Here is a 144,179-nt window from a genome sequence, read left to right as displayed (position 1 = left end):
GATACTTCTGCCTTCACCTATGCTTGTAGTCTTCCAGTCCTGAAACTCTCCTCAAGAAATAAAATGTGGCTAGGGGGAGGGCAGTTATTGGTTGTATCAAGGTTGAGGTAGGGGAAGGAATCTTGGGATCAAATAATATTTTTAGAAGCTCTCAACCAATTCCTATTTTAGCCGCCCGTCTCTTCCTCGCCACTGCCACCAATTTGAACAGTATAAGTCAGGGTGGCTGGGCTTCCCCTACTACCAGTTTAAGATTCAGCTGTCTTAGCTTTGCTGAGTCAGTAACACCTTTCTTTGCTACTTTTTCCTTTCAGTTCTCCTTGTTCTTATGGCTTTATACTTTAAGAAAAGTCCCTCTACTGTCATTTTAATATGTATTAGTCCATTCTCACGCTGCTAATAAAGACACACTCGAGACTGGGTAATTTATAAAAAAGAGGTTGAATGGACTCACAGTTCCACGCAGCTGGGGAAGCTTTAAAATCATGGCGGAAGGTGAAGGAGGAGCAAAAGCACTTCTCAGACGGTGGCAGAAGGGAGAAGAATGAGTGTCCAGCGAAGAGGGAAGCTCCTTATAAAACCATCAGATGTCATGGAACTAACTCGCTGTCAGGAGAACAGGATGGGGGAACCGCCCCCATGATTCAATTATCTCCACCTGGTCCCTCCCACGACGCATGGGGATTATGGGAACTACAATTTAAGACGAGATTTGCTGGGAGACACAGCCAAACCATATCAAGGGATTAAAATTAGAAACATATGTTCAGTCTGCTTCTACTGTTATATTAATCCAGAAGCCCAGAAAACGTTCAAACTATGGGTCAAGAGATACTATTCCTATTACTGAATCTCAAACATCAATTGAAGCCAGGAAACTAGCAAGAAGATAGCATACAAGTTCAAATCTTAGACTCCGGAATAACACCTGAGGTTGAACCCTGTGTCTGTCATTTGCTACGTTTCTGACCTTTTGACATTTACCTAACCTCTCCCAGCCTGAGTATTTTTCATCTGTACGACAGAGATAATAATGTAACTAATTAATGAGCTTAAAGTATATGATGTTCCTACATTGTCTAAATTCTAGAAGACAGTAAATGCTCAATAAGTTGAGGTAACTTGGGTGCCCATGAAAAGACAGTCAGAAAAGGGAAACCATATAAACAGTTCCACGTTATTGAGCACGTGTTACAAACCAGGCACTATGCTAGGCACTGGGTATATAATGAAGACAGAACATGTAGAAGGTTAGCCTTCAAGGAGCTTAGAGTGTGGTCATGGAGAAAACAATACATAAGCACAAGCAATATATAATTAAAATGTGTGATAAGTGCTATAAAAGAAAACAGAATGCCATGAAAGGGAATAATAAGGGGGGAATTTGCTTGGATTAGCTGTTGGGAAAAAAATCTCTTAATGAGTGAGAATAACACATATGCCAAATCCAGACTGATGCCAAAGTGGATCAATAAAAGGCACATGCTTTTTAACCACTCAAAGTAAATTAATATTAACCTGTAATATACAGGCCAAAGGCATTAGAGATGTGACCTTGTTGTCAAGTCATTTAATTCCTCTTGGCCTCAATTTCCTCATCTATAAAATAAAAGTTGGACAAAATAATCTCTCAACTCACAGCTTCTACAAGTTTATACAAATTTAGGAATGTAAGAACATTATAAACCAAGCTAAAAATCAGGAGAACAGGCCGGCCACGGTGGCTCATGCCTGTAATCCCAGCACTTTGGGAGGTCAAAGTGGGCGGATCATTTGAGGTCAGGAGTTTCAGACCAGCCTGGCCAACATGGTAAAACCCTGTTAGTACAAAAAAATACAAAAATTAGCCGGGTGTGGTGGTGCACGCCTGTAGTCCCAGCTACTCAGGAGGCTGAGGCAGGAGAATTGCTTGAGCCCGGGAGGTGGAGGTTGCAGTGAGCCGAGATCGCGCCACTACACTTCAGCCTGAGTGCTAGAGCGAGACTTTGATCTCAAAAACACAAAAGACAACAGATTTTTTTTCCCTGTAGTCTTCTCAATTATATAGTTGTACTGAATTTTATTTTTTCATTTTTACTAAAGCATAAATATTGTTTAGAAGTGATAAAGCTGAAACATCTTTCCTCCCCCATCAATCTCTTTGCAAGGATGACCCTCATTAATTCAGGCCTGGCATGTCACTCTTCATTTGTTCTGAGTATATGACATTATGCTCTCAGACACGAAAACCATAAATGTATACAAGACTGGAAGATAAGTGACAAAATATTAATCATAGTTAACATTGCTATTTTCTGCTTAATTGGTCCTTAAATTTTTCTCCTTTTCCACAATTTGCATATGTTACTTTTATAATTAAAAAGTTAATTATTCAAATAAAATAATGTTTACTGTGATGAAGAATAACAAAAGCATGTTATCTCTTATTGTCAAAGAGAAAAGAGAGCTATCCATTTGATTAAAAATATTGTGTGGAGATAGTTCTAGCTAGTAGTTATATTTTGCCTCCACCAAATTATTTGTGAACATTTATTCTGTTACTTTTAAAAAAAGTGACAGCAAGGCCATTTTCAATTTCTGATTGCCATGTTTAATATTCATAAAACGAAGTGCTGGCCTTTATCAGCAAGGTATTCCTTTCAGTAATGAGTTCAGGGGCAGATTTCTTCAAAAAGAAAAATTTCTCTAACATTTTTCAGTAATTAGTAGAATTGAGAATTTATCAGACTTGGAAGAGGGATGGTGGATCTCCATTCTTGTCTAATATTTTTCATCTTCTTAATATCTTGGTTTTATTGCTTTTTAGGAATTATAAAAAGATCAGTAGGATCTAGCATCTATCTACCTATTTATCTATCTATCTATATTCTCATTAAATGATCCATTTTGGATTCCTCTATCATCAAATTACGGCAGGACTACGCTAATTCTTTGAGAAGTTCAAGTAGAATTTCATGATGTCATCTGGTTGATGAAACTTAAGAGACTGAGGATGTTTCATTAACGATGTAGACGGGATCAATGCCTGGGTACATGGAGTTACTACAGAGGCTCATGAATCCTTACGCATACCAAGCACAACTTAAAGGACTGAAAACATAATATTTACTACTATTTTTCAAATATTTATATATGCTACAGCATTTAATATAATGTGAATTCATTTAAAACTATTAAACCGTTTTGTCAGCATGCATGTTGTCAATAAATATTTTTTACAAGATTGGGAATTATTTATGTAGTGAAACAAACACTTGATCTGAAATCTGTATTTCAAATGACCATAAACATTACTTTCATCTATAAAAGGTAAGATTCCATTCTGAGTTGATCATTTAACTAGTTGTGTGGCTCATTTATCTTTCCTCATTTGAAAAATAGAGATAATAATACAAACTATTCTTACGGGAATTTTATGAGTCTCAAGTGCTTTGAAGACGCCACATATTTTGAAAATATTAGATGTCACTGTGATGACAGCTATTTTCATGATCATTTATATAATGATATGAAGCATAATAAAAGAGTTGAAAAAAATAATCCCAACCTCAGGTTCAGAGAATCAAGTTCGAGTTTTCTTATTTTTAAGTTCATATAAAATTATATTTTGCTGTTTCCTGCAATAATAATTTATTTTAAGAATAAAAGTAAAATTACTGGGTCAGCATGATTGAATGAGAATATGCAGAAATCTCCACCTTCTGTCCTACCTATATAGAAATGAGAGATAAAATATTAAACAATATATACAATCAAACTAAAAAACAATTGTAAAAAGCCCACCATAGACACATTTAGAGAGAGAAACTACAGAGATAGCAGGACCTGAAGATACACAGTTCTTGGGAAGCTAGGATTGGAGACAGAACAAACGTCAGTGCCTTTATGAGATCAAGAATTAAACGTGCTCCAGACTTGATGAGAATGGGAATCAGGTTTTTCAATCTGGAGACAAAGAGCTATTTTCTTTGCTTTCAAATATCAACCATGTCCTGTGTTTAAAAGGCAACTGAGGCTGGTTGTGGTGGTTCACGCCTGTAATCCCAACACTTTGGGAAGCTGAGGCAGGTGGATCATCTGAGATCGGGAGTTTGAGACCAGCCTGACCAACATGGAGAAACCCCGTCTCTACTAAAATTAGAAAATTAGCCAGGCGCGGTGTCGCATGCCTGTAATCTCAGCTACTTGGGAGGCTGAGGCAGGGCAATCACTTGAATCTGGGAGGTAGAGGTTGCAGTGAGCCGAGATCACACCATTGCACTCCAGCCTTGGCAACAAGAGTGAAACTCCATCTCAAAAAAAAAAAAAAAAAAAAAAAAAAAGGCATCTGAAATAAATTCACCTATCATTGGAAACCTATTACTTTTTTTTGAGATGGAGTCTCACTCTGTTGCCCAGGCTGGAAGGCAGTGGTACTATCTCGGCTCACTGCAACCTCCACCTCCCGGGTTCAAGCAATTATCCTGCCTCAGCCTCCCAAGTAGCTAAGATTACAGATGCCTGCCACCATGCCTGGCTAATTTTTTTTTTTTTTTAGAAGAAACGTGGGCTGGGCTGGTCTTGAACTCCTGACCTCAAGTGATCTACCTGCCTTGGCCTCCCAAAGTGCTGGGATTACAGGCGTGAACCACCATGCCTGGCCAACCTATTACTTTTAATTGCAAAAACCAATTACTTTTAATTGCAAAAACTGCAATTACTTTTACACCGACCTAATACTTCTGTTCAAGCCTGGTAGCTGAAACAGACATTTCTGCATGAGACTGGAATTTGAGTTTGTATAATATACATGATTGTAACTGGGCTGCCTGAATAGGTGGGAATCCAAAGGCAACATTATAGTGTATGACTTGGTTTGAGGCCAGATGACTGGTGAGGCAAAATATAGGAGAAACCCTTTACTGAGGATGAACTCTCAAACCAAAAGAATACAAGGAAGCTCAGTGTCATGAAAAATAGTCAATAGAATCTATAAATAAGAAAATTCACAGCCAAGGAAAGAGGGCTAACAGAATAATCTGAAAGGGGTGTGAAGTTTAAAACTGTCAACCTCCCCAAAAATAAAAAAAAAGGAGGACATGAAGTTTAAAATTGTCAACCCCTCTGCAAAAAAAGCCCCTCCAAAGCAAAATTATTACCCATAAAACAAGACTAAGTATTTATGAAAGCAGAAGAGGAAGATATAAAAAGAAACTATTGGAAATCTTGAAAATAAAATATAGTCACAAAATTTAAAAATATAATGGGTGGGCTAAATAGTAATTTTAAAAGAGCCATAGAGAAAATGAATTAGAAGATAGAACAGAAGAAATTTCTCAGGATGTAGAGATAAACAAAGATGTGGAAAATGAAAGAGAATTTGGGAAATATGCACGAGAGATAGAACAAGATACAAAGCCATACAAGTCTTAGAAGTCACTAGCAAGAAAGGACAGATCATCTACAACAATACATCAATCAGATTAACAGCAGACTTCTCCGCCACAGAAATGGAAGCCAGAGAACAATGGAGTCATTGCTTCAAAGTAGTGAGGGGAAATAAGTGTGAATGAAATTTAATAGTTAGAAAAAATATCAGTGAAGAGAGAAGTCTGAAGAAAGCACATATTCAAGTATATGAGGACTAAAAAGGCTTACTACAGACTCTTAATGAAAGAATTATTAAAAGATGAACTTCAGCAAGAACAAAAGTGAACTCAGTAGAAGTAGAATGTGAGAATCTTGGGTGTAAAAATACATTCAGAAAATATCTCAATAAATAAGTGTTGATTAAATAATGACAATCTTTCAAAAAACATAGAATATATAGCTTCTATATAGACTCAAAGGAGGGGATAAAATGAAAAGACAAATCAAACAAACAACAATAACAACAAAACCAACTTTATGAGACCAGACAGCAAAGAAAAGGAAGAACAATCTGGCAAATAGAAAATGCAAAATAAGACGTTAGAAATGTTTCAGAACAATCCAATAAATACTAATAGGTTGAACCTACTCATTTGAATATAAACACTAAGATTGAATCTTAAAAATTTACATATGTGCAACTTATAGAGATACTTATGAAAGTAAACTATATAGAAATGTCAAAAATAAAGGGATTTAAAAATTATCAGGTGAATATCAATCAAAAGACAGCTTGTACAATATTATTTAAACAAGATAATATAGAATACAATGAAAAATATTGAATAACAAGAAAAAATATTCTTAAATCGGAAAAAAGCTCATCAGAAATGTGGAAATATAACAAGAAAGTCTCAAAAATATAAATTAAAACATTCCAAATTACAAGGAAAACATATAAATCCAGTTACTTTGGTAGAGTTTAATACACCTTGCACAGAAATAGATCAATCAAGCAGATAAAAATTAGTAAAGATATTGGAGATTTGAGAAATATGAATAGCAAGTTTGCTCTAATGGATATGCACTAGATCTTAGTTTTGATAATCAGAGAATACACATTCTTTTCAAGTACAGAGAAGACTTACATGAATTTATTCCATATTATGCCCCAAATACAGTTTCATAAAACTATAAGAATTCATACCAACTAGAACACATTCTTGGCAAATGAGTAAATAAAATTAGACTGAAATAATAAAAAAGAACTAAAATATTTATATATTTGAAATAAAACCAAAACAGGCCAAAAATACTCCCTTGTAAATAATTTGTGATTAAAAAGGAAGTCCAAATGAAAAAGATATATTTAAAGGTGACATACCAAGAGTGCTCTCATACTGAAACATACTGAGAGCAGTTAACTTAGAATGTAGGAAATTTATAACCTCAAACGCATATACTTGGAAAAGAAAGAGAAAAAGAAAGAAAAAACTCTAGGCATTTAAATAAAGAAGCTAGAAACAGGACAAAGAATAAACCCAAAGAAAATAGAAGGAAGTAAATGATAAATGTAAAAAGAGAAATTAATTAAATAGAAAACAAATTAATAAACAGCAAGAGTTGGCCGGGTGCAGTGGCTCACGCTTGTAATCCTAGCACTTTGGGAGGCCGAGTCTGGTGGGTCACCTGAGGTCAGAAGTTCGAGACAAGCCTGGCCAACATGGTGAAACCTTGTCTCTACTAAAAATACAAAAAATTAGCCGAGCGTGGGGGCAGGTGCCTGTAATCCCAGCTACTTGGGAGGCTGAGGCAGGAGAATCGCTTGAACCCAGGAGATGGAGGTTGCAGTGAGCTGAGATCATGCCACTGTGCTCCAGCCTGGGCGACAGTACGAGACTCTGTCTCAAAAAACAAAAAATAAATAAAATAAAATAAATAAAAATAAAAATAAGACTCATTAAGAAGGAAACAAAAAAGAAAGGAAAACGAAATAATATTAAGAACAAAAAGACTTACAAACAATGACAATCCAGTAGCAACAACCCCCCCAGTATCCAGATGGTACTCTCCAAATACCATTTCTCACTGAAAGGAATAGGGGTCCTTTGCAAAATGGATGATTTCTGGAAGGAGTCATTTCAAAAGGAGGACATAAAAACCATCTTTAAGGTGCCACTGGCCTAAGATGGAACAAATTTGAACAGCAGAAAGAATTGATCAGTGGTTATTGATTGAAACATCAGTAATAAAAATCCTGTAGTTCATAAAGGTATTAAGAAATCCTCATTGGTAACCACTGGAAGTTAATAGGACATCAACTCATTAATATGAAAATTGATATGCAAAGGGGAAGAATAAAGCATTTATCCTGCCTTCCTATCTGAACTATATTTTTGGGATAATCAAATAGATTTGATGAAGGGAAGTGCTGTAGAGAAGAATTTCTGTGAATATATGTAGATATATCACATCTGTAGATAGAATTAATGTCACCTGTTTGCAATTCCCACTAAATAGTAAATCAATGCAACAATTATTAAAGGCTTCTAAAACTAACAGAACTTGCTGATCAGTCTTAGCAACACTATAACTTGGAAAGCCATACATTATCTGCCTTGCAATCTTCTGTAATAAGAATTATGCAGCACCGACTATGAAGTATTCTTGCTAAAAAAATAAAAAATTGAACCAGAATCTAATCACCAGTTTAGATGAACTTAGGTCTAACTAGCATTTCATGGAAACTACAGAAGATAGAGGAGCAAGTTAAATAACATCACAGGGAAACAGTGCCTCCAATTCAGAATGTGGACATCATACAGGATAGAGGCATATTTCTCTGACAAAGAAATATCATAAAAAAGAGAGGAAACTGTTAGAAAATAAAGACTTATTAACCAAATATACCACATGGACTTTGGATCCTAATTTGGACAAACTGTAAAAAGACATTTTTGAGACAATCAGGGAAATTTTAATATCGATTGGCTACTAAATAGAATTCAGAAATTATTGTTAATTTTGTTAGATATGATAATGGTATGGTGGTTCTGTTAAAAAAATGTTATCAGTTAAAGATGCATATGAAATGATCATTATTTCTGGGATTTCCACAGAAATACTCCAGAAGAAATAATGACAGAAAGAAAGAAAGGAAGAGAAAAAGAAAGAGAAAGAAAAAGAAAAGTGAGGGGAATAAGAATAAGTGTAAAAATATAGGCAAAATTTTATTAATTGTTGAAACTTAGGGTTCATTATATTATTCCTTCTATTTGTGTGTATTGAAAAGTTTTATTATAAAAAGTTTTAAAATGAGGGAGCATAAAATAGGTAAGAGAATAATTGAAAGTCTAGGAGAATACAACAAAAAGTGATATTAATAAAATTGCAAAAAATTAAATGGAAAGTTTTCTAATAATATAATAAATTGCCAGAATTGACTCAAGAATAAATAGAAAACCTAATAAATAGAACCTATAACCATAAAAAAAATCATGAAATTAGTTGTCAAAAATCTCCTCTGACACTCCAAAAAGGTCACCAGCCTCATAGTTTAATGGGCTACTTGCAGCAAACCTTCAAAAGAAAAAGTATAGATAATACAGTTAATCCTTGAAGAACATGAGTTTGAACTCATGTTCACTTGCATGTGAATTTTCTTCCACCTCTGCCACTCCTGAGACAGCAAGACCAACCTCTCTTCATCTTCCTCCTTCTCAGCCTACTCAATATGAAGATGAAAAGGAGGAAGACCTTTATGATGACCCACTTCCACTTAATGAATAGTAAATATATTTTCTTTCTTATGATTTTTTAATACATTTTCTTTTTCCTAGCTTACTTTAAAGAATACGGTACGTAATACATAAAACATACAAAATATGTGTTAATTTGTTTATACAGCAGACTGTTTATGTTGTGGGTAAGGCTTCTGATAGTTACGGGTAAAGTATGGGTATGGTAGTTATGGGTAAGGTATAGGTATGGCAGTTATGGGTAAGGCTGTTAGTAGTTAAGTTTTGGAGAACTCAGAAGTTATGGGTAATTTTTCAACTGTGCAGGTGCTTGGTGCTCCTCACCCCCTTATTGTTCAAGGGTCAACTGTACCTATTTTACACACACTGTTTCAGAGAACAAAGAAAGAGGGAAACCTACTTATCAAATTAAAGTAATCTGGAGGCTATATCTAAAAGAATCAATCATAGGAACTTGGATTATGCGCCAAACTCATATCAGCTGTTTTATCTGGGAAGGTGAGAAGGAAGATAGACATGGGAAGGGTGGTTCAATGAGATCTCAGCTTGATTTATAATATTTTAATGCTTTTATTTAAAAAGACATGAAGCAATATGACAAAGACATTAAGAATTGTTAATTTCATGTGATAGAAACACTTGTTATTTTTTTACTTTAGTAAATTTTTACATTTTTTCAAAAAAAATACAGCAAATCATAGTTTCCTGTTCAACTTCAACAGAAGACAAAACCATCTCTTTAAAGCATATTATTAATATGTGCCAACCTAATGAACAGCTGTCAGACTTGCTCAGTGGTAGGAAGCCTAGCATGTGCTATTTTTAGATCAAGAAACTCTGAGTAGTTCAAGTTACTACAGCTCTTGTAAACATCTCCATCTTTTCTGAGCATAAACTGATGAAAGATTAGAACATTTTATTTTGAAAACATTTATTTGCTGTGACTCTTCAGAGTTGAACAGTTATTAACGAACCACTTTACATTTATGCATATATTTATTTAGCACTTTTATGGAGTGCCTACTACATATTGTACACTACGTAGCTAGCACTAAGTCTACAGAGTTGAGTGATACAATCCCTATTCATAGGAGAGGAGATGAATAATAAAGTCATTGCTAACTATATGGTGAAATCAGTAGTGTTTAGGGCTAGGTAGATCTTAGAGGTTCGTCCATCCTAGCCTAGAGGATCAGGGGATGTGGCCCTTGAATTAAGTACTATTGTTAATCATCAAATAAGGGTAGGAGCCATTGATGGAAGAAAGAAAGATGCTCTAATTAAGAGGAAAGCAGATACAAACAAGGAGACTCTGGAGTGTCTCAAGTCCAAGATTTGTCAGTGCATGTCTCACGTGCAAACAAAGCAGGTGTGATGGAAGTTGATTTGCTCTGGGAATTTAGGTACCTCCTGAGAGAGAATTCATACTAAGAGAAGAAGGGTGATGCCTATTACTTCTATGTATTCCCTGGCTGAACTTCTGCATGAACTCATGTCTGTGCAGACACTTGAGTGAGAGCAAGACAGTATTCCTTTAGTACTTGTGATGGTGAATGTAATGCGTCAACTTGACTGGGCCAAGAGGTACCCAGATTAAACATCATTTATGGGTGTGCCTGTGAGAGTGTTTCTGGAAGAGATTAGCATTTAATCAGGGACTAAGAACACTGCTCTCACCAGTGTGGGTGGGCAGTATCCAATTCACTGAGGACCCAAAGAGAACAAAAAGGCAGAGGAAGAGTAAATTCTCTCTTTTCTTGTTCTGGAACCTCCATCTTCTCCTGCCCTTGGACATTGGTGCTCCTGGTTCTTGGGCCTTTGAACTCTGGGAATTACACCCAGTCTGGTTCTCTTGGTTCTCAGACCTTCAGACTCAGACTGAATTATACCACTGGCTTTTCTGGTTCTCCAGCTTGCAGATGACACACTGTTGGTCTTAGGCTCCATAATCATGTGAGCCAATTCCCATAATAAATATCCTCCTAGATATCTGAATATATCCTACTGGTTCTCTCTCTGGAGAACCCTGACTAATACAGTATTCCTCAACAGGTTGTAACACACAGAAAGAGACACACTTCTCCACACCTACCCCAATTTTGCTCCAGAAGTAAGTGTACTGTCGTACCTCCAGTGGTCAAAAGCTTTGGGATCCAGCATGGATGGCTGCAGAGAAAGGGTTCCTTCCTTGTAGTAATGGACAATGCCGAAGGCAAGCAGTGGTGGTGCTTGGCAGATGTGATTGTCCATAGAGGAAGTGGCAGGGATGAATGTCTGGTGTATGTGTTGGTTCTTAGCCGGTGTGGTAGGACGAAAGGGTTGACTGTAAATGCCTGATGAATGCTGTCAACATCTAATAAAAAAAAGAATAGAATAGAAGGAAGGGAAGAAAGTGTTTGCTGATTGGATTTTTCTTTTCTTTTCTTTTTTTTTTTTTTTTTGAGATGGAGTTTCACTCTTTTTGCCCAGGCTGGAGTACAATGGCATGATCTCAGCTCAGTGCAACCTCTGCCTCCCAGGTTCAAGCGATTCTTCTGCCTCAGCCTGCCAAGTAGCTGGGATTACAGGTGTCCACCACAATGCCTGGCTAATTTCTTGTATTTTTAGTAGGGACAAGGTTTCACCATTTTGGCCAGGCTGGTCTTGAGCTACTGACATCAGATGATCCACCTGCCTCAGCCTCCCAAAGTGCCGGGATTACAGGCGTGAGCCACTGCGCCCGGCCCTGGACTTTTTTTTTTTTTTTTTTTTTAGAGACAGGGTTTTGCTATGTTGCTCAGGCTGGCCTTGAACTCCTGGGCTCAAGAGACCCTCCTGCCTCAGCCTTCGGAATAGCTGAGATTACAGGCACACACCATCGCGTATGACTTGATTGGACTTTTGTTGTACAAGAGGTATACCCCCGTGATGACACAGATATAGTGGTGGCCTGAGGGATGTGTATATTTGATTTTCTGTTCTACACTGCCAAATGGGGTAAGAACCAGTGAAATGCAAGCTACATAGAGTAGCCCTGAACCACTTCTCCAAGATAAGCTGCCCAAATTCCGAGAACATTAGCCCCTGGCAACTCCACATTCTCTCTCACTGTAAAAGTGTAAAAGGCTAGGTTTCCCAGCCTGTCGAACATGTGCCTGATTGCCTTCTGAGACAGCACATCCCTAATCCAAAGGGAAACCTAGCCTGGAGCTTGCATCCAGCTAATCTTCTTCCACATTGCTCCAAACAGGCAGTTCAGTTTTCTCATTACTCACACAGAGAGCAGAGATAGATTTTCATGATTCTTCAGGACTCTGTTCTCTCTGCTTTAATAGCCAAATCTAAAGCCAAATGAACTTCTTCACAGAGAACAACAATCAATTTTATCTAATCCTTATTATTCTTGCTGTAACTGCAATTGTGTTATTCTGACTGACAGATTCCCAGAAGAGATTCAGTGAAAATACCCTTGATTAGATTCACAAAGGAACAGCATATTTCAAGTGGGCGTGTCTGGCTAGAATCTCCCTGAACGGTTCAGTAACAGCACATCAACAGACTGCTGAATTCTTATTTCCCCGTCCAAAAAATAACAAAGCCAATCTGAAATCTGGAAGTGTTCTGAGGGCAGATGGTATTAGCCCAGTAGTAAACATATTTTTGGCTGCTTCTTTTCTTTTTTTCCCCTGGTAACTATGTTTAATGTGCTGAGAGAAAGCCACTTATTTACAGAATCTTATTATAGAGCAGAAATATACTTGTTCCAGAGAAGAGGAGTTTAATTGGTTCCAAGTCAAATGATGCTAACAGGTGTCACCTCACCAATCCAGAACTTAAAATGGGTTATTATAAATAGGAGTAACACATTTTTTTTTGGCTCTTTTTCCCACCTATTATGCAGGACTGCATACCACTATAATGTTCCTCCTGATTATTTCCAGCAACTTTGGGGGTGGCTTACGTGTGCTCATGAACAAGTACCATCAGCTACCACATACGGTCTGTCATTTTCTTGCTCTTGAGCTCTGGCTCTTCTCTGCTGCTGTCTGCTGCTGAGGCCTGCAGAGATTAATATAAACAGCAGGTAAGTAATTATTGGACAGTCTTGCTGCTTCTGCCAGGCTCCGTGACACTTCTATTGAAGGACATTATTATACCACTGGTTCCGTGGATATGCTGAGGTCTGTGATATGACACTTGCAGGGAGAATCTCTCTCTCCCTTTCAGTGCTACATGCTGTTGAGGTTAATTGTTAAAGAGTAAAGAGTTATGGAGTTTTTGCCCATAGCCCTCTCCCCTACCAGGCCAGGCTCTAGGGAAGCAGAATAGGCAGAATGTGAGTGTGGAAGCTACGAGACTGCGCCTTTCAGAACTGACTGCACCATAATGGGGGTGGGCCCAGCTGCTCTGCTCTGAAATCACAATCACGTTTACACAGAGGCCGGCTTCCCGCAGGCTGCTCCCAGTTGATGACTGAGCATGAGAGGAACACTAAGGCTGACTTATCCCTGGGAGACACAGGGCACCTGTAACAGGAGATTTTGACTTGAGGTTTCCTGATGGCCCTGTCAGACTTTCCCTAGCATTGCAGTCTAAGATGCTGCCATCCAGTCTTCTTGTCCCCTGGCCCTCTCTCCTCTTGGGGTCAGACCTGGATTGCTGTTTGATGACTAGCTCAGTTTCCCCACTTCCTTCTATTTTCTCTCTGAGTCATTTCCCCTAATATGCTTTTCTTTTGCACACTTAGTGTCATCTTGGCATCTGTTTCTCATGGGACTGAACTAACACGGGGAATGTGTGTTCCCTGCTATGGAAGCATTGTCTGTTCTCCCTGTTGCTGACCCTTGTGTATCTTTTTTTTTTTTTTTTTTTTTTTTTTGAGATGGAGTCTCGCTCTGTTGCCCAGGCTGGAGTGCAGTGGTGCCACCTTGGCTCACTGCAACCTCTGCCTCCCGGGTTCAAGTGATTCTCCTGCCTCAGCCTCTCAAGTAGCTGGGACCACAGGTGTGCACCACCATGCCCTGCTGATTTTTTTTTTTTTTTTTTGTATTTTTAGTAGAGATGGGGTTTCACCATATTGACCAGGCTGGTCTTGAACTCCTGACCTTAGACGATCTGCCTGCCTTGGCCTCCCAAAGTGCCAGGATTACAGGTGTGAGCCACCACGCCTGGCCCCATGTGTATCTTCTTGATTCACTTCCCTTCAGAGGAGTTTCTCCTGGGAGGCTTTGAGGTCCATGTATGAGTAGCTTTGATGTTGACCTTGACTTCCCCACTGACGTTTGCCATGCTCAGACACACCTGGACGTCAGCAGGGATGTGAAGTGATGGAGGCTCAACCTCCGTCACTCAAAATGCATCATTCAAAATGCATCAGTGCTATGCATTTTGGAGCATCTACTCTGCTTCTTCACTGGTTCAGGGCACAGTTAGAGAAACAAAAGAAATACAAGCAATTGTGCCTTTGAAGTTTAAATTCAGTTAGTGACACAAAAATCACAGTTGTCACAAGTGGGGAATGACAGAGGTAATAATCATTTATATTTTCAACAAGGATTTATTGTTCACCTTCCAGGATTCAATGTATAACCAAAAGCTAAATTTTATGGCATTCTTTTTTAGGTGACATAGAGTATTGCAGAGGTCTCCGAACGGGGGAAAAGTAGTCTCCTGATGGGGAAAAACAAACAAAGTAGACTTTTACTTTCTCTTGCTTTGTGCCTCATATTTTATTTATTTATTTATCTATTTATTTTTGAGATGGAGTCTTGCTCTATCCCCCAGGCTGGAGTGCAGTGGCGCGGTCTTGGTTCACTGCAAGCTCCGCCTCCCAGGTTCAAGCAATTCTCGTGCCTCAGCCTCCTGAGTAGCTGGGATCACAGGCATCTGCCACTATGCCCAGCTAATTTTTGTATTTTGAGTAGAGATGGGGTTTCACCATGTTGGTCAGACTGGTCTCAAACTCTTGATCTCCAGTGATCCACCCGCCTCAGCCTCCCAAAGTGCTGGGATTACCGGTGTGAGCCAGTGCACCTGGCCTCATATTTTAAAATGTTTATTAGTGTGCTGTAAAATATGCACAATAAATTAGTATAGTAGCACCTGCATATAATCTATTAAAAATATGTATGTTTTCTGTCAGTGATCATGGTAAAATTTTTTATCAATAAAGTGCACAATCAAAAGGAGGTGGAGGCTCCTGGGCGAGAGGATGCTTTCATAGTTGTGCTGAATGCACTATCGTGTAGTGGTTAGAGCTCAGGGCTGGGTCCAAAAGCTTTAAATCTCAGTTCTGTCACTTATGCACTCTTCGACTTATCAAGGCACAGCCTCTCTGGGCCCGAGTTTTCACCTCCATGGGATAGGAATGTTGTACCCACCTCACAGGATTGTTGAAGGAATTAAATAAGGTGATTCATGTTTAGTAAGTGCTGCTTGACATTGTTGTGGTTATTATTATTATTTTAGCCCTAAGTAGCTTTTTTCTCTTTTTGAGGCTCAACTCAAGTCTTCTAGTTGATCATTTATGAGTCTGCTTCATCTTCAGTACCACTCTCTATGCTTTGTAAGAAGTTGCTCTGCTCTCTTTTCATCTCACCCAGGTACTCCTATCATCTTTCCTGATGTCATTCTGATGCCACCTCTCTCACACTGTCTTGTATTCTAATTTTTTTGGTCCCTTTCTTTTTATTTTATTTTATTTTTTTGAGATGGAGTGTTGCTCTGTCACCCAGGCTGGAGTGCAGTGGTGCAATCTCAGCTCACTGAAACCTCTGCCTCCTGGGTTCAAGCAATTCTCCTGCCTCAGCCTCCCCAGTAGCTGGGACTACAGGCACGTGCCACCACGCCCGGCTAATTTTTGTTTTAGTAGAGATGGGGTTTCATCATGTCGGCCAGGCTGGTCTTGAACTCCTGACCTTAAGTGTTCCACCCGCCTTGGCCTCTCAAAGTGCTGGGATTACAGGCGTGACACACTGCGGCCAGCTGCCCCTTTTTTTTAAAAAAAATTAAATTTTCTTGTAAATTGACAATTGGTGGTTGTAGATATTTATAGGGTACCAAATGTGGAATAATTAAATCAAGCTAATTGACATATCCATTACATCAAATACTTATCATTTTTCATGGTGAGAACAACTGAATTTACTGTTAGTGATTTTGAAATGTACAATACACCGTTATTAACTATATTCACCATCCTGTGCAATAGACCTAAAATATATTTGTTCTTCCTGAGACCTTGTATCCTTTGACCATCATCTCCCCATTCACCCCATTCCCCAGCCTCTGTAACCACCATTCTATTCTGCTTGTATGACTTTGATTGTTTCAGATTCCGCACATGAGTAAGAACATGCAGTATTTGTCATGTCTGGCTTATTTCCCTTAGCATCATGTTCTCCAATATTTTCCTTCTTTTTTAAGGCTGAATAGTATTCCACTGTGTATATAGATGACATTTTCTTTATCCATTCATCTGTTGATGGACACTTAGGTTGATTCCATAACTGGGCTACTGCAAATAGTGTCTACTTTTCTTAATCTTCTTCTTTTGGGGGGCAGTAGCCCTACTCTGTGTCATTATTATTTCCTGTGTGACTAGAACAATGCTGTGTATTTAGTAGTGTTCACTTGATACCAGTTGAACAATTGCAGAAGTAATGGCAAAGGTGATGACTTGGCCTTCTGATGTACATCCCCTCTGCTCTGTAGTGACAGTACCTGGGCAGCATCTGAGGGACACACAGGCAGCAGGAGAGAGAGAGAGTCAAGGAGGCCAAGCTTGCTTCAACTCCATGCACTCCATTCACTGTCTGGGCTCAAGTCAGTCCTTATATTAGTGCATGTTTCACAGGATTTTTACACGAAGTGACACTCAGCCCATTCTCCTTTGGTCATAAATGAAAAGAGAAGCTTTGTACTTGTCCAAGAGAAAGAAGTTCCTCTTTGTCATTTATTTACTTTTAATGATCAGGATTGAAAAAAACCTGAAACAACTAGCATGGTTTAACTTATGACCAGGCAGGCTCTGTGCTTGGCTTTACACACATTGGTGTAGTATCAAATCTTAGTGATGGAAAGGAACAAGTCGATTTTATGTACATTATCAATTGGATCTTGATCACAGATCTTTGAGGGTTATTAGTATTCTCATATTATAGATGGGGACACTGAGGCCCAGAAAGGATAGATCATTTTCTTAATGTTACTCAGTAAGTGGAAAATTTAGAATACGAACACAGGCTTTTGTCACTTCAAGGTCCATTTGCTTTTCACTTTCCCACAGATGGCTTGGGCTAAAGTGTTTGAATTAGCAGTATTGTGTCGCCCTGCCAGTGGCCACTTAAGCTTCTTCGTGACTTTTGTATGGGCTTTCCCGGTGGCCAGAAGGGCAGGGCTTATATGATGACTGTGGCAATAGTGACATGGAGAAAACTTCAAGAAGTAGGGTTTTCATTTCTCTCTGGGCATGCGCTCACTCATGTGTTTGGGAAAGTGAGGCAGAATAGCAGAAAGCTGCTGCTCTCTTTCTCCCCTGCTCCATGACCAGCTGGATGTGAAGATGGCAAAGTGAGAAGGCCTCTGAGACGATCATGCTCGATACTGTGATGTGCTAAGAGCTTATTGCCTTCATCAAGGCCTGGGGACTTCTCCCATCATGTTGCAGACTTGCAGAATTCTAGGACTGACATAGGTCTTCACTTTTCAGTTCTCAGGGTAAAAAGGCGGGTAGATGAGGGGAGTGCGTGAAACGAGCTAGTTTAGCAACTAATCAGGCACAAGAGCTCAGCGCTGATTCTCAAAGGATGTCATTTTTACACCTGAGAATGTATATGGTGATGGTGGTGGGGAGATACCAATTAGAGATTCAGTGCCAGTGTCAATGTGAATGTTGTTTTCTTAACAGTTTTGGCCGTTGGCTAAGTTCTAGATGAGTAGGCAGAGAAATAATTTCAAAGTTTATTTAGAATGTCGTCCTGCTAATGGGCAGAGAAGTATCTTGAAAGAAAGTTGATACGAAATGAATGCTGCTAAGTCATGGGAATTGCTCTCAGGAAGGAAAGTATTAGCAGAGTTAAGTAACGTTAATTGCAAGGGATGGATTTGCTTTGGTACTGAGGTCTGAAATGTTGGAATTCTCAACTTCTTAAATGAGAAACAATAATGTTGATTTTGTAAAATAATGTTGAGTTTATTTTTATTTTGGCTCCTTGCAGGAAACAAGATTTTTTTTTTTTTTTTTTTTTAGCAGATCTGCAGATTCTAAGGGTTAAACCCTCCTTATGCCTTTGAGTAGTTGTCAGGTGATTTGGGGCGGCTTGCATGTATTTCTGGAGAGGGTAAGGCTAAACTAGTGACAAGTACATTCCAGGTGTAATCCCAATCTCGATGTCACAGAAGAAACCACTAATTTTCAGAAGCGTCTGAAGTCTGGGAATTTGTCAATGCACTGGGCACAGTAGTCCTTGGTGCAGCTTAGACATGCTTAAATGAGGCAAACCGGACTGACCCATCAATTCGGTCAAATAAGAAGTAGAATTTTTCTTCTAAGTTACTTCGAAATTGACCAGTTCAACAAAATGACCGCATTAGAGAGCTGTTTTGGTGATATGTTAACATTTCCCTATTGTATTTAACATTTAAAATATTGTAGAGCTAATTCATAATCTGACATGTACAAAATAAATGCTTATCCCATAAACCTAATACCAACACATGATATACTACAAATAATTTGATTCCAAATGAATTAAGAAAAAAGGTTTTGAAGTTTCAGATTCTTTTACCAAAAATATCCTGGGAATTTGAGATTGTGCCTGTGCAGCCTCAAACAGATGAATAAAAAGTAATGTAGGCCGGGCACCCGGTGGCTCACACCTATAATCCTAGCACTTTGGGAGGCTGAGGCGGTTGGATCACCTGAGGTCAGGAGTTCAAGGCCAGCCTGGCCAACATGGTGAAGCCCCGTTTCTACTTAAAATACAAAAATTAGCCAGGCGTAGTGGTGCATGCCTGTAATCCCACCTACCCAGGAGGCTGAGGCAGGAGAATCGCTCGAACTCAGAGGTTGCAGTGAGCTGAGATCGCGCCACTGCACTCCAGCCTGGGTGACAAGAGCGAAACTCCATCTCAAAAGAAAAAAAAAGTAATGTAAAGTTTTGTTTTTTTCCCCTTTGGGTGGTGAGATTAAAAGTAATTTAAAAATTTTAAATACTTTAATATATTTTCACACGTCATACAATAAATATGTAAATTTAATTTGACAAAAAATAATTTTGAGTGGTTACAAAAAGGGACAGGTGTGGCTTGGTAACTAGGAAAACATTCCCAGCCTGGGAAACATTCTGGTGAGAGCTTGGAGGCAGAAGACAGAACTCTGATTACATTCAAGGAGTTTGCCAGATGGCACCAGATAACTGCCAATGTTCGGTTGCACTATAATTATTATACACTGTCGCTTCAGCAAGCGCTCTTTTCACAAGACAAGTGGCGACAGAATGTTGTATTAAAGATTATTCATTGCTAAGCTTATGTTAAAATGAGGAAACGAAATGGAAAGTCTTGTTTTGGTAATGTCTCTGGGGTATGAGGAATGGAGGGAAAGTTTTGACTATGAGCATAACTGCATAGAGAATTTTGTTTGTTTATGCCTTTTGGGAATGCATTATTTTGATTGACCCTAATTGGGAATTCAGAGGGGGAGATTTCCTCTATTATCTGTAAAGAAAGGATCTGCTGAGCAAACACAATTGCTAGGGTCATGTTTAAAGTACTTAATTGATCTGCTTTCAAGTCTAATTTAACAGTTCAGGGGCTCCAAACATGTGATACGTTGGTTACAAACTCATCTTAGTCTAATTTTAGTTAGTGTTCATATTAGAAAGTTGTATAATACTTTTCTTTCTTTCAGATATATTCTATAATTCACATTTTCACTAATTTTACCCAGTTCTCCTTCCACCCCCAATCTATCCAAATAACTGAGTTGAACTGTGTGAGTTTACTGCTCTATTAATTTATTGACAGAGATATACAAACCATGACTTCCTCGGCTGTTTCAGATGAAACTGTAGATCCACGTGTAAACTTGCAATGCACAGCTTAGCTGGAAAGTTATGTGGAGCAGGTGACCGAGGGGATAGCTTTCATTGCTTGGACTAAAGTCAGTTTTGAAAGAGCTAAAGATGCCTGTTGAATTCTGGAGTGTGTGTGTGTGTATGTGTGTATGGGTGTGCATATGTGTGGTGTAAGGCAGCAAACTCTTCACATTTCAAATAACTAAAGATATGGGTGGTAAAATGAAGTCACATTTTTACACCTCACATGCTGACTAGGGAGAGCAGTCAAATGCAGCATCGATTGGTTAAAATTAGTCTATCATTCTTGGTTTATGATGTTTTAAAGACATGTTAAAGTTATTCATGAAGATGTAAAAGACACATTTAAAACCCACATCAATTGCACTAAAAGTCAACTGGAAACAGAAGGTTTTTAAATCCCGGTGGTGGCAAATTGGCAGCCAAAGGAACAAAGTCTTAGTCAACATATTTCCATGTCCCCCTGAACACAAATAGCCTCGAACCTTCGGAGGGTGTTCCTTTGAGATGTTTCATCAGTGACATCACAGTGATTGCCAGCTTCCACGGACTACTTTAGGCGCTGCCCAGAGTCCAGGAGTCCAGACAGCCTGGGAGGGGAGAAGGAGTTGGAGCTCAAGTTGGAGACAGCGAGGAGAAACCTGCCATAGCCAGGGTGTGTCTTTGATCCTCTTCAGGTAACTGCAGGATTTTTATGCTTAGCATACGGTGTGTGTGTGTGTACAAGCTGCAAATGAGAAAGGCAGAGGAATGTTTGCATTTCTTAATGAAATAGGCAATGCCCCTTGGATACAGCATGCCTTAAGATATAAAGTGAGTACTATTGCTTTCTGTTTTCCTTTTTTTTCTCCTAAGGGTATGCATTTTCTCCCTTCCTAGTAAAAAAAAATTTTTTCTTTTTTGTATTATGGAAGATGGTCTTTTTTCTATCTTCTCTAAGTCTCCATTCAAAGAAAGCCAATGTCAAACTTCCTGCACAATTTATTCAGAGCTTTTTGGGTTTTAGTTCATCCATTTGCAATCACTGGATCATATGGCATGACCTTGACTTCAGGGAATGTTTAAAATGAAACCCAAAGTGTCTTTATGGGTTAACAGCAGAAAAATGGAACTTGGCTGATCTGAATTTCTGCCTAACTGGTTCATTCTTCCTAAAGTGTATAAATGTGTGTGAAAGGAATGTTCACACCACACCTTACAGTTAGCATATGTGTTGATTGAATTGAATTCACTAGAAATTCTCACCTTAACTCTTTATGTTTTATTCATCCAAAATCACATAAAACCACAAATATTCAAGGTCACCATTAAAGTGCAAGAAGTAGTAAGAGGTAAATCCCAAGAAAGAAAGAAGTGTGATGGGTAGCCTGCTAATTCAGAGATGACTGAAAAAAAAAAGTAAAGAGTGCATAAACATATACAGTTTAAACAATGACTAAAAGGCAACACTTCTATAATTATCATCCAGGTCAAGAAACAGATCATTGCCAGCACCCAGAAGCCCACTCTTGATCAACCCCCATTCTGCCCCAAGATGTTGGGATCCTCTTGTCCCTGTTATTCTTTATAGTTTGACCATCTATATCTGCATTCCTAAACAATATGATTAATCTCCCTATTTTTTACTTCATATAAATGGAGTCATATTCTATGTTTCTTTTGTAAATTCTTCTTTCACCCAACAATTATATTTGTGAGATCTACCCATTTTGTGTGTAGCTATAGTTCATATATTTTCTTTGCTTTATGAAATTCAAATGTATGACTATACCACAATTTATCATCCATTCTGCTGTTGATAAACATTTGAATTGTTTCCAGTTTGGAGTTATTGTGATAATATTGCTGTGAACTCTTTGTTTATGTAACCTGGCACACACATCCTTGACTGTCTTAAGGTAGAAGTGAAATGCTAGATATTACAGAATGAACATTTTCAATATTAATTCTAAGAAAGCTAAATTGTTTTCCAAAGTGGTAGAAAATTTATGCTAACTTTGTTTAGCCAGGCCAGTTAATTGCAGTGATAATTCACTCGTGTCATAACTCCTAGGAATTCTAGTAACTAGTTCCAGTCTGCTAATTCTAGCTTTGCCTCTAACTTGTTATCTGTCATTACACAAACATCTTAATCTCCTCTCTCTAAAATTCAGTTTCTCAGCTGTAATCTTGAGAAAGATAAAAACTGCAATAACACTTGCCTGAGTTGTTGTGAAGGTAACACAAACAGAGCTGTGGAACAGCTTTCAATAGTATTTTTCTCATTTTCTGAGTATATCCTGTTGGATCACTATCCATGATTCCCGTGACTTAACAGCTTAATTTAATAGGCAGATTTGGTGGGACTGTTGTTTTGCTCTCCTTGAATTGTTTTGATCATTATAAGCCAGGCTTCATATTTTCTGCTTATCTCTGCATTTCTTGAGAACTTACCCAAATAAATGGACATTTGGACTATGGTTTTATTTCACTGATAAGTTTATAAGAAAGAGTCTGTCTTTGTTTCTCATTCCTTTGCCTCCAGGCACCTTGGCAAGACTCATTACCTTTCTGTTCTCCTCTGCTCTTTTGTACGTTCTCAAAAATCCTTTTTCCTTGATCCATTCATTTTCTTCTGTTTACTTTCTCCTCCATGCAAATCTTTGTAAAGATTTTATATTTTTTCCCCTTTTTATTTTCTTGGAGAGACAGGATCTTGCTGTGTTATCCAGGCTGGTCTTGAACTCCTGGGCTCAAGTGATCCTCCCACTCCAGCCTCCCAAAGGGCTGGGATTAGAGGCATGAGCCACCATGCCCAGCCATTTGTAATGGTTTTCATTGGCAATTTACTATTTCCTTCATGCTGAGGTCTAAAAGATGGATAACAATTAAAAGGGAGATGAAACATGAATCTGTCATCATTTGGCTATATAGCTACTGGTTGGCACCATCTGATTTGAACTTGTATTTTTTTTTGAGACAGGGTCTCATTATGTTGCCTAGGCTGGTCTTAAACTCCTAGGCTCAAGGGATCCTCCCACCTCAGCTTCCCAAGTAGCTAGGACTACAGGTACCGACTGCCATGCCTGGCTGAACCTGTATGTTATGCCAGTTACACAATATGAAAAATGATTATTCAGTTGGCATTTATGCAATTAATAGTTTGGTCCATTGATAATATAATCAATACAGTAATTACAATTAATAATTCAGTCATGTTAGTTAAAAAATACCACTCAGACCAAAAGCTTGCTAACAACCCTTTCAGCCTCTTGAACTCTCACCTTTAGCAAACACACGAAACACCCTTTCTCCCTAAACTTTCACTCTACAGTAGACTTTGGTCCTAAATGTCTAAAACATAGATATCGAATTATCTAAAATATATAAATATTTAATTTCATTTAGACTGCATAATGTGCAATTTATACCATCTCACTGAAGACAATAGTTTGATGACTTCATTGCACATGTTCTCAAAGTATGATTTCCTGTATGGACAATCTGCACATACTATGAAGATACCATCCCTGCTCTTTGAAATGTTTACAAACTAGGCACATCCTGGACCTGACTAAAAATAGCTGGCACAAGCCCTTGTTGAAACCGAAGTACCCATGAAGTTAACACTTGCTCTTTCGGCTGAATGCCTGTTATGCGAGGGGCTTTTGGTTGATCCCAGTAGGCTATGTGCCCAATGCAGGACTTGTCAGAGGCCATGCAGCTGTTGAAAGTACTTTCTGCTTTCAGTAGAGTTAGATGAAGACCTACAGCAGCCTGAGGCCAGAAAGATTATGGCATCCCACTTATCTATGTAATTCAAAGCAAGAACAATACTAAACCATAAAATTTTTCTGTTTTGGTACCCCTGCTTATTGATACTCTTAAGAAAAGTATACACATGCATACGCAAACACACAAACACACACACAGTAGTTGGAGAAAGAAAAATGTAATATTTCACATTTTATGAAAAGCATCAATACAATCATCACAGGAAAAAGTCAGGACAAAAATGGTGGTCTTTATGACATCAGGCAGAGAAATCAGGCTCTCTCTCTGTAATCATTAGGGCTCTTCAGGGAAACATAACTAATAGAATGTGTTGTGTTGAGCGGATTGGTGTCTGTTTTTAAGGAATTGGCTTGTGCAATTGCAGAGACTGGCAAGTCCCAAATCTGCAGAGTGGGCTGGTAAGCTGGAGACTCAGGGAAGCCTCCAGTCTAAAGACAGTCAGGAGGCTACATGTCCCAGATCAAGGTGTTGGCACAGTTGGTTTCTTCTGAGTCCTTTCTTTGGCTTGTAAATGCCCATCTTCTCCTTGTGTTTTCACATGGTCTTCCCCTCTGTATGTGTCTGTGTCCTAATCTCTTCTGATAAAGACAGTAGTCATATTGGATTAGGGCCCACCTTAATTACCTCATTTTAACTTATTTACCTCTTAAAAGACCCTATCTCCAAACACAGTCACATTCTGAGATACTGTGGGCTAGGGCTTTGACATGTAGATTTTTGGGGGACACAATTTAGCCCATCACACTCTCCTTTTCCAGAACACTTCTGTTTCCTGTGAGGAAAGAACGAGCATTGTTATACAGAAATGCTCATTAATCTCCTTGTGTTTTCTTTGTTATGTGTTATTAGGAGGTGAAGACAAGCCAGAGGTCCTTGGTGTGCCCTCAGAAGTCTGCCTGAAGTTCTCACCAAGCCGCTGTGAAAATGGGGATAAACACCCGGGAGCTGTTTCTCAACTTCACTATTGTCTTGATTACGGTTATTCTTATGTGGCTCCTTGTGAGGTCCTATCAGTACTGAGAGACCATGCCATGGTCCTGGGATTGACTGAGATGCTCCAGAGCTGCCTGCTCTATGCCCTGAGACCCCACTGCTGTCATTGTCACGGGATGCCATTCTCCACCTGAGGGCACCTGTGACCTGCACTCACAATATCTGCTATGCCGTAGTGCTAGGATTGATTATGTGTTCTCTAAAGATGCTGCTCCCAAGGGCTGCCAAGTGTTTGCCAGGGAACGTTAGATTTATTCCCCAACTCTTAACTGAAAATGTGTTAGACAAGCCACAAAGTTAAAATTAAACTGGATTCATGATGATGTAGGATTGTTACAAGCCCCTGATCTGTCTCACCACACATCCCTTCAACCCACACGGTCTGCAACCAAACTCTAATTCAACCTGCCAGAAGGAATGTTAGAGGAAGTCTTTGTCAGCCCTTATAGCTATCATGTGAATAAAGTTAAGTCAACTTCAAAAACAACTTCTAGAATTTATTTTAGCTTCCATGTGTGATAGAGCATTTGACCCTTGGCTGGGATTGGAGTGACAAGTGCTACCGTATTTCTAGCATTTGAGGTAAGCCAAGATGCTCCAACTGCTGAAGATTTGAAACCAAGTCAACACACTGTGTCATATGTCAAGTAATTCCATTGGTTCAGCACTCCTCAAACTTTTCCCCTAAACTAGTCTCAAGGGCAGAGGGAGAATAAATCCATTCCACTACGGGGTCTGAAGCATAGCCTGAATTGCTGGCTAAAAGTGCAACATTTCTTTGGAGTCTTGTGTTTTATCTTTAGAATCCACGAGAAATGTATTTTCTATCTTATAATATCTTCATGTTTGTTTTCATATGAATATTTAAAATTATTTACACTAAGTAACACAAGAACATGAGTCATGTCCCTAAGAGTAGCATAGTCTATTTTGATTATTGTTATTACACAAATGGAGCTAGTCTTTAATCAACTACAGTTCTAAAAGGAGGAAAATAGAAAGTGCAAACTTATATGTTTATAAAAGACATATAAAATAGATGTTTCTTAAACATGTTGCCTGAACACCCCATGTTAGACAGAACAAATTTGCTATTTGTGCTGAGGTAACCACGGAGAAAGGGAATGTTGTTAAACCTCATCTTACATAGCCTCCTTTAAGAAGGCATTTCTTGCCGAGAATTTGGCCTGTCATTGAGGCATTGCCTACATCACATTATAGTTCTTAACCTTGGCTACATTCAGAGAAAGTCAATTATCCCAGGGGTGATTTTTCAAAATACTGAGGCTGGGTCCTTCTCAGGCCAATTAAATAAAAATCCCGGGGGATAGAGCCCAAGTATCTATCTTTTTAAAATATCTTCTAGATGATTATATTGTGTAGCCAGAGTTGAGAATCACTGATACCAACCCTTGCTTCTCAAAATTCGATGTGATTGTGAATTACTGGGAAGTCTCATTTAAATGCAGATTCTAATTCCATTCTGATTCTGATTTAGTCTGGGGTGGGGCCTGAGAGCCTACATTTTGGACAAACTCCTAAGTGATGCCAGTGCTGCCCTTCCAGACTGCTACCCTTGGATTAACATATTAGAATCACTTGGGGGACCTTTAGCAAAACCATGCAAGTTTGAGCCCCATTCCTAGCCATTTCTAATTTTTCGGCCTTGGGTGAACCTGAGTGTTATTCTTTTTTTGGAAGAACTCCAGGTGACTCTAATGTGCAGCCAAGATTAAGAATCCTCAAATAGCTAAAGAAAAAATGTTATATTTTGAGAGGTTCCTCTCCAAATTGGGAAATAGCAGCGTATAGTCCTCAATACCTTGTCCCTAACTTCAGTTAGGACTACACATATGGATGTGCAACTGCTAATGATTTAGTAGGCAGCATATGTACTCACAGACTTGTGGCTCTAGGGCCCTTAGTAGATGGTTAGCAGTCTTTCCCCTATTTGCAGAAAACCTACTGTTTGTGTATGTGTTTGAGAAAGAGAGTGTGTGTGTGTGTGTGTGTGTGTGTTGGGGAGAGCCACAACATTACCTTCAGATGTTGGACCATCTGGCCTTTCACGGAAGTCTGAGTGATGGTGCCAACACTGACAACAGGTACCATTTATTGAGTCTACCGTATATGAAGCCCTGTTCTGGGCACTTTCCATAACTCATGCCATTTAGCAGATTTGGGAACTGAGGATCAGAGACTTCACTAAACAGATGTAAGTGGGGAAGCCACGAGAAAAGGATCATCTTAACCTCTATGGGGAACTGTGTACAAATCATGCTTTGTTACAGATCTCCAAACCATTGGATTATGCTTTAGGTTTTACCCTCACATTCTTTAGTATTCTAAAATATCAGTCTGTTTATATCAAGGTAACAATTGCAGTCCTCTATGTCGTTTCTTTTTGTTTGTTAATCCTCACTCCTTTCTTTCTCTAACTTCCTGTGACTGAATCTACTGAGAGGGCCCATTTTTCGACCACATTGTGAGCAATCTTTGCAGGGATAGGATATCCATTAACAACTTTAGTGGTGGGGCTAGGAATTATGTAATGTCTTTCACATTCAGGAGTCCTAGTCATTATGGCTAAATCCCAGTCTGACTCATAAATCTCCTTTATGTACAATCTTCCCTATGACCTCAAGTACCCTGACTCATCTTAGAACTCTGCGTCCCTCAATGTTGGCTCCATCCACTGAAACGCTGCCTGATTATCCCAAACAAGATGCTAGTTCTCCTCTAGAACCAGAGCACTGAATCCTAGTTATTAACTGAAGTTCCAGCTCACAGACTTGTTCCTACTCTGGCTTTTTTCTCTTGCGTTCATTCATTCATTCAACAAGTACTTATTATGAAACTAAGTGCTGGGCATTTACTAGACACTGGAGATAAAATGGCGAGCCAGCCAAGCCCCATTCTCATGGAGCATGCCATTTAGTGGGTTAGACAGATACATAATAGGTAGTTATAATGGTGTGAAAAGTTCTTTGATGAGATAAGGATAAGGTGCTGTTGGAGGAGATTCCAGGCAGAGGGAATAGCATGAATGAAAAACCAAAGCCTAGAGAGGATGGTGAATTTAGGTGTAGTTGAAGCACACAGTATCTCTCCAGCCACTGGCAGTAGTCATGCCACATAAGAGCAGATCTCACAATTCTGACCACGTTGCTCTGACTTCCAAGTTGAATCGCTTCTGAGATTCTTGCTGGCATGCCTTATGCACTGGAGGGGGCCCTTTGCCACCGACAATTGTTTGAGTCATGTCTGTGCTTACATATAACTTAGACACTGGCCTAGGGCCATCCTATCACTTGTGTCCACAGCAGCCAGACTGGCTCTTCCCATTTACCATCTCACCCCATTGAGCAGTTCTCTGTTGGGTGATGTTCTCCTCTTCTTGCCATAAGTCCTGGGATGCCAAGATTCCAGCATGCATTGATATTGAGCTGCCCACTTTACCATAGCAACAAAGCAACCATCTGATTTTTTTAAAAAAAGATATCTTTCAGTGCTGACTTAGACTTTCCTTCCAGTCTTCTCTAAACTCACTACTAAGGTGTACATCCTTTGGAACTTCTTGTTTTTATCTAACTATTCTCTTACACTGAAATACACCATACTTTTTATTCATTTCTGGCAGTCTCAACACCATATCTGGTCCCCAACTCCTCTTCCTGGGGCTGCCATATAGTTGGCTCCATAAGGCATAAGAAATTATCCAGATAATTCATGTCCCAAGCTGTGGCTCTAAGAAAAGAGACTCAAGATACTCCAACCTGATCAGCATCCATAATCACATTTCCAGCTTTGCTTCATGGACCCACATGGGGTGTGTGAAAATGATCACAAAATGGTAGTGCTTCCATTGTTCTCTAATTTAATTTAAGCCATCTCAAGGGGACAGCCCTTTCTTTACTTTTACTATTCCTTTATCATTTTGCTGTCCCTTTTGCTTCACTGGAACACAGTCTTTCTACCATTCTTGCCTGCCCCATAGGCATTTTGGTGCATAATCAACGCCATTTCTAGATGGCATCCCTGGACCTTTCCTTAGCAGGCTGGGTATGTCTGTTACCACCTTGAAATCTCATTACCCAGAATCCTGTCCTGAATGCCTAGAGTACCCCCAGAAAGTAGGTAGTGACAAATTAAACTGGTTCTGTCCCCTTTTCCTCTGAATATGTTATCTATCATTCTTTCAGTAGATCTAGTTTATCATTTCCTCTTTTCAGAATGTTTTTTAAAACTTTGGCACAGAAGACCCTTCTTAGCGGATCCAGGTCTACCTGTAACCTCTCTTCTGTTTACCTGTCCCCCACGCCCCACCTCCACTCTCATTTCCAACCATTTCCTACTATTTGCTGTTTTCAATCATGCTATGCTGTCTTCTACTGTGGGGTCCTTGCATAGCTATTCTCTTTGCCATTAAGTGTTATTACCCCAAAAGTTATCCCCAGATAATTTCCTTCTCTGGGCCTCATGCCTAAACACTCATAGCATTTATCACATTGTATTGGTTTGTTTGTGTGTCTCTCCCATGTGCAATTCTTGTTTATGGGGACTGTCTTCAATGTTTAATTTTAGTTTCTAGCTGGTCCATCATAATCACTAGATAAGTATCTGTTGAACATGTCAGTGACTACTTGGCTAGATGTAAAAACTTTTGGAATAGACATGTACCTATTTCTATGACTAGGTTCATGATCTGCTTTTAACACAGTATAATAAAAAGGAGGCATAAAAAGTTCCAGTTCTAAAAGTTCTATTAGGTTGATGAGAGAACCAAACTTCTTTTTAAACTTTAGGCAGTTGAAACAGTTGTTCCAAAGGCAGTTTGCTTCTTTATGAAAAATTCATGATGCTTGCTTCTTTCGATCTGTCTCTATCACCACCCTGAACAAGTTGACAATGTTTATGAATTACTCATCAAAGCCCAATGTGTTGAGCATGTTTTTGAGTTCATCTACAAACAGGGTGAAACCAGAGAAATTTCCACTTTTCAAACTGTAGAAAGTTAAGGTCAAACTTCATGTACACACACCATATTTAAACCAACTGTACTGCATGCATCCTATATGTGAGGCAATTTTATGTGTTCTATTTTACTCAATTCCCTTTTATATTGTGAAGTATTTATCTTCATTTGTACCTTAAAAATGAGAAGCCTGAGGCTCAGAAAGGACAAGTAGCCAGGCTTAAAACACAAAGCTGAGAGGCAAACCCAGTTCTCTCCAATTCTGAGAGCTGGCTCTTCCCAGTCACCACGGTTGCCCTTCTGGGCTCTTCCCAGTCACCACGGTTGCCCTTCTGGGCTCTTCCCAGTCACCACGGTTGCCCTTCTGCGTCACTCTAGGACACAAGCACCTTTCCTTATTCTGGGCTGAAAGAGCCAAAAGATGTGTATGTCAGAAGCCTCCAGGTAAATGCCTCAATCACTGCAGCTCAATCATACAGGGTTTGCAACTTACACAATTCTGTGTTTCCCAGGACTTTGAAACAAGCCCTGAAATCACCTTGTCTTTGTCAGTCAACTGAGCAGTAGATAATAAGAGAGGAGAGTATTGATGGTTGATTAGCTGTTTTCAGTATGTCAGTTTTATACGTGGGGATTAAGTGGAAATGACAGCTCCATCTACATCATTAGCTGGTTACACACACTTGCAGGAATTTGTCACATGGTAATTTTCATCTCCCACTTATTAGATCATTTTAAAATAAAGCACTGGAAAAAAGCATGGTCTTTGGATTCACAGGCTATATTTTGCTTACTGATACGTGATCCCAGATAAGTTACTGAACTTTTGTGAACCTCAATTTCCCTAGCTATAAAAGTAGAAGATAACAGTAAGTATGAACAACTATTATGTATCAATTTAAAAAAATAGAGAATAATGCCTTTTTGCAGGATCACTGTGTTAAGTTAGGTGATATTTTCAAAGTGCTTAGCACAATGCCTGGCATTAGTAAATGCTCAATAAATGATAGTTAATCTTGTTATAACATAAGCAAAGTACGATATTTGATACATAGCCTCACTTTTAAAAAGAAGTGTTAGATTTTAATACTTTTTTTTTTTGAGACAGAGTCTCACTCTGTCACCCAGGCTAGAGTGCAGTGGCACGATCTCAGCTCTCTGCAACCTCTGCCTCCTGTGTTAAAGCGATTCTCCTGCTTCAGCCTCCCAAGTAGCTGGGATTACAGGCATGCACCATGATGCTGGCTAATTTTTGTATTTTTAGTAGAGACGGGGTTTCACCATGTTGGCCAGGCTGGTCTTGAACTCCTGACCTCAAGTGATCCTCCTGCCTTGGCCTCCCAAAGTGCTGGGATTACAGGCATGAGCCATTGTGCCCAACCAAAGATTTTAGTACACTTTTAAAGAAAGCATCAAGGATTGGTGGTGGGGTGGTGGTTGCTGCTGCTGCTATTTCAACACTATTTCTTTTAAGAGGGTAATAAAACACTTTGAGAAAGTTGTGGCTTCTTTTTTTCTTTCTTTAGCAGGGGAAAGGGATAGGGATACTGAATTGTAGAATCCCTTTGCTCATGAAGAATACAATGTATTTCTCAAAATGCAAGAACTACTTGAATTACAATACTCAAAATACTTTTTCAATTGCAGATTCCTGCACCAACTCCAGAACTACTGAAAGGGAACTTCTGAGAGTGGGATCTGGCTTGCTATGTTTTAAGCCAGCTCCCCAGATGATTGTTATAGTCACTAAAGTTTGAGAATCCCAGATCTACAACATTCTCCCACACCAGCACCCAAGATTTGCATTTCTGCTCTTTTTTTTTTTTTCTTTCAGACAGGAGTCTTACTTTGTTTCCCAGGCTGGAGTGCAGTGGTGAGACCACGGCCCATTGCTGCCTTCACCTCCTGGGCCCAGGCGATCTTCCCACCCTGTCAGCCTCTCCTGTAGCTGTGACCACAAACATGCACCACCACACCTGGCTAATTTTTGTATTTTTTTTTTTTTGTAGGGATGGAATCTCCCTATGTTTTCCAGGCTGGTCTCAAATTCCTGGGCCCAAGTGATTCTCCCACTTCAGCCTCCCAAAGTGCTGGGATCACAGGAGCAAGCCATAGCTCCCAGCCCTGCATTTCTACTGTTTTCAAGAACTTGGGCTCTGGTTGGACTGAGAAGTTCACAAAATTCCACTTTTCTGGAGAGGTCACAAAATTCTTACCCCCATCCCTTTGAACTGCAAATGTACATTCTTTATCTTCTCATCTCTCCAGGAAAAACTTTCCTTGCACCCTTTACCCCCATTCCTAGTCTGTTCCCACACTGGGTCTTTATTGTCTCCCAAACAAGTTTGCCCTGTTGTACTTGGAGATTCAAACCCTGTCTACAATGCCACTTAATAAAAGTTATTTTTTAAACCTGAAGTTATATAGCATGTTAACTTGTATGCAAGAGTTCTATTTTGACATATTTTCAATGAAGATGCTGGGACTGTCATTCCAATTTTAATGGCTTTACAGATATTAAACATCAATAGGTGTTTCCAAATATGCCTGCTTTTGACTTTCACTTTTCCGGGCAGTCAGATTACACCCAAGGATTAAAAATCAGCATAAAACAGTCTTTACTTTAGACCTCAGACTTAAAAGATTCCGAAATCTTGTGACTTTCTCTCTGGGAAAGTAAGTAAAAAATGAGTTTTCTCAACAGCAGCAATTCCAGCCAGGGTCTGCGTGATATGATATCTGTCTCGAGGCAGTGTTCACAGGTTCCAGCCAATACTGCCTGATCCAGATCCAACTGTGAGCTGTCTCTCTTCCAACAACACACTCATTTTATGTTCCTCTGACTGCTTCAAAAAGGACATGGAGAAAGAAGTCTATTTTCAACACATGCTGTGTCTACAATGATGACATGCATGGTGACACCCACCACCCACATCACAAACACCCTGCCAAGTCCTAAGCTAATTCGACTTCACAATGGCAAGCTTTTCAGATGCCCAGAGGTTTTATGGTGATTATTTGACGATTCAACACGAAAGCAGCTCCTGTTGTCTGCCGCATCCACACTGAGCTTTCCATTCATTCAGAATGACAGGGCATTCACAGTGTCTTGCAATCAATTTTGAGATGTCTCTGTGAGTGAAAGAGCTCCACTGGCAACATTGCAAGGCCCTTTTTGTAAGTCACCGTTTCCATCCCCACCCCATTCTGTCAGAATGACTGGGGTCACATTCATATTGCAGAGCAACAGAATCAGCGGGAAGCTGAACTTGGAAGATTGGATTTGATCACATGCATCATACCATCTTGATTTTGGAAATGAGAGACAGTCACATGCAATTTGAGAGACTGCCAACCTGAGACACATTTTGAATTATGCCATATGTCAGTGACTTTAAGGATGGTTTTAGACCAGTTCATTTTGAATGACACTCAAGGTGGCTCACGCCTGTAATCCCAGCACTTTGGGAGGCCGAGGCTGGCAGATCACGAGGTCAGGAGATTGAGACCCTCCTGGCTAACATGGTGAAACCCCATCTCTACTAAAAATACAAAAAATTAGCCGGGCTTGGTGGCAGGCGCCTGTAGTCCCAGCTACTCGGGAGGCTGAGGCAGGAGAATGGCGTGAATCTGGGAGGCGGAACTCGCAGTGAGCCAAGATAGCGCCACTGCACTCCAGCCTGGGCAACAGAGCGAGACTCCGTCTCAAAAGAAAAAAAAAAAGAAACACCACAGACCAGGAATCGGGGCTCACGTCTGTAATCCTAGCACTTTGGAAGGTCCAGCTGGGACCAGGAATGGGGGCTCACGTCTGTAATCCTAGCACTTTGGAAGGTCCAGCTGGGAGGATTGCTTGAGTTCAGTAGTTCAAGACCAGCCTGGGCAACATAGTGAGACCTCATCTCTATTTTTTTTAATTAAAAAAATTTTTAAAAAAGAAAGGGCACATCTCAGACATGTAATACGACTGATGATTAGTCTCTGAGCCATACAGCATTCTGCTCCTGAGAAAGATGTACATAGTGAAATCAATGTATTTCCCTTGAAGACCTCTGTATGTGGTTTCATCTTGTCTTTTTCATCTTTTCCTGGTATTTTCAGTGTCATACATATGTTTATTCTGATGCCACAATGGTTGATGTGAACTTTCAGCTGAGGCTGTATTTAATCTGCAATTAATTCTCTGAAATAAAAGGACATCCTTTTTACCTGCAGTGAAAAGGTAAAGCAAACCCAATTCTTCAGACCTAGCTGTACAAACCACATGGACACTTATCTGTGGAGATAAGAACGAAGGTATATCTCTGCTGGTAGAAAATGACATATTATTACCTGACAGCAGGACATATATTTAGATAAGCATCATTTCTGATTTGCACTTCAAAGCTGGCAAATGTTCTTTTGAATGTTATTTATGATGATTTGAAAAAGAGATACCAGAAGAGTTTTTTGTTGTTGTTGTTGTTAATCTGGGTGCCAATCAAAAAAGAACTCAACCAGCCGAGTGCGGTGGCTCACGCGTGTAATCCCAGCACTTTGGGAGGCCGAGGCGGGCGGATCACGAGGTCAGGAGATCGAGACCATCTTGTCCAACATGGTGAACCCCGTCTTTACTGAAATACAAAAAATTAGCTGGGCATGGTGGTGCGCAGCTGTAGTCCCAGGTACTCGTGAGGCTGAAGCAGGGGAATTGCTTGAACCCGCGGGAGGAGGAGGTTGCAGTGAGCTGAGATTGCGACACTACACGCCAGCTTGGCGACAGAGCGAGACTCTGTCTCAAACAAAACAAAAACAAAAAACAAAACAAAACAAAAACTCAGCCTTGAAATATGAGTTGTTCTAAGTTACAACACTATTTAATTGTAAATTATTATAACCCTTCATTATAGTGTCTTATATTTTCTGGGAAGAGACAAATTTATTCAAATTTTGTTTGGCTGGAGTTTCCTTGAAGCTATCAGGGCTCTTTGGCTAAGTGATATTAGATTCTAGCCATGTTTATGAAATCATTCTTTCAACATCAACACTGACCTCTTTCATTAACAAAAACTTCTTGGTCATATTTCATAACTTTTTTTTTTTTTTTTTTTAAGAGACAGGGTTTTGCTATGTTGGCTAGGCTGGATTCAAACTCCTGGGCTTGAGCTATACTCCTGCCTCAGCCTCCTGAGTAGCTGGGACTATAGGTACACACCACCACACCTAACTACTTCATAACTTTTAGTTTTTTGGTTTTTTTTGAGACAGGGTCACTTTGTCACCCAGGCTGGAGTGCAGTGGCATGACCATGGCTCACTGCAAACTTGACCTCCTGGGCTCAAGCGATCCTTCCACCTCAGCCTCCAGAGTAGCCGGGACGACAGGCGTGTGCCACCAAACTCAGCAAATTTTTGTAATTTTTGTAGAGATGGGGTTTCGCCATGTTTCCCAGGCTGATCTTAAATTTCTGAGCTCAAGTGATCTGCCCTCCTCGGCATTCCAAAGTGCTGGGATTACAGGCATGAGCCACTGTGCCCAGCCTAATCTTACTGTTGTATGACTATAAAATACTTGAGATCAAGGTCTCTGTAGCCATATTTGTGTTATTGAGGTTGATGAAGAAATCGAGGGGAAAAGAAGAGAAAGAGTGAGGTCTATCATTGCCTCTTTTGATGTGGTAAAACTTTTTGACTTATAGAAAGCGTGGAGCCTTTTTAAATGAATGCTTCACACTGGACACCACCCAGTGGTACTTAAACTAGACTACATGATGTAGGCACAAGTTTCAATAGAGAGTAGGAGAGATACCTCCACAATATGTGGGCTTAATTTCAAGCACCGGGAGTAACTGTCTCCTACCAGACCCCCAATAAAGTTTCCAGACTGTTGCAGCTAGAGGAGATTTCAAAGATACTAGGTTCAACAGTGAGATTTTGTAGAGGTGGGGGACAGGCTTAGAGAAGTTACACAACTACCCATGTTTTGTTCGTGGCAATGCTGGGGTGACAAGCCAGATCCCCTGATGTTTAGACCAAAGTTTTTCCAAGTGGCAACTCTATTAAATTGGATTTCTTTATGGAATCTGTCTTCACAGCTCTCGGGTGGGGGAAAAAAAAGCAAAATGTGGTTCCTTTTGTCTGTGGCCCAAAGAGTGTATCCCATTCCACACATATATAATTGGAAGTGTTTAATTGTGTGGCTACCCATGACCAGGTTTCTCTTTTATAGGCTGGAAAATGTATTGACACTTGTCCTGGCTGGACATCCAGGTATTTTTTTTTTACTAAAGATTCAGCTTCTAGTAGTGCAGTTACTTGAAAAAGGGTGGGCTCAGGGGTGCTGGAATCAGAAGCCTTCTGAATCTCTCAGAATCTTTCTAATGTCTGTTTAGTGATAGGCACTTTAGCCATCATTAAGGCTGGAAGTGGAAAGGAACTATCAGCAAGGGTTGAAATTTTAGCTGTGGAGAGGAATAAGTGCTTCTATGACCTCCAAGTTTCCCTACAATGTAATATCATTGGATGGTTTCCTTAAGAACTTTATTTACAACTCTCAGATGCTAAAACCAGCTGATTACAGATATCTTTCCTATCTTTCCCTACTCTCAAGGAACATGATCTAAACATGAGTCATCACAGGCACCAAGATCTTGGCTAGAAAATCTTCCTAGTGACACAGTATCCTATTCCCTGAGAGTTGCCAAAGGAATTCTTTCCATAGCTTCTTCCTCAGAACAGAGGCAATAGGGCATAGTGGAAAAAGATGGACTTTGGCAACAATTAATTAATCCTGACTAAGCCACTTATTAGTGTTTGACCTAAGACAAGTAATTAAACTCCATGAGCCACACTTTTCTCATCTAAATATAGAAATAATGCTACCTATCTCAGAAAGTAATGGAAGAAGTAGAAATGGTGAATATAAAAATACATACAAAGTACAAAACATTGTAGAATCTAGGTAAATGATAACTTTTAAACATAATTTTTAGGTTACATTGGGCTAATACTATGGAACCCCAGCTTCTGTATAAGATAAGCTTTTGAGAATTTATTGCCCCACCAAGTCCTACACACTGACCAGTGCATGTGTGTGTGTTGGGAGTAGGGGGTTGGATGAGAGAAGACAAAACAAGACAATGATTCTCATCTTTTAACTAAAATTTTAGTATTCTTTTCCATCTTTCTCTTTCTCATTCATTGCTTTCTCATTTCCTTTTTAAAAAATACTTTTAAAACAAAAAATATATATTTTTTGTTAAAAAATGTGAACAGAAGCATCTTTGTCAATTCCTTTTTTCTGACTGGGAAGAGTCGAAATAGCTGATGCTATAGAGATGAAATGCTAGCAAGTAAACAAGGCTGGCTCTTCCTGTTAGAAGTCAAGATTGTCTTAAGTACTCTTGCATATTAACTTTTACAAATGAAATTTAGAATCAGTTTTTCAAATTTTGTAAAAAGCCCTTTGGGATTTTGATTTGAATTACTTGAATTTTAAGTTAGTTTCAAGAGAATTATCACCGTTAAAAGATCAAATATTTCCAGTAATGAATGTGAAGTATTTTCCTAAATTTTCTAGTCTATTTAAAAAAAAGCGCTTCAGCAAAATGTTTAGTTTTATTTAAAAGGTCTTTGATATTTCTTATTAAATTTATTCCTATAGATTTTATAGCTTTTTGCTATTTTAAATGAAATGTTTTTCTATTAATTGAAAATAATTAGAATATTTTAAAATAACTTAAAAACTAACATTGCTATTAATTTAATAACAATAATATGTTGATAATAATATATTTATTTTATATCTAGCCACATTACTAAACTTTTTGTCAGTTCCAGTAGTTTGGCAGTTGTTGCTTTGGAATTTTCAGGTGGACAATCACATATTAGGCAAATACAGTTTCCCCACTAGGTATGATATTTGACATAAGTTTCTGGTGGATAGTTTTTATCTGGTAAAGAAAGTTTCCCTTCTATTCTGAATTTGTTAATTTAAAAAATTTGGATTTTTTTTTCTTTATCAAACACTTTTCTAGCATCTATTGAGATCGTCATGAAGTTTTTTTCTCATTTGACCTGGTATTAATTAAACTATGTATATTCCTGGGGTATATCCTACTTGACCACAACATATTCTTTCATTATAGTATCAGAGTCAGCTTACTATCTTATTTAGAATGTTTGCATCTGTATTCATAAGTGGAATTGTTTTTTAATTTTCTATTTTTGTGCTATCCTTGTTCAGTTTAGATTTGGTAATAGGATCATGCATCATGCTGGTCTTATGAATTCAATTGAGTAGATTTCAATTTTTCCTTATGGTTTGTAATATTTATGTAACATTATGTCATATTTTATGTAATATTGGAATTATCTTTTCTTGAGGATTTGGTAGAACTCATTGGTAAAATTGTCTTGGTGGACTACAGTGATTAGGGATAGATCTTAGATAATTATATGGTTGATAAATTATTTAGATTTTCTACTCATGAATCAATTTGAATAATTTATATTTTCTCTGAAAATCTTTCATTTCTTCTAGGATTTTAAATACATAGAAAGTGGATAACCCAACCCAACCTTTACTCTGAAAAAAGCAAAAAAAAGCTGGACAAAATATTTTTTAAAAATCTGTTTGAAGGCTTCAGGAGCTAAGAAGGGAGTAAATAATTACAGAGATAGAATCATGGAGAAAAAGAAAACACAAGAAGTCAACTCAGCATTTGGGACTGTTTTTTCCCCATTAGTCTCTAGATTCTGAAGAAGTGACTGAGAGGGTGAGCAGTGGTTTAGATCATCGTTAGGAACTAAGGGAATAAGTATTTGAATTCAGAGTCCCCTAAGAAGGGAAATCATGGCAAGCTCCATAGCCTTTGGGACCCTCAAAAGTGTACCCTAGGAAAAAGGGTAAGCCAGAAGTAAACCAGCCTTCATTCAATCTTTTATTCATGTTGACAATCTCTTTTTAGACCATTTATATTTAATGTAACTATTAATATGGTTATATTTAGTATTATCATTTTATTATTTGTTTTCTGTTGTTCCTTCTGGGTGTTTTTTTTTTTTTTTTTTTTTTCTGTTTCCACTCTCTTGTGTATTGCCTATAAATTTGTCTATTTTTTGGGCTATATATATTTGAATAATTGTTTTAGTAGTTGCTCTGGGAATTGCAATATGCACTTTTTACAATCTACTTAGAGTTAATATTTTACCATTTCGAGTGAAACGTAAAGGGAAATCCCTTTACTTTCCTATCTTTACATTAAAGTTGTCATATGTTTGCATCTATATAAACTGAACCCCCCCAGAAAACGTAATGTTATAATTTTACTTTCAATAGTCAGACATGTTTTAAGGAACTTAAGAGAAAATTAGTCTATTTATTCAGATATTTACCATTTCTATTGCTTTTTCTTCATTCCAATTATTCCTCTGGTATCTTTTCTCTTCCACCTGAAGAACTCCCCTTATCTTCCCTTTTAGAGTAGGTCTGCTGCCAACAAATTCCCTTAGTTTTCCTTCATCTGAAAATTTCTTTATTTGACCTCATCCTTGAAGAATATTTTCACTAAATATAGAATTGTGGTTGGCCATTATTCTCTCTCAGCACTTTAAAAATGTTCCACTGTCTTCTGACCGTCGTGGTTTATTTTTATTTTTATTTATTTATTTTTTTTTTTTGAGACAGAGTCTCACCGTCACCCCGGCTGGAGTGCAGTGGCTCGATCTCGGCTCACTGCAGCCTCTGCCTCCTGGGTTCGAGCAATTCTCCTGCCTCAGCCTCCTGAGTAGCTGGGACTACAGGCGCATGCCACCACATCTGGCTAATTTTTGTATTTTTGTAGAGACAGAGTTTTACCATGTTGGCCAGGATGGTCTTGATCTCCTGACCTCGTGATCTGCCTGCCTCGGCCTCCCAAAGTGCTGGGATTACAGGCATGAGCCACCGCGCCCTGCCATCATGGTTTCTTAAAAGAGATCTACAAGCATTCAATTTGTCATGCCGTATATGTGGTGTTTTATTTGTCTCTAGCTGCTTGCAAGATTTTTCTTTTATTTTTGGTTTTCAGCAGTTTTAAGTCATGATGTGTCTGACTGTGGTTTTCTTTCTTCCTCACCACCCCCGCCCCCCACCCATCTGGCTGTTGTTTTCTTTGAGTTACTCTGTCTGAGGTCCACTGAGCTTTTAAATCTGCAAATCCATGTCCTTCAACAAATTTGGGATATTTTTGGCCTTTATCTTTTCAAATTTTTTTCTGCATTAATTTATTTCTCTTCTTCCTGGACCTTAGTGATATGGACTATTAGACCTTTGATGTTGTCCTGCAGTTTCCCAAGGCTCTGTTCACTTTTTAAAAAATGGTTTTTGTCTTTGTTTTTCAGATTTAATGATTTCTACTGATCTGTCTTTAAGTTCCCCCACTCTTTTCTCTGCCATCTCCTTTCTGCTATTGAGCCCATTAGTGAATATTTTCATTTTATGTTTCAGTTCTAAATTTTACATTTGGTTCTTTTTTATAGCCTCTATTTCTTTGCTGAGAACTCCTTTATTCATTTCAAGCTTATTGCTTTTACTTCATGGAGCATAACTAGAATGGATGCTTTAAAGTTTTTGTCTGATAATTTTAACTTCTGGTCATCTCTGAGCTAACTGTTGATTCTCTTTTCTATTGAGAATTGTTAAGAATGTCCTTATTCTCTATATGTCAAGGAATTTTGAATGGTTTCCTGGACATTTTGAATATTATGTTATGAGACTCTGGGTTCTGTTAAGATCCTCTGGATAATTTGATCTTTAGTTTTAGCAGGTAACCAGTTTTCATAGTTTAAGATTACAAATCCCAATCTACCTTCTTTGTTCTATGGTTCCAAAGTCAGTTTAGTTTTGAAAACCTTTGCAGTGCTATTTTGGTTCACTTTATTTATGTTCCACCCAAAGGCTAGTTTGGCACTTGGGCAGTGGTCTACACTATGGTTTGGTTCTCAAAACCTTTGCGGTGCTGCTTTATATCAGTTCCACCTACAATTAGCTCAGAAGTGACTTCATACAAAGATTTAAGGAATCCATTTCCCCAGCTCTCTCTTCTCCATGACTTCCCCAAAACTTTCTAGTTCTCAAGGGCTTCTTTTCATGGTCTTCCGGCTAAAAAGCTGGGGTTTCAGCCTCTCCATGTTATTGTGTACTTCTCACAATGGGGTTTGCCTCAGGAGCAGAAAGCAGAGAGAAAAAAGAAAGAAAACGATTAATAGAGATTCCCCCAACATTCTCCAGATCACAGGGACATCTTTTTCCAGCTCCTCTGGTAATAAAAAAGGATTTTCTCTGAGTTTGAGGTGCTTGCAAGCCCACCACTGCTGCTGCTGTTGCAAAAGTGCAGCTTCATGACTTGCCACAGGGCAGGGCCAGGAGATTACTAAAAGAAAGAAAATGAGGATTCCCTTCATGCTCACAATCCTACAGGGCCCCCACACTTTGTCCACTGACTAGACAAAGAGGATTTGTCTCAGTCCTTTTCTGCTCACCTTTGCTGTGTAGTTCCAGGATTCGGGCTGCCATAGAGTGTAAGTTAGGATATATGAGTGGGGAAAAAACAAAAACAAAAGAAACAAGAAATTCACTGTTGTAATGGCTGTCCTATGAGTTTTGAGAAAGATATAGAGTGGAACAATTTTACTCATTTTAACTAACATCAGAAGTCTCTGACATCCAGCCATGAATCATCTAAATCCCTGAGTAGATAATGGTGATACAAGATTGCTAGTGCCACAGCAGCCTGCCAAAGCAAACGAAAACTCCCTCAGGAGAAAGACAGCATAATCCTAGGCATCAACTTATCTTTACCATTTTTCATATACAATGTCTGGTACTCAATAAAAAAGAACCAGGCATAGTGCCAGTGTCTATGGAGCGCTGTAATTTAAGTTATTCAGAGCAACTTTCTTTGAAATGTGTTTTCTTTAAAGTAAAAATAGAAACCTCTTGACAGAAATGAAAAGTCATCACCCCACTTACATTTCCCTCCTCACCACGGTGCACAACAGTGTCTGCTAATATATAAATTAGATGTGTTCTTTTCAGGCAAATATATTATTTTAAGTAATTTGTCACAAGATGAATTGCAATTTTTAAAATCTCTCCTGTTTAAATATTTGCTTGATAGTAACATGATTAAGTCATCACGGCATATGATCTGGCATTTACTTTGTGAGTTGAGATACATTCAGACGTCGTCAGCTAGAATCTCAAGTGATGGATATGTCCCCCGTATGTAGTTGCTTCTTCTCTCTCTTCTCAAAAGGATTCCAAACATGGCAGGGAACAGAGTCGGGTGACCTATCTTTTCATCTATTCTACCACATCTTTATTTTATGATTACTTTATTTCTTCTGAAGGGTTTATTTATGACCTAAACAAGAAACAGAATCTAAGCCAAAACATTTTGTTCCTTCAAATAACAAATAACATGCCTGTAATCTCAGTACTTTTGGAGGCCAAGGTGGGAGAATCACTTGAGGCCAGGAGTTTGAAGCCAGCCTGTCACACAGGCTGGAGTGCAGTGGTGCGATCTTGGCTCACTGCAACCTCCGCCTCCCCAGTTCAAGGGATTCTCCTGCTTCAGCCTCTTGAGCAGCTGACACTACAGGCGCATGCCACCATGTGCGGCTAATTTTTGTATTTTTTTTTTTAGTAGAGACGGGGTTTCACCACATTGGCCAGGCTGGTCTCGAACTCCTGACCTTGCGATCCGCCCGCCTCGGCCTCCCAAAGTGCTGGGATTACAGGCATAAGCCACCGCGCCCAGCCTCTAAAAATTTTTTAAAAAAATTAACTGGGTGTGGTGGCATGCACCTGTAGTTCCAGCTACTCAAAAATCTGAGGCAAGAGGATCACTTGAGCCCAGCAGTTCAAAGCTACAGTGAACTATGATTGGGTCACTGCACTCCAGCCTGGGCGACAGCAAGACCCTGAAAAAAGAAAAGAAAAGAAAGAAAAGAAAGACAAGAAAAACCCCGTAAATAACATAGGTGGTTTCAGCAATAAAATAAACTGACCCCAGGTGTAGAACTGGGGCAAGGTGTAGTACCCCTCAAGTTGAGAAACCTTTGCCCAGAATGAGCCTTTCTGGAAACTTTCCCGTGGGCTTCCTTAAAAGTTTCACTTTATACCCAACATATACACAGCAGAGGGTGCCCCAGTATAATCCAAGAGTCCCAGGGCCACTGAGCAGCTCTGCGATTATAGGGCCTTTGCTCAATTCTTACACTTCTGGTGATGTTTGCTCAACAAACATCTAATGAGTGTTTATTATGTGCCAGGCACATATTCTCTTTAGGCACTTCAGACACAAAGCTGAATTTGGCTCAGTTCCTGTTCTCAAGAAGCTTATATGCAGTCAGGCAGGGGAGATGAACGTGTGTGTTAACTAAAAATATCAACAGCTAACATTTATTTTCCACTTACTATGTTTCCGGCACCATGCTAAAGGCTGTGCCTCTGTAATCTCATCTACTCTCCATAAGAGCTTTCCAAGTTAGTTATTATTATTATGACTGGCATCACGCTGTGAGAAGTGCTATAATCGAGGAATGAAAGTGTGTGGGAAGGAATAAGAAAGAATTAAGTCTACCTAAAGGAGTTAGAGAAAGAAAGAAGTGACATTGACTATTTACTGGTTTACCTTTTCTTCAACTGTGAGCTGGTTGAGTGCACAGGCTGTTTTGCTCAGTTGTGAGACCTCAGTGCCTTGTCTCAATACATATCTGATGAATGAATGAATGAATGAATGAATGATGTTTCAGCTGGATCTTGAATGACAAGTAGATTTTCACAAGATAGGAAAGAGAAAAGGGCCTCCTAGGCAGAGGATGCAGCATAATAAAGTCATTGAGACATTATTGTGAGATACTCAGGGAATACCAAGTAATTTGGGGTAAGAATCAGAGTACAAAGTAGGAAGTGGGAGGAGAAGCTGGAAGGTCAGTTGTTGTCTTATTTAGCTACTGCTGTGTGACAAATCACCCTAAGTCAAGTGGAGTAAACAATAAGTATGTATTATTGTTTATACGAGCCCTCTGGGGGTTTCTGCCAGACTTGGCTGATTTCATCTGGGCTTGGTCATAAATAAGCAGAGACCTGGGGGATAGGCTGGGGGCTGGCTTGCCTAGGATGGCCTCACCCACACATGTGGTGATTGGCTGGATGTTGGCTGAGACATGAGTCTCTGATCATTTAGTAGGCTAGCGTGGGCTTGCTCACGTGGCAGTGGCAGGGTTCCACAAACATGAGTGGATGTGGACAAGGCCTTTTTAGACCTAGGTTTGGAATTGGTACTCTGTCATTTCTACCACATTCTATTGACCAAAGAAAGTCACAAAAAGAGCCTAAACACAAAGATTGGGGAAATAGACTCCACCCCTTAATGGGAAGAGCTGCAAAGTAAAATTACAAAGGGTGGGGATACAGGGAGGGGTCATGAACTAGAGACATGTTTGCACTCCAGCTATTTCCACTGAGACTAGATAACAAAGGGTTTTCACCATCTGAATGCCAAGTATGGACTTTATTTTGCAAGAATGGGAAGCTCTCAAAGGCATGACATAAGTTTAGGTCTTAGAAATATATCTGTGATAGTGTGACATGATACAAAGTTTGAAGGGAGGAGAGACTGAAAGCAAAGTAACGTTGAGGAAGCGAATCCAGCAGTACAAGATGATGTGGGTTTGAACAAAATCTATGATGTTAGTTTAGTCTATCTAGTCTTTCAAGTTAAATCAAGACCACCTCCTCTATTCTCTGTCCCCACCAATTCATTCTGCATAGAGCTTTAAAAATGTGAGTTTAAATATGTGGGTAAGAAATCAATCTAGATGACCTCTAAATTTCTTCTGTATGTTAAGTTTCCATCATTCTAAGAAGAGCCTTGTCTATGGTCGTTTCAAATGCCTTAAGGATAAAATACTGTCTAAAGGAGATTTTTCTTACATAAAATTTGTGGGGAATCAAGGAGGGTTTTACAGCAAAAGAAAAATGTGATCAGAGCTGCCTATGGGAAGCTAAATTTCACAAATAAGAGTAGAACAGATTAATGGGGGAAAGTTGTAGTGGGAGAACTATTTGGAGTCCATAGACATAGTTCATATACAAATTTATAAGGATGAGGATGAGCCAGCGAGTGGGCAGTTGGGGGTGGGCTGTGGACCCTGGGAGTGGGAGAGGAGGAATGGATCTACAGGGGGGTTGTATTAAGATTAGAGAGAGGCCGGGTGTGGTGGCAAATGCCTGTAATCCCAGCACATTGGAAGGCTGAGGTGGTTGGATCACCTGAGGTCAGGAGTTCGAGACCAGCCTGGCCAACATGGTGAAACCCTGTCTCTACTAGAAATACAAAAATTAGCCGGACATGGTGGCGGGTGTCTGTAATCCTAGCTACTCAGGTGGCTGAGGCAGAAGAGTCTCTTGAACCCAGGGGGGCGGAGGTTGCAGTGAGCCGAGATCATGCCACTGCACTCCAGCCTGGGTGACAGAGTTGAAACTCTGTCTCTCTGTTTGCTGTTTGTTTAGAAGCATTTTGATGACTAAATAAACATACATTTATTTTTATTTGAAGACTAAATAAACACGCTTTTCTCACATGAATTATAGTGTAAGTATTTTTTTTCCATATTAGTACCTATTATTTATTACTGTCCCTTCTTGGCTATATAAATCCAGGCAACATCTGTGCCTCAATTTCCTCATCACAAAAATGGGATAATGGGGCTAGGCACAGTGGCTCACATTTGTAATCCCAGCACTTTGGGAGACCAGGGCGGGAGGATCACTTGAGCTCAGGAATTTGAGACCAGCCCGGGCAACATGCAGAAACCCTGTCTCTACAAAAAATACAAAAAATTAGCTGGGTGTGGTGGTGCGGGCCTGTAGTCAGCTATCAAGGAGGCTGAAGAGGGAGAATCACCTGAGCCTGGAACGTGGAGGCTGCAGTGAGCCAAGATCGCGCCATTGCATTCCAGCCTGGGCGAGAGCCAGACCCTGTCTCAAAGGAGGCGGGGCAGAATAATGGTAGTATTTTTCTCACAGCACTGCTTTGAGGGTTGAGTTAATACATTTAAAGTGACTTGAATACTGTACGTTGTAGTGTAAGCACGCAATAAATTTAGCTTTGAACATTATCATTTTTTCTTATTAATATTATAAAACAATATTATTTACCACTATGCTATTGTTTTTACTTTTTTTTGAGATGGAGTTTCACATGTTGCCTAGGCTGGAGTGCAGTGGTGCGATCTCGGCTCACTGCAACCTCCGCCTCCCGGGTTCCGATGATTCTTCTGCCTCAGCCTCCTGAATAGCTGGAATTACAGGCTTGCGCCACCATGCCCAGCTAATTTTTTGTATTTTTAATAGAGATGGGGTTTCACCATGTTGGCCAGGCTGGTCTTGAACTTCTGACCTCAACTGATCCACCAGCCTTGGCCTCCCAAAGTGCTGGGATTACAGGCGTGAGCCACTGTGCCTGGCACGAGCATCTCTTTATATAAAATCTTTTTTCTTCTATCTCAGATTACATCCCAGGGACTGAATCCCACAAGGTGAATTACATGGTTAAAAATCACACTCTTTTGGGCTCCATGGCCTTGTGATTTGACTGTTAAGTCTCTGCATTACTCTGTGTGGTTGGAATCAGGGAGATTCAGGCCTAGCTCCAGGCAAAGCAGAGGTGAAGGTGAATGTTACCTAGGTTCCTCCTTCCTCCCCTTTCTATGTTGTTTTCATACCCTCCTCTTCATTCGTTCCTCAATTATTCTGCAGAGAACTTGCTGTGTAGCAGGCGCTGTGCTGTGCAGTGCTTGAGCAAAGAAAGCCGAGTCCCTGACTTGAAGGAGCTTCAAGTCCAGAGGCACGATTACAATTTGGTAATGCTGTTTTGGCGAGAGAGGACTTGAGCTGAGCTGAGGGAGCAGCAGAGAGCTCCCCCAACTAAAATTCTAAAACTTAGGGGTTCAAGTCTTTCTGGGGGAGATAAAACTTGAGATGAGTCAGGCAGTAGAAGATAGCAAGATACCGACATGAATTTGACTCTGCCATTGTTATTTAGTAGATATGGGGCCTAAGGCAGTTTTTAAACTTCTCTGGGCCTCAGTTTCCTTATACATAAAATGGGGATGAAATTGTTGTGAAAAACAGAGAGAGTTGTTTGTAAAGTTCTTGGTATACAATAGCTAATAATGATGCAGCACTTTCCAGGTGCCAAGTATTATACTCATTCAATATATTATTGAATTTTACAGGCAGTTACTCTCAGGCGCTATAACCCATTGAGTCCTCATAACAACCCTATGATGTGGATGATTCTATTATCCTCATTTTATAAATGAAGAAACTGAAGCCAAATATATTGTGTTAGTCTGTTCTCACACTGCTATAAAGAGCTACCTGAGACTGGGTAATTTGTAAAGAAAAGAGGTTTAATCCACTCACAGGCTGTACAGGAGGCATGGCTGGGGAAGCTTCAGAGAACTTACAATCATGGCGAAGGGCAAAGAGGAAGCAAGCACCTTCTTCACATGGCAGAGCAGGAGGAGAGAGCAAAGGCAGAAGTGCTACACACTTTTAAAGAACCAGATCTCATGAGAACTCACTCACCATCACGAGAACAGCAAGGGGGAAATTCACTCCTATGATCCAATCACCTCCTACCAGGCCCCTCCTTCAACAATGATCATAATTCAACAAGAGATTTGGGTGGGGACACAGAACCAAAACAACTAACTTGTTACATCGATCCTAAGTGGATAAACTGGGACTTTAACCTGTGCTTTTAACTGCTATGCTGTAGAATCGCCATAAAACGTCCCCCAAATTGTGAATTACTTATTTATTTTTTAAGAGTATATTTTTAAATTTTATTTTTGTTAAAAATTTCAACTTTTATTTTAGATACAGGAGGTACATGTGCAGATTTGTTACATGGGAATATCGCATGATGCTAGGGGTTGAAGTATGGATCCTATCACCCTAGTAGTGAGCATAGTACCCAATAGGTAGTTTTTAAAAACCTGCTCCCTTCCTTTTACCCTCTAGTACTCCACAGTGTCTACTGTCCCCATATTTATGTCCATGTGTGCTGCTGCCACTTATAAGTGAGAATATGTGGTATTTGGTTTTCTGTTCCTGCATTAATTTGCTTAGGATTATGGCTTCCAGCTTCCTCCATGTTGCTGCAAAGGATACAATTTCATTCCTTTTTTTTTTTTTGAGATGAAGTCTCTCTCTGTCACCCAGGCTGGAGTGCAGTGGTGCGATCTTGGCTCACTGCAAACTCCGCCTCCCGGGTTCAAGCGATTCTCCTGCCTCAGCCTCCTGAGTAGCTGGGATTACAGGCACCTGCCACCACAGCCAGCTAATTTTTGTATTTTTAGTAGAGACAGGGTTTCACCATGTTGGCCAGGCTGGTCTCGAACTCCTGACCTCGTGATCCATCCGCCTTGGCCTCGCAAAGTACTGGGATTACAGGCATAAGCCACCTCACTCTTTTCTATGGCTATGTATATTCTGTGGTGTATGTGTACCACATCTCTCTATCCAGTCTACCACTGATGAGCACCTGAGTTGATCCCATGTCTTTGCCATTGTGAATCATTATTAAAAGAGGAAGAGCACACAATGCAGAGGAATTGGCATGTTAAGGTCTGGGACATAAGAGACAGTATAACACTGTGACTTAGGCACATGACTGGTTCTGGTGGAATATCATTGAATCAGGCAGGATTTTTAACTACTAGCAATAGAAATGAATTCAAAATAGTGTAAGCTAAAGGGAATTTGTTGGTAACATCCAGGGGCCCACACAATAGACATAAGCCTGAAGGACCAGGCTTCAGAAACATGTAGAATCCACGGAAATCTCAACAGGCATTGTGGGGAAAAAAATCATCTGGTGAGCAACACGTAGAAAGAATGACATCCAATCCTAGCCCCAGTTGGCTGACATTCCAAGTCCTCATAGGAAGCGTCCTATTGGCCAACCTTAGTATTGCATGCTAAGACCAGAGGAAGGAGGATCCTAACTCTTCATCTGCTAGTGTGAGAAATGTTTTTCAAGAATTATCCTCTCTCCATGACTACAGGAGGATAATTATTCCCCTGCCAGCAAATTGAGATGCTAATAGAATGTGGATGGATGTTGAAAGCTCAGTAACGACCTAGACCACTGTATGCATTGAGAGTAATGACAGTTAATGTCGAAGTACCATTCCCTAAGCCATCAAACAGGTATTTATTTGAACTCTGAGACTTTGTGTTCCAAGGAGAGAGACAGAGATGTTTGATCATTTTTCACACTGTCAAAAAAAAAGTAGACATAGGCTTCATTACTCTTGGGAGATTTGAAAGGTTTCTGGAAAAAGATAATAGCTGAAAGATTATTCTTTTTCATCATACATTCAAAGTCTAATGTGGATAGCTCCCTCATCCTTGGCTTTGAAATGACAGTTTGCCGGCTTTTTCTCTCTTCTTACAGCTCCTTGATGAAGAGCTGATTCTTGCACCAAAATTAAGGTAGATGACATATCCCCCAAATTACATTTTCTGTTTTATGGCTGACTTCTTCTTTCATATAGAGAGTTGGAGAATTTCAGAAGTGGAGAAACATTAGAGATTACCTAATGTCTTCATTTTCTCGATGAGGAAACTAAGATCCAAAGACATTCTGTGGCCAGCCCAAGGTCAAGCAGAAATAAAACTCATATCTGATCTCAGCTCTGTTTTTTCCATCCTAGCACATAGCCAATGAAATAATTTTTTCTCAGATTTTTTTTTAAGAGTTTACAACACAACTCAGATACTTCAGAAAACTGAGCTTCCAAATTTCTAGGGAATATATTCTCCTCATTCCATAGGAAAATGTGAGTCAGTTTCTCTCTGAAGGAGAGAAAAACTGAAGGTTTTCCTGTACCCCAATGCTGTTCCCCTTCTCCAGTTTCTGTGGCACTCGGCCCCCGTATCTTGCCAGTGTGCATTTGACCATAGCACAAGGATCGTTATGCTCTGCTCATTTCATGAATATTGTCTGGTGTCCTTGGCTTCTTTATCTTTGCCTATATACACTGTACCACCTAACAGTATTTCAATCAATGTATGAATGATAACTTGTAGGTTGATTAGTTTGTCAATCGTCTTTGTTTTGCAGCTTACTTCTGCTTTCAGCACTTCTTGATCCTGCTCTCCATGGCCGCGGGCTGCCCGCCTGTCCACTGTAGCAACCTGCTTAGGCTACAGCCATGTGTCATTCCCATTCCGGCTATCTTCCCAACCATTGGAGTTAGCTCATTATTCGTGTCTTAGGCTTAGTTGCTTTGTTAACTTTGATGATCATATTATTAGGTATACATGGAGAGTGTCTGTTTCAGATACTTATTGCTGCATTATCAATCACCACAAAATGTAGTGACTTAAAACCACAGGCTTTTATTGTTTCTCATGAGTCTACAGCTGAGTGGCCCTTCTGATCTGAGTTGAGCATGGTTAATCTTGGCTGGGCTTGCTCATGCAACCGTAGTTAGCTGGCAGATCAGCTGGAGACTTGTTGGTCTAGGATAACTTTGTCAAAGACAGCTTGACTTGCCTCCACGTGGTCTTTGGTTCTCCAGCAAGCTAGCCCAAGCTTGTTCCCATGGTGGTGAACACGCTCAAATAGAGGAACAAGAAACTCAAAGATTCTTTTTCTTTTTTTTTTTTTTTAGACGGAATCTCACTCTGTCACCCAGGCTGGAGTGCAGTGGTGCAATCTCAACTCACTGCAACCTCCACCTCCCAGGTTCAAGTGATTCTCCTGCCTCAGCCTCCTGAGTAGCTGGGACTACTGGTGCATGCCACCACACCCAACTAATTTTTGTATTTTTAGTAGAGACAGGGTTTCACCATATTGGGCAGGATGGTCTCAATCTCTTGACCTTGTTGTCTGCTCGCCTTGGCCTCCCAAAGCAAAAGGTTCTTTTTCTAGCCTCTGCCTGAGTCAAGTTTGATACTGTCTATTGGTGAAAAGCAAGGCACAAGTCCACAGTCAGTGGAGAGAGTGGAGAAATCAGATTCAGGGAGGTGTGAACCTTGAGGCTTCTAATGCAATCAATCTAGCACAACATCCATATTAAAATAATTTAAAAACTATCCAAGGCCGGGCACAGTGGCTCACACCTGTAATCCCAGCACTTTGCGAGGCCAAGGCGAGTGGATCACCTGAGGTCAAGAGTTCGAGAGCAGCCTGACCAATATGGTGAAACCCCGTCTCTACTAAAAACACAAAAATTAGCCAGGCATGGTGGCAGGTGCCTGTAGTTCCAGCTACTCAGGAGGCCAAGACAGGAGAATTGCTTGAACGTTGGAGGCAGAGGTTGCAGTGAGCCTATATCGTGTCACTGCACTTCAGCCTGGGTGATGGATCGAGACTCTGTCTCAAAAAACAAACAAACAAACAAAAAAACCAACTATCCAAGCTGGCTGGTTGTCATATATATGCATATACATAAGAATGCATTTGTAGATAAATAGATGATAGATAGATAGAGAATGTCTATGTGTGTGCAATTTTAATCCAAAATAAAAATAATAACCAATGGAGTAGTAATCAATGGAGTAGACATTAGTTGTTTTTTGTCACCCTTCTCCAGTGTCCATTTGTCCCACTTCTTCTAAAAGTACCTGATTTATTTAGAGGTGAATGACTCCTCCTCTTCTCTTCATGTCTGTAGTTTTGGTGGAGTGGCACATGACCACATTGAGTCAAAGCACCTAGCAACTGTCATTGTTCAAGGGATGAGTGCATGTCTCAGGTTAGGCTACTAAGAGACTCAATTCCAGGTCTTTATTTAAAATAGGCTGCCCTACCAAACTTCTTGCCAGGACCTGAACCTAAAAGTAAATAGCATGGGAGCAGCTTCATTCACTTTGCCACTGTGGAGCCAAGAGACGGAGACAAACTCAATTCTGGTGACATTTTTTGAGCTGCTAGATTCATCTATGTCTGAAGCCAGATGCATGATTCAGTTATTGATATTTATTGATGGTAATCAGTAAATCTTTTTATTTTATTTAAATGTTAAAATATTAGTATGTATAAAGTACTTAGATCCATTTCTAGCAATAATAAGCACTCAATATGTGCTATTACTTGTTTACAGCAATTTGAGTTGGGTTTTCTGTTATTTGCAATCAAAGGAATTCTAACTTAGGCAACCGATGAGAGAACAAGATATTAAAAAGAGCCCATTTATAATAGTAATGGGGAAGTTACAAACCCGCCACCCCCCCCACCAAATCCATAGGCATTAACCTAGCGAGAAATGAGACCTATACAAAGAAAGTGACAAAGCTTTATTGAGAGACCAGAAGATCTGAATATTTGAAAAGAAACAAGAACCTAGATGGGAAGATTCCATATTTTAAATGGATCGAATATCCATAAGAAAATCTACACATTTGTCTACTGATTGGTTCCTTTTTCTCCATGTCCCACACCCTGACACACCTAACCCAACTCTTTCAAATGCACACTCTTCTTTCTCCTGCAATCGTGTACTCCTGATTTAACCTTCCCAATATTCTCTGAATCTGTTTCTTCATCTATATACTCACCTCTGCAATTCCAGTTTGGGCCCCTGTAATGTGTCACCTGGACTGCACTACCAATTTCCCAACAATCTTGCTGTTTCTTTTTGATGCTTTAAATTCAGCCTCAAGTTCCAGCTTTTTTTTTTTTTTTTTTTTTTTTGAGACAGAGTCTTGCTCTGTTGCTCAGGCTGGAGTGTGGTGATAAAATCAGTAGCTCACTGTAGCTTCAAACTCCTGGGCTCAAGCAATCCTCATGCCTCAGCCTCCCTAGTAGCTAGGTCTACAGGTGTGTACCACCATGCCTGGCTGATTTTTTTTTTTTTTTTTGTAGAGACAGGGTCTTGCTTTGTTGCCCAGGCTGGCCTTGAACTCCTAAACTCAAGGGATCCTCCTGCCTTGGCCTCCCAAAGTGTTCAGATTACAGGCATAAGCCACCATGTCTAGCCAAGTTCCAGCTCTTTAACTAAGCCATCATCCAAGATCTAGTTGCCGTGACATATGATAATGATTTGTGATCCTAATGTCTGAAAATGGAGTCACTCACGTCAAGTGACGTTGAGCCCACAGTGAAGTTGTTTACATCTCAAAGTGATAAACATATGTGTAATGGACTGAGGTAGTAAGATAATACCTGCTGTGGCCTAGAACCACTGAGATATGAAACGAACCAATAAAAAGTAAATTCAGAAAGGTGGCTGAGATATTGAGAATGGACATACCTCTGGAGGACCATAAATGCAGCAAGAACTTGACCTTGGACAGGACAACTTTTGACCCTCTGACACTGAGGCCTCCTCCCAACTTGGCATTTGTCCCCTCCCATCCACTCCCAAGGCTCTGCCTAAGAGAAGCAGTGACTCATTGCTGATTGAAATCAAGGACTTCGGACCCACTCAGCCACGTGTTGGTCCCCCAACCCATGGCTGTGGTTTGTTACCGCCAATTACTGCTTCTGTGGATGTTATACAGGATATTATTGCTTCATTAATCATATGTGGCTCTCTTGCAACAAACTGTGAATTTGAGCACATTTAATTGGCTATTGAGTCATTGTGAAAGTCAGAGTTAGCACACCTAGACTGCACAAACCTAAGTAACACAACACCATTTTTATCCTATACTCCCTGCTCTCTGACAACACTGAATTGCTTGTAATGTTCTGTGCTCTTTCTCACCTTAGTGCCTTCATTCATGTTGTCCCCATGCGTGGCCTCTCCCATAACACCTAGGAGTTGGTACCAACCATTGCCCTCAGCTCACTCTAGCATAATGAACTGTTTTTACGTCTGTCTCCCAACTCCTGGACCTGCAGGTGAGGAGTAGGTCTTATTCATCTTGTATCCAGGTACCTAGCAGAATGCCTGGCATGTAATAGGCCGTTGAAGATTCGCCGAAGCCTGGAAAAAAGAATACAGGGTTCCCTGACCCTCTGATTGTGCCAGAACAGGAAAAATGAACATTTCTTTGAGGGATATTCCTCCCATGTAACAGGACCATAAGCGAGTCGGCCCCAGGGTGCGTAAGGCTGATGAGCGGGAGAAAATAAAGACACAATATTCAGGGTTGAGCAGTGAAATGGAAAATGAATACGGTCACTTGTGCTAAAACTGTCATTCCTTGCAGCAGCGATAATAGCAAGACATAAATATTCATGATGTCATTATTTAGAGAGTTATGAAGTGTCGGCAGAGGACGTACTGTCTGGAATTTTTGCTTCAGTGCCTAAATTTATTACTGGTAAAATTAAGCAAAAACAAAACATAAATAAAACCCAGCGGTCTCTGAGTGCCAGCGAGACAACGACAAACTCTCAAGGTCATGGCTAAGCAAAAGGAGGGCCCTGGTCAGCGCCAGCCCAGGGGGCTCCTCTCTGACAAGGCTTTTATCTGGAATATTGCTAGGGTTGGCTATCACTGCTAATGGCAACCTGGCCTGAATACTTAAGAGGGTCTCCTCTTCCTTGCCAAATGCATAAATTCACTCTCCTGAGGCTGTTCTTTCTTTCTCATAAGGTTATTTGTGTTATTTAAATAAAAACATTTATTATTTTCTCCAGATTACAGATAGCCTATATACTCACGAAAGAAAATGTGGTTAACAGAAATAATATGTATAAAATAAAAATAACTTCTAATCCTACCACCCAAAGATAATCGTTTTGGTATATTTTCTTTCAGTTCCATTTCTAACATAATTTAAGTGCTAAACTGGTAGGATATAGCATATGTTGTGTAATAAAGAACTGAGCTGAGCCAGAAAAGCTGGGTTTGCAGCACATCTGTGCTAGTTTCTTAAAGCTGGGAAGCTGTAAGCATGGTACTCAGTTTTCTTATTTGTAAAGTATGGATAAAGACAATATACCACAGAATTAGTTTGAGAGTTAAAAGAGAAAATGGGCCAGGCTCAGTGGCTCACACCTGTAATCCCAGCACTTTGGGAGGCCAAGGCGGGTGGATCATCTGAGGTCAGGAGTTTGAGACCAGCCTGGCTAACACAGTGAAACCCCATTTCTACTAAAAATACAAAAATCAGCCAGGTGTGGTGGCACATGCCTATAAATCCCAGCTACTCAGGAGACTGAGGCAGGAGAATGGCTTGAACCCGGGAGGTGGAGGTTGCAGTGACCGAGGTCACACCACTGCACTCCAGCCTGGGCGAAAGAGTGAGACTCTGTCTCAAAAAAAAAAAAAAAAAAAAAAAAAGAGAAAATGAATTTGTCCTAATATAATAGGACCATAAGCAAGTCTGCCCGACAGTGTGTGAAGCTGATGAGTGGGAGAAAACAAAGCCAGAATACACTTGACTCAATGAATAGCATGCACTAGGTGGTCAGTCATTGGTAGCTATCGCTATTATTATTATTATTATTATTATTATTATTAAGACGGAGTCTCGCTCTATCGCCCAGGTTGGAGTGCAGTGGTGCGATCTCAGCTCACTGCAAGCTCCGCCTCCCAGGTTCACGCCATTCTCCTGCCTCAGCCTCCCGAGTAGCTGGGACTACAGGCGCCCGCCACCAGACCCAGCTAATTTTTTGTATTTTTTTAGTAGAGACGGGGTTTCACCATGTTAGCCAGGATGGTCTCAATCTCCTGACCTTGTGATCCGCCCGCCTCGGCTTCCCAAGGTGCTGGGATTACAAGCGTGAGCCACCGTGCCCGGCCACTATTATTATTATTAATAACTTAAGTCGTCTAGTCTCAGAAATCATCCTACCCTCCTCCCTATACCTCACCCCTACATCTAGGCGTTACCAAATCCTGCTGATTTTACTTATTTTGTGCTACGCAAATATCTCTGAGGGGATGGGATACTCAAATATATTCCCTCAGTCTCTGCTTTGGTTCAGGCCCTCGGAATTTCTTCCCTGGGCAACCACAGTTCTATTTGTTTCTTTTTCTGCTGCCTTCCAACCATTCTTCAAGAGGCAGGCAGAGAGAATTTCTTAGATGCAAATGTGACCATATCAAGCCTCTGTGATAGTCACAGGGCTGCCTTATATAGGCGTGTATATATGCATATTTGTGTGAATATATATGTGTGTGCATGCGTGTGTGTGTATGTGTGTGTGTGTGTTTGGGAATTCTGAGGCTGAAGGAAGGAGTTTTGTGCTTTGGCCCCAGGAGAGGGATGGAGGGTGTGGAATTGTGTCTAAAATCCCATCTGGGCTTGGGTTCCCCCTAATGGAGGAGCCTGAAGACACTGTTTTTTAGGCATCTTTGGTGAGGCTATTGCTGCAGGGAGCTAGGGACCAGGGGGACTCTGAATGATTTATCATAACATCTGCATGACCCACAGCTGCAGTGTCAGCTGCTGCAGCAGCAAGGAAGCCAGGAGGGTTGAGCTGCAGAAGGCAGCAGCCTGCTGAGGGCTCTGGCATAGCACCAAAGCCAAGGCCAACACACACACACTCTCTCTCTCAGTCGTTTGTGGAAGAGCACATCTGGATGTGTGGGTATTCCTAAATCTTCCTCAGGAAAGATTTCAAAGAAAGGATCTGTGTTCCCGAATACAAGCAGACCTGGTATACCATACCCTTCACGACCTGGCTTCTGCCTTTGTCTCTGGCTCCTGCCTCATTTCTAGTTATGTACCAACAACATCCATGCTCCAGTCATTCTGTGCTAACATTGTTCTCTGGATGTGTCATGTATATCTCCATGTGTTTGCACCTGGTCTGTTAGTCAACATTAGGTCAGGCTGTAAATAACAGAGATTTAAATAAAAGCTAGCAGCTTAAACAAGATGGCTTATTTCACTTTCACATTCAAGTCTAGAGGAGGACAGACCAAAGCTGGTAGATCTGCTGAAGTTCTCAGGGATCTAGGCTATGTCCAACTCACCACTCTGACACCCCTAGGATGTGGCTCTTCTATTTTTGGTCCAAGAAGGCAAATATCGCGTCCAGTTTATAGCAGCAAGAAGAACCTAGAAACAAAGGAGCAGAGAGTAAGTTCCACATATCTTAAAAAAAAAAATTTTTTTTATTGAGACAGGGTCTCACTCTGTTGCCCAGGCTGGAGTGCAGTGGCATGATCTTGGCTCACTGCAGACCTCCACTTCCTAGCTCAAGTGATCTTTTGGCAGCCTCCCAAGTAGGTGGGACCACAGGTGAGGGCACCATGCCCGGCTAATTTTTGTATTTTTTTTTTTTTGTAGAAATGGGGTTTTGCCATGTTGCCCAGGCTGGTCTCAAACTCTTGAGCTCAAAGCGATCCACTTCCCTTGGCCTCCCAAAGTGCTAGGATTACAGACATGAGCCACCACGCCTGGCCTCAGTTCCACATATCTTTAATGTAATAATCTTAGAAGCTTCCAACAATGCTCCCACATACACGCTATTAATCAGAATTAGTCAAATACCTAGCTGGAAGTAAAGTCAGGAAATGTAAGTCTTTATTCTGGGGAACCATGTGCTCCAGTTTAAAATTGAGATTTTCTGTTACTATGAGAGGAGGTTCCAACAGATATTGGAGAACAACTGGCAGCCCCTGCTTAACTGGAGATTCCTACTCTTCTTTAAAGACTTCGGTTAAGCAACAGTCTTCCTGGGGAGATCTTTAACCCTTACCCTCAGCCAAGATTCGTGCCCTCAGAGCTCTCTGAGATCAATCATAACCCTTGTTCCGTCGTGATGTATTTGCTTAGATGTTTACTCACTTTCAAGACTGATAACAATTTAAGGGCAGCTATAGTGTGCCTGGCACACTGTCTGCCTCATAGCAGATTAATAAATATTTTCTGAATGAACTGTTATTATCCAGACAAGAACTGAAGAGCAGGGAGATTCAATGATTTTTAAAAATACCTATGCACTCACAGAAATACATCCAAGTGATTTTTGACAAAGGTGCAAAAACAATTCAATGGAGGAAGGATAGCCTTTCCAACAAATGTTGCAGGAGCAGTTAAATATCTATAGGCTAAAAAAATGAACCTCAATCTAAACCTTCTACTTTATATAACAGTTAACTCAAGATGGATCAGAGACTTAAATGTAAAATATGGAACTCTAAAACCTTTAGGAAAAAAAAATCATAGAACATCTACAGGGCCTAGGACTGAGTGATGAGTTCTTGGACTTGACACCAAAAGTGTCACGATCCACAAGAGGAAAATTGACAAATTGGACTTCATCAAAATTAAATCTTTTTTGTCAAAGACTCTATTAAGGGGATAAAAAGACAAACTAAAGACTGGTAAAAAATATTCACAAGCCACATACCTGACAAAAGACTAGTATCCTATACGTAAAAAGAACTCTCAAAACTAAACAAATGATTCAGCTAGAATATGGGCAAAAGATGTGAACAGACATTTCACTGCAGAGGTTATAAAATAGCAAAAAAAAAAAAAGAAAGAAAGAAAAGATGTACAACATTTTAGTTATTAGGGAAATAGCAAATGTAAACCACAATGAGATATCACCATATACCTATGTGAAAGGAAAATATCTTGGGACCCCCGAATCACTAAGCTAAAGGGAAAATTCAAGCTGGCAACTGCTTAGGGTAAACCTGCTAAACAAACTGTGTTATGTTCACTCCATGGAATACTACTCAGCAATAAAAAGGAGTGAATTATTGATGCACACAAAAACTTGGATGGATCTCAAGGGAATTATGCTGAGTGAAAAAGCCAATCCAAAAAAAGTTTATCAACTGTATGATTCTATTTATAACATTCTTGAAATGATCAAATGATAGAGATGAAGAACAGATTAGTGGTTGCCAGGGCTTATGGGGGATTGAGGGAGGGAGGTGGCATATTTATGGTGATGGAACTGTTCCAGATATTGATTGGTGTGTTGATTTCATGAATCTACCAACATGATAAAGTTGCATGGAAACACACACACATGTAAAACTGATGAAATCTGAGTAAGTGGGTAAATTGTATCAATGGCAATTTCCTGGCTGTAATTTTGTATCACAGTTACGCAAGTTGTTACCATTGGGTGAAACTTAGTGAAGGGTAGATGGAATCTCTTCATATTATTTCTTACAACCTTATGTTGTAAAGCAATACAAGGATGTTAAGAAGTTTAATAAAAGATGCTTTTGAAAGCTGGAAAAAAGTTCTCCAAATAAATGTACTTAAAAGATATTAATTATAAAAACAAGTAAATCCATAGCTAGTTAATGGTATTTTCGATAGATCCTGTTTAGGTGATCCATGTGTCCTTATGTGAAATAGTAATAATTTTTAAAAAGAGAACTTCTCACATTTGTATAGCATGTTCATCCATGTTAATTCATTTCTTTTTTTTTTTTTGAGATGGAGTCTCGCTCTGTCGCCAGGCTGGAGTGCAATGGCGCAATCTCAGCTCACTGCAACCTCCGCCTCCCGGGTTCGAGTGATTCTCCTGCCCCAGCTTCCTTAGTAGCTGGGACTAAAGGCGCCTTGCCACCACGCCCAGCTAATTTTTGTATTTTTGGTAGAGACTGGGTTTCACCATGTTGGCCATGATGGTCTCGATCTCTTGACCTCATGATCTGCCCGCCTCAGCCTCCCAAAATGCTGGGATTACAGGCATGAGCTGCCGCGCCTGGCCTTCATTTCTTATTTAAATAGGGTCAGGAATATAAGTCAGGAATATAAGTTTAAGCAAGGAAAAGACCTGAAGCCAGGAAATTAGCTATGTGGCTTATGGTAAGAATGCACGTAACCCCCAAACCTACGTTTCCATAGAAACATGTTAATAGCTTTCTTGTAATTGGCTGGTATTTTTAATTGATTTAAATTCCTCATCTTTATTCTAGATTATTCAAAAAGATTCAGATGGGTGAGATTCTTTGGTTTATTTAAGAATGGATTCTACCTTGCTCTGCAAAGGTTTTGGTATTCTCTTAAAATAGGGTTAGAACAGTTGGGCAGCAGAATTGTACTATTTTGATTGTATTGGTGACTTCAAGCTCCTGGGTTCATTCTAGGAAGCACAAAGCTCAGACTTCAAATAGCTTCTAGAAAGAGTTGGTGCTATGGACTCAATTGTGCCCACCCCGCCACCCCGGACCATTTTATATGTTGAAGCTCTAACCCTCCATGTGACTCTATTTGGAGATAGGCATTTGAGGTAATTAAGGTTAAATGAGATCATAAGGGTAGAGCTCTAATCTAATAAAACTGGTGGCCTTATAGAAGCATCAAAGACGCCAGGTGTGGTAGCTCATGCCTGTAATCCCAACAGTTTGGGGGGGCAAAGGCAAGGGGATCGCTTGAGACAAGGAGTTCAAGACTGGCCTGGGCAACATAGTGAGACCCTACCTGTAAAAAAGAAAAGAAAAAAGAAACTTAGTGAGGTGTGGTGGTGGATGCCTGTGGTCCCAGCTGCTCAGGAGGCTGAGGTAGGAAGACTCTTGAACCCAGGAGTTCGAGGCTGCAGTGAGCCCTGATGGCATGACTGCACTCCAGCCTGGGTGACAAAGTGAGACCTTGTCTCAAAAAACAAAAACAAACAAACAAAAGAAGTAAAAGATTCTCAGCCAGGTACGGTGGCTCATGCCTGTAATCCCAGCACTTTGGGAGGCCGAGGCAGGTGGATCACCTGACGTCGGGAGTTTGAGACCAGCCTGACCAACATGATGAAACCCAACCTCTACTAAAAATACAAAATTAGCCAGCGTGGTGGCGCATACCTGTAATCCCAGCTACTCGGGAGGCTGAGGCAAGAGAATCGCTTGAACCCGGGAGGCGGAGGTTGCAGTGAGCCGAGATTACGCCATTGTACTCCAGCCTGGCAATAAGAACAAAACTCTCTCATAAAAAAGATTCTCTCTCACCCTTTCTCTTTGCACATGCACAGGGGAAAGGCCATGGGGCACACAGTGAGAAGGGGGCCATCTGCAGGCCAGGAAGGAGACCCTCACCAGAACCCGACCATGCTGGCACACTGACCTGGGACTTGTGGCCTCCAGAACTGTGAGACTGTTTAAGCCACTGAGTCTATGGAATTCTGTTACGGCAGTCAGAATGGACAAACACCATCACCAAGCTGCAACCAGGTGGTTCTGGTTAGTGAGGGAACAACGAACAAGCTAACAAGTGAAGACTATACTCATTTGTTTTCTCCAGCATCTAGGAGATTGGCCATCCTGACAGACACCTTGAAAGAAGGACCCTCTGAGAAAGGTCATCCGTGGGAGTCTACATCGGGGCAGGACCAGCTTTGGCTACTGTAGGAAACATCCCAAACAGCAAGGGGTAGGGGTAGGCCACCCTCTGAGGCCCATGTCCAGGATGAGGCCCTCCTCTTCTCCATGCCAGCTCCTGTTTGCACCTCTGGGAGATGACAACAGAACATGAAGTCCTTTGTTAGAGGTGGGAGCAGGGTCAAGTTACAGTGACTGCGTAAATTGAGGGAAAACAAAGGGAATGTTTGATTGATTTCTAAACCATCAACAACTGAGACTAAATCTTGTCAGGTTTCAGTGAAGAACCAGATCAATAATCCCTAGAGAAGTGCTTCTCAGCTGAATGTGCACACACATCACCTGGGGGGAGCGTTAAAATGAAGATTATCATTGAGTAGGTCTGGGGAGGGGGCTGAGATGATTCGTTTCTAACAGTGCCCATCGTGGTGGTCCAAAGACTGGGCTTTGAGAAGCCAGGCACTAGATTTAGACTGTGAGGTCCCTGAGACCAAGGCCACACTTTCTTGTCTCCCATTTGGTCCCCAGACTTGGCCCAATGCCTGGGACTAAAATAAGTTTTCAATAAATATTTGCTGAATTGAATTAGTGGGGAACACTGGCTCCAAGGACAAATTTTGTAGCTGAATTCTTTGTTAGAGGAAGCTCGTAGCCAAAAACCAGAGGGATGAAAATTGAACCATAATTAAACCTGTGTTTAACTAGTACTTTGGAGTTTCCCAAACACTTATAGCTAATAACTATTATTAGCTTATTTGAATTTTACTCCTACAATAATCCTCTGAAGAAGAGCTGTCATTATTACTTTTATGTTACAGATGGTAAAAGCAAACTCAGAAGGATGAAATCATTGACCTAAGGAAGGTAACAGCACATGCACTAGAACACGGGTCTTTGGATTGCAAGTTTTTCCTGCTGTGCTCTGCAGAAAGAGCAAAAACATCACCCAAAGTGGATGATGTAACTCTTAGTACCATATAGCTTGAGGCTGTTGATGTCCTTATCCCTCTATAATTGCTATACACTTGGTACAGAGAGCTAATATGTCAAAAATGTAAGTATATGGGTGTAATATGAGGAGATTTCTCAATAATTCATGAGCTCTCTCTGGGCTGCTTGGACAAACCAGCTGCAACTGAAAGCTCCTCTCTCTTCCAGCAAAGAGGTTGCATCCCAGCTTAGCTTCCCTTAAAACCAGAGATTTCCTCCCCCAGGGCAACATCCCACAGACCTAAGGGCCTCCAGGTGCAGGGAGCTGGTGCTCCCACTCAGCTCCCAAACCGCTGGCAGCCAAGCCAGACTGCCTGGCTGCAATGCGGTCTGATCAGATCTTCACCCCTTGGGCAAGGTTGCTTTCAGGCTTTCCCTAAAAGAAAGAACAACGAGGGGCAGGACTCTCTCCAGCTGAACACAGACCTATATCACCAGGCCCTGGTGTGCCTTGTGAGCATGGGAAGTACTTGAACCTTCTTCTGTTGCTGACCCTTGCTTTAGAAATTTTCCTAGTAAAGCTAATTCCAAAACTTATGCCTTGTGATGCTGTGGAAATCCTCCGAGCCTTTGTAGGGCAGGTGCAATCAATCATAAAGGGACCATTTAAATTGAATGACAGAGGGGGTTTACCTGTGGTTTTTCAAGATTAATCTCAGCTTTCTCTTCTCTTTGCCACTCTTTTCTAGTGGCCATAAACTCTGTTTTTTTTTTTTTTTTTGAGACGGAGTTTTGCTCTTGTTGCCTAGGCTGGAGTACAGTGGCACAATCTCAGCTCACTGCAACCTCTGCCTCCCAGTTTCAAGCGATTCTCCTGCCTCAGCCTCCCGAGTAGCTGGTACTACAGGCGCCCGCCACCATGCCTGGCTAATTTTTGTATTTTTAGTAGAGACGGGTTTTCACCATGTTGGCAAGGATGGTCTCGAACTCCTGACCTCATGATCCATCTGCCTCGGCCTCCCAAAGTATTGGGATTACAGGCATGAGTCACCACACCCAGCCCATAAACTCTTCTTCTATGGTCTTTCCCAAAGCATCGTACAGTGCTATGATTAAAAAAAAAAAAGTAGTCAAGAGTTTGATCTTTATAACCATGTCCTGACCCTGTCCTAACCATCTCTGTGGGGTTTCCATGAAGCATCCCAGCGATGTTAGCGGACAACATAATTCCTGTTAGTGTCTATGAGTGGCAGCATTCTGAAGGCTATGTCAGGTCAATGAGACACAAGAACCTCAGCTGCAAAAGGAATGTTTTATTTATGAAGCGCACACATGCCCAAAGCCCTGAGTGTTTCTCCTTCCAGAGAGATAAATGCCGTGTAGCTTCCGGCCTGAGCTTGCCATCGCACAAGTCCTGCAAACCCACCTTGCTGAGGTTTCCCCTGCAAGGGAGCAGGAAGGAGGTTTGCAGCCTTCCTCTCCTGGGGGAGACAGGGATCAGCAGAAAGAGTTTACGGTCCTAGAATTGTTCTTTGAGTATCAAGGGGAAAAAAATCTGACCAAAACTGTGGGCGGTCCTGAGGGACAGTATGGCAGCATTTGAACTCACCCTACAGACATCTGAGCAAGAAGTATTTATGAACACATCTGTTATCAATTGGGGGTGGAGTGTGTGTGTGCATTTGTGTGTGTTTATAATTCATCAGTCCCCTGGGATAGTAGAGGATTCCAGTTAGGTAGACAGCAGCATAATGATTGAATGTCTGGGTTTAAGGCCTTGGGTTCAAGTCTAGCTATGCCATTTATTAGGCTGGTGCAAAAGCAACTGCAGTTTTTGCCATTACTTTCAATGGCGAAACCGCAATTACTTGTGCACCAACCTAATACTTCTCTCTCGAGACCTTTGGCAATGTATTAAATTATCTAAGCCTGTTTGTCTAGAAAAACAAGTGCGCAGGCAAACAAAAACCCATCTGATCCTGTGTGTTGTTAAGGAAATGAAATAATGCAAGGTAAGGACTAGCAGAGTCCTGGCACATGGCATAAAAACCTGCTAAATGTGAGCTCTTGAAATGGAATCTGTACCAGAATCTCGTTCATCTTCTAGGACTTGATGTTATACTTGGTTCTGCTTTTCTACTATTTTGTCTCTAGATTAGAGCAGCTACTGTTGTTGAGCTCCCTGAAGAGTTAGAGGCATTGCTTTAATAGAGTCTGTGTTACAGTGGCTCAGTGGCTATGGGCCTAACTGATATTTTCCGTTTTCTCTGCCCCCTTCCTTTCCTCTCCATCGTCTCCCATCTCCTATCCTCATATTCCACCAACTCTGTTCCCCTCCTTACTCCCCTTCAATTTGGATCTGGCACCATATGTTTACAGATCAAGATAATTTGTTGCCAAGGAATTTGATTGCCAGGTTTTATTTCCCCATTGCCAACTTAGGCCCCATCTATGCAGCTGAATTTCTCAGCTCAAACCAAGCCCATGCCTGTGATGGGTCTCTAAGATTTTGGGTAGTATCCTGGATATCAAAATGTCTATATCTCTATGATGTAATTCTCCTGCCAGAGGCTTGAAAGTAAAGAAATTGGGCTATATTTGCCTAATTAAGTTGTGGGTGGACAATCCTTATGTCTGTCTCTTGGTCTCTCTTGGCCACCTAACATCTCAGTTTTCTTAAACTGTCCCAGTTTACTCTGTTGTTCTATAGAAACTATTAACAACATCCTCTTTCTCTCTCAACAGTGTTCTGTTTTGGAAGATATATTGTAAGGTCACCCTGTCTTTTGGGATTGGCATATATTTAAGCCTCTTTTCAAATATGGAAAAGATGGTGGGTTACCAGGCAAAAGTTTTTCAGCACAGTACAATAACAAGAACTGTGAGAAGGAAGGTCAGAGTCAAGTTTCAGAAACAGTGCTTCAAAAGGTTTTCTTTCTGTAGTGCAAACAGGAATGTGTTTTTATCATAGCAAGTAGTGCTTTGGAAGACTTGGAAGAGGCTTGCCGCACAATTTACATTTTATGTGGTCAACCCTTATTCAATGGAAAAGCATAAGCTAAAAATATTCAAGGGAAACACACACACACACACACACACACACACACACACACTCCACATGTTGTTGATGCTTTTGAAACCTCTCCTTTTTCTCACCTCACTTTGTGTGACTGGGAGGAATGCATCTTCCACAAAGTGGTGTGAATGAGAAATCTAATAATACTCAGAGCTCAAAGGAGCTGTCACAGCTTGTTCATCCTAAGATTGTGCAGCCATGTTCAAATACAATAGAAAGAAAGCATCCTAGGAGCTGAGAGGGGAAACTCTTAGCTTTGTTGGCATCAACTATCTCTATCTGAACAGAAGAGACACAAGCTGGTGTAAGTGCCACATGCTGTCAAGCCATGACAGTGACATGGGACCACAATGGATAAAAAGAGACAATGAGCACATGTGGCTGGCAAAGGCTGGACTGCATGTGGAATAATGCCTTCATCTAAAGCAGCTGCAGCTACGGTGGAAAATAGGGCTCCTCAGGCAGGCCTGAGGAACTAGGTTGACAAGTTCTCCCTTACTTGGGAGAGGAATATACATTCTTGTCATTACTCATGGTATCCACCATGTGCTAATCAACTCTTTCCCTTCCTCATTCTAAGAAGGGACACAGGGCCATAAGAAAGGCAATGCAAAATGCTGCCACCTGGTACATGGCTGAAAGGGAAAGGATAATACAATCCCATAAGGGAGAGAAAGGACAACAAAACAATGGGTAGTTAATGTTTCTGCTTTATCTAGCAACAGCCAAGCCAGGTTTCCTAGGAAGTTATGAACCTGCTGACTCTGAATGATGGCGGGATTTATAGTCAGCTCCAGGTTGTCTGTCTTTGACATTCTATTCACTCACATATTTGCATATTCAGAAGCTGTACGAGCACAAAAATATTAATATGAAATCCACTATACGTTACAGTAGAATGACATGTAATTTATTCATATAACTGACAATTAGGCAGTACTCAAAATTCATTTAAATAAGCAAGTGGTTACACAAACATCTAATAATACTAAAACTGATAGTCAGAAGGTATAAAATACCATGGGTATGAAATGCCATGGTAAATACTATTCAACAGACTACAATCATAATTCCAAACTAAATCACGCTTTTTAAAATGATTTTTAGCAGTTCTGGAACAATTTGACTTTTCCCTTTCTAAGCAATTTACTTCTTCCACTGATACAAGACAAGGTCATTATTTTCAAGAAATATCGCAGAGTGACTTAGCTTAGGTTGCTCTCTTGAAACAAATTTTCTTGCAAATTGTTTTTTAATATTGCCCCTTGACATAGAAAACAAACTAGTCAGCACTTAGTTCCCCAAGCAAATATGCTTGGATCAGAACAGTGCCAGGGTGTAACCAAGTTCCGCAAGAGGCAGGCAGTGAAAAACCTTTTGCAGCTTTTGAAATATGCTTATTTCTTTTCTGAGGCTTCAAGCATCATACACTTAGGCATCCAAGCCAGTGAAGTTATGGGAAAATAGTTTGATATACAGATGACTATGACACAATTGCAACTGGGATGAGGGGAAGTTACAATATAATTCTGCAGTACTTCAAACAAAAACAGCTCCTACCTAAAGTTACTTCTTGTAAGCCTCATTACATTTTCATGAAGCATAGCTATGTTTGCAGGAACAGTTTGGCTTATCATGTGTCTGTCTGTATTATTTTATTTATTTATTTATTTATTTATTTATTTATTTATTTATTTTTGAGATGGAGTCTTGCTCTGTCGCCAGGCTGGAGTGCAGTGGTATGATCTTGGCTCACTGCAACCTCCACCTCCCGGGTTCAAGCGATTCTCCTGCCTCAGCCTCCTGAGTAGCTGGGATTACAGGCACCCACCACCACGCCCAGCTAATTTTTGTTATTTTTAGTAGAGACGGGGTTTCACCATGTTGGCCAGGATGGTCTTGATCTCTTGACCTCGTGATCCACCCACCTCAGCTTCCCAAAGTGCTGGGATTACAGGTGTGAGCCACTGTGCCTGGCCCTGTTTTGTATTATTTTAAAGTCTTATACTTTATCAGAATGAGGTCCAAGCATGAACCTGGCTTGAAAAGCTAGCAGCAGTAGTCATGAAACATATCAATAAATTAAAAGGCTTTCACAGAATGAGATTCAGCTAAACCTCTTACATACAAAATACAGCTAGAGAAATACAATTCTTTAATGCTGAATTATGAGGGACAGGAAAAAAAGTCTAAAAAAATAGAAAACTCTCTCCATACCTGGGTATCAAGGCAAGATGTAACACTGCATAATGCCACAATATGAGCAGTCACTGGATGACAGATACTCCAGAAACAGCGGTCTCTGGGGATCTCGGAATTATGACCAAGAGATGAAAACACTGTACCAAAAGGCATGCATACAATCACTGTGTGCATTCAATGCGTGAGCTGCGACCTAAGCAGAGATCTAACAAGACAATGAGGCAGTGTTCCAGGGTATCCATTAAAACCGGCGTGGGCAACTACATGTTGATTAAACCTTCCGAGGCAGCAAAATGTGGGCACAGCGCCATGTCTGGGTTCTGCAGCTGTTTGATGATCCTCTTGCGGAATTTCTCCCTCACACGATTAAATTCCATTATGTCCATGGGGTCCTCTTCGATCCAAAACTTATGAAATTCATGCATCAAATAGCCTGTTGAAGACAATACAATGATAAGAATGCAGGAGAAAAAAAATCCTTAATCACATTCAAAATCATTCTGAATGCTGAGGGAGATGCTGAACCAAGCCACAGCAACCATGGAGCTCAAAGAAGACGTCAAAATCTAGAAAATACCACTGTTTAAGATTACTCTTTAAAATCAGTGCAGTTGAAGCCTACCAATCTGCAAGCTTTTTGCAATTGGCCCTGGAATCATTCTAACTCTTCCCAAGCAGGAAGACAAACCAGTTCTGCCATCTCTTGAGTATGAATCGCATTGGGAACATTTTCTGAAAGGCTGACAGTGACTACTTCATCCTTCTCCTCCTAATTAAATTAGTGTAACGGTCCAACTTTTCAAAATCACCCCACTCAGCCTTTATTCTCTTGATATTTGATATAACTAAAGTTTTAAATTACCCCGACAATCAAACAAATGCATTCTGACACTCTATTATGAGACAATAAAAATTGTAAATCAACCCTGAACAACACAGACTGGTCATTAAACCACATGAAATTGTTAATAAGACTTCCTTGCTCTGAAGCAATAATTTCATATTCAAATCCTTTGGTGTCCCAAAAATGCTATCCACGAGTGATCTGGATTGAAACAATTTGGGGAATAAATGTTAAGTATTTGATATAAGAACCTATTCATTGTGCTTTGTTCCCCATTATGCCCCCTCCCACTACCACATTTGTTTAATTATTTTTATCTACCACATTTAGTATTGAAACATGCGTAGTGTTTTTTTTTTTTTTAATACTAGATACTTGTAGGTAGTAAACTACTACAAGCTCAGGTGTCTCTACATGTTAGAAAGAAAAGTACTTAAGGAAGTAATCCTAGTTTTAAAAAAAGAAAAACAGCCAGGCATGGTGGCACATGCTGTAGGCCCAGTTGTTTGGGAGGCTGAGGTGGATCACCTGAGCTCAGGAGGTCGAGGCTGCAGTGAGCTGTGACTGCGCCACTGCACTCCAGCCTCGGTGACAGAGTGATACCTGTCTCAAAAAGAAGAAAAGAAAAAGAAGACAAAAGAAAAACAAAGATTATGCAAAATTTTCTTTGTCTTAACATTAGAAGGAGGTAGAAAATAGAAGACAGGATTCTGGAGCCAGAAACCTGGTTTGAATCCTTGCTTTTCCACCTGCATGCATAAATGAAAATGGGGAAGGGGAGGATGAGAAGAGAATTTGGAATAAACATACTTAATTCTAATAGTACAAAAAAAATCAATACTTTTTGTTTTTCTGGTAACTAGCTATGTATGGAAAAATGCTCAACATAATTTCATACATTTTTAAAAATCTTTACTCATATTTTATTTTAATACAAAATTAGGAGTGACCTTCACTGCCCCCAACACACGTGGCCGGCTGCTGGTCCTCTTCCACAGACCCTTCCCTCTGGTTACTTGTCTCATTACATTGTTAAGTATGCTTATATTTGTTTAAGTATGTGGTCTCTCTGTAAATATAGGAGAAGGAGGGTTGGGTTGACTGTTCCATTTCTTTTTTTTTAAGTTTATTAATTTTTTAGAGGAAAGATCTTGCGATGTTGCTCAGGCTGTCCTTGAACTCCTGGCCTTGTGTTATCCTGCTGCCTTAACCACCCAAATAGCTGGGACTACAGGCACATGCCACTGTGCCTGGCTTACGCCATTTCTTTTAGGACTAGCCTGCCTTTGGGCCTTTCACACACTAGAATTGACTGTTTTTAACATTTCTGATGAGGGCACACACCAACCATCACCCTACCGGCCTTGAGGTTACACAAGCCAGGGCCCCACTATCACTGTCATGGGAACCTGAACACATCAGAAAAGGCCCAAATCAGAAGTATCAGTCACCCCAGAAGCCATCTCCTCTGTCTCTCTTCATCTGATGCTTGGATTCCCGGAGGCAGCATTCAGGCTTGAACTTCTCTGGTGACAACACTGACTATTTGTTCCTTGGATGAGGAACCTGATTCTTAAAAGCTTGTTTCTTGCCAGGCACTGTGGCTCACACCTGTAATCCCAACACTTTAGAAAGCCAAGGCAGGAGGATCACTTGAGGCCAGGGGTTTGAGGCCGGCCTGGGCAGCACAGGAAGAACTCATTTCTACAAAATTTTTTTTTGAGAGAGGGTCTCGCTCTGTTGCCCAGGCTGGAGCACAGTGGCGAATCTCAGCTCACTGCAGCCTCCACCTCCCAGGTTCAAGCAATTCTCCCAGGTTCAAGCAATTGCCACCATGCCTGGCTCATTTTTGTATTTTTGGTAGAGATGGGGTTTCACCATGTTGGCCAGGTTGGTCTTGAACTCCTAACCCCAAGTGATCCACCTGCCTCGGCCACCCAAAGTGCTGGGATTACAGGTGTGAGCCACCATGCCTGGCTTACAAAAAGTTTTTTTTTTTGAGACAGAGTTTCGTTCTTGTTGCCCAGGCTGGAGTGCAATGGCACAATCTTGGCTCACCACAACCTCTGCCTCCCGGGTTCAAGTGATTCTTCTGCCTCAGCCTCCTGAGTAGCTGGGATTACAGGCATGTGCCACCACGCCTGGCTGATTTTGTATTTTTAGTAGAGACAGGGTTTCTCCATGTTGGTCAGGCTGGTCTTGAACTCCCAACCTCAGGTGATCCGCCCGCCTCGGCCTCCCAAAATGCTGGGATTACAGGCATGAGCCACCGTGCTTGGCCACAAAAAGTTTTTTAGAATAAACTAGCTATGGTGGCTTGCACCTGTAGTCCCAGCTACTTGGGAGGCTGAGGCGGGAGGATCACTTGAGCCCAGGAGTTTGAGGCTGCAGTGAGCTAGGATGGTGCCACTGCACTCCAGCCTGAGCAAGAGAGAGAGAGAGACTCTGTCTCTAAAAAACAAACAAATAAAGGTTCTTCCTCATTCTGGGCCTAAATCTGTTGCCCTGTATTTCACAGAACAACTTCAATCCTTCCCTAACTCGTGTTTGAAGTGTGCTTTATGCCCCGAGCTTTTCTCTTTCCCTGCTTCTCCTCACCATTTCTCATATGCCATGATTTGGAGCCTGTTTGTCATCTGGTTGTCATACTAGCTACGTATGGAAAAATGTGCACATCAACAGAAACTTGTTTCCTCTGATCTCAGTATCTTATTCAACCAACCAAAAGAATTCAATCACCTGTCCATTTCAGTGACTGGGCAAACTCCTAAAATATTCCAAGAATGATCTGGGGTACTTGTTAAAAATGCAGATCCTCCCAGATTTAACGAGACTTGCAATTCAATAAGATGAAACTTGTGTCACTAAAGTTGAGAACTTTGGTCAAGAAGATTCTCTTTTTAAAAAGAGAGTTTCCTTGGCTTCCTTCTAAATATAATTTTTATGGTTCTAAAATAAATCGATGATAATTTATAAATCCTTCTTTCCTTACTATGTAAAATACATACATAAATTTTCCTGACTGGTCTCTGAGCTCAAATAAACACAGCTATTTTGTACATAGAGTCAGGTTTCCAATACTATGAATTAAAATAATCGATAATGCATCTCATTAGTATTTCTTGAGTGACAGCATCTTTTCTCCTGTTGACAATGATAAACAGGCAATATGAAAAATCATCTTTTAATGAAGAATTCATTTTTCTGCAATATACATAAATGTTCACCTTTCTACAACGTGCAGGAGTATTGGCAACTCACTCTAAAGGTGATGTAGTGTGGCACAGTTACAGAAGAATGTGGATTCATTTGGTTTCCCCATTTTCCTACCTTACACACAATTATAGAAAAACATCTTGAAAGGTTTAAAGGGCTTGGGTAAGGGTAGAGGAGGGGCTGGCTCATAATCTGACACCATGCTGAGGATTCTTCCTCCAAAGATTGAAGACTGATTCCCTGGGACTCTCTTTCTCTATCCCATCAAGAAAATAATTAGAGACTGTGTAACATGATCTTAATCAAAATGCAGAAATGGTGGTCTGGCTTCCAAGGTGCATATTATAATCATAAAACTCCACTCACTTATATAAATTACAGTGTTCAAAAATTCATTTGGTCTGATCTGTCAGTTAACTCATCTGCCGATGAACAAATATGAAACAGACACAGTACTAGGTATTGCGGATGAAGAAAAAGGCAGACTTCCTGTGCTCCCTAATGCTGGGTCTATTGGAGAGAGGCAAACAGGAGTATAATTGCAGCTGATGATTTGTTCACTACAGAAGCTAACAAAGTGGCATGGAAAGGAGAGGGAGAAAACAGAGGCCAGGCTATTTTCCACCATCTCATTGCATTCTTACAACAGCTGTGGAGTAGGTAACACAGATATTACATCTCCATCTTTCAGATGCAGATATTGGGCTTAGATGAGTTCTTTGAATGGTCTACAATAACAGATACAGCTGGAAGCTGGAAACCAGGGCCTGAAACCAGCTGACTTTTCACCACGGCAATAGGCTGCCTTTTCCAGTACATTCTGTTCCTCTGGTTCTTATTCCTACAGAATAGTTCCTTCTTTTGGAGGTCAAAGAAAAAAATAGTTTCCTTTTCCTCTTCTGGCCTTTGTACTTTCCCTTCTGCTCATTTACACCTAAACTCACTCTATTTCAATGGGGCTGTGTGTTCAGTGGAGCTTTAGACTGAATGCAATTTTTGTAACATAGTGCCTTGGCAGCTCAGTGTTCACCGAATAATACTGTAATGTCAGAAGGATGGAGCTATTATATTCTTATATTCTTCTACCTAGACGGAATACTTGTTTTGAATACTAATTTGGCCCTCTGACTCCAGCCTGCAGCATATTTGTTGCTTCTTGAATGTCTTGGTTTTGCTTCACTGCATTCGGTTAGTAGAGAGCAGAGACATATGCAAGGACACAGGTAATTGCAAGAATATTACAGAGGAGATGTGCAGAACTGATCATGTCTGATTGAGGAACACTGAGTCTAGGGCACAGTTTGTTTCCCTTAGAGAGGCCTGAGTCCCTCTGCCTACATACACCACAATCCATAGGGGGATTGCTGCTGCTTCCAAAACCTGATGAGGGCCTTCGGAAATATGTAATCCTATTGCATACTTGCTCATCTGGGCTAGGATTCTCTTGGAAGCGTGTCAATCCAGGCCAAGACTAATACTTTTTTTCTTTTGTAGAGATGGGGTTTCACCACGTTACCCAGGTTGGTCTCAAACTCCTGGGCTCAAGTGATCGTCCTGCCTCAGCCTCCCAAAGTGCTGGGATTACAGGTGTGAGCCATCGCGCCTGGCCTAAGGATAAAATTTCCCACAGAAACTAGACTCTCCTTTCTCCTGCAAAAAACATCAGCCAGTATTTTAGCCATCCATCCATCCATCCATCCATCCATCCATCCATCCATCCACCCACCCACCCAACCCCCCACTAGTTACTGAGCACCTCTACCCTGTACCAGGCTTTGTGCTGAGGATACAGCAGCGAAACCTGCCCTTAAATGCCAATTCTTTACGATTCTAACTTTGACTCTTTCCTGGGAGTGCTCCCTCCCTGTGTGGCTCTGATATTCTCCCAGGTGCTGATGAATCACAAATCTGTAGCTTGAGCCTTTCTAATCCTTCAGCACTCCAGAGCCCTATATTATGAGAACGCCCACTCTGCAGCTCCATATGGATTTCCCAAGAACAGCACACCCTCAGTATGCCTAAAACTAAACTCATTCTACCTCCCCTCAAAACCACTTCCCTGATTTCCCTAATGAGCATGGTAAATACAGAATAGGGCAAGTATAAGGGGCCAGGGAAACATGGCAAGAGGCTTTCTTTATCTAGATGTTGATGCTCTTTGACGTGGCTTACAGAGCTCTTCAGGACTGCCCTCCATCCTGCTCTTAGGCTTCCAGTGCCATCTCTAGTCACCACCCGGCAAACCCTATGCTCGATTTCTTAAATCCACATACTCTTTTGCTTTATGGCCTTCACAGGACCACTCAGCCACCATTGCCTTATTTCCTGCCACTCATTCTTTTGGTGTCTTCAAAAGTGGCATTTGCTTTGGAGAAACTTCCCTGACTTCCAGGCTGAGTGAGCTAAGGCAGCCACAGACTTTTTCAATATTTATTTATTTATGAGATGCAGTCTCACTCTGTCGCCCAGGCTGGAGTGCAGTGGCACAATCTCGGCTCACTACAACCTCTACCTCCTGGTTTCAAGAGATTCTCGTGCCTCAGCCTCCCGAGTAGCTGGGCTTACAGGCATGCGCCATCACACCTGGCTAATTTTTGTATTTTACATAGAGACAGGGTTTCACCCTTTTGATCAGGCTCTTCTTGAACTCCTGACCTCAAGTGATCTGCCCTTCTTGGCCTCCCAAAGTGCTGGGATTACAGGTGTGAGCCACTGTGCCAGCAACTTTTCCAATTTTTAGAAGCAGTACCTTTACTTCCTCAATCACTAAATTCTTCCCACTACATTTTATTTTTTTAAAGACTTTTTTGTTTCCCTGAAGATAATGCTGGACCCACTACATTTTAAGTATTTGTTTAAATGCCTGTCTTCCTCAGCATAGAACCTAATCCATAGTAAAATCTCAATCATATTTGTTGGAGATGCTCAGAATTTTTATAGGAGTGAATATAATCATCCAATTATCAAAGCAGGAGCTGTGATAATGTATGTAAGGGACTTACATTTTCCATTAACAAGTTGTAAAGTATATGTGTTTTATAATTTACTTTTCATTTTTATCTAAGTTATACAGGCACATTGTTCAGAATCAAATAGTTTAACAAGTCTTGTTATAAAAACAAAAAACCAAAAAACTCCCCAAAACAAAAAAAGCAGTCTCCTGCCCTAATTCCTGCTTTCCTAAAGCAACATTTCTTTTAGCTGATTATTTTCGTTATTGATCTTCATAGCTCTAATCAACATGCTTTCCATTACTTGATTAAAAATTTTTGTTTCTTTATAGAAGATAAAGATTTAGCTCCCGCTCACTCACCCCAGCCACATAGTCACTTATTTTCTCACCCTTTTCTTTACTTTGTATTAATAACTGCCTTCTTTGGTTTATTTGCCTGGCTTCCCCCTTAATTTAAGCCTAAACTGTCTCCTATATATGCCAATGTCTTCTCAATGTGTTCAAACATGGTAATATTCTGTCAATTTCATGTTCTTCAAAGAGTCTCTCCCACGGCCTTCTGACTTTCTAGAATCTAGATTTATTATTTGCAGCCAATTGCACAGATATTTTGGGCTTTCCCTTCGCTGCTCTCCTGGGATAGATTTCCTATTTTCTAGACCCCATTTATTCCTTTAGGATTACTCTCTTATTTTGTGGAAATAAGCTTCCTGACAAAGGTACAGAGAAGTAAAATGTTTACGACCTTGCATTAAGAAACTGTCTTTATTCTACTCCCATACTTGATTGGTAAGGTAGTAAGTTATACTGGGTGTAAAATTCTAAACTGGAAATCATATTCCCTTAGTTTTAAAAGATATCTCTCAACTTTGATTGACTGATTGATTGATTGAGATGGGGTCTTGCTCTGTCACCCAGGCTGGAGTGCAGTGGCACAATCATAGCTCACAGCAGTCTTGGCCTCCAGCAATCTTCTCACCTCAGCCTCTTGAGTGGCTGGGACTACAGCTGGCTAATGTTTTATTTTTTGTAGAGTCAGGGTCTCGCTATGTTGCCTGGGCTGGTCTCAAACTCCTGGGCTCGAGTAATCTTCCCGCCTCAGCCTCCCAAACTGCTGGGATTATAGGTGTGATGTGCAGTGCCCAGTCTCTCTTAACTTTTGAAGACAATACTCTGTTTTTTAGAATACAATGTTGCTGTTGAGAAGTGCAATGTCATCTTGATTCCCAATTCATTGTGACAGCTTTGGAAGTTTTCGGGGTCATCTCTTTCCAGTATCATTAAATTTCACAATGATTAGAACCTTGGTGTGGGTGTACATTAATCTATTATGTAGGTGCTTATTACTTTAAGTATGAAAACTCATACTTCAGTTCTGAAAATTTTTCTTAATTTAATTCTTTGATTCCCCTTCCTTAGTTTTCACCACTATTTTTCTGGCACTTCTATTATTCAGATATAAGACCTCACAGAGTGATCCGTTAATTTGACAACCTTTTTTATTTTCTATTTTTCATCTATGCCTTTTTGTTCTACTTTCTAGGAGAGTTTCAACTTAATCTTCTAATCCTTCTTGGAGATTTCATTTCTGCTAAAACATAGATCTGAGAATTAACTCAGGCTATCTTCAGAACCTGCACTCTTAAGTGCTAAGCCATGAGGATCAGAGGGAGAGAAATACCCATGATGTCTTTGAGTCAGACCAGAAGGGGATACACTGAAGATTATGCAAGAGCAGGAAAGAGAAGAATTTACCATGCCTGAAAATATAAGTGTAGATTTTTGAATGAGAAAACAAAAAACTCAGAACCAAAAGAGGAAGTTCAAAGGCTCCAAAGCAGCCATATCACAAAGATCTCTCAGCACATTTTGTCACATGTTCTATAGCAATTATCACTAAGTAGTACTTTTCTCAGAGTCTCTAGTGATGTGCTATTCAGTTTATGGAGAAGTTTCCTTTAAGCCGCTTTAGATACTTGAAACAACAGGCTGCATTCAGCCCCAGGGAGGCAAAGAAAATTGACAACCAGTGAAAAGCCTTAATTTCTTAAATCACTGCTGAGAGGCAGGGTTATAGGAAACCTTGATAAGAACAGCACTGCTGAGTGAAAAGCCTTATTTTTTAAATCACTGCTGAGAGGCAGGGTTATAGGAAACCTTGATAAGAACAGCACTGCTGAGTGAAAAGCCTTAATTTCTTAAATCACTGCTGAGAGGCAGGGTTATAGGAAACCTTGATAAGAACAGCACTGCTGACGTTCCGAAGTCCCCAGCGACTTGGCACTGTGGGAGGAAGGAGCAACTGTGGGCTGATGGTGGGCAAAGACCCCCGTGGTGTTGCGATGTGACGGGCACCATGATGAACTCTTGGTTTTAAAATTCAACTCCTAGCTCTGTCCACTGAAAGGGCCTAGAAAGGTCAACACCCAGCAGCAGAGGTGTATTCTTGGTGCCCAGGTCGTGGTTTCTAGATGCTGTTCCCCATCAGCTGGAAGCAGGGCTCCTCAGAGAAATGGCTGATTCCAGAAGTGGGGCAGAAAGTGGACAAGATGAGCCACAGACAGTGTGCAGTTCCCAAGAGTGGCACACACATGAACGAATGGCAAGAGGACCCAGAAGCCAGCCTGGAGTGTTCTATAGAAATCTCTCTCTCTCTCTCTATATATATATATTATATATGATATATATTATATATAATATATATCATATATAATAAAATATATCATATATAATATATGATATATATCATATATATCATATATTATATATAATATATATAATATATATCATATATAATATATAATATATATAATATATATCATATATAATATATAATATATATTTTATATTTTATATATGATATATTATATATTATATATTATATAATATATATTATATAATATATAATGTATTATATAATATATATTTATGTATTTTATATATAATATATAATATATTTTATGTATTTTACATATAATATATAATATATTTTATGTATTTTACATATAATATATAATATATTTTATGTATTTTACATATAATATATAATATATTTTATGTATTTTATATATTATATATTATATATAATATAATATATAATATATAATATATAATATATAATATATAATATATTTATATATAATATATAATATATAATATATAATATATAATATATTTATATATAATATATAATATATTTATATATAATATATAATATATTTTATATATAATATATAATATATTTATATATAATATATAATATATTTTATATATAATATATAATATATTATATATAATATATTATATTTTATATATAATATATAATATATTATATATAATATATAATATATTATATATAATATATAATATATTTTATATATAATATATAATATATTTTATATATAATATATAATATATTTTATATATAATATATTATATATAATATACATTTTTATATAATATATTATATATAATATACATTTTTTATATATAATATATATAATATACATATATATAATTTTTTTTGAGATGGAGTCTCACTCTGTTATCCAGGCTGGAGTGCAGTGGCATGATCTCAGCTCACTGCAACCTCCATCTCCCGGGTTCAAGTAATTATCCTGCCTCAGCCTCCCAAGTAGCTGGGATTACAGGTGCGCATCACCATGCCTGGCTAATTTTTGTATTTTTATTACAGATGGGGTTTCACCATGCTGGCCAAGCTGGTCTTGAACTCCTGAGCTCAGGCAACCCACCTGCCTTGGCCTCCCAAAGTGCTGGGATTACAGGGGTGAGCCACCATGCCCAGCGCAGAAACCTATATTGTTAATTATACAACAGGATACTTACAGAATGTTTGCTGAAAGTGAGACAATGTTGGAGCTTCTGGGGCGATATTGTAGAAATGGGTTTTTAGAGCTCCGCTGACCAGTAGATTATATGCCAGGTCAGTTATATTGATGCCCACAATTGCAAATGAGTACCTATAAAGTATAAACCACAAAACCAACTGTGTGTCACATAGAAGAAATAAGCATTTCCCATTAGCATGCTAAAAGACACTCCTGCCAGTGCCATGACAGTGTACAAATGCCGTGGTAATGTCAGGAAGTTACTCTATGGTCTAAAAGGGGAAGAACCCTCAGTTCTGGGAATTGCCCACCCCTTTCCCAGAAAACTCATGAATATTCTACCCCTTGTTCAGCAAATAATCAAGAAATAACCATAAAAATAGCCAACCAGCAGCCCTTGGGGCTGCTCTACCCATGGAGTAGCCATTCTTTTCTTTTATTCTTTTGCTTTCTTAGTAAACGTGCTTTCACTTTACAAAAAAAAAAAGGCATTTCAATAATGGATAATCCGATATTTAACTTACTATTAAATTATCAGAGTGGCAGGTCACCCATCCATCCCCACCCTATGAAAATCTTGACTTTTGTAATTTAGCAGAAAATTTCAGTAATATGTATCAAGAGAATTGATAGTTCATATACTTTGACCTTTCCATTTCCAAATATATGAAAGAAAAAAAATCTGAAGTGGACAAAGCTTTATAGATATAATTCATTATAGCATTTTTAATAATGGCAAAAACATGGAAACTATTCAAATATCCTAAAGAAGATAGACAGCAAAATAAATTATGGTGATCTCATATAATATATTACACCTGATTAAAACTATCTTCTTAAAGACAATTTCAGCAGGATATAAAACATTATGGATAGAGCAAGCCATTTTATTATATACACACAGATGTGCAAGGAAAAAAATTAAAATAAGATGCCACAAAATATTAACATGAGTATGCTAGAGTAATAAGATTGGGTGATTTTTTTGTTTACTTTTCTACAATAAATTGTATATTACTTTTATGATGGGAAAAATGTAAATAAGGATCTTAACAATGTATATTTTCTAGTTCGTTATTTACATGTTTACCAAAAATTAACGGAACCTGAGTTCTTAAATCCTCTCTGCTAATATAAATCCAGCACAGAAAAAATTCTCTGTTCAGAAATATTTTTGGATAATATGGGGCATTATAAAAAAACTAAAATAAATTTTTATCAAATAGCCCAATATTTGGTAAAATCCTTAAAAGAAAACTACCAAACTACCAAACACAATTCTTTTTTTTTTTTTCTTTGAGACGGAGTCTTGCTCTGTCGCCCAGGCTGGAGTGCGGTTGCGTGATCTCGGCTCACTGCAAGCTCCGCCTTCCAGGTTCACGCCATTCTCCTGCCTCAGCCTCCCGAGTAGCTGGGACTACAGGCGCCCGCCAACATGCCCAGCTAATTTTTTGTATTTTTAGTAGAGACGGGGTTTTACCGTGTTAGCCAGTATGGTCTCGATCTCCTGACCTCGTGATCCGCCCGCCTTGGCCTCCCAAAGTGCTGGGATTACAGGCGTGAGCCACCGCACCCGGCCCCAAACACAATTCTAAGTGATTTCTCAAAATCATTTCCTTATAATTACAACTTTCTACCTTGTCAGTTGTTCATAGGCAAAGTAATATCATATAACCATACAGATAAATCCACAAACATATAAAAGGGTACTTTAAACATTTTAACCAGATTGTATATTTCTATTAGGACAAGTAGAGTTTCACCCTTGTCTTTCATGATACTCTAGTTCTAGTTCTGCTTCTGTTTCAGGTGGACCATCTTTCCAGGTGAGATCCCATACTCACCCAATTGCCTTATCCATCCTTTTCTTCTCCCATTCTGCTTTGCTGAATTTGCTGAATGGATGAATGAATAAGTAAGTAAGTCAGATTTAACCTCTAATTGGTACTTGTTCTCTTTTAATGCTTATGTTAAAACTGTTAACTATATGCAGAGATGTCTGTAGCTCAGTTATCCGACAAATGTTAAGCCACAGTACAATTTATATAGAGGTCAGAAATGGAATTATTTAAGGCCATGCTATTTACCTCCTATCCACTTTAGTATAGCCATGGGAGACAGCCCTAAAGGCCAAACATTAAGCTATTCTTTTGCACTATCATTAATGATCAAACCCCTCCTTCCTGAAACATTTAGTGAGGTAACTAGATGTCGCCTCACTCTCTCATGATTCCCTACTGCATTTTGTTTGGTTTTACCTAGTGGTGTTTATCCTATTTATCATACTATAATAATATAATAAATAATATTATTATATTATTTGTGATGCCTGGTACATGGTAGATGCCAAATAAATGTTCATTGATAAGTAAATGATTGAGTTAGTAAAAGAAAGAAAAGAAGAAAGGAAGGAGGGAGGGAAGTAAGGAAGGTAAGGAAAGGAGGAGAGGAAGGAGAGGTGGCGAGGGGGGGAAGCAAGGAAGGAAGAAAAAAAGGAAGCTAGGGAGGGAGAGAGGAAGGGAGGGAGGGAGGGAGCATTTACAGGTTTTAAAAATTCTGTCCCAATAAGTGCTATGGTATTTCTTCTGGCTAAGCTAAGTCAGTAAGCCACAGCAGCTCCATTTTCATCTTTTTTTGTAATTTGAGCTTCTGAATAAGACTGTTTGAAAAAAGATTTCTATCATAGAAGCATTCTGAAAATGCTTTCTCTCTCTCTCTCTCTCTCTCTCTCTCTCTCGGCCTCGCTCTGTCATCCAGGCTGGAGTGTGGTGGTGCAATCTCGGCTCACTGTGCCCTACATTCTATTACTCTGTGTGCATCTGCCCCACTCCCATTCCCCACCATACAGCCAACAGAAGGAGGCAGGACTCATGTTCCATTCTTCCCTGTAACTGATGTAACCTTTATTCAGTATTTTACACTAAGGTCATATGGCCTTTTCTTATACTTCCAATGCACATAGAGATGTAATTTAACAAGGAGGCACCGTTCATTTATAAAGCTTTGTTGAAGAGAAAATGGGCGCTTATAAATTCTTATATATAAATTTGTATAAATTGTATAAACTGTAGTTTGCATTTGAACTCAATACAATGTAAAAACTAGTTATTATGAATATTTAATTTCTCTCTATCTAACTAGAAGAAAGAAGAGTTCTCCAGAACACACAGCAAAGATTTTATTACAAGACATGCATATAATACACACAATACACAACCACAAAAACATTGCACAGAATTGATATTTAACAAGTGTACTTTCTATTCTATAAATGGCTATAATTCAAAATAACTGTTTTTAATTCATATTAAAATGTGCCACCTATTTTTAAAGTGTAACTTCTGGCTAACAAGCCAAACAGCTGAAGAGGAATCAGGAGATCAGGAGATTTTTTTACCTTAAATATTCATATCCAAACTAAAATAAGGTATGTGTGCAATTTAAGAAATTTTATATATAAGAATTTATAAGCACCTATTTTCTCTTCAGCATAGCTTTATAAATACACAGTGTCTCCATATTTATTAAATCATATCTCTATCTGCATTGGAAATATAAGAAAAGGCCAAATGATCTCTACTTATTTGATACTTATAGGATATCCTGGCCCAAACAGATGGCATTCCCCTCGTCGGGAGAAAACAAACACACACACAAACTCATAGTCAAAATTTTCTTCTTTAACTTGAATCCACTTTTATCCCTCAAGTTACTTTAATACTCAACCAATGGATGTTTACAAGAGCAGTAACATGTCACGCTTGCTGAAGGATAGACAGGAAAGAGCTTTCCTTAGTACACACTGACTTTTCTCTCTTGAACACCTGAAATATTCAGGGCTTGACAGAACCTACGCTGATATCATAATCAATCCATATATACTTTTATCAGACATCAGTGAAGGACAGTAGCATTTTGAAACATTCTGATCTGTATCCAATGACATTTACCATCAGTTTGAAGTAATTAATACATGAACTTTATTGATTCAATTTTATTGTAGTTTGAGGGATAAAGCGTGGTAATTTTATATACATGACTACACATATATGCATGCACACACAAATGCTAGTCTCTTTTTAAGTAAGAGTAGTCACCCCAAACCTCAAATACTTTCTCTTGGATGGCTGACACAGGAGATACAACTATAAAGCTTTGCTTTAAGAATGACTCATAGACAAAGTCAGTCCCCCTCCAATGGTTAATCAGAAATATTGCGAGCTTATTGTCACTTTCCAAGGACTGAGGAGGACTCGTGTCTTCTGACTGATGTTCCTCCAGGAAATGCCGCCTGAGAGCATGGACTGACTCCCCAGCCAATTTTAACTAGAGGGAGTTTAGAGTCTCTACATACAGAAAAATGCAATTCAGAAGATGTAGTTAAAAAATTAATATCGCTTGATTTTAACCATATAACAAGAAAGAGCTAAACGATTGTAGTGTTTTTCTTAAAGGAATGAATTTTTAATCGTATAAAATATTACAAATGTAAATTTGGGAAGTGTAATATGACTTAATGAATCTTAGCCAAATGAAGCTAGAATGAGTAAAATAGTAAGGTGGAGGGGAAAAAAAAGCCCAACTCAACCTATCCCTGAATCTTGAGACGGTTTTGATAAAATTTTGGATTTACTTAGCAAACATGAATACTAACAACTAAGCTACCATCATGCTGAGGAGAAAAAAGTCATATAAAATTATGATTGCAAAATTATGGAACTCCTTCTAAGAAGAGTGACTAACACACACACACAAAACTACCATTTATAATAATCAAATTAGATATATTAATAGAAGGGCAAAGTTGTTCTGTGCAACAAAATTCCAAAATAAAATTCCCCTCTCTGGGGTAAATGGAGTCAGAACAGGTGTGGTGAGGTGTTCAGCCTTTAGGTGGGTGTTCAAAATGTTTCTCCAACCAGGTTCTGTCATGGCTGTAGAAAGACTGTTTGACATTTTCCAAGTGGTCAGTCTCATCTGGTTTTCAGTTTGTTAAAGCATAGCCCAGCTACAATTAACCGTATTAGATTAAAAGTTTGAAAATGTTGGCTTTTTGAAACAAATAAATTCAGAGTTCCTTAAAAAAATTCTTACCCATACTTATTCTAAGACAAAATAAAAGCAATAAAACACAAAAACAAATAAAAAATACCTTATTTCTTCTTTAGTGATATCCCTTCATGTAATCAAAGAAAAAAATTAGAAAAGTAAATGAAAATGCAAACAATTTAGAATCTAGAATTTTACAAGAAAGAAATAAAAAAAAAAGCCTTAGTAATTCCAGATGTTCTTACTTGGTCCCTGACTTCTTAACTTCCATTCTTCCTTCTGTTCCCCCGTCATCTTTCTTGTCTCTGGACTCTTTCCCCCAGATCCTGCCCTTCTTCCATGCTCACCTCCTCAGTCTTCCTGGACACTAGTGACTCTATCAGTCCCTTTAAATACATTCTCACCTGAACGGTGCCACTTTACATCCTAAATCTTGGAATGAGTACCTGAAGTTTTAACCTTCCAACTCAGCATTTATTACAAGGGCTTGTTTGAAAAAGCTTTGAGCCTCACTCTCCTGAGAATCTCATCAACAGATACATGCAGGAGATGAACTTCATTTGATCTAACCCATAAAACCTAATTCATCTTTTACTTTCAACAATTACCTGCATTTCGGATGAAGAGAGTCAGACAGGACCTGCTGAGCTGCTGTGGCATCCCTTTCCGCGAAATACCTGCAGTGGGAGGGAAAGAAAACCGTAACTCTATGCTTGCTTACTTGCTGAATATATTCATTTTAATCCAATTCGAGGTCATTTTGAATTCAGAGATGGATACTGGCATAAGGTTATCACTTGTTTCAGCTCCTCCAGGGAACAAACAGCTTTTCACAACAGAATTTTCCAAATGTAATGACATGGTAGGGTAGCTGTGAAACCCACATAGATTTAAGAATGTATCCAGTAGATTTTGAAAATTTCATTAAGAGCTTTGCCATTACCTAGAGAACCAAGGATTTTATTATGAAGAGGGGTTATAGAAGAGGGGGTCGAATAGTTTGGTGTTTAGAGGCCTTCAGAAGGCAGAAGCCTTGGTGAAGGGACATGATGAAAGAAAGAAAAGACTGGAGGAGATGAGAGAGGATATGTTTCAAATATTCATTGCGAATTTGAATTCTGGATGAATGGAAAATATCTTACTGAGTATAGATATGTTAAAAACAATAACATTTTATTCTAAGGGGAAAAGGTAGTTAAGTTTCCTAATAAACACAAAAAGTTGCACACCCTCAAACATGATTCATTAAAAAGTACTTCATAGAGACAATGCTAAAACAATAGCATATATTATTTAATGTGATATGTGTGTATTTCCTGCATCAATCTAAAGCGTAAAAGAAGTTCTTGAATTTCCTCTCAGGAAATTTCAAACCCAAGTCAGCAATTGTAATGCACACATTCACAGTTGTTAATGAGACTGAGTTTCTTTTCATACTTTTGTCGGTTATCTGGGTTTCCTATTTTATGTCTCGTCTGTTCATATTTTTTGGCTCAGTGAGTCTAAAAATGTCCTCAAATAAAAAAGACAAATAACCTTATAGATAATAATATACTGAACATAGATCCTTTATCATTTATGTGAGTGTCAGTCTTATCTCGTTTTACTTTGTTTATGGGGCTTATCTTACTGCAGTTTTCAATTTTAATGTGTGAAATTTATTGATTCTTCTTTTCCAGTTGATGCTTTTTTTGCTCATGTCTTTAAGAGATCTCTCCTTACTCAGATATCTTGATTTTCTTCTAAAAGTAGGAAAGACTTGTTTTGGACTTTCAACTTGTGAACTGAGGTGAGGTAGTGATTTAATTTATTTTTCTCAATGGAAGGCCAATTGTCCCAGTTATTTGAAAGCTCAGACTTTATCCACTTATCTGTGACATTGTCTTTCTCATTAATGCTTACTTTCCATTCATTAATATTACATTAAAACATTTCATAAAAGAATGGGTGATTATTAAACTTCTTAAATTTAAAATAAAGGGAAAGATCTAGGGGAAAAATGGGATGCCACCAAAATGACTGAGTAAGGCTTAATTAACCTCTTTTAAAAATACATCACTGCCCTAATAGGGTAATGTCAAAGGACACAAGAACCAACTTGAAAGGGCCCTCTGACTCAAAAAATAATGACTACACATGACTGAATTAAAGCATGAAAAAAATAACAAGTACAATTAGTTGAGTTACAATAAACATATAAAAACACAGGAGTTAACAAACGGTGTTTTAAAAATAGAGCAAAAAAAAAAAAAAATTGATCACTAACAAGGGAACCAGGCTACCAACTCTTGACTCTGAGAATTGGCAAGCAAATACAAAAATTGAGTATCTGTCCTGCCTATATTTCAGAGAAACCAAATAACTGTACTCTACAAGGAAACCAAGTCTTTAAAAAGTCCAGCCAACAATTATAGGAAAAATAACAGAAATAGAAAAGCACTCTTTATACAATTAATTAATTGGTTCAGTAAAGATCATAGAAGGAAGAAAGGCTGATGGTGGACTTTACACTGGAGGCATCAGGCTGGGATCCCTCTGATTTGTTGCAGCACAGGGCTGAGAGTGGAGGGACACTGAAGGCCTCCCGCTGTGATGTCAACCTGAATCTCTTCAGGCCTGTCTGCATACCTCCAATTTTCAGGAAATACAGGGGACGGATACAAATGCGAACAGACAAATCCAGACCATGGGACATATTACAGGACAACTGTTCTGAAATCTTGAAGGTAATGACATGAAGGAGGGGGCAAAAGGAAGGGACAGAGCAAGAGAGACTGACCTAATTTAAGAAGACCAAAGAGCATAGTAACTAAGTGCAATGTGTAGATCTTACATGGAAGTGCACTAGGACAAACCAGCCATAAAAAGTATTTTAGAGAGAACTGGGAAATTTGAATATGGACTGGATAAAGATGACACCAAGGAATCATTGTTAATTGTGTTTGGTGTGATAATGGCATTGTGGTTAACGTGAGGTAATATTGATTTTTTTAGAACTACATATTAAAATATGAAGGGTGAAATGATGGTGTAGAATTTTCATTAACACCCTTCTGCCAAAAAAATAATGTTGTGAATATTTCAAAACCTCAACAATTACTGAATCTGGATGATCAATACAAGGGTGTTCTTTACAGTCTTCTCTGTTTTTACATATGTGTGAAAATTTTCAATAATAAAACAATTTTTTAAATATATTTGAGATTTGCTTTAAAAATCCATGAAGTTTGCTGAAATACAAGGAAGGTAGCAGACACTTTTAACATTTTATGAACCTGACCTCTCAGGGGACTTGAATGTTTTCTTTGAGTCTTATGGGAAGTACCTTTGAAGCTAATTACTCAACTTTTGCCATTTCAGTATGAGGAGACCAAAACATCACTCGAACACTCAGCTGTCCTTCATTTTACTTACTGCAAATTGTACAGTCCCAGAAGTCCCATTCCTCGAAAATCTGTTTTAGGATCATCACCTTGGAAACCAATTTCACACCACTGCTTAGAAATCCGAGATTCCAGTGGAGTATTGGGCTTCAAGAATTTCCATAACTGTAGGAAAAAAAAAAAAGAATTACTCTGTTGATACACCCTTTCCTATTGGTTCAGATTTTGTAAACTACATTATTAGGAGGAGCTTTGCAAAGCTGAATGTATGCATATACATTACAATTAAAGATGTGATCATCTATGACAATGAAAGACAGAAAAAAAAGAGATGTGATCATCTTTCAATTATTTATGACAGCATTTCTCAAAGTATGATCTGAAGCCTCCCAGGAGGTTCCCAGGACCTTTCCAGAAGGTCTGAGAGATAAAAACAGAACCAAAAAACAACTATTTTATAATAAAAGAAGAGGTTATTTGCCTTTTTGCTCTCATTGTCTCATGAGTACACAGTTGAATTTTCCAAAGGATGCATAATGTGTTGTGATATCCTTGCTCTGAAGGCAATGGATTGAGTACTTATATATTTTAATGTTTAAAGTCTTTCTACTTTAATTTTGAAAGGAAATTAGATAGTAGGTAGGTAGGTAGGTAGATAGATAGATAGATTAGATAGATAATCTCCCACAAAAAAGCTCTTTGGTGCTCTCAAAAATATTTAAGAGTATAAAGAAAAGAGAGAAGAGGAAAAATTTCAAGGCCACCTATTATTCAGATTCTGGGAAAATGCTTTAATGTTATATCAAAACTTCTAGCAGCATTATTAACCAAAAAAAAAAAAAAAAAAGTGAACTGACATGAGTTTCTTTTTGCTTTTTTTTGGAGACGGAGTCTTACTCTGTTGCCCAGGCTGGAGTGCTGTGGCGTGATTTCGGCTCACTGCAACCTCCACCTCCTGGGTTCAAGTGATTCTCCTGCCTCCGTCTCTGGAGTAGCTGGGATTACAGGCATGCACCACCACACCTGGCTGATTTTTGTATTTTTAGTAGAGGCAGGGTTTTACCACATTGGCCAGGCTTGTCTCAAACTCCTGACCTCAAGTGATCTGCCTGCCTCAGCCTCCCAACGTGCTGGGATTACAGGTGTGAGCCACCACGCCCGGCCAAGTTTCATTTTTTAGGTCTCATCTATAACAGGAGTGAGAGTAAACATTATCATGTAGCTGGAGGAAGGAATATCAGTAATGTTCATGAATAAACCTCAAAATGTATTATTATCTTTAAGAGTTACCAAAAGTAATGTCAATTAAAATCAATTTTATTAATATATTACTGGACAATCGTACATTTTAGGCATCATACTCTTTACTGCTTAATAAGCTGGTTCTATTTTTTAAAGTTTTCTGTAGAAAGATTCAGCACATATCATTACTTGAGAGAGATGCTGAGACCCATAATTGTATAAATATGTAATGCTCAGACTCTTAGTTTTTTCTAATAGAGATGGGCATGTAAGCAAGTTTACTATTTAGACTTATATCTTCATTACTGACAGGGTATAAACACAAATGTAAAATTTCCTTACTACTATTTCAGAAATAATTCAATTTCTAAATTGCTTATTCTACATTACAAAGCTTAAATGAAACAGTAATACACAAAATACCTTGCTAAATCAAATTGCCACATATCTGACACAGTATAAAACATAATATTCAATGACAGAAAATACTAATAAAAGCTGTTATTCATTTTACTAATGTTATTTTATACATTAAGCTAATACTACTTACTATTCACATTATACAATATTTTATGTTAGTGCCACAACAGGTAAATTTGATTTGTCTAAAGGGCGAGAGAAAAAGGGTAAAAAGATAGGAGGTAGATCCTCATGCTTGAAAGCAAAATATCAAGCATGAATATACAAAATCTCTTTTTAAAGAATTCATATAAGAATGTGCCAGTGCCCTGCATTCATCAAAACACAAACTGGCCGGGCACGGGGGCTCATGCCTGTAATCCCAGCACTTTGGAAAGCCAGGGAAGGTGGGTAACTTCAGGTCAGGAGTTCGAGACCAGCCTGGCCAACATGGTGAAACCCCATCCCTACTAAACATACAAAAAATTAGCCGGGTGTGGTGGCCCGTGCCTGTAATCCCAGCTACTTGGGAGGCTGAGGCAGGAGAATTGTTTGAACCCAGGAGGCGGAGCTTGCAGTGAGTTGAGATAGCCCTACTGCACTCCAGCCTGGGCACAAGAGCAAAACTCTGTCTAAAAAAAACAAAAAACAAAAACCAGAAACTGAGATCATCAGAAAAGACTAAATGAGACCAGGTGATCGTCATCGGGGAAAAGTTTTTTAAAAAAAATCCTTTAGAGGGCCGGGCACGGTGGCTCACGCCTGTGATCCCAGCACTTTGGGAGGTAGAGGCGGGTGGATCACGAGGTCAGGAGATCGAGACCATCCTGGTTAATGCGGTGAAACTCCGTCTCTACTAATAATACCAACAACAACAACAACAAAAAACATTAGCCGGGCATGGTGGAGGGCGCCTATATTCCCAGCTATTCGGGAGGCTGAAGCAGGAGAATGGCTTGAACCCAGGAGGCGGAGCTTGCAGTGAGCCGAGATCGCGCCACTGCACTCCAGCCCGGGCGACAGAGTGAGTCTATCAAAAAAAAAAAAAACCCTTTAGGAACTGATTTGGTTACTGACACAATGAAGGGAAAAAAGGGAAAAAAAAAGTAAAGTTGTCACATTCATTTGAATAATAATGTGAAGTCATCTCAGGGCCCTGCACAACTAAAAAATATCTTGTTTTGGCTGGGTGCGGTGGCTCACGCCTGTAATCCCAGCACTTTGGGAGGCCGAGGCGGGCGGATCATGAGGTCAGGAGATCGAGACCATCCTGGTTAACACGGTGAAACCCCGTCTCTACTACATATACAAAAAATAAGCCGGGCGTGGTGGCGGGCGCCTGTAGTCCCAGCTACTCAGGAGGCTGAGGCAGGAGAATGGCGTGAACCCGGGAGGCGGAGCCTCCAGTGAGCCAAGATCGTGCCACTGCAGTCCAGCCTGGGCTACAGGGCGAAACTCTGTCTAAAAACAAAAAACAAAAACAAAAACAAAAAGTGTATATATATATCTTGTTTCATCGAGTGAGTGCAGCAAGATGGCAAAAGCAGGCACTTCATTTCCGTAGGTGGGTGATAAACCTCACTCATTAGGTGAATGCTTATAGCGTGGGATGCTTAGTAAACGCTTAGTAAAATATTTGAATAATGAAATGCTTTTTTTTTTTTCTTTGGAGACAGGGTCTCACTCTGCCACCCAGTCTGGAGTGTAGTGGCATGATCTCAGCTCACTGCAACCTCTGCTTCCTGGGTACAAGGGATTCTTGTGCCTCAGCCTCCCAAGTAGCTGGGACTACAGGTGTGCACCACCATGCCCAGCTAATTTTCGTTTTTTTTTTTTTTTTTTTTTTTTTTTTTCAGTAGAGACAGGGTTTTGCCATGTTGGCCAGGCTGGTGTCAAACTCCTGACCTCAAGTAATCCACCTGCCTCGGCCTCCCGAAGTTCTAGGATTACAGATATGAGCCACCGTGCCTGGCCTGAATAATAAAATGCTTAAAAAAGAAATTTCATTTTAATAATTTTATGGATCATGAGAGACTAGACAAATGGCTAAAAAGTGTTCTTAATTAAGTTGTTAATCTTCAGATGATGGCACTGTGGTCATGGCAGAGGGCATGGCAATGCTGAGGTGGACCAGGCTGGGCACCTGGCCTGATGATTCTTTTGATGAAATGGACAGTACGCTAGCTGTTCAGCAGTATATGCCACAGAACATAAGAGTCAAGATTGCTCCAATACTGACAAAAATCTTGAGTCACCTGAAGGCCAAGATGCAGGTATATGGAAGTATGAACATTTAAGGCAATTCTGCCTTGAGCTAAATGGACTTGCTGTCAAACTTCAGACAAAATGCCATCCAGATACTTGTACTCAAATGACAGCAAGTGAACAATGGATTTTTCTTTGTGCAGCTCATAAAACTCCAAGAGTATTCTACTACAGACTATACTAGACAGAGACTTGATGGTGCTGTGTCTTCTGAAAAGTAGTAACTATTTCCCCAGCAGGGTTAGTATAAAGGAATCATCTATAGCAAAACTCGGACCAGCATACTTTAAGATTTTCAGAATATTTTCACATGCTTTTTTTTTTTTTTTTTTTTTCCTAGATGGAGTCTCATTCTGTCACCCAGGCTGGAGTGCACTGGTGTGATCTCAGCTCACTGCAACTTCTGCTTCCCGGGTTAAAGCGATTCTCCTTCCTCAGCCTCCTGAGTAGCTGGGATTACAGGTGCCAGCCACAACGCCCAGCTAATTTTTGTGTTTTTAGTAGAGATGGGGTTTCACCATGTTGGCCAGGCTGGACTCGAACTCCTGACCTCAGGTGATCTGCTGGTCTCGGCCTCCCAAATTGCTGGGATTACAGGCATGAGCCACTGTGCCTGGCCACATGCTTCTTTTTATTACCGCAGATATTGGATGAATATGAAAATGAAACATTTTTGTGTCATTTTGTATCACTAAGTTTGTGATAAAAGAAAATTTGATGTCCAAGGATAACCTGATTGTACCAGTTTTTAGAAGAGGAAGTTCAGAATTCAGTTTCTGGAGAAAGTAGCATGAAGGGGAATCACAAAGAAAAATATACCGATCACATGATTAACATTAATTATGTACAGTATGTATCATTTTAGACCCATCAATCATGTATCCATATTCTAGCTTCTTTGTTTAGTATAGTTGTCTGCTGTGTTTGCCTTTTACAATGGGAAAATTTTTTTAAGTTATTCATAAGCTGTATATTCACCAGTGTGGCACTCATTATTTTTAAATAAGATTAGTATTGCCGGGCGCAGTGGCTCACACCTGTAATCCCAGCACTTTGGGAGGCTGAGGTGGATCACGAGGTCAGGAGTTGAAGACCAGCCTGGCCAAAATGGTGAAACCCCGTCTCTACTAAAAATACAAAAAAAATTAGCTGGGTGTGGTGGCAGGTGCCTGTAATCCCAGCTACTCGGGAGGCTGAGGCAGAGAATTGATTGAACCTGGGAGGTGGAGGTTGCAGTGAGCCGAGATCACGCCACTGCACTCCAGCCTGGGGGACAGAGTGAGACTCCATCTCAAAAATAAATAAATAAATAAGATTAGTATTATCTGTTTATAATGTCTGTTAATAAAAGAACTTACAGTTTGGTAAAATTGCTGCTAACCAAATATTGGATTACAATCCTCATCAGACAAACCCATCTATTAAAAAATGAGCGAGGGGCCACGTGCGGTGGCTCAGGCCTGTAATCCCAGCACTTTGGGAGGCCAAGGCAGGTGGATCATGAGGTCAGAAGTTCAAGACCAGCCTGGCTAAGATGGTGAAACCCCGTCTCAACTCAAAATACAAAAATTAGCCAGGTGTGGTGGTGGGCACCTGTAATCCCAGCTACTTGGGAGGCTGAGGCAGAGAACTGCTTGAACCCGGGAGGCAGAGGTTGCAGTGAGCTGAGACGGCACCACTGCACTCCAGCCTGGGTGACAGAGTGAGACTCCATCTAAAAAAAAAAGAGAAAGCTCATACAATCCATTTACTAAAAAGGTAGTAATGTTTTCCTTTGATTTTACCTCTGAGTTGAGATATTCTAAATTCTGTAGTACATAGTTCCATCTTACCTGAAATACTTTTATCTCATTTTGGGAAATGAGTTTTTAATATGCATATAGGATTATGTATAATCTAAATGTAAGTGCAAATGAAGCATTAGTAATACTTAAATAATCTTACTCTGCTACATAAAGTATATTCTAGGCTAGCATACTTGGACAGGACTTACCTTCCTGCACCAGTGGACTGTTACATATAAGAGGATGATGATAAGGCATGTAAATGATGTTCCCACTAGAAGCCTGCCCTGTCTGCCTTTTCTCATTTCCCTTAACTCTCTTCTCCAACTAGTTTAGCTGAAAAGCTTTCACCAGACTGTGATTTCACAGTGGCTTATGCCTGTTTATATTTGTATTAGTTGCTTACAGATTATACCTCATATTAGCAATTACATTACACTATAGGAAAAATGTATTGGCATAGGTTCTGGCATATCTTGGTTTTACTAAATTGTGGTAACTACTTAGAAAACAAGTTATTAAACTAGTTTGATTCTTCCTGTTAGAGAGAGAGATATATATATATACATTTTTTTTCTTTTTTCTTTTTTGAGACAGAGTCTTTCTCCGTCACCCAGGTAGAAGTGCAGTGGCATGATCTTGGTTCACTGCAACCTCTGCCTCCCAGGCTCAAGCGATTCTAGTGCCTCAGCCTCCTGAGTAGCTGGGACTACAGGTGTGCACCACCACGCCTGGCTAATTTTTGTATTTTTAGTAGAGACGGTGTTTCACCATGTTGGCCAGGCTGGTCTCGAATGCCTGGCCTCAGGTGATCCACCTGCCTCGGCTTCCCAAAGTGCCTGTTAGTAATATTAACATTTTCATCTAACCATCTAGGCAGCATTAAATAGGACTGAAGAAATATTGTAGTATTTATTTTATATCCCCTCTCCACAAAATTTATGTTTGAATTGTATGCACACATGAGATTAATTGCAATAATTCACAGGTTTTAAGGGTGTTGATGAATGGTCACACATTTACTGGACTTTGTTATAATTCAGTGTTCTAATAATGATTCAAATGCAGATTGAATAATTTTATAATCTATTGAATGCTGTTTTTGATAAAGCACAGAAGGTTTTAGTGCTAAACTGATTTTAATGAGGCACTCAGGGTCAAAAAATTGTTCATGTTGTGACCAAAGTATTTAAATCCTTCTTTTGAACAGATTTAACATGAGGAACTTCTTTTTCATTAAAAAGGTTATTTTGAAATTAAGACAAAAATGTATTCATCTTAATTTTTTTTTCAGACTTAGGTTATAGTGTATTATGAGACAAGAATGTACAGCAAAAATGTGGGACTCGTAGTATACTGAGGGTATGTCTAAATAGTTTATGCCTTTCCAAGCCTGCCAGTCCTTTTGGCTTTGAACAGTGCCCAGCAGCCATAGTCATTATTGTGCCCCTTAAGAATTCTTATGTCCACAGTGAAAGGAATGTTGACTTCGAAATTATGCATTTATATTAATGGTATTGTAAACCAATGGGAATAGTAATTTTTAAAACAAACTTGCTAAATATTGAGAGGCTAAACCAGTAGGTTAATAACTATATGTAGCAAACAAAATTGTCAAACTTATTTTGGAAGATGAAAGCCCATTATGCTAAAATACTTATATGAAGTACAATTATCTGTATATTTCCTATTTAAAAAAAATCCTTGAGCCAGGCGCTGTGGCTCATGCCTGTAATCCCAGCTACTCAGGAGGCTGAGGCTGGAGAATTGCTTGAACCCGGGAGGTGGAGGTTGCGGTGAGCCAAGATTGCACCACTGCACTCCAGCCTGCGTGACAGAGTGAGACCCTGTCTCAAAATAAATATGTATAAAATAAAATAACCTTGAGCTATTTCGATTCTCTTCCAATAGGTAAGCTCTTCCCTGAAAAAACAAGAGTAGGGGATGGGGTGCTCCTGAAGGATGAGGTCATGCACTAGGAAGCCAACTTCAGATCTCAGAAACGGTGGTGGGCTTATGGTGGGGACTCTGAGGAATCCACTCATCTAAGACTGTGCCACTGGGAGTAGTTATTACAAAGCCACCTGCGAAGTGGAGGAGACCAGGGGCTAGGAAAAGTGATTCCTATAGCAGAAGACAAGAAACAGATGTGGAGACTGCACTCTGAGTCAGACTGTTACCCATCACAGCCTGCTTTCTCTGCTGAACTCTCTTCACTGTGAACTGAAGCTTTACACAAGTTTATCTGAACACTTCTGCCTGGTCTCGAACCCTCTGCAGGACAGAAAGGGAAGGCGATTCATCTGCCCTCGAGCCAGAGCATTCGAGGAGAAGCAGCTTCTCACCAAGGTCACCATGGGATTGTCTCTTTCCATCAGGAGAGGGTCTTTATTCTGGACTTTATGTTTTTCATTAAGTGCATGAATCCACCTAGAATTTTGTCTTCATTATTAATTTGGTTGGAACACTTTTAATAGAAATGTCTATATAAGTGATTCATATGGACAGTGATATTATTCAATTTCATCCCAGGCTATGTTCAAATGATCATAAAATCTAGATTTTTAAAATACTTTAGAACTCTAGTAACACTGATAATGCTCTCCTATGCTTAAAAAGCCAAGCACTTAAACATGTGGCAATACTATATATGACCTGTGCTTAGAAACTAGGGGTCAGCAAACACATTTTTACATTTAACTTAATTTAATTATTATTATTATTATTTTTTAGAAGGGTCACACTCTATTGCCCAGGCTAAGCACAGTGGTACAACCATAGCTCACTGTAGCCTTGACCTCCTGGGCACAAGTGATCCTCCTGCCTCAGCCTCCCAAGTAACTGGTACTACAGGTGCACATCACCATGCCCAGCTATTTATTAAAACATTTTTTGTGGAGATGGGGTCTTGCTATGTTGCTCAGGCTGGTCTTGAACTCCTGGGCTCAAGTGATCCTCCTGCCTCAGCTTCCCAGAGTGCTGGGATTACAGGTGTGAGCCACTGTGCCTGGGCACAAACTTTGTAAAAGACCAGCTGACAAATATTTTAGGCTTTATGAGCCATATGGTCTCTCTTCTAAGTACTTAACTTTGCCTTTAAACTAGGATAGCAGCCATAGCAGCCGTAAACGCCATACATAAATGCATGTGGCTGTACTACAAATATTACTTGTAAAATGGGTGGTATGCCAAATTTGGTTTGCAGGCCTTGGTTTGCTGACTTTTGCTCTAAACAGTTCTGTGAAGTAGGTAACAAGGGTATTATTACCCATTTTAAAGATGAAGAAGCTTAAGCTCAGGCAGTGAAACACAAACCATGGGTCAGCCCTGGAAAGACAAATGCAAACAAGATGTGGTTTGTCTCTCAAGACCTAGTGCAGTGTGGTAGCTCAGAGCCCTTAGCTACTACGCTATGTGAGCTCGCATAGCCACTTCACTGCTCAGCTTCAGTTTCCTCAACTGAAAAATGAAGATAACAGCAGTGTATCACCACAAGGCTACTGTGATAATGAAATGAAATAATGCCAGAAAACACTGACTATAGCAATTGGCACATACTACACACTCCATTAATGTTTTATTATTTCTGATTTTATCATCGTACTTGAGACTTGAACAAACGGAAGAAGAGAACAAAGATTCCCACTCCTAAGTTTGCTTGGGGAGCTAGTGAAGATTTCAAAATTCATTGAGTAAGGATTTAAAAAACGAGCTGGCTTCTGCAGTGAGAATAATGGGTAACAGAGGGAACAGCATGAACAAATTCCTGGGCATATGGTATGGCACGACTTACTCTGGGTCATGGTGAATGGCAGAGCATGGCAGAAATGTACTATATGTGATGAGGATACAGGAGCTGTAGCTTCATGAAATACACTGGAAAGCCTCCAAAATGCCATGCTAAGATGCGTGGGCTTTCTACTATAGGACATAGCCTGAAGTTTCTAGTCTAGGGAATAACAATGAATATATCTGTGTTTTGAGAAAAAAAAAATCCCTCCAACAGTATTTTAGATGATGCGAGAGAAGAATCTAATGGTTACTGGCATAATTAAAAGGCTGGCACAGCCCAAGTTGGAGATGATGGCTAGAATAAGGCATTGGGCATGGAAAACATTTCAAAGATACCTTAGGGTGCTGTATGGATAAGATTTAGTGATTTTTTTTTGGTTGTTTGTTTTGAGATGGAGTCTTGCTTTGTCACCCAGGCTGGAGTGCAGTGGTGCGATCTAGGCTCATTGCAACCTCCGCCTCCTGGGTTCAAGCAATTCTCCTGCCTCAGCCTCCCGAGTACCTGGGATTACAGGCATCTGCTACTATGCCCAGCTAATTTTTGTATTTTTTAGTAGAGACAGGGTTTCACCATGTTGGCCAGGCTGGTCTCGAACTCCTGACCTCAAGTGATCCACCCGCCTCAGCCTCCCAAAGTGCTGGAATTACAGGCATGAGCCACCACACCTGGCCAGATTTAGTGATTTTTGAAGATGAAGAATATGCCCCAATTGGATTGTAAGCTGCTTGAGGGCAGAAATGATGCCTTTCCCCAAAGTACCTAATGCAGTAATGAACAGCCCTGAGTTTATAATTTACTAGATGTGTGAATCAGAACCTGAGCTAAAATGCTTATAGTTTTCTCATCTGTAAAATAAAGATAGCCATCATTTACTTGCCTATCTCATATAGCTGACAGTTTAAATGATAACACATAATCTAATCATAACCACAGATAAAAGTCATATACAAGTTCTCGAGATGTAGCTAAAGAACTATAATAATTCATGCATTCACTCATATTTGTTGAAAACCTATTATGTGCCAGCACACATACAACAGATCAGCTAAAGATGGTGCCTAACAGGCACCTGGATGTCACTCATTCTGAGGGAACCTCAGCTATTCTAATAAATTGTTGAGGCTCTTGTGACTATCTGTTAATTACAACACCTCTTTTCTCTGTCACCTCTTATTTCCTATGTTTGGGTAATTTTGTTGAACTACCTCCATCAGAAAATGGTCAGAAAAAAAAAAGGCAATATAAAGAGATAAAATTCAGTCAGCAGGTTAACTAAACTTCAGCAGGGCGAAAAGAAAGAAAAACTATTGCCAAGAATGAGGCATCTTTAATTTTTAATGATTCACATCAGATCCAGCACTAATTAACAGAGACAAATGAGTCATCTGCTTAAGTACTTACATACACAAAAACATACACTCCTTCACACAAAAACACAACAGGATACATTTTTGAAATTACGTCTTCTGTTGACATTTTTCAATAAAATAAAGGCAGCTAAACAAATGTTTTCTTACAGTTTTGTTACTGCCTTTTTGAATTCTAGGAAAAGGCAAGGAGGTACCCTAAAGCACTCTAATTCTAAAGAAGCATCTATTTTCAGAAATGAATTTATAAAACATTTCAGCTAAGTATGTAGTTCTAAAGGGTAGTCTTAATTATTGTGGGGTCTTAATTTCTTTGCCCCAAACTCAGTGTTTTGAGGGAAAGTTTTATTGATGTTTCTTAATATACCATCAGATCCTGTAAGATTTTTAAGGTTTTGCTTTGACAGCCAGGAGTATTCATAACTCCACATTATTTCTCCAGAAGTTCTAGTGTGCCAAATATAAACCTTTACCTCTTCTAATACTCTCTAAGTTACATGCATAAATAATCAGCATTAAGATCTTGGGTAATTTCCCAAGAGGGCCATTGCTGAAGCAGAAACCAACTTTATCTTCTCTGATGTGTATTAAAAGTCATAAATGGGAATCCCAAGTCACTCTTTGACAAATGCTATTTCACCTGTTGGCTTTCAACACTTGTTAAACAATCTAAACTTAAGCCAAATATGACAGCCCACAGAAATCACCTCTGATGCTTTCTCAGATTACAAAAGAAAACTGGCTTTGCACTTAACTTCTCACAGGAATTTTCTGATGAAAAATTTACTTCCAACACCTGAACCAGCAAGAAAACTTGATCTTACCAACCAGTTAGGTGCCCATGTCTGATCTATCTTTGTACCCCTGATGTCCAGAGCAGTGCCTAGCACATAGCAGGTGCCTGGCAAATGTCAGCTGACTTAGATGAAGAACTGAAATGTGTTCAAGCACTAACCTTCAAAAGCATTTCTTCATGTTGGGGATTATCAGAATCATAGGGCTCTCTACGCAGTTTTTCCACATCTGCAATAAGGTTCCTGTACCCAACGATTTGCAGAAGGCAAGCCTGAAGAGAGATTCCCAGCCTAGGGTGTTCAAAAACAGAAGAGACACACAAGGAAGAACAGGGCATTCACTTTGGCATTTGTTCACTTGATGTATGCATTATAGAACTTTTCATATTAATATAATATTCAGGAAATTGCTCAAAGATGATCTATTTAATAGAAGCACAATTCTTATTAAATCTCCACATGGACAACTGTAGAACCTGGCTAAAATTTGCCTCGAAGTCTGACTTTTTCTAAAGCTAAATTGCAATGGTATGGCTTAAAAATAAGGGATTTCTGAGGCCAAGATGGGAGGATTGCTTGAAGCCAGGAGTTCAAAACCAGCCTGGGCAACAAAGCAAGATCCTATCTCTACCAAAACAAAACAAAACAAAACCAAAACCCACAAGGGATTTCTTTATGCAGGTTACTTGAAATTATAGGTAATACTGGGCTCTTAGGGATTATATAGCACCCCCCTAGGTGGTCATATCAGAATTACTTTAGAAAGATGTGTGGAAGAGAATGAGGATGAGGACAACAGAAAAAGCCCTTAAGGGCTTCAAGGAAAAAAAATCAAAACAAAATGAAGTGAAACAAAATAACAGTAACAATACCACCTCCACTTGGGAGTGTCCTCCTCAGGGGAGACAGTGCTAAGAGGGTAGTTACAACTTTACAAGATGTTCTATTACATTCTGACCGCTGTAGTTGTCTGAACACTTTTTCTTATGCTGCTTTCTTATGCTGCTTTGCTTATTACAAAGTGGTTCAAATTCTGTTCTCTGAGCAAATTTATTTCCACCTTTCCCCTGCCATGACTATTTAAGATAGTGAGTCTTCTAATCTCTAGGGAAAAGAGAAATTTTATTTCTTCAATTCCCTCTCATGGGACATGGCTTTCAGATGTTTTATTTTATTTTTTATGTTTTGAGACAGAGTCTTGCTCTGTCACCCAGGCTGGAGTGCAGTGGTACAATCTCGGCTCACTGCAACCTCTGCCTTCTGAGTTCTAGTGATTCTCCTGCCCTAGCCTCCCGAGTAGCTGAGATTACAGGTGCCCACCACTATACCCAGTTAATTTTTATATTTTTTAATAGAGACGGAGTTTCGCCATGTGTGGCCAGGCAGGTCTCGAACTCCTGACCTCAGGTGATCTGCCTCCCTCTGCCTCCCAAAGTGCTGGGATTACAGGCATGAGCCACTGTGCCCAGCCGGTTTTCAGATGTTTTGTGATCGTTCTCAGTCCTCTCTGAATGTACACTATTTGAATAACAGTACCCATAAAGCATCTCACTAGAACAGAAAACAATCTGGCAACTATAACACACAGAGGATCATTACTTTCTGTGATCAGAATGCTGTTTTCCCTTTCTACAGCCTCTAAAGTAATGTAGAATCTAAAGGTCTAAAAGTAGTACTTCACGTTTATTTTTTCCTCCTACATTCTTTAGAGTCATGTATTTTCTGTGGCTCAAAAATGGCTGAACATTGGCAATTGCATATGATACTCTCCAATCTAGTCTTTTGTCTTGTTCACGCATGGACTTTGAGCATGTTTGAGGTGGTGTGGTGGTGGTCATTATAATCATTGTACATCATCATTTTTTTTTTTAGGGGTAAATGACATGCACAGATGTTAAATCTCAAGTTGAGGGCAACAGAACTTAGAACTGTGTACCTGCTCCGAACATACAGGACAGTCAGACAACCTAGGAATACTGAACTTTAATAAAGTCATATTCAGTGAATGGCTTTCATCATTACTTGTTACCATAGCACCAAATAACTAGGTCAGATATTAAAATTTAGGAAAGGGCACCATAGCACTAGTCACCCAGAAAGTCAGTGTAGGATGGAGAAGAGAGTCAATTTTGAGGGAAAGAGGAGAATGGAAGGAATATAAGAGGCAGGAATAAGGAAAGTCAACCAAATTTTCTCTGGCCGGGCGCGGTGTCTTACGCCTGTAATCTCAGCACTTTGGGAGGCAGAGGCGAGCGGATCACGAGGTCAGGGGTTTGAGACCAGCCTGGCCAACATGGTAAAACCCCATCTTTACTAAAAATACAAAAATTAGCCAGATGTGGTGGCACGTGCCTGTAGTCCCAGCTACTTGGGAGGCTGAGGCAGGAGAATCACTTGAACCCAGGAGGCGGAGGTTGCAGTGAGCCTAGACTGTGCCAGTGCACTCCAGCCTGGGCGAAAGAGAAAAACTCTTGACTCAAAAAAAAGAAAAAAATTAATTTAAATAAATAAATAAATTTTCTCTGTCGTAATTTTTAGTGCCACCATAAGCAGCACTTAAAAAATGTAATTAAAACAAGTGAGGTTAATAGTAGTAACAGTTTGGTAAGTTATAAAGTGTTTTCCCCATCTTTAAGCTATTTGTTTTCTCAGAAAACTATTTAATTTTTTTATCTCAGAGCTTATCAATGTTGCTCTGGAAAAAAGGCACTAGAATCCACATGGAGATTTAAAAAAAAAATACTACAGGTTGAGTAACCCTTATCTGACATGCTTGGGACCAGCAGTGTTTCAGATTTTGGAATATTTGCATATACATAACGAGATATCTTGGGGATGGGACACAAGTCTAAACATGAAATTCATCTGTGTTTCATATACAACTTATACACACAGCCTGAAGGTAATTTTATACAACATTTTTAATAATAGATGCAATCTGTCACATGAAGTCCACTATGCCATCTTCCATTTGTGGCATGATGTCAATGCCCAAAAGTTTCAGATTTTGGATTTTCAGATTAGGGATCCTCAACCTGAACCTAAAAGGGTCTTTTAAAAAAATGAGAACAAGAGAATGGATGGCAAAGAAATGCTCTTGAATGCACCTTATATAACTTTCATAGAAAAGATTTGCTATTAAATCTAATCCAATCTCTAAACATGATTACAGGACTCATATATCCCTCTTGCCAGTTGTAGTCTTAAATTTTTTGTTCAATCTTAATTATAATGAATTGCCTTCTTATCACCTTCCCAGAAGAATAAAATATATGTTAGAAGGTTTCAAAAAGACATTTACTATATAAGTAAATTAACCTTTGGTAGCTGAATACGCAAAAGGCAGCTAAGGAACTGAAGTGGCTGCCGAAGAACGCTATGGAGACCAGGCGAAAATGGAGTTTTTGTGATGAGCCCCTGGATAGCTAGTATCTAAAATCCTTCCAAGAGATAGACCTATGCAAGTGTGCTCTGAAATTCCCTTCAGCTACAGTTCCTGTAATTATTAATAAAAGCCTTTCTCAAAGGTAACATCTGAAGTTCTCAGACATGAACATCTAAAAGACAGTTTGATTGTTACCAACATAAAACCTTCTCTAAATATATCTGCATTTGGAATTTATTCTACCCAGTATCCTCATTGCAAAATTTTACTGAAAAATTGCTGTACCCAGTGGAAAACATAAAGCTAATTTTAAATGTCACGAACATTGCCAAATGCATTTTAATACTTCCAAGATGAGAGGAATAAATTATGAAGTTCTGAAGTCTTCATATAAAAACCATTTCTTCTTCCCACACATGCCTGTCTTCTTGACAAGCAGGTAGAAACAGTCTCCAAGATTCTCAGCCTGTCATAAAGTAATATTCATGAAGGAAGTGAAAGACTATTCTAGATGGAACAGAATCAGCTTAAGCACATTTACAATTTGAACATTTACTGTTAGCGTAAAACATAGGCATCAGATAGAGTGATTGTTGATGAATGGGCTCATCTTTCTCTATCGGGGCACCCATCACATTTCTTACATTCTTTGCATCTCAGAAGCATAAGCCACAAAGGAAGTACAAAGTTGCTGCGATTTACAAACATGAAAAAGGTACTTTTTTTCTTTATTTTTCATCTGAAAGTCAAAACATGGCAGATGATTATTTTAGGGAGAGAGGGAGAAAAAAAAAGAGAGGAGACAGAGAAATACTAAATCTGTGGCCATGTGATTTGTTTTCTGTATTTCTGACATAAGAAACATATTCTTACTGTGGATTTACGTCAGGATTAATTTTTTTCAGTTCCATGATATCTTCTATAGTTTTTTCAATAGCGTCGGGGTGAACACTCACAGAAGTCTGCAACAGCTGGAAAACATGTTTCAATCACTTTCTTTTCATTAACACCAGAGGCTTAATCAGTATCTACTAGGATAGAGGCTTCAAGCATTCGCTTAAGCTTCTATATGAAGATTTAAGTTAAAAGCAAAAGTTGATTTAGTGTATTTGAATTCTAATAAATTTGACATTTTCATGATGGGGGGGTAGTGCAATTTTCCTGATTACTTTAATCAGGAAAATACATACAATTTTTTTGGTATTGTTCTTACCATTTTCCTGTTTCAAGCTACCTATATTGAAATGTAATATTTTTATTTCCTCGCCCAACACAGTTTCTATTGTTAATGGGTATTATGTTTACGACTAAAGAGTGAGGCACATGAGGGAGATAGTCCTCAGGATGTCAAAATTAATAAGATAAAATTATCAAGAACCTTGAAAAAGAAAATAGGTTTTCTTTCTTATGTGGATGCTCCACTATGATACAAAAGCTAGCATAGTGGCTTCTTTGATGTTATTGAAAAATCTTCAGTATAATGTTAAATGATTTGGATATTGAGGAAATAGTAGGGAGTTAATACTGTTACTATGTTCAAGGAATATTTATTTTATGATTTGGGAAGAGGTATAAGAAAGGGTTCATTTGACAATGAAGTAATAAGTACTTCACAAACCTGCCTAGAAATTCACATACAGTGGCTGTTCTTATGTAAATAGTACAGTGGTTTGTAATGGGCAAATGATTATTTCTTCTCAGTTGGCAGTAGTTTTCCTAGCCAATGGTATATTTTGGTTTCTTAGAATTTTTACTTCTTATGATAGAGGTAAGCTTCCAAGTGAAAAAAAAGCTGCTGAAAAATAATTTTACTTACCTTACTTTTAGAATCCCTCAGTGATGTTTCTGTGAAAGCAGTAACAAAAACAGTCATTCAAAGATTATCCTTTACACGTGATTTAGAATTACTACACTGAAAGATAACATCGTATCCTCCATCCTACCAACTCTACCTTTTGCTTACTTCTTTGTCTCAGGCTTACCGATTTTCATGGTTCTAGAAGCTCCCGGCTTGGTATTGTAACAGATCCGTTGTAGTTCACATCTTCCAGTTAGCTTCCTCATTACAAATTTCAGGCAGCGCCACAGAAATTTACAGTAAAAATACAGGCATACCTGGATCAACATTCTGTGAAAAACAAAAGACAGCACCCTTCCAATAGAACTCTGGAAGAGAGGAGAAAGCAGCCACCACCAGCAAGAAAAGAAGCCCAGGAGAAAATCAGGGGTTAGAAAAATCACTTTATACTTAACATATGTTTCTAGTCCCATGCTACTTTATTTGCAGTAGCTACACTTACTATGACTGTAAGAAACTCCAGAATTTTCTATTCTAGTAAATCTGATATTCCAACAAACTGAGGATGAAGCATTAGAATCTTTTCTTTTCCCTCCTTTGCCTGAAAACACCTTGGAAATAAATGAGTACCTTGAAAACAGAATCCTTTAATACTGCTTGTGTTTTAGGAGTCACCCCTCCCTTTGACGTGGGGGAAGAACATGCTCTCCTCTTTTGCCTCCATGAACAGCCTCTCAGCTTGCCCTTGTCCATTTCCAGCCCCTCCCTAGTGTCCTCCTCACCCTCCACCAATCCCACTATTTGATTCCTTCCCTTGCTCCCATTCTTTCCTCTCTCCCTCTGCTTTCCCTTAGGCATTGCAGACCTCCTTGAGGACTTGGTTGCGGCCACCTGCCTTTTCTGCTGACCTATCCCAACATTCCCTGGCCTTGTCAGAAGCCCTCCTCCTCAATCCACTGAACAAGCACCATTGACCTTTGATTTTCCTAGAGGTGACAACCTTCTGTGATTTAAGTGTTTCAAAAACTCCTCTTGAGAAGTTTGTTCTTGGCTCTTGCTAAATAAAGTTTTCTTTACTGTACACCCTACCTCACTCCAGCAATACCTCAACAAATGATGAACTATATTGTCACCAGTCATGTGCTTATTCACACATCTGTGGCCCATGTAAGTCCATCTTTTATGATGACTTTTAATTTTAAAAAGGTGAGTGCCTACTATTTTATGGTACGGTTCAGAATTTCAAAATGACTCAAGCTTTAGTGGTAAAGAGGACTTATTATCCAGGAACTTATATAGTCAACCTATTTTCTCTTTATACTGTACATTCCCAGGAGGCAGAATTATTTATATTACTTCCTTTTGGTGTCATTTGGAAAAGATTTTTCTTTATTCTCAAAAGTTCACTAATTCCTTCCAGTTCTAAAATAAGGTGATACATGGTCACTCAGATATACTGGAGTAGTTAACTAGCAGCCTCTACAATGTGATCCATCCCTAAAAAAGAATCAAAACCTTGGCCGTGTTCCTTTCCTTAAATTGCTCTGGTTCCAATAGCTTCAACAGCCTTGTGTTAAAAATAAAAACTCGAACAGTCTGATTTGCACAAAGGCATGGAGTTTGTATCTTATAAATGCAAAGGAAATGGAAAGAAACCATACAAAACAACCAAGCTGCTGCACTGAGATAACATAATGGAATACTTTGCAGGCAACAAGATTATGTCCTAGAATATCTAATAACATGAAAATATCCATGACATGTTTATCAAGTAGAAAAAAGTTAAAAAGAAATATGTATGGGATAATCCACTTTTCCTTTAAAAAAGAAAACAAAAATTTTAATAGTAATGTATAAAGCAGGATACACAACAAAAATGTTAACAGTGATATTGATTGGTAATAAAATTATCAGTAATTTTAATTTTCTTTTTGATTAAGTACATTTTTATAATAAATATGTATTATTTTATTTAAAAAATGAAAATTATAACTAAAATTATGATGCATAAAATGATCACCAAAAGCCATTACAAAAGTGCATATAAAATTTCCATGTATAGTCAGTACAAAGTCAACCAGATTCTACGGAAAGACAAAAATGGATTTACTATATTGTAAAGCCTAACATTCAACTGTTCTAGTCAAATATATCCTAAGATGTGTTAGGATTTAGTTTAACAGCTTCCAAAAAAAAAACACCCCAAAAAACAACAACAACAAAACCCAGTAGCCCTAAAAATAAATTTAGTGGGATATTTTAATTAGACAAGTGAGAAGATTTATAAAACCTCAGGGCTGGATGCAGTGGCTCACGCCTGTAATACGAGCACTTTGGGAGGCTGAGGCGGGTGGATCACGAGGTCAAGGGATCGAGGCCATCCTGGCCAACATGGTGAAACCCCGCCTCTACTAAAAATACAAAAATTAGCTGGGCATGGTGGCACATGCCTGTAATCCCAGCTACTTGGGAGGCTGAGGCAGGAGAATTGCTTGAACCTGGGAGGCGGAGGTTGCAGTGAGCCGAGATCATACCCCTGTACTCCAGCCTGGCGACAGAGCAAGACTCTGTCTAAAAAAAAAAAAAAAAAAAAAACCCTCACTCTCAGCTTGCTCTCTTGGAAAATGTTTTTCATTTTCTAACTACTGGATAGTTACGCCAAAAAAAAAAAAAGATTGAGCAATATCTTGTTAACTGGTCCCCAGACAAATGGTAATGATATTAATTACTGGGATATATATGTATATACGTTAACATATTAATATATACTATTAATTACTAAGTCAAAGATAAAAGCTTTCCCTAATATCTGTTCCATGTGCAATTTTCAGGGAAGTCCACCCCATCTGTGGGCTTGCACCTCAAAGGAAGCTACCTTTTAAGTCTGTGTGGCAGAACTCTAGCACAAGTGGAACTATGTAATAATCCAGTTCTGTTTGTACTAAACCTTCCTAGAGAACAGGACCCTTAGGATCGTTCGTGGAGTGTCTCTGTATTCTTCCTATTTAGGTTCCAAGGTATCAAACAGAGCTTAAATTAAGCTACAAAAAGTTTTCCATGTGACCTCTGTATCAGGTCTACACAAAGAGGAGGCTTGAGACCTAGAAGTGTCATCTTAAGTGGCAGGAAGTGTCCACATATAGAGTTACTACAGCCCAACTCTAATTTCTCCCACTGGCATCCTCGTATATGAGAAAAATGGCTGTGTTACTGTTTTGCATCAAGACAGTCTTACATCAAAAGGAAGAAAAGACATCACTTTCTGTTTGCTTTTATCTTTAAAAGAAAAACTTCTTTGATGATGCTCATAGTGTCAAAGACATGAAAGCCAGGAGAAATCCACAGTAGGGGTTAGGGATGAAGCCTCATTTCTTAGGGTTCACCACTCTGTGAAGTAAATCACATCTCTCTCACATAATCATAAACAATTTCAATTATGCACATTTGAATTATGAAATGGTATCTATACACTGCTTGTTCTTTCATAATTCCTAGGCCAACAGGACCTGATAATGCTACTTATTATCCAAGATATATTCTATTTTCTCCCCTTATTTTTCTAATGGGCCAACATGCCCACAAATATTTAATTAAAACCTCAGCTTGCTATGCTAGGTGCCATACTTTCTTGCTATGCTAGTTACTATATTTTTTAAATCCAGATCATGAGATCAAATTATGTTTTGACAGGTGTAATTTATTTTGTGTTTAGGTTATAAACCTGGTCCAGGCAGGTCATGGTCAGAGATGGAAACACCAGGGTGATCCCTTACTTTGGAAACAATATACAACTTGCTTCCTTATAAAAGGACCAACTCCTTAAAACCTCCATGTGAGCAACTCAGGCTGGCTGTTCACCATCAAATACTGCCAGGAGCTCACTTCTTAAATTATTTGGACCTATTTAAGTCCCTAAATCACAAAGTTTATGGAAAAAACTGCTGAGGATCAAAAGCAGAACAATAAAAATGATTAACTATTTTGAGAGAATGTTATATTGGCTTGACATGTTTACCCTCAAAAGGAAGCAATGAAGAAATAGATCTGTAAATGCTCTTGAGCTAATCAGTGGTTGGAAAGAAAGAAAGAAAGAAAGAGAGAGAGAGAGGGAGAGAGAGAGGGAGAGAGAGAGAGAGGGAGAGAGAGAGAAAGAAAGAAAGAAAGAAAAGAAAAGAAAGAAAGAAAGAAAGAAAAGAAAGAAAGAAAGAAAGAAAGAGAAAGAAAGAAAGAAGGAAGGAAGGAAGGAAGGAAAGAAAAGACAGACAGAAAGAAAGAAAGAGAGAAAAGAAGGAAAGAGAGAAAGAAGGAAGGAAGGAAGGGGAAGGGGAAGGGGAAGGGGAAGCGGGGGACACGAGGGAAGGGAGGGACAGGAGGGAGGAACAGAGGGAGACAGGAAGGAAGAGATCAACGAAGGGAGAAAGAAAAGGTGTATCTGTTTCTTATTTGAGTTTAAGGATTTGGGGATTCATTGTACCCTTTCCTCCTTTTAATTTCATTTGTTTTATGTCCTTTTTTTTTTCATGACTGCATGCTTTGGGAGGAGGCATTTCAAATGTACCTGTGAGACAGAACCCACTTACTGTCTCTTGCACCAGCACAAATCTCAACCTCCTGTTTCACACCCTCTTCACCTTCTGAACCCTCTGCTCAGGGGGTTTATGGCTCTGCTCCTTTCCCTCCCAGGCTGAATCAGGAAACCAATAAGCTTAGTTTTAACTGGGCAATATTCGCTTTTCTTCTTCATAACACTAGACTTAGTTTTCTTCATTTTGATGGAAGATTCTTGACTCACTACTAAAAAAAATCTGTTAGATTTTGTAGAAACAACAATTAAATCCTCAAGACTAGATGGAGAAAATATTGATCACCACTTCCTCTTTCTAATAACTACATGCATAGGCAGCAGTTTTTTTGTTTATTTCTATTTTTTAATCACAGCTTTTTGATAGTGTTCCAGAAAGAGTTACTGTAGCTTCCTAAGATGAATGCCTTGCTTAAACACTGGGAGAATCTGATTCAATAATAAGAGCTACTACACATGCTCCATTTCCAATCTTTTCTGTTACTGCCTTTTATTAATATGCTGCAGAGTGATGTTTATGGCTGAGTTCACAGCAGTGTTCTTCCGTAAAGCAATTATGATCACGTTTATTATTTAACATTCATTTTCTAGTTTGAACCAGAATAGCCACCCCATGTAAATTATTCAAAATGGATCATATCTCTGCTACCAAACAAAAGCAACCTCTGGTCTTGTGGCGCTTTGTTAGAGGAATCCATTCAGGAGGGATGGGGCTTTCAAAACAGGAAATGCACCTAAAACCATGTAGCCCCTTGCCTGTGGGGTGAGGGGGTGTGGGTACCTGTAATGCAACACTACTCCGTCATCTTAAATTTGTGACTCTGACGTCTTCTTTTGGAACAATAAGAGAAAAGTGGCTTATTTTGAACAGTTTCAATGAATGTGCTAATGAAAGTTAATTTTTGCTTGAAGAAATCCTGTAATAAATAAAAAGTACACTATTGTTGATGAAAGATATGTACAAAAATAATCACAGTTCTTGGTTCAAACCACAGTTTCCCAAATGAAATACTTTTCATCTAAATGCCATAAAGAAAAGCAAGCGGCTCAATGTCCCCGACAGTTCATTTAGTTGCTCCATTGAAGTTCCTAAGTAGGGGCAATGACAATCGGTTGGGAATTAACTTATCAATAGGTACTTTGCCTTGTAAATGGGACCATCCCTATAAGAGCTCTCTACTAGGAAGACAGGGTGCAGAGGACTTGGTACATGAACTGGAAATGTGAAATCACACAAAGAAACCATCCGTGGGTCTCCAGGAAAACAAGAGTATTTCCTTCCTATAGAGCAAGGGAGAGGTTCGAAGATCCCATGCCCAGATAGTGTGGGGCCCTGTGGTTTTTTCACATTATTCTTTTTCTGAAGAGATCACACTAACTCCTGAAAAGTAAAAATTAAGGGGATTGGTGGTTATATATCTATCATGGATCAATGTTATTCAAAATTATACTGCTGTAGCAAAGGGCACTCTTTTTATAATATATTCCAGGGAAATTGTATCTGAGGGCTTAGAGAGCACTAGTTGATTGTGTAATAATTAAAATAAATAAATTAATAGTGTAACCCTTTCCTTTCAAAGAAAAGGAGGTACAGGTTTCTCTTAATTTATTAACAACATCATCATTCAACCAAAATTTTGATGCTTAAATACACTCTATAAGATTTATTTCTATTTATTTATTTGTCAAGACACGGTCTTACTCTGTTGCCTATGCTGAAGCAGCCTCGACCTCTCTGGGCTCAGGTGGTCCTCCTACCTCAGCCTCCCCAGTAGCTGGGACTACAGGTACGCGCCACCATGCTCAGCTAATTTTTGTATTTTCTATAAAGATGGGGTCTTGCTGTGTTGCCCAAGCTGGTCTTGAATTCATGGGCTTGAGCAATCTGCCTGCCTCAGCCTCCCAAAGTGCTGGGATTACAGGCATGAGCCACCGTGCCTGGCTATAAGATTTATTTTTTAAAATCAGGTTATGTTTTACTCTTTGGATAATACTTTTATTGACTTATTTATAAGGAGAAACAATGAACACATTATAACACATTATACTTTGACATTTTAAAAGTATTTAAATGCAACCTCAAATATAAACTTTTATTGGTAAATAAAAATATTTTTAAGGCAACCCAAATTAAGTAAATATATAAATAAAGGAAAGTCAGGAAAGGTATTATTTATGCTCCATCATCCATTATAGGGTTCAAAATAGTCTATGGGGGATAAGAAATAGGCCTGTTATTATTATAAATTTGCTACATAATATACTCAAAAAAAATTTAAACAACCTAGTTAGAGGACATGCTCAGTATTGTGAACAAATTCATTTTTGTTAAAGACCTAGAGCAGCTGAAAGAAAGAGATTTGAAATAAGTTGGGGGGAAAATGAAAAATGACAATTGAAAGGTATTTCAATTTATTTTATTTATCCCTTCATAGAGCCAAATACAAAATAAGACTGACCGTGCAGTACAGAAGAAATGAGAGTGGGAGATATGGCAGTGGAAAAAGTGACCATGAGTCAAGAACTTATTTTCCCAGCAAGCCATATGACCTCCCTGTCCACAAGGAGCTTATAGTCTAGCAAGGAAAAGGACAGTAAAAACCGAAAGTTGAAAAACAGTGTGACAATTCTATAAAAGAAAAACACCCAGGGTGTTGGAGAGGCAGAGGAGAGAGAGACAGTAAGTTCCTCTCAGGTTGGACAGGAAAGCCAACTCCACCATCCCACAGGGACAGCCAGAACAGCCTGGAAAATCAGCGTGCTTTCCTCACTTCAGTACAAAAGTGAAAATTCCAATGAGTAAATGAATGAAATTAAAACTAACATTTATTGAGTGCCCATGGCTTTCGGTTATATTGCTCATGCTCTGTGGGAAGAGCTTAACAAACAGTGAAGTGGCCAAAGAGTTGGCCCTGAAAAGCTGAGGGAAAGCCAAGGGGCTGGAGAGCTGGGATGTACGTGATCCAGCTCCCAGAGGATCTCGGACAACAGCTTGAGGGCAATGGGCAGGCTCTGGGAAGGTCACCTACAGGAGATTGCCTAGAAGAAGATGCAGGTTAACATATTTCAATGAGAGGGTGGACACAGCTTTTGTCTGTTTTAATGCAGGGAGCAAAATAATTTAAAATATATGTGTGTATGGACACAGGAAGGGGAACATCACGCACCGGGGTCTGTTGTGGGGTGGGGGGAGGGGGGAGGGATAGCATTAGGAGATATACCTAATGTTAAACGACGAGTTAATGGGTGCAGCACACAACATGGCACATGTATACATATGTAACAAACCTGCACATTGTGCACATGTACCCTAAAACTTAAAGTATAATAAAAAAAGTGTGTATATATATGTGTGTGTGCATATTTGTGTGTGTTTATATATATTTATGTGTCATATATATGCACACATACATGTAAAAATATACATGCATACATGTATGTACCATTAAAAAGAGAACACTACAGCTAAAAGTACCAGTCTACAGTGAGAGAGGTATTTGGATGCATGGGCAACAAACTTTCCCTTTTTAAGGACTTAGCTTCATATCTCATAAGCTCAGTCAATGCCTCAAGCAATGCTCATCAAATTCTGGAACAACTACACGTTCCTGCACCTTCTGCTCTTCAAAAGCAATGGAAAGTGGGTCATACTGAATAAAATGTTTGACTAACTTGTCTGAAAGTCAGACTTGGAGTCTAGTCCGAATTTGCCTCTATGAACTATGTGACTTTGGAGAGATTACTTTGCTTCTCTGGGTTTCTTCTTTCTCACACGTAAGGTGAAGGGATTGGACTAGATTTCTGGCTCTAAGAGAAGGCCAGACGAGTTAGAAGGGGAAAAGATATTTTTATCCAATTCTCCTTCCTCTTTGAGGTGCTCTTTAAGTCGGGGTGAAAACGTTGCCATGCTCTGGGCTGCTTCATGCTGTGCTTGCAAAGATGACCAAGAACTGCTCCTAACTTGATTTTTGCAACTTGTCTTCTACTCACCCCAAACAGGGTCTACATCTAACAAACCTGGACCACTAGTGCTTATGGCACCAGTCATGCCTTCTTGGCCTTGTTTACAGCATCCCACATCTTCTATCCTTATTTTAAAATATTAAAATCCTAGTCCTTCCTTTCTCTCAACATTGTCTCAATGAAGCGTTTCCTGAATATTCCTTCACAAAATATTTGTAACCTGTCACTGATCGCATTCCTTTATATATCTTAGTTTTGTATGCATACGCCACATCTCTTACCAGGTGATGTGTTACTTTGGAACAGAGATGTCTCACATTCATTTACTTTTGAGATGGAGTTTTGCTTTTGTCGCTCAGGCTGGAGTGCAGTGGCATGATCTCGGCTCACTGCAATCTCTGTCTCCTGGGTTCAAGCGATTCTCCTGCCTCAGCGTTCCTAGTAGCTAGGATTACAGGCACCCACCACCATGACCAACCAATTTTTGTATTTTTAGTAGAGACGGGGTTTCACCTTGTTGGCCAGGCTGGTCTTGAACCCCTGACCTCAGGTGATCCACTTGCCTTGGCCTCCCAAAGTGCTGGGATTACAGGCGTGAGCCACCATGCCTGGCCCTCACATTCATTTTTGAATCACCCACAATACCTTACAGTGGGCTCACAGTAATGGGGTAATGTGACACAAACATGAGAAACAGCTTGGAAGTCAAACAGGCCTGCATTCAAACATCTGTGTGCCTTTGTTTAAGTCACTTAACTTTACTAAGCCTCCTTGTCCTCCTTTGTAAAATGGGATGTTATGTCTTACTTAATTACATTTGCTATGAAGAAAGAATGAAAGTGGCATAAATACTTGCATTATTAGCAATGAATGCACACTAAATGAATTAGTGCACCAAGATATTAATCAAGTATGAGTGACTTAAAAATCCAATTTGTAGTTATTTTTGCTAATTGTAAGCCTTTATTCACCTAATCATACTAGAAAAATAGTTTTTTCCCTCGATTGCCTCAAAGTTGGGACATGGGATAAGTCTGCTGTATTGCTCAGTCCCTCCCACAGAGGTTTGAGCTTGGCAGATATTTTCCTTTTCTCTTTTCTGCTGGAGGAAGGAAAATATGAGGTGAGATCCGGGGCCAAGAAACTGATATTCTGAGACTGGAACAGTTGGAAGCAATGATTTACATGGGTGACTTTAAAATTTTCCTTTATTAATTTCCAAAATTAATCATGTTCTGATAACTTTAAAAAATATAACCTCAATAACTAAATCCCAACGAGGGAAATGATCTTCAGCACAAGTCTTCGGACTTCTCTGTTATACACATCAACTGAATTAAAGTTAGTAAAATATATTACAAAAATGAAACCCTAAGCTTTTGTTCTAGCTGGGACTTAAAAAATGTTCCTTCTTTTTCTGATCACATGTAGGTATGTTTTATTATCCATGTTATCCCATGTTTTCTTTTTCTTTTCTTTTCTTTTTTTGTTTTTGAGACGGAGTCTCGCTCTTTTGCCAGGCTGGAATGCAGTGGCGTGATCTCGGCTCACTGCAACTTCTGCTTCCCTGGTTCGAGCGATTCTCCTGCCTCAGCTTCCTGAGTAGCTGGGACTACAGGCATGTGCCACCACACCCAGTTAATTTCTGTATTTTTAGTAGAGACGGTTTCGCCTTGTTGGCCAGGATGGTCTCAATCTCTTGATTTCGTGATCCACCCGCCTAGGCCTCCCAAAATGATGGGATTACGGGTGTGAGCCACCACGCCCAGCCTCATGTTTTCTTTTTATGCACATCACGGCTAAAGTCAGATTGGATGATTTGGGGATACATACGCAATATCCCATTTCTATCCTCAATTTAAAATACACATTTTGGCCAGGTGTACTAATCGAATGGCATTTATTCCTTATATTTCATGTAATTTTTGACATACATTGAATATTTTCTCTATTCCTTTTTGCTCTGAATATTTATACCATTAATATATCTGATGGTAGCAATTGGGTATCATGTATCTTAAATGTGGATCAAAATCCATTTTTTCCCACAATCTGGTTTCTCTAAGGTTAACCTAATTTCTTCTGGGACTGTGCATTGAGCATTTCATTCTAGAGCATCTCAGAAGTTGACAGATTAATCACTGCGTGGGCTTTTAAATAATGCTGAATTCTTCCCAGTGAAAGTCAGCTCCTCATTCTCCATAATACATTTGCTGAGCTCAGGAATTAACACCTGATTCATTCAGGCTTTGCTTACATAACCTCCTCTTTGGTTCAAATGAAAAGATTGCCAAAATCGTCCAACATCTGTGGAAATGGACTACAGAAAATAAATCAACTAAAGAAGGGAAATGATCAAGTTTCCTTTTATTATTTCAAAACCAATCGTCAATGAAAATCCTCAAGTTTCTGTTTTAATGTACAATCTGTTATCCTAGCTTTAGTTTCACATAAATAATCAATGCCATATAATATTTATAAAATATACACTCCAAGTTACATGAAAAAAATGTTTATCAGAACACATAACTAATAGGGGTGTGTTGGTTCTGTAACCCTTGGTGCTAGTCTATGCAAAATTACAGTGGTAGATTTTCACTGTACCAGTTCTAAATCATCATATACAAATTAATTTAAAAATGTACTCTTTACTAAACATGTTGCACCTATTCAGTTTAACAATAAAACTAACAGAAACAAAGGCTACTATTTTTCCTAAAATGATTAGTTTTGAGGCTGCTCAAGTTTTTCTAAAACAAATAAGACATTGAGGAAGAAATTGAGTAGTACAAGACTTGGCAACCTTACCACCATCATCACCATTTTTACAAAGGGAGCTCCTAAATTCTAAGCTTCATCTCACACTAAAGCTTTCTGTTAACATGATTCTGCAGATGAAAGACACCATGTTTACATTCAGGAGGTGTGCACAAATGCCAAATTTTCATGAATGTATAGATAGATCAGTTAACTACCATGACAACCAAGAACATATTAGGTCAAATACTTGGCTGGCAAATGTCCTCGTGATTTTTCAAATACTATATTTTTACACAGCTGAGATAAACAGTATTCTGTACAATGAAACAAATGCTGATGCCTATAAATTGTTTCACAGTAACCTCCTGAGAGGTTTTCACAATTCGAAGATCCAGTAAACTACCAGTAGCTACATCAAAACCCAGTGAATCCCACACAAACTGATCTGGGTGCTCCAGAAACAACAATGGAACCAAAACCACTGGGGTGGGGGGCAGTGGATCTTAAATTATGGCCATTGAAGGAATCAAATCATTTCTTAAAAGATGCAAGCCTATTAATTTGCTTAGAGAAAACAGGCCCGAGCGAAAGACAAGAACTTGTAACAGAAGCAGGTCACCATCTTGAGGAAAAGAAGCCTGATCTTCTGGAAAGTATGGTGTATTTTCTCACATTCAGGACCTGACTAACTTTATTTTGCCATATTTTAATATTATGCAAAATTTATCTGGGAATTCCATTAATAGACAACTGAATGGCAGTCAATACTCTTGAAAATAATTATAACTTTAGGTCCAGTCAAATGGCCTTTAAAACTAAAAAAGATCACCCCAAACATACCAATTTATGGCATACTCTGTCCAGCACAATCTTCAGGGAACCAACAATTGATACAAATTTCAGAGACATCACTGAGGCAGGAAGAGCAGAAGCTTAGAACATATAGTTTGACCCCCCACAAAATTTTAAAATGCCCATATGGATTGGCCAGCCAACCAAAATCTAAATTAAAGGATATTTAAAAGGACACTTATTTCCAGAAAATGATTTTACACAAATTGTATTAAGTGATTCATTGACAGCTATTTCCTTAAACCTTTCAGGCCAGCAGTGTACCATTGTGCAGAGACACATGGCACCAGGGCTGTCTAAAGTGCCCATGCTTTTGTGCCCACGCTCTCTCGCCATCTACAAGTGCTCTGTCTTATTATCAGCATGCATATAGAGTTAGCAGAGGAATCTCATGGCCAAGTTATTCTTAGCAAAAATGCAATGCTATTTCACAGAATCTTAGGTGACCTGGTCACAGGATCACAAACAACGACTGGTAATGTTACCCTAATCAGTGAGGAGGTTCCTCCACTGCAGAGGGCTCAGCCAGGGAACCGTAAACACATACCTCAGGAAGTGCTTCATGGTGCCCGTGTTGACTGTCCAGATGCTATATGAACTGTCCTCAAGTAATTGCTTCCAAATTTGCCTTTGTCAAAGTAAGTGTCAACTGTGGGAAGAAATTAGATATTAGGTATATTTACTAATAAGGCTGGAAGTTGCAAGCCAAAAATTTCTGCTTACTGAGGTAAGCAGGTAACATGCCAGCCACCCAGAACATTATCAGCAGAACTGCCCACAGAGCAATGCAATTCAGTGGATGGAGGTTACGGCTGTAGACTTTCACTTTATACTTATATTAATACAATTAGCCTTTCATTTTAAGTCACTTGCTGGAGAAATTATGAATTTCATGAGCCATCTCTTCAATATTAAGCTTTTCCTTTATTTTGGGTATTGTTCCTATATCTTTAGGAATAGTATTCATAAGAAAAATAAAAATGAAGAACAATAAAATTAACCATCTGGATTTCCAGATAGCCAATGGTCTAGTACCTGGCGGCCCCAACTTTGTAGAAGTACAACTCAAAAATAACTGGAACCAACTAACTTTAAGATAAAAGATAACTGTTAAAGAGCTCAAGCTCAAGAATCACTTAAAGTGCAAGATACTACAAAGAAATGAATGATGCCCCAGGCCCCATTGTCTTTTGGTACTGTGAACAGGGCAGTGACTTTTGATATTTGCATGGCACGTTTCGGTTTATGATTTGCTTTCACAAAGTGTACATCAGGTTATCAGCCTTCTTCCTTTTGATAAGGAGGAGCAGCCTGCAAAGCAGCAAGTTAGGGTGAGAGGGGATAAAACAGACTATAGAAGACAGAGTGTCTGCAAGTGGAGAGAAGTTATTTCATGAGAAAAGAGACAAATGGACATCCACTGCAGCAGAAATGCAAGGAAACGAATATACATTCGAAAAAGAGCTGCGGGCAGAGACACGTTGCCAACTAGAACAGCCCAGAGTGTGGGAACTCATACTTAGCTCGAATAAAAGCCAGTCTCTTATTTAACACATTTATTTCTGTAAATATGCCATACATGCTTGAAAAAAACTGTCTATACACCAATTTAAGACTGTGGTTGCTTTTGGGAAGAGAGGTGGGGTTTAGGATTGGAAGGAGAAAAATGATCTTCTCAACTTTGTGTGTTTTATTTCTTAAAATATATCTGAGGCAAAATAAAAGGAAAAATAACGTTTATTCATTTTGAGTGGTGGGAACATATATTATCCTTTGTACTTTTGTGGTTTTTCTAAATGAATCCAAATTTTAATTTAATTTGGTTAGTTCCCACCCAACACTTAGATCATAATTTCCAATACAATCAACAACAAAAGCATCTAAGGGACCTTGGGGAAATGGTTGATTCTAAAGCTGGGTCAGAGCAAGGTGAACCTGAAGCATATTGCAGCACAAGAAAGTCAAGAAGTGCTCAAGGTAAACAAAATAGGCGTGTGTAAAATAAACACAGCAGCCAACTGAAAGAACTCCCAATGGTCAAATAATTGATGTAGCCACTCTGCCCTCAAGTAGGTGGAGCAGGCCAGGTGCGCTGGTTCACGCCTGTAATCCCAGCACTTTGGGAAACCAAGGCGGGCAGATCACTTGAGGTCAGAAGTTCAAGACCAGCCTGGTCAACGTGAAGAAACCTCATCTCTACTAAAAATACAAAAATTAGCTGGGTGTGGTAGTGCGTGCCTGTAGTCCCAGTTAGTTGGGACGCTGAGGCAGGAGAATCACTTGAACTAGGAGGTGGAGGTTACAGTGACCCGAGAATGTGCCACTGAACTCCAGCCTGGGTGAAAGAGTGAGACTCTGTCTCAAAAACAAACCAAACAAAAACCTCCCTATCCCTTAAATATAAACTGGACAGATGACTTTCTGAGTACAGTGTGGAAAGGGGAAAAAAGAATAACTACAGTAGGGCTGGGTGTAGTGGCTCACACCTGTAATCTCAGCACTTTGGAAGGTGGAGGCAGGCAGATCACTTGAGGCCAGCAGTTTGAGACCAGCCTGGCCAACATGGCGAAACCCCATCTCTACTAAAAATACAAAAATTAGCTGGGTGTGGTGGTGGGCACCTGAAATCCCAGCTACTTGGGAGGCTGAGGCAGGAGAATTGCTTGAACCTGGGAGGCAGAGGTTGCAGTGAGCCAAGATGGCGCCACTGCACTCCAGCCTGGGCAATAAAGCAAGATTCTATCTCAAAAAAAAAAAAAAAAAGAAAAACCTGACAAACACTGCCTCAGCCAGGTGATCAAGGCTAAGATCACCAGTGATAAGTCATGTTGATAGTATGTAACCTTGACCTGATATGACAAAAATGGCACTTTACCCCCCCAAACATATAACCCCAGTCTAATCATGAGAAGAACATTAGACAAACCCCAATTCAAGGGTATGCCACAAAATATGTAATCAGTACCCCTCAAAACTCTCAAAAGCTTAAAAAACAAGGAAAGTCTGAGAAACTGTCACAGCCAAGAGGTGCAGGCCAAAGGAGCTATGACTATTACACGTAATGTATTATCCTGATTAGATCCTGGAATAGAAAAAAGGACATTAGGTAAAAACTAAGAAAAATTGAATGAAGCAAGGACTTTAGTTAATAATAAGGTGTCAGTATTGGTCCATTAGTTGTGACAAATATGTCATATTAATGTAAGATGCTGACAACAGGGGAAAGTATAAGGGAACTCTCTGTACTATCTTTGTAACTTTTCTGTAAATCTAAAACTGTTTTTAAAATAAAAAGTTTATACAATATGTTAATGCCTGCTATGCTGTAGACATAGTGAGGCACTAGGGATACTATAGGGTAAACAAAAGGGGCATGGCTCTACCCTGTAGGTGCAACAGTCTCAGGGGAGGAGAGGAGAGAAGATGATACAGAGAAACAAACAGGGACTCAAATACAGTATTACAAGTGGAAATAAGTGCTGTGGCAGTGAGTAGGAGAGATGCTTAGCCTAGATGTAGGAGTTGGGGGTTCTCCAGATAGCACACGCAAAGCCCTAAAGGCAAAAAAATGCACAATATGTATAAGAGATAAAGTTCCCATATGACTTAGTGTGGTGCTCAGTGAGAGGGATGGGAAAAATAGTGATGGCAAGATACGGAAAAGCAAGTAAGGGTCAGATCAAGCAGGCTTAGTAAGTAATGTTGAAGTTTGAACCTTATCTGAAGAGCAATAAAGAGCTATTGAAAGCTTTCAAGCTGAGATGTGACATGATCAGATCTCTAGTTTAAAAAATATACTCTGGGCCGGGCATGGTGGCTCATGCCTGTAATCCCAGCACTTTGGGAGGCTGAGGCGGGTGGATCAAGAGGTCAGGAGATCGAGACCATCCTGGCCAACATGGTGAAACCCCATCCCTACCAAAAATACAAAAATTAGCCGGGTGTGGTGGTGTGTGCCTGTAGCCCCAGCTACTCAGGAGCCTGAGGCAGGAGAATTGCTTGAACCCGGGAGGTGGAAGTTGCAGTGAGCCGAGATTGCACCATTGCACTCCAGCCTGGGCAACAGAGACTCAGTCTCAAAACAAAACAAAACAAAATACTCTGATTGTAATATGAAGAATAAATTGTAATATGAGAAATAAATCCTATACCTAAAATTATAGGTATAGGCTACCATCTACAGACTTGTTGCAATAACCCAGGCAAAGATATTAATGGCAGGATAAGGCAATGGACAGACAGAGGTATGAAAGATATGAGAGATAGTTAGAAGGTAGATTCAATAGGACCTTTGCTAATTGATTGACTGCGGGGGTAGCTGGTAAAGGAAAAGGGGGAGTTGAACATTATGTCCATGTTTGTGGCCAGCAACTGGATAGACAGAGGAATTATTCATTAAGATATGATATCTTGGAGAAGCATATTTGGGGATCTGGGTATACAAAAGGTCTTTGGAACATTTTTAGTTTTCAGGACCAAGTGGTAAAGATTCATGGATCTGAAGATCAGGAAGACAACACAGGTTGGAAACAAAGATGTGGGCTTCCTCTGCATGTAGTTGGTAATTAAAACCATAGTTCGGAAGGAATTACTAAATAAGTAGCATATATGACACATGTTCATAACAAAAGCTCTTTGTCATTAGGATACGATTGAAAAAGAATTCTCATGCAACTAAGGTAGTAAAGAATGGATTGCATTTTTGAAATAGTTTATCCAAATTTTTAAGAATTCTGTACCGTTAAGTGGTTTGATTTCAGTTAACTATAAAATTGGTTTACCTAAAAAAAATTTTATTTCATAATGATGTAAGTGAAATAATACTTTAACTCCCCATTCTTTACATAATAGTTCTTGAATTTATCCCTTGTACAAACTTCTTGAATGTTTATGTGTCCAATATTGTGCTGAGTAACGCAGCATAGTTTAATACAGTAAAAGAGCCTTACTATTAAGAGAAAATTTGGCAGATATGGCAGGGAATGTGCATGGTGGTTGAGAGCACAAGTTTTGGAGACAAAGTTCTTGTCTAGGATCTACCACTAGCCAAATGGCAGCTTTAGACAAGTTGTTTGACCTCTCTAGGATTAAATGGGACAAGTAATTAAATTAGCTTGTAGGATTGTTCTAAGGATTAAAAGAACCAAAGCATGTAAGGCGCTCAGCATAGTTACAGGTATTTAATATACATTCAGTGAGTAGTATTTATTATTAGTATTATTATTTTGTCATTCTTATTATGTTCTCCTCTAAAGTAAAAGATCATTTTGTCAAGTGAATAATCACTTAGGAGACTGTTAAAATAAATTCTCACAAGCTGGTGTGACCTGAACTGGGATGATGACTGTGGGGAGGGAGAGAATTGAACAGAAGTAAAAAATATTTAGAAGGTAGAATCAATTGGACTTGCTGATTGAATGGGAAAAGTGAAGGGAAGGAAAATAACCATTAGTTCTAATTGTCTGTCCCCCAAACAGGAAACAAAGATAACAATTAGGTCTCATTATCTGTCCCCCAAAGAGGAAACACCAAAAATGGCTTTGGGTGGCAGAAGAAGCCTGTGCAAATGCTATTTAACTCATTATTCACGGAATATTCATTAAATAACAATGCTAAATGTTTTATATAGAAAACGAAAAATTACTGTTTATTTTTAAAGTCAAATAGCTTTGTTTTAAAGGAGACCCACTTGTTAATGTTCTATTTGCTGTTAATTAGACAATCTGTGTTTAGCAAATCATAGCTGTGTGTGTGATGTTCTGAGCCACTATTGATAAGAAATGCCCTTTGAATTATTTTTCCATGAGTGGTACTGAGCTCATCTATTTCTTTCTACTAAGCCTCCACTATAACCAAACCAGCATTTCCCAAGTGGTTCAGCAGGACCTAAGCATGGGGAGAATTTTTTCAAAATAATTTCAACTTTTATTTTATTTAAATTCAGGGAGTATATTTGCAGGTTTGTTATATGCGTATGTCGCGTGATGCTGAGGTTTAGGTACAATCGATCCTGACACCCAGGTAGTGAGCATAGTATCCAATAGTTAGTTTTTCAACCTTTGCTCCCCTCCTCCTTCCCAACTCTAGTAGTCCCCAGTGTCTATTGTTGCCATCTTTATGTCCATAAGTACCCAATGTTTAGCTCCCACCTATAAGTGAGAACATCTGGTATTTTGTTTTCTGTGTTAATTTTCTTAGGATAATGGCATCCAGCTGCATCCATGTTGCTTTAAAGGACATGATTTTATTCCATTTTATGGCTATGTAGTAGTCTATGGTATATACATAACACATATTCTTTATCCAGTTCACTCTTAATGGGCACCTTGGTTGATCCCATGTCTTTGTTATTGTGAACATATGCTGGGATGAACATATGCATTTATCTTTTTAGTCGAATGATTTATTTTCTTTTGGATATATACCCAACAATGGGATTGCTGGGTCAAATGGTAGATCGTTTTAAGGTCTTTGAGATATTGCCAAACTGCTTTCCATAGTGGCTGAACTAATTTACGTTCCCACCAGCAGTGTATAACATTCCCTTTTCTCCCAGCCTTTCCAGCATCTGCTGTTTTTGGACTTCTTAATAATAGCCATTCTTGCTAATGTGAGATGGTATCTCATTGTGGTTTTGATTTGCATTTTCTTCATGTTTGTTGGCTGCTTGTATGTCTTCTATTGAGAAGTGTCTGTTCGTGTCTTTTGCCCATTTTTTTTTTTTGAGATGGAGTCTCACTCTGTCGCCCAAGATGGAGTGCAGTGGCTTGATCTAGGCTCACTGCAAGCTCCACCTCCCAGGTTCATGCCAGTCTCCTGCCTCAGCCTCCAGAGTAGCTGGGACTACAGGCACCTGCCACCACGACTGGCTAATTTTTAAAAAATATTTTTAGTAGAGATGAGGTTTCACTGTGTTAGCCAGGATGGTCTCGATCTCCTGAGTTGGTGATCCGCCCACCTCGGCCTCCCAAAGTGCTGGGAATACAGGCATGAGCCACCACACCCAGCCTTGCCCACTTTTTAATGAGGTGATTTGTTTTTTGGATGTGGAATTGTTCAAGTTCCTTATAGATTCTGGTTTTAGATCCTTGTCAGATGCATAGTTCGTGACTATTTTCTCCCATTCTGTCTGTGTCTGTTTACTTTATCAATAATTTCTTTTGCCATGCAGAAGTTCTTTAGTTTAATTAAGTCCGGTTTTAGACCCTTGTCAGATGCATAGTTTGTGAATATTTTCTCCCATTCTGTCAGTTGTCTGTTTACTCTGTTGATAGTTTTCTTTTGCTGTGTAGAAGCTCTTTAGTTTAATTAAGTCCCACACATCAATTTTTGTTTTTTGTTGCAATTGCTTTTGAAGACTTAGTCATAAATTCTTCCCCAAGGCTGATATCCAGAATGGTGTTCCCTAGGTTTTCTTTTTCTTTTTTTTTTTTTTGGATTCTTAGTTTGAGGTTTTACATTTAAATCTTTAATCTGTCTTGAGTTAATTTTTGTAGATAGTGATAGGTTGGGTTCCAATTCCATTCTTCTGCATATGGCTAGCATGCTATCCCAGCATCATTTATGGAATAGGGAGCCCTTTCAGGATAGAAAGAATTTAAGTTCACTCTTCATCTGCATAGCATTCTAACAATGAGGCAGCCATGATACACTTCTCCTGTGTTTTTACACATCAGCCTATTGACTTCAATATGGTTACATGTAAGCCTGGTTTATACCTGTTTCATTAATTGAAAAATACAGATATTTACTTTTTTTTTTTTTTTTTTTTAGATAGGATCTCAATCTGTCACCCAGGCTGGAGTGCAGTGGCACGATCTTGGCTCACTGCAACCTCCGTCTCCCGGGTTCAAGCAATTCTTGTGTCTCAGCCTCCCGAGTAGCTCAGATTACAGGCATACACCACCACACACAGCTAATTTTTGTATTTTTAGTACAGACGGGGTTTTGACATGTTGGCCAGGCTGGTCTCGAACTCCCGGCCTCAAGTGATCTGCCCACCTTGGCCTCCCAAAGTACTGTGATCACTTTACCACCAGGCCTGGCCCAGATATTGACGTTTTGTTTGTTTAATTCAGCTTTACTCAGTTATTAGTTACATATAAAAAAATTCACCCTTTTTGTTCATACATAAACTTTAATGCCACCTGCTTCACAAAAATCAAGATGAACATAAAAATCATTCTCTGTGCTGAAACTTCCCAAAGACTTCCTCTCTAGAGGTGTTTTTCAAGGCGGACATTAGAATTACCTGCTCTGTGTTACTAATAAATCGCTAATATTGTTCCAAAATTATCTGTTTCATGTCTCCTTCTGCTCTGGACTGTATGCTTTTCTAGGACACCCATGGACGGGTACAATGCCTGACACACTGCTTGCTTAATATATACTTGTCAAAATGAACTTTGTACTCTTTTAGAAAAGTACATTTTTACCAGCATTATTCAATCATAGTACTAATAAACTGCAAATCTCCCAATTGGAAGAAAACAAATCTGTAGATTTATTTTTAACTAAAATAAAGAATATGATTATAATCCTGGGTTTACTAACCTGTTCCCCTGATTTGTAGTAATTTTTCTCAGTGTATACAGGGACATTGCCCTGAACTCATCCAAAGGGAAGGATCAAATGATTGTGCTTGTCATATCAAACGCCCCTAGAGATAAGTTGATACTTCAGTGCTAAGCTATGAGGTTATCTGCCTCTTGTCTTTTTTTTCTTTTCCAGCTGAGAGAAAAGGGGCAGTAATGAGTGTGGTCTGCTACTTCTGAAAACTCATCCTCTCGCCCGGCATCAAGAAACCAGCCTTGCTTCCTTTGAGCAAGAAGCCCCCTGAGGCTCTTTGTAAAGTGCTACAGGGTAACCCTAACTCTTAGAAGTTGATCTCTCTATTAAGCACCCCAGGGAATGAATTAGAGACTCAACTAGAAGGGACGGAACTCCTTTCTTTAAAATCTTGAAATCGCTAGATGAGACAAAGAAAGCTACTTTCTGTGTAGCTCTTCACATTCTAAGTTTATCCCTTGTAACAACCAAAAGGCTGGTGGACTCATACTGTTTATACATAAAAAAAAAGGTAATCTACAAAGTAAATACTATTTCATTTTTATAATCTTCCTAATTTGAGATTACCCCAGTTTAATAAAAAGTTGTAGAAAGCGCATTTATAAACAAAATTTAATTTTAAAAATTAAGTCTTAGCTTAGTTTTATAAAATTAATGATAATAGCTAATATTCACAAAGTGCTTATTATGTGCCAAGCAATATGCTATAAGCTTTATTCATATTAACTCACTTAATCTTAACTGTCATCTTATGAAGTGAACAATAACAATTATCTCCATTTTGCAGCTGAGGAAATTGAAACACAGAGAGGGTAAGGAACCTTCCAAGGTCACACAGCTAGGATGTGGCAGAGATTCAAACCCTTTCAGCTTGCCTCCCGAGGTAGTGCTATTAATCACTTTCCTGTGCTGCCTCTGGAAACCAAAGGTAAACTTCTGGATTGACATGAGAATAAAGAGAATACATAGTATATTCATTTCAAACTAAACTGCAAAGCTGGGGATAATCAAAGCCAGGATGTACATACGCATCTGAATAACAGTGTTCCTCTGGGAGCTACCTGGAAGACTCCCAAATAAAAACAGTTACCCTGCCACTGAAAACTAACCTCTTTCCTTTCCTGAAGCAAAAGTATTACAGATCTAGAAGTTTCTAAACCAGAAAATTTTATGGGAAGAAATTATACAATGGAGCGAAAATACATGAGTTTTATATTATTCTTTACTGAGGCTTCATTTCCAAGGCAATAAAAACTGTTGGCAGTATAATTCTGAAATAACTAAAAGTAAAAATATCCCCCACCCAAAATGTAAATCAAGGCTTTCTAAACCTTGGGTTTAGAAAATCTGATGAAATTCAAGCTTCCGGTCTACACTGTAATTTATGTGGTGATTTCGGTTTCCAGTCTTCAGCTTTTTTCTTCATTTCAGTCTACCTCTGCATGCTTTAGCCTTCATAATACATCACAACTTTCCCTTTACAGGTGAAAATATGTTTTTTTTTAACGATACATAAAATATATCTAGTGGCTGGTAAAATATTTCAAATCACCTAGGAGATATATACTAACTTGAATGAGTTCTTGAATTCACTGGAAAGCAGAAGAAGTTCCATGGTCCTTTAGGTTTCCCTAATTGCTTCTTCTTGTTTTCTTTTCATGCCATAACACCAGTAGGAGAAAAAAATCAATCACAAGGGTCACCCTCAAAACACGATTACTGTAATTAGTAATAACTAGAATATGAAAACATGTTCCATGTTCCACTCTCCTAGATTTAGATAAAAACCAGAAAGTTTAGGCAAAGTTTTTTTTTTTTTTTGGTTGTTGTTTTTTTTTTTAGAAGTAATGAAAAACAAAACAAAACAAACAAAAAACATTCAGTTTAACAATAAGGTTGTGGGGGGGGCCGGGAGTTCACACACAATTTGACTTTGCCAATGATACATTCAAGATCAGTAATATCTAAATTATTTGCCACTGATTAATTTCCTCAGCTTGGGCTATTCTCATTTCAGGTGAAAGAAGAAAGAAAACAATGACATGTAGAACCATAGCCTCATAAATAATAATGTTTGTAGTTTTCTCTCCTAAAAATAAGATTGATCCAAAGCTGATCTGGGTATCAGAAGAAAGCCTGCAGCAAGTTTGGTTCAATAACATTTGTCCTATATATTTTTTGTTTGTTTGTTTGTTTTTTGTTTTGTTTTTTTTTTTGAGACAGGGTCTCACTCTGTCGCCCAGGCTGGAGTGCAGTAGTGCAATCACGGCTCACCGTGGTCTGGACCCACAGGCTCAAGCGATCCTCCCACTTCAGGCTCCCAAGTAGCTGGGACTACAAGTGCATGCCACCATGCCTGGCTAATTTTTGTATTTTTTGTAGAAACAGGGGTCTCACAATGTTGCCCAGGCTGGTCTTGAACTCCTGAGCTAAAGTGATCTGCCTGCCTCAGCCTCCCAAAGTGCTGGGATTACAGGCATGAGCCACTGCACCTGGCCTGCCCTATTTCTTTATTATATTGTGTCACTTTAAAGCTTTTCTAAAAGTAATTGAGAAAGTTTCAAGGACAATTAAAAACTACTAGTAAATTCTCTTTAATCTATGTGAAAAATTTTAGTTTCTCTCTTGAATGGTGTGACAGTATGTACATGTGGCCCTTCTAGAGTCTGATGAAATCAAAATAGTGACATCCCTCAATTAGCCCGTCAAGTGGAGATTTTGGAATCAAACAGAAACAGATACAGGCTTCTCTTTTTCCACCGCTTCTTCAGTGATGGCTATTGTCTCGGTGAGGTAAAATGGAGGAGAAAGGACGCTATTCTGTATTTATATGATTTTTAATTGATAAATCATAATTGTATCACACTATGATTAGTATGTATATATATAGAAAGTGGAGAGATTAAATCAAGCTAATTAACATATCTATCATCTCATTACTTTACATTTTTTGTGGTGAGACACTTGAAATTTACTCTCTTTGTTAGAAAGGCAACTGAAAAAGTGGAAAAAGGCCAAAACTAACAGGTAACCGAAACCAATGTAGGTTTCTTTTTTTGAGACAGTCTTGCTTTATCACCTAGGCTGGAGTGCAGTGGTGCAATCTCCGCCTCCTGGGTTCAAGCAATTTTCCTGCCTCAGCCTCCCGAGTAGCTGGGATTACAGGCGCGTGCCACCACGCCTGGCTAATTTTTGTATTTTTAGTAGAGGCGCAGTTTCACCATGTTGGCCAGGCTGGTCTTGAACTCCTGACCTCAAGCGATCTACCCGCTTTGGCCTTCCAAAATGCTGGGATTACAGGCATGAGCCACCGCGCCCTGCCGCCAATGTAGTTTTAAGATGTAATTAATTCCTGTCACAGCTCCCATTAATTCTTTATTATGTTCTGCACATTTGCATGTCTGTGGATGGTTTTCAAGAAATCAGATAAAGTTCTCCAAAATAAGCCTGCCCTCCTAGCAGAAGCACATCTCTGAGGGAACATCAGGCAAGAGCACAGATGGTTTGCAGATGAGTAGACGGTAAGCCATGTGAGGAGCTGGGCTCTGGCTACGCCAACCCACAAACACAAGGGGTCAGTCTTCTGAAATCAGATGGGCCAAGTATCAGATTCACTTAGGTTTGAATTAGCAAATTGAGATAATGGCTAAGTTTGCATCCTGCTTCATATGTCGTTAGAGCCTAAGAGGCACTATGCCTATGCAAGGAAGACCTAGACAGGTGAGGGACTCATGGATTTCAAAGGATATAATTCAGTAAGACTCTACTACATGAAACAAAATGAGAGAGAAGAGAAGGAAAGGGCAAGGAAAGGAAGAGAAGGAAAGAAAAGAAAAATAAAATTTTCTAAGGTTATTTTTGAGCATTTGAAGCATGAATAACATGCAATTTTTGACTTTATACAGCTATGCACATGAGGAGAGAAAGAAGCGACATGAAAAATTATCATCACATACAAATGAAAAATCTTTCAAATTATCCATTTACATTTCACACAGGCTATGCTGCATCTCATATTAGAGGTACAATGCTTGTGCATAAAGATCTCCCTGAGGCCACATTCCAGAATTTTCCTTTCCTCCCCTAGTGACTAGCCTGAAAAACACTGCTGACACTCATTAAAATGACAACAAAGAAGCTTTTTTCCCCTTCGTGAATAAAACACTCATCCAGAGTTAATTTTTATGATTTATAGCAAGGGAGGTCCATGCCAGCCACAGAATTCAGGGCTGCCTGCAAATGTATTTATGATCTGTTTCAAAGTCAGTGTCTTTCTGAATTTCACTGTGGTTGCCTACATCTTATGCACTGTTTTCAAGGGGGCAGCCAAGTGGGAGGATACAGGATTGATTAAATTCATCTCTCAAGGCTGGGCGCCCTGGCTCATGCCCATAATCCCGGCACTTTTGAAGGCCGAGGTGGGCGGATCACTTGAGGTCAGGGATCACTTGAGGTCAGGAGTTCAAGACCAGCCTGGGCAACATGGTGAAAACCCATCTCTACTAAAAGTACAAAAACTTAGCCAGGCATGGTGGCATGTGCCTGTAGTCCCAGCTACTAGGGAGGCTGAGGTGAGAGAATCACCTGAGCCCAGGATGTCAAGGCTGCAGCGGGTCAAGATCGCGCCACTGCACTCCAGCCTGGGACACTGGAGGGAGATCCTGTCTCAAAAAGAAAAAAAAAAAAAAAAAGAAAATTCATTTCTCAGCTACAAAAGAATAAGGAGATTTCAAAATACATATATTTATCTGTTTTGCCCCAAAAATCATCTGAATTTTATAAATTCTCAATGTTATATTTTAGTTTTAAAATTAAATTTCTCAATAAAACCATGATAAAATAATAAACTTATGTTTGCACAAAAATTAAATTGACATAATTTTGCCACTATAATCTGATGCCTTTGGCAAAATTTTTGCTTTCGTACAATCAGAACATAGTGAAAACATTTACCTAGAAACATTTGACAGGAAAGTGCAAGCAAATTGGGGCATTTCCAGCAGCTTGGAGGCAAGCAGGGTACTCTGCTCTTAAGGCAATGCTAACCCTGACTGTGCAGAAGAGGTAATAGCATTCACTTAAAGGAATTCGACCATTTAGACTGGGCATCTGCAACAATTCATAAGGTAAAGCAAAAAAGTAGTTTTTAACACCCTTTAGAGCTATGATTATGCATGGCTTGACAGATGTTTGCTGAGTGAATATGATTTTATTCTTTCCAATGGTATTTCATCAGTGCCACCAATGGTAGAATTCACCATTATTTTATGTGCCCTTAAGGAAAAAAAAATGCTGCTAATTAAACTACAATGCATCTAATTTTAGTGATGTGGGGGGAAAAAAGTATCTTAGAATCAAAGTAACATAGTAAGACTGAAGCCTACTTACTTCCAAATTCCGGGCTGTGATGCTTCTGCATAAGAATTTATCGGTTGGTGACAATGAGTACTAACGACCTGCAGCAAATCACACTATAGGACTCTCATTTCCTGACTCTGACATTTTTATTCAGGTTAAGCCAGGTTAAGTAATTCCAGAATATGTTATATGTTGTTGATAGAGCAACTCATATCCTTCTTAGCCTCACTGGAGAGCCTCCCAACGCTCTTACTCCACAGTCTCTGAGCCCTGGTTCCCTTGCCCTATCACAATCCCTCCAGTGTATGTATCCATACATACACTGTAAGATAACTTTCTTTCAACACGAAGAAGACACAAAGACAGCTCATATCGTAAACATTTCTGGAATGATTAGCACTCCTTACCTCGACACAAAGGGTGGGTGAGTAAGTACATGCTTGGTTGAAGGCAGGGTATGTTCTACTCCAAGCTCCATTTTCCTGTCCTGTCTCATTCAGCTTCTAATACATGTGAAGCTGCTTCTTAAAAGGCCCTTTTTGTGGCTTCTGTGATCTCATGTTCTCCTGGTTTTCCAGCTATCTCACAATCATCATTGCTGATGTATTTAACACTGTTTTTTTTTTTTTATCTTTAATTCCTTTTTTTTTTTTTAAGATAAGGTCTAGCTTTGTCGCCCAGGCTGGAGTGCAGTGGTGCAATCTTGGTTCACTGCAACCTCTGCCTCCCAGGTTCAAGCGATTCTCCTGCCTCAGCCTCCCGAGTAGCTGGGATCATGATACATGTGCCACCATGCTCAGCTAATTTTTGTATTTTTAGTAGAGACGGGGTTTCGCCATGTTGGCCAGGCTGGTCTTGAACTCCTGAGTGAGAATCTCAGCCATGTTCAGGAGTTTGAGGTGCCCAGTTCCTCTAAAAGTGGGAGTGTAAGAAGAAGCCCAAAATAGAGGCTTGGTTGAAAGGTTTTTTTGTTGTTGTTATTGTTGGTTTTGTTTTTTAAATACAGGGTCTCGCTCTATCGCCCAGGCTGGAGTGCAGTGGCATGATCTTGACTCACTGCAACCTCCACTTCCTCAGTTTAAGCGATCCTCCCACCTCAGCCTCCCTAGTAGCTGGGACTGCAGGTATGCGCCACCACGCCCAGCTATTTTTTGTATTTTTAGTAGAGATGTGGTTTTGCCATGTTGGCCAGGCTAGTCTCGAACTCCTGAGCCCAAGCGATGTGCCCACCTTGGCCGCCCAAAGTGTTGGAATCACAGGCGTGAGCCACTGTGCCCAGCCTGGTTGAAAGTTTTCATAGGAGTAGTTAGGACCTATGTCTCCTTCTCCACCTTTTAAAATTAGGCATAACCCCTCTCCATTCTATCAGCAGAGATGAAATTTACTTGTAAAGAGGTTGAGCTAGAGAGGCTCTGAACTTGGTGATGGAAGAAAATGAGATTGAGTTGACATATTAAATACAAGGAGGTTGCATGAAAATCTACCAGGTAAATGTGAGATCCCTGCCATCATTCTTCTCCCACTCAACTCCCAGAACAGAGGCAGCCAGCATAATACTCCTCAGGTAGTATATTAGAGGAGTTATCTCTCAGGAAACTAACCAGAGATACATATAGCTCTCCCCAAAAAAAGCATTAGCCCCCAACTGGGCTACTGTGAAACAGATGGTCAACAAGCCCCACCTGTGCACAGAGAGCATTTTAGGGCCTCATTCTTAAATATGAACAGATAGCCAAGGGTTATCAGACAACTAAGGGACGTTTCTGACATGAATTACAGAGACCCAAAGCAAAGAAGGAGGGAAAAAAAAGGGAATCTGAAAGAACAAGAAACGATGCAAAGAGAAGAAAACTATTAAAACATCATAATTTTCATAGATAAAAGAAAAATATTATACTCATTAAATAGGAACAGGAATCAATGAAAGAGAACTTTAAAAGAATTAGAAAATGTTCTTGGAAATTTTATAAAAGTGTCTGAAATGAAAGACAAAGTTGAAAATATCTATCAAATTTGAGGGAATCTGCCAGAAGAATTTAACAAAAAGATGAAAAATGGTGAGAAAAAGGTTCAACATCCAAGTAACAGATATTCTAGAGAGAAAGAAAAGCGAGAATGTTGGTGAAGAAATTATCAAAGAAATAATACAGGAAACTCTCCAAGAGCTAAAGAACATGAGTCTCTGGATCAAAAAGACCCACAGGGTACCCAGCTCCTTGAATAACAAAAGATCCTCACCAAAGCACATTATGATGAAATTTCACAACACAAAAGTTTCCAGAGGGGGAACAAAAACAAAACAGTTCACACAGAAAGCACCAAGTCTTCAGGAGCATTCATTCTGTCAACAGGAACACAGAAGCAAAAAGAAAAATGCCAAGAAAAAATTATTTCTAATCTAGATTTCTACACTTAGCCAAAATATTCAGCATGAGGAGAAAATGAAGACAATTTCAGACATACAAGACCTTCATGTATCTTTCAAGTATGCCTTTTCTGGAAGCTTCCGAAGAAAGCATTCCACCAAAATGAAGATGGAGAATGAGAAAGACATTGGACCCAGGAATCAGAAAATCCCATACTGGAGAAAGGTGAAAGGATTTCTTAGAATGATGTGAATGTAAGGCCTTTAACAACAATCTAACCAGTTCAGAGTGCATTAGAGCTTAAGGAAAGATGTCTTCAAAAAAACTGGAACTGACAGATTTTTTGACATGTACGAATGCATACAGAAAATATTCACAACTCTGTTGGTTTGGGGATAAATTTGGGGTATGCATTAATAGATAATAAGAAAATTAATAGAAAATAAGATTAATAGGCTGGGCTTGATAGCTCACATGTGTAATCCCAGCAGTTTGGGAGGCCGAGGCAGGTGGATCGCTTGAGCCCAGGAGTTCAAGACTAGATTGGGCAATGTGGCGAAACCCCGTCTATACTAAAAATACAAAAATTAGCCGGGCATGGTGGCACACGCCCGTAATCCCAGCTACTCAGGAAGCTGAGGCAAGAGAATTGCTTGAATTTAGGAGACAGAGGTTGCAGTAAGCCAAGAACACGCCACTGCACTCCAGCCTGGGCGACAGAGCAAGACTCTGTCTCAAAAAAAGGAAAAAAAAAAAAAAGATTAATAGATATTAATAGAAAATAAGAAAAACAAAATTAGAATTACTAATTCTTTAGAAAACAAAAAGTTGTGCAAAAAAAATAACAAGCTATAAATAAAATTTACATTGTCAAAATAAACATTGAATATCTATTTAATCAAAAATAGTGATTTTGAGAGAATTGAGAAAGGAGAAACGTGTATAAGAGAGAGGGATCAGATACGAAAGTTAAATTTTCACTTCTGTAGTGGAAAATCAATAGATCTGATACTTTTAATATACTGAGAAACAGCAGTATAAACAGTTAAAAGAATTAAAATGGTATTCCTGAGAAAGACAAATCTGGAGTAAAGACAGACTAGGGAATGAGTTTTTCCATTAAAAGTCTTGTAGCAATGCAATGTTTTAAATGACGTATTAAGTGTTCCTTTGATATACACAAAAACTTACATTTTACGAAGATTCTATGGAGCTGTGATTTCAGCCCACGTGGAGGCACCAGTCACGTCTTGAGATCCAGTGCCGTTAAACCTTGACTTAAACCACACTTAAAAAAAAAAAAGAAGAAGAAGAAGAAGAAGAAGAAACTAAGGCTTGAGGAACCAGAGCATTGCCTCCAACAAGTGGAGGAATTCCCAAAACCTAAGCCATTCTAGGACAGTATCCATCAGGCCACACATTACAGATGTGTGTGTTGGTTTTGACATTAGATGAAGATGTGTGGGAAATATTTAATAGTAATGTGGAAGAGCTTGAATAAACAAATGTTTACATGGTTCAACGTGATGTATGCTCATTAGCTAACAGAACGTCCAAATCATTTGATACGGTATTATGAATCCTTCCTTTAGGACCAAAAATAATTAAGGGTCAGATATGGCTTTTCTGAACACCGCATTGGAAATGGCAAGAATATTTTTTACACAAATCCTCAGCTAGAGCATATATTCAAAAGAAAGCTGCAGGATGAAAAATCAGAAGAGATATTATTGCAGAACTGTGATAAGACGTGTTAGCATCATACAAATTTCATAAAAGAGACATCAGTGGACATTGATGTGGACCTAATTTGTTGTTGTTACGTTTTTTAAAAAACCTTCAAAGACAAAAGTAGCTTAAAACTTAAATTAAATTAAAAAAATTTATTTACTAAAAAAAAAAAAAAAAGCCACAAATTATAGATTTTTTTCCAGTGGTATATTTTTGAAAAGTCGTTTTCTTTTAGAGATACATACTGAAGTATTTATAAATGAAATCATATGGTATCTGGGATTTGCTTCAAAATAATATGGATGGATAGAGGGTAGGGTTAGAGATCAAACAGCACTGGTCATGATTTGATGATTTTTAATTACTGGGATTCACACTATCCTATGTACTTCTGGATGTATATGAAATTTAAAAAAAAGGTATCAAAAAAAGGTGCCATCCACATAATTGAGAATCATCACAGGTATGCTAGGTATTTTTTTACAGCCAAGCAAGGCTATAATAATTAGTACCTGAATTGGTTTATAACAGAAGTTAGGGGTAAATCTATTGCTCTTTACTAGCTTTGGAAGACTATGAAACAACAATGAAAAGGAATTTGGTATCTAACTCATATCATTTCTATAACTGACTTAGTTCTCTTAGGGTCTCTTTGAATCTTCTAGTCTGGAGAGTCCCCAGTATGCTGTTAGGATATAGTCTTTTTTTTCTTTCTTTTTTTTTTCTGGAGACAGGTCTCACTCTGTCGCCCTGGCTGGAGTGCAGTGCCACAATCTTAGCTCATTGCAACCTCTGCCTCCTGGGTTCAAGTGATTCTCTCACCTCAGCCTTCCGAGTAGCTGGGATTACAGGCACATGACACCATACCAGGCTAATTTTTGTATTTTTAGTGGAGATCAGGTTTCACCATATTGGCCAGGCAGGTCTTGAACTCCTGGCCTCAAGTGATCCACCCGCCTCAGCCTCCCAAAGTGCAGGGATTACAGGTGTGAGCCACCGCACCTGGCAGAAGCATCTTTAAAATAATTATTTATTGAGCTTTTTCCTTAGAGGTATAAAATATAATAGTATATGTCAATGACATCTTAGATTCAGTAAAATATGGTAGAAGAGTTGAGCAGAAGAAAGTAACAATTAAAACACGGACACTCTAACAATGCTTCCTAATTTCGTAAATGTTAAAATGAAGGAAAAAAATTTCTCTTGGAATGGATGAAATGCAGTATTTGTTTTCCTGAAAAGTATCCTTTCTTATCTCAACACTTCATCTCTGTACTAAATCAATTTTTAAAATTAGCATAGCCATGGAATTACATCTACCCTCCCTTTAAGTTTGCCAGTAGTATCCCCACCTCCTCCTACTTGTCCTCATAGCACTAGTTCGAAAATACCAGCTTTGTATGTCTTTCCTTCTGGCCAATGCCAAGCAAGATGCCTTATTCCATAAATACTCAGAGAATGAAAAAGCATTTCCTTTTGTGCCTTTCTCAGTGCTCTGTGCTCAATAGGTCCCACGTAAAAATGGACTCGCACCCTGTTTATCACTGCAAGAAACAGAATCTAGCTCTGCCAACTTAAGCAGAAACGCAATTTGTTCTGAAGGCAACTCACAAAATCTCCAGGTGGGCTAGAGAAGTGGGTATGGAGGCTATGCAGCCAAAAATAACACTTGAAATGCTGACACAGAACTGGCCCAGTAAAGACACCTCTACTGCCACCACCAGGCAGAGACTGGAGTGGCCCCACTGATGTTCCAGCACTGGTCAAGGGGCACTGCCGACTGGAAAATCTGCCACTGGGGCAGAGTTTGGATCATGGGCCCAGGCCCAGGTGCAAGGAAAGGAAGCATCTGGCACTTTCATCTCCTAGAGTGGGGAGTGGGCTCTGCCTCATCACGTAAGAGAGCCCCTGTGATGGTGAATTCTCTGTGTCTACTTGACTAGTCAAAGAGTGCCCAGATTAAACATTATTTCTGGGTGCACCTATGAAGGTGTTTCTGAACGAGACAAGCATTTGAATTGGTGGCCTCAGTAAGTCATTTCCCCTTCCCAGTGTGGGTGGGCATTGTCAATCCATCCAGGGCCTGAATAGAACAAAAAGGCAGAAGAAAGAAGAATTCACCCGCTTTTGCCTCCTGCTTGCTTGCTAAGCTGGGCCATTAGTCTTTTCTTGCCCTTGGACTGGAATTACACCACCAGCTTTCCTGGGTCTCTAGTTTGCAGACAGCAGATTGTAGGACTTCTCAGCCTCCATAGTCAAGTAAGCCAATTCCTCATAATAAGTCTCTTAATATAAATATATCTGCTTTTTTCTGGAGAACCTTCACTAATACAACCCTCAACATGGAAAAGAGATTCAGATGGCACTGTTGAAAAAGAATGACAGTTGTCCACTGTATGCTATAAACAAATACTTTGAAAAGTCAAAACACAATGCAGAGTAACGAAAGAGTACACGTAGAGTACACTCAGAACAAACACATGTTCATCTTCCATCGTTGTCTAATTTGATTAGGTGTGCTGTGCAATTTTATTTTTAGGACTTGGACACAAGCCTATTTTATGGCTACTCAAAATACATATCATCATTTTGAACTAGAATTTCAAATATAACCTTAGATAATTAAAGAATACCTGGAAACAGGCTCCTTAACCTAGTGCTAGTTACACAGCAGATGCACCTATTTTTAGTTAGATTGATAAATTACCTATGGAATAACTAACACATGGAAAAGAATAAGATCATACATTCATTATAAGTCAAAGAAATGATGTACAATAGTCATCTATCACATACATGCTACTAAGCTGAATTAGACATTGGCAGATTTGTGGATAAGTGCCTGGGAGCTCAATTTAAACTGCAGGATAAGATTTAGGAGGTGTTTTTAAGGTCATCAGAATCAACGTCCTACCCAATAAAAGCATTCTCTTTCTCTGATAGGTGGCCCAAAATGCATCACTTTCAGTACAGTATATTTTTTGTTTCTGACCTTCTTCCATCTGGGCTCTATTTATCTGTGAATCCAATAAAGTATAGCATTAATTTCTTCTGTACTGTTTGCTAATGCTCAAGTGAACTAAAACTATTTTTTGAAAATCAAACAGTTGGTAAACTAGGACTTCTACACTATGTCCTTAGCAAGTGATTTTAGAACCTAAATGAACTTCACGTCCATCCTTTTAAAATATAATCTTAGTTTCAGTGCTTGTTCTGGGCTAAGAGATTTCAAATTTAATCCTGATTGTCATCCAAATTCTCTATTGCTTTGAGCTTTGCATTATGATCTGAGTCCTTGATAAAATTGTAGAAATGTCATGGTCAAATAAAGAGCTGTAAGGTAGACCAACAGAAACCAGCTTCTATGTTGGCTTCCATACCTATGAACATTCTTTGGATGTAGCTGATCAACCCAGCTATGACACTACATTCCAGATCTCATTTCTGCCTCTCACCCACAAAGATTACTCAATATTCTAGTTGATAAATGTGTGCTAGAGGGATTGTGTATATATAAAAATTTGATAATTCTGCCTCTATTTTAAATACTCCAGGTTATCTACAGTTTAAAGGAATAGCAGAGGAAATTTTTGGTACAGCATAAAACTCTTTAGTGAAGCAAAAACTATAACTCAACCCATCTGTTTCATAAGTCTTGATTTTAATATATTGGATTCACATATTGGGCTACATATACATTATCCATGAGACAGAATACGAAAGTCAAATTTCTATGTAAAGTATTTTAATAAAGGCTTTTAAAATTATGACTAATGATGTACATAATAGGCATTTTAATTTAAATAGCTTTGATAAATGTTTACCATTTTAAGAGAATGTACAATGGAACTTCTCAACTAAAAGCAATTATTTAAGTTTTTGCTCATTTCAGTGGATTATAAAGCAAAGGAAATCTGAAATTAACATGTCAGTGTTTATGGAATATGGAATCTTCAGAAAATCTGGCTTCCAAATTCTGAAGAGTGGAATATTCCTATTCTTTTAAAGGAAAAAGTAAGAAATGTACAGTAAATTCATTCCAAAGATTGATTCACATTTTAAATATTTATAATGCCAACTGGTAAAGTAAAAAAGATTTAGGGAACAGAGTTTCTGATGTCACTGATGATATCTGTTAAGCCAAAAAACAGCTGTGAGATAAATAAATTATTAGTTTCATTATGAATGAAACCTTCAAAACATATGGTAGCCTTTCACCAACTACCTGTACACACACACGCACACACACACAAATAAGAGAGTTATAACAGCTGAAATGAGCTCTTAAAACCAGCATTCTAATTACCCAAGTCCTAATCCCAATAATTAAAATGGAAACATTTAAAAGTTGTGCAAAGACTTTTGAATCTGCAGTTGTTGGCTTGCATGAGACTGATTTTTAAAAGACACTTAATGAGCTCTCCTTAGCATTTGCCACAATTATTTTGCTTTGCACCAAAAAAGCAAAAAAATCAAATTGTGAATTATTTTGATGGCATCTTAAATATCATATAGAGTACCCAGACATTGTACAAATCATCTACTTTCATTGAGAATAAAGTTATTCATCCCTTGGAACCATAGCAACACTGAAGAGTTTATTTTATAGATATTGAGATTAGGGTTGGCACAATATTATTTTTTTAATTTGCATATCTTCCATTTTACAGCATAGAAACTGATAAAAATATGACTTGCTCATGGTCAGCATAAGTGAGTTGGAAGGTTAAAAGCTCCCAGGATGAAAGAACATACTGTCTTCAGAATTTTTAAATTCAGAGTATCCACTGAGGACTTAGAATATAAAATGTAAATTGGGCACACAATTTCAGTTAAGGTTCTCTCTGGGTGATATTCCACATAAACTGTCATTGAGGATTACTGCAGTAAGCCTTTCTTTAATAAGCCATGTTCATGAGAAGCCTTGCTGAAAACAAAACCTATGATCTAATTGCCTTGAAATTTTAGCAACATCAATACATTCTTGATCTATTTTTTTTCTCATATACTATCAGAATTATAAGGCAGAATGTGTTTGGCAAACATTACAAACAGGAACAGTAGAAAAACCTGAAGTAGAACTGTTTTCTGCTCTGTTGAAAGGATAATCATTTGAGAAGAAAGACCCTAATGAGCTAGTTATAAGTTTTAGTATAGGGTAATTTTTATAATTTTAAGACCTTATTATAAAATTTGAAGTGGAAATTTAACCACACATATGGACACTCAAACACATGAGGCTCTTCTGAAGGATGGTTCCAAAAAAAAAAAAAAACAGATTTGTTGACAGAAGGGCAATCTAGAACGACATTGTATTATCAGTTGCTGGAGTTTGCAAATTGGAATCTTCAAGAAATGAGTAACTGTTCTCTACATGGACTGCAGTGGTTTGATCATCAACTTCCCTGGAAATTTACCATGTTATTCAATAATGAAAGTAGCTTCTGGGTCTTCAAAGACACACATGTATGTGGTGTGCCAGTTTTTTGGAATTAACTGCATTTGGAACATTCTGACTAGGTCCTCTGTGGTACTACAAGCATATAGTCATTTTCACATAGTGCTATTTCTGTAAAATGTACACTCTTTCCATCATCAGAATCTAGTTTTTTAAAGATAGCTGGATCAAATCAGAAATGATCTCAATTTAATTTATTTTCCTACTTGAAGCAACAGATTTGCTAAAACCAAGACATCTGCTTATCTTATTTCAGAAATTTGTGCCAAGAAGCAACTGACTATTGATCGGCATCTCAAATATTATATTTAATTATCTACTTTTATATAAATATAATAAAACCTTTAAATGATATATTCCAGTATTGTGTGATGACAACTTTTTACCTGAGGAGACCAAGATGGTAACAGAATAGTAAACTAGCACTTAGGGTATGAATCAAGAGCAGATCAATTGCTATTTTAAATGCATTGAGGTCCATTCACCGAAGTACCATTTGCCAATTCCTGCACTTGTCCCTTTTCAGCTCTCTCTTCCATTCCCATTGGCAACTATTTAAAATCTTTCAGAATCCCTCTCCCTTCCCTCATTCTCAGCAGGCCACTCTGTCCTCTCACTGAGGCTATCAGATCAAATCCTTCAACTTCCAGCACCACTCTACTGTCTATTAACCCAGATTTTTTTTTTTCTCATTTTCGCCCAGGATAAGATCTCGCTCTTTTATTCAAGGCCAGCCCTGTCAAAACTGCTAGGCATCTCACTCCCTGACTACAGCTGCCCAGCATAATTCAGTGCCTCTTCTAGGCTCCTACAGTAGACACGCCCCTCCACCACCACCATAAACACACACTACTGGTACAGCAAGTCCCAGAACTTATGATGCAGATCCCTCCCCCTGCCCCATTTCCCCATGTCATCTTTGCATCCTTGGCACCTTCCACTAAGCCTAGCAAGCAGAGATACCCAACCAATATGTGTTGAAGTGAAACTGTTCACTTTTAAGCAAGAGTTATTTTCAAAAGCTTGAACCAGAACTGAGCTTGTCCCAGATTGTCTGTAGAACAGCATATGATTTCTGCTCCACTTTATTTTTTCAACCCATAAATGACCCAAAAAGGAGGAATGAAACATTTCCAGTAACTAGGGTTGCCAGAAAAATACAGGCTGCCCAGTCAAAACTGAATTTAGGATAAACAACTAATAAAATTTTGTAGTATAAGTTCGTACCAAATATTACATGGGACACAGGTAAAAACAATAATTCACTATTTATCTGAAATTCAAATTTAACTGGGCAGCCCACATTTTTATTTGCTAAATCTGGAAATCCTAACAGTGCTTTGTTAAAAATTCTCAGAGGACTCGGAGAACGCTTCCTTTAATGCACCTGGGGATTTGTATGCAAGCTCCGCAAACTTCTCAATCATCCAGATTTCATGTCTGTTAATGCAACTGGGTTTCTTTCTGAACATCTCAGTAACATGCTTTAAGAAATGCTGCTTAATTTATTATATGACATTTTCACTTATTTTGTCAATTTCATAGAATTTTTCTTATAATACAATTTATCGAAGATTTTACAAAGAATACTGTAATTTTGCTTAAGATCTCTTGGAAAGCTAACATTTATAGAGTTATTATCATGCCTCAGTTAAGTCCTGGCTGCAAGTATTAATTTTTGAAATTTTCATATTTTCAATTAAATCAGCAGAATGCAAAAAGAGAAATAAATAAATCTTTGATTTGGAGATTTCTTTTCTTCATTAATCAAGCAGAGCAATACATAGTATCCTCCCTAACAGGCTTGCAGAAGCAGCCTGGCAGGCGGAGGTGGAGCCTGTGATGTAACTGCAGTAGGTCTTTGTTGGAAAAGCCTTCCCTAAGTGTAAAACATCTGTAAATTGAAGCACTTCAGCTTCACTGTGCATGGGCTGGCAAGATTAAAGAGTTGCTTCTTTCAGCATCCTGTACCGGAGGCTTAAAATTTTGTTCCACAGAAGAATTCCTTATAGGTCTTTACGAAGATTACGTATCTATCTCACCAAAGCTGGGAGAAAAGCAGGTTTTTTTCTGCAAAAGAGGACCATTTCGAGTACTGATTGCTGTGTGTGCTGGTTTACTGGTAAATGGTGGTGATGCAATGGAAGTTATAACCCAAAGTGTAGGAAAGACGCCCTACAGCCTGTTCCAGTCCTCAACGTTCCCTACGTTAATGGGTTCTTCTTTCAGTGTTCTTGACAGTGATGTCTTACAGAGAAGACATTTATTTCTTCTTCCCATGAAAAAGATTAAGATGAGAGAAATACCTCCCAATGTAGATACAACAGTGTGCCTTTGGCAAAATACCAACTAAACTGACCTCAGAGAAAACTTCTGGGGGAGGGAATGACTAAGTCTGCTGTAACTACGTGTTGTCATAATAGGTTAATGAATTAAGACATCTATCCCAATACAAGCATACTACCTGCTTTCCACCACATTGGCAGCACCAGTTAAGGACGGTTGTCAAGCTACCGGCACAACACGTATACATTGCAGAGATGCAGAACAATGCCTGGATGCCTGCCCAAAATCGGTCTCTCCAAATGACAGACTCAATTGATAGTACCAATCTACGGCCCACTGGGGGTTAGCAGCGTCTTTTTCCTAGGTGGTAGGGGAAACGGATGAAATGTGGAAAGCTCAGGGCACTGTGCAGAGCAGAAAGGCTGACAAACATATTCATTAAACTTGATCTGAAGCAAGTGAGCCCGTGAGGTCGTTCCTGAAATATTCATAAGATGTGTTACCGAACTCGCCGCTTAGAGGTTGAGCAGAAACACTGAGTCAGAACAGCCCGTACCCACACTTGGAAAACAAACAAAAAAAGCACCCACAACAGCTCACCCCACCACCACACTCCACTGCTCTGCTTTTAACAACCCCATCAGCTGTCAGCTGTCACTCCCCACTCGGCTGTCCAATTCTACCTGCCCAGGAAAGAGATGCTCCAGTATTGAAGGGCGGAGTTTCCCAGCAGTTGGAGGAGGCGCAGCGCAACAGCCCAGCCGACCGCTGCTCCCAGCTCGCTGCGCGGAGGACCCCACAGTCCGGCGGCCCCGCAGCCCGGCTGCCTTGCTCCTCCCTGGAGACCGAAGCCCACAAGGCAAGGGGTTCCCAGGGACCCAGACCACCCCCTCGCCCCAGCCAGGCCACCCTTGTCCCGTCTTCCATTTTGGCTCTGCCTGGGATCCCTTCCCCGAGCCCTCGGCGTTAGGTCGCTAGGCGACCTACGCCCGGGCGGAGATGCAAACAGCCTCTCGCGCCGACCTGCAGCCTCTCGGGTGTTAACTGGGAGGACAGGATAGAAGGGGAAATCACTGTCCTGGGTGACCCCAGAGCCCCTGCACCGAGGCAGAGTGCACTTTCATTCACGTTCCCTCTCTGCCCCCGAAGCTTAGCATTTCTGCTGCCTCCCAGGAACAGCGCAGCTTGCGTGATGCCTCGCCTCTTCGCCGCATCTCTCTCCTCCCCAAGGGCATTCGCCCCTAGTCCCTAGGCTCCTCTGGGGTCGCCAATCACCTGGACTCTGGCGGCGACAGGCTCAGCAGCTCCCAGCGCGCGGCGGCGTGGTCTTCATCTCCGCCTTTCCCAGGCGCTCCGGCTACGCGTTCCGCGGCGGCGATCGACGCGCTCGGTCCCGGGCGCCGAGGCTGGACAGGGACGGCCGCGGCTGCCGCACTGGCTGCGGGCGCGGAAGGGGCGGGGGTGGGGCGGGAATCTGGGTCGCGTGGAGCGGAGCAAGCCGGGATGCACCCGGGGCGGCTGGCGGCGGGGAGGCTACCGAGAGCAGCGGGGGAGGGCGTGCAGAGGCTTCCCTGGGAGCACGAAGCGGGCGGCTACTGAGCATGCCCAGTCCGGGAGCCGGGGGCGCGGGCGCGGTGCCAGGGGAGGGAGCGCGGCCCCCAGTGCCGGAGTCTGGGGGGAAAGGGTTAAATCTGCGGACCCCGCTGCTGTGGGAGGTGGCTGCTGTGGCCCAGTTTAATTGCTCCCGGGTGGACTCCCTGGAGGAGCCCACGACAGGAAGATGGTGAGCCTGAGATGACCTGTCAATGGGTTTCCCAGACAGTCCCGGGCAAGGTGTGTTCCCCGCCCTCTCTCTGGATAATTGTCCAGAAGTCAAACTTTGTTTTAGTTCAGCTCCAACCTCCCCCATCTCACCGAGTACCCAGTGACTCTCCCAATCCTGATCCCCACCCCTCACCTGCCTTCCCGGGCCTGCAGAACCCTATCCCTCACCCCCACCGGCAGCCCCCGCCTTTCCCACTCCTGGCCCAGTCGGGTCAGATTCTCAAAGAGCCAGCTCTTTAATTAGGTGTAATTGAGAGATCGTGTCAATCCTGCCAGGTCCATATCTGCATTTCAACAAGGGCTTTAGAAACAATACCGTAACCCCGCGGTTAATTATAACAGGATGAATTATAGACACCCTGGTCTGGGGCTATTTGGGGGAACATTGCTTCGTGGGGCCCCAGAAGCCACTTCATACACACACACACACACACACACACACACACAGAGATAGAGAGAGAGAGACCTGTGCCTTCAGGATTGCATTTCATGTTTGATGAAGAACGTTTTCTCCATAGCTAATCAAAAAAGTCTCTTTAATGAGGCCGCATGGGGTTGAGGAAAGACCAAATGAGCTTCGAGGTCGGCGCTTATTTTAGTTTCATTCATCACTCCAAGCCGGTTACCTGGCCGTCTTGTGCCTCCGTTTCCTCACCTGTAAAACAAAGGGTGGTAATACCTACCTTTGCGAGCTGTTGTGAGGATTACTTGGGCAACCGGCAGCGCAGAGCAGCCCGGATACCAAAGCATCTGCCTGTCCCGCAGTGGATGTTCCCTGAATAAAAGTCTCTGCAGGTTCCACCTCCACTATTCTGTGTTTATGAAAAGTTGGGTTAGTGATAATCCTTAAATGCTGAACATTTATCTTATTTCCTCTTCACATTAAATGATCTTAAAGCCTTGACCTTTCTGATTTTTTTTTATCATTGTTAAATGCATTA

The 144,179-nt window shown here is 39.5% G+C and overlaps 2 protein-coding genes, 2 long non-coding RNA genes and 1 pseudogene across 5 annotated transcripts; 2 read left to right on the top strand and 3 right to left on the bottom strand.

The window, feature by feature from the left end:
* Positions 1 to 11,093: 11,093 nt before the first annotated feature.
* On the bottom strand, positions 11,094 to 13,442 carry LOC129048761 (uncharacterized). The gene is made up of 3 exons (XR_008511356.1): positions 13,388 to 13,442; positions 13,048 to 13,145; positions 11,094 to 11,460 (listed from the first exon to the last, which is right to left on the bottom strand). It is a non-coding gene; the product is annotated as an uncharacterized LOC129048761 (long non-coding RNA).
* A 7,178-nt stretch (positions 13,443 to 20,620) lies between these two features.
* Positions 20,621 to 25,436, top strand: SLN (sarcolipin). The gene is made up of 2 exons (XM_009247017.2): positions 20,621 to 20,862; positions 24,809 to 25,436. Exon 2 carries the CDS (start codon positions 24,884 to 24,886, stop codon positions 24,977 to 24,979), a length of 96 nt encoding a protein of 31 aa, XP_009245292.1. The 5' UTR covers positions 20,621 to 20,862; positions 24,809 to 24,883; the 3' UTR covers positions 24,980 to 25,436.
* Positions 25,437 to 53,871: 28,435 nt separating this feature from the next.
* Positions 53,872 to 56,941, bottom strand: LOC134762127 (uncharacterized). Its single transcript, XR_010141790.1, has 2 exons — positions 56,855 to 56,941; positions 53,872 to 53,908 (listed from the first exon to the last, which is right to left on the bottom strand). It is a non-coding gene; the product is annotated as an uncharacterized LOC134762127 (long non-coding RNA).
* A 9,115-nt stretch (positions 56,942 to 66,056) lies between these two features.
* On the bottom strand, positions 66,057 to 142,920 carry ELMOD1 (ELMO domain containing 1). 2 transcript variants are annotated; one of them, XM_054523838.1, is made up of 12 exons: positions 142,690 to 142,920; positions 116,195 to 116,296; positions 103,675 to 103,820; positions 103,509 to 103,537; positions 102,566 to 102,663; positions 98,469 to 98,598; positions 86,695 to 86,828; positions 83,889 to 83,957; positions 83,384 to 83,407; positions 80,076 to 80,126; positions 78,230 to 78,363; positions 66,057 to 67,803 (listed from the first exon to the last, which is right to left on the bottom strand). In XM_054523838.1, exons 2-12 carry the CDS (start codon positions 116,209 to 116,211, stop codon positions 67,631 to 67,633), a joined length of 1,005 nt encoding a protein of 334 aa, XP_054379813.1. In that variant the 5' UTR covers positions 116,212 to 116,296; positions 142,690 to 142,920; the 3' UTR covers positions 66,057 to 67,630.
* On the top strand, positions 90,404 to 95,646 carry LOC100450990 (MOB-like protein phocein; annotated as a pseudogene).
* Positions 142,921 to 144,179: the final 1,259 nt, after the last annotated feature.

This window comes from Pongo abelii, chromosome 9 (assembly GCF_028885655.2).
Source record: "Pongo abelii isolate AG06213 chromosome 9, NHGRI_mPonAbe1-v2.0_pri, whole genome shotgun sequence".
Taxonomy (NCBI): Eukaryota; Metazoa; Chordata; class Mammalia; order Primates; family Hominidae; genus Pongo; species Pongo abelii.
Note: the sequence above shows the minus strand (reverse complement) of the source record. Positions and strands in the feature narration are given on the sequence as shown.

What these genes read in the sequence shown, in the direction of transcription:
- ELMOD1 (XM_054523838.1), bottom strand. An exon ending in ATCACTAAAGAAGAAATAAG is followed by an intron (nt 80,127 to 83,383) that starts GTATTTTTTATT and finishes TCATCCATTCAG; the next exon opens with CAAATTCAGCAAAGCAGAAT. An exon ending in TCACTTTCAGCAAACATTCT is followed by an intron (nt 67,804 to 78,229) that starts GTAAGTATCCTG and finishes TGTCTTCAACAG; the next exon opens with GCTATTTGATGCATGAATTT.
- SLN (XM_009247017.2), top strand. Translation starts at nt 24,884, where the DNA reads ATGGGGATAAACACCCGGGAGCTGTTTCTCAACTTCACTATTGTCTTG.